Below are 144,179 nucleotides of genomic sequence, written 5' to 3' on the forward strand. Positions count from 1 at the left end.
ACTACCTCCTACCTAAATAAAACTTATGTGAGTGCTTAGATTCGATTTAAGTCAAAGAAGTCAAGATTTTTAAAAGAAGCTAATTATGTATTTTAGCCAAAAAAGAAAAAAAAAAGACAGGGCGATACTTTCATTGTACTTTGGAGGTGAGCCTTTTAACCAGGGAGGACAGTATTTGTGAGGTAGTCTGTCTTATATTCCACTTTATAAGTACTTTTTAAAAAAAGATTTATTTATTAGAGAGTGAGAGAGTGCATGTGCATGGGTGCAGGGGGAAGGGCAGAGGGAGAGGGAGAGAGAATCCCAAGCCTACTTGGCTCCCAGTACAGAGCTGAACATGGGGCTTGATCCCAGGACCCTGAGATCATGACATGAGCCGAAAGGAAGAGTCGGATGCTTAACTGACTGAGCCACCCAGACGCCCCTCAGTTTCTGAGCACTTTTAAAGGAGCTGAAGAATGATAAAAATTTATAAGATATGTAAATTACTATAACTAAGCTGTTGTTTGGACCAATTTGAGACTTATACTTTATAAAGTCTGTGGGACAGTTATTGAGTGGGCTCACCTTCATTCCTTAGAATTGTTACTGTGGGTAGTTCCTATTCCTTGTTTAGATATAGGACATGAGCAGAAGACATTCATACACTTTTTCTAGTTACACATTCTTAACTGGATACCATGAATTATATACCTCTGCCAAGCAGCGATAGTGCATTCGGAATTCTTGAGATTTCTTTTACATCACCATTTTAGATTTCTCTTGAGGGCCAAGTGATACATTAAAATATCACAGGAAATGCAACATGTAATTTCTTTCATGTGGGAATTGGCACTGGACAACCAAATGGATGCCTTTCATTTAAAAAAAAAATTCTCTTTTTTAAACCGTAAGTGATAGGAAGATTGCTAACTGTATTTTTGGCATTTAATTTTGACTGTTCTTTCCTCTCTGTACCCTTAGTTTTACATTAATTTGGGTAGATTTCTTTGAGGTTGGATACTTTTATCATTGCCTTTTATCATTGCCTTTAGTTTTACATTAATTTGGGTAGATTTCTTTGAGGTTGGATATTTTTATCATTGAATGAGGTTAAAGTTCCTAGGTGTTAGGAACAATTGGGTAGAGAGTATAGAAGTGGAAAAGCTGAATAAAAGAAATTGGATTGAATAAAGGAAACTTAGAATAATTTACCTGGTTTAGGTAATCTAGTAGAAGGCATTGAGTCCGTGTGAAACATTAGGAACCCCAAATAAGCGATGTAGGGAGCCCAGTGGATGAGAATGATGAAATCAAGGGGCTAAAAATGAGAAATGATTTTAGTAATAGCTGTAGGGCTAGCTTGAGTGGAGAAGAGAGTTTTTGAGTATGACTCAGTAGTCAAGCAGTCAAGGTCTCTGATCTCCATAAATGGGACTAGGGTGTCCTGCTGGGTTCTGATGAGCACCCAAGGGAGGCGGGTTTGGCATGAGGTCATGGCAGAATGGCAGAGAGTGGTGTTGGGGTGAACATGAGAAAACCAGAAGGGTGTGTTTAGGAGCTGTTTGGGGTATGTGCTGATTTGATGGTAAATTCTTCAGGAAAAGATAATAGTGGATAAGAAATGGAGAAGCTGCGGTTCAGGTAATGAAACTGATACCTAAAAGGCTTTTAAACATCATTTTCACTTAAATGGAAGGAGTTAATCATTGAGAGAAATTGGTGAAGATTTAAGTTTACACAGGTTTAGAGCTTAAAATGAAAATAGTTAAAGAAAACTGAACAGCCATAAAGTCGGCCTGCTGTTTGGGTGCTGCAAAAAGCAAATTAAATAGACATAATCCTTCTTTATGAACCAATTATATGATTAAACAGTTAAGTGCTTAACTGAGTATTATTCAAAAGAATGAACCAATATTTTTTATGAAACAAGGAAATAATTTGCATATCAGCTGACTCTGGTTTTGTTTGCCATAACCTTTCTGAAAGCTAATTTAACTGACCACGTAATACATCCTGTTTGGTTACTACCTACTTTTGAATAACAGAAACACAGAAGAGATATACTCAAAGAGAAAATGAAAGAAGCAGAGTGTACACAATTTATACAAATATATACAATTTATGCAAATATATTTATACAAATATAAAATAACCAGCTGATGGACAGGTTTTGAGATTTTTGACTAAATGTGGTAATACTGGTAACAGAGTAACTCAAAACATTTTTGTTATGGGACTATAACAAAGTATTAAGCTCTCATTTAATGCCTTTCTTAGTAATTAGGCATGATAGGCCTGCTAACTCATAGCTCTGCCGGATTTTTCAAGTGTATTATTTAACCTTTGCAATGAAATGGCATGCTTCCTCCAGCACAGGAGGGGATTTTCTCCGAGATAATGGTTTAGTAAATCAACACACATACAATACACTGCTTTTTCCTAACTTTTAAAAACAATTTGAACAGTAATGTTTTTCATTTTTGTAACTGAAGTTGAATTCATAAGGGGTATCTGGTATTAGTTTATATTTCTTTAAGTCAATCGGTCCCTGATATGACTCTCTAGACCAGGGCTCTCATATGATAAAACTGTCACAGGGAACATGGAATGAGTTCTTCATAAATCTAAATGTGTTCAGTGGGAAGGCTGTCTTTTAGTCTGAGATTTTGCCCCTTCTACATTCTTTTTTTTTAATTTTATTTTTTTAAGTTTTAATTCATTCATTTTAAGTAATCTCTTCCTCTAATGTGGGGCTCGAACTCACGACCCCGAGATCAAGTGTCGCATGCTGTTCCTCCCTAGTCATCCAGGCGCCCTTCCTCTTCTACATTCTTGGTGTTAAAATGTACACTTATTTTTTAGAAATAGATCATTTAAAAAAATTTTAGATTTTGTGTATATATATATTTATTTATTTTTTTCCAGTTTTATTGAGGTATAATTGACATACATCACTGTGTGAGTTTCAGGTTTACAGCATAAAGGTTTGACTTATGTATATTGTGAAATAATTACAACAATAAGTTTAGTTAACATCCATCATGCCATATAGATAGAATAAAAAACAAACAAACCTTTTTTCTCCTTGTGGGGAGAACTGCAACTTTCATATATCCTACAGCAGTGGTAACAATAGTCATCATGTTGCACATTACATCCCTAGTACTTGTGTATCTTATAACAGGAAGTTTGTACTCTTTGACGTCTTTCCTCAAATTCCCCCATCTGTTCCACCATCCCCCTCCCCCGCCCCCATCTCTGGTAACCGCAAGTCTGATCTTTTTTCTATGAGTTTGGGGTTTTTTTCTTTCTTGTGTTTTCTCTTTCCTTTTTTATTTTATTTTTTTTTCAAGATTGTACATATAAATTAGATCATATGGTATGCCCATTTCTCTTTTTTTTTTTTTTTAAAGATTTTATTTATTTATTTGAGACAGAGAGAATGAGAGAGACAGAGAGCACATGAGAGGGGGGAGGGTCAGAGGGAGAAGCAGGCTCCCTGCCGAGCAGGGAGCCCGATGCGGGACTCGATCCAGGGACTCCAGGATCATGACCTGAGCCGAAGGCAGTCGCTTAACCAACTGAGCCACCCAGGCGCCCCCCCTTTCTCTTTTTGACTTACTTCACTTCACTTCATAATGCCCTCAAGGTCCATCCATGTTGTCGCAAAGGGCAGGATTTCCTTGTTTTTTTGTTTTTTTTTGTTTTTTAATGGCTGAATAATATTCCATTATGTGTTTATGTATATATATACACCACAACTTCTTTGTCCACTTACCTGTCAGTGGACACTTAGGTTGTTTCCATGTTTTGGTTATTGTAAATAATGGTGCTCTGAACACAGGAGTGCAGATATCTTTTCAAGTCAGTGTCTTTGTTTCCTTTGGATATGTTCCCAGAAGTGAAATTGCTAGGTCATATGGTAGTTCTATTTTTAATTTTTTTTTTTTAAAAGATTTTATTTATTTATTTGACAGAGAGAGAGATAGCTAGAGCAGGAACACAAGCAGGGGGAGTGGGAGAGGGAGAGGCAGGCTTCCTGCTGAGCAGGGAGCCCGATGTGGGACTCGATCCCAGGACCCCAGGATCATGACCTGAGCCGAAGGCAGACGCTTAACGACTGAGCCACCCAGGCGCCCTCTATTTTTAATTTTTTGAGGATCCTCCATATTGCTTTCCATAATGGCTGTACCAATTTAGAATCCCGCCAGCAGTGTGTGAAGTTCCCTTTTCTTCACATTAATCCTCTCATAGTCCCTTCAACTAAGGTGGCAACAGGTGGAGATAATTCTCTCACAGGAGGGCAGCAATAATGGGAGGAAAATAAAATCTACAATATCATGCATACTGAAACACTCATGTAGTGTATATAAATAAAGGACAATAATAAACAGGTGTCCACTATCAAGCTGAAAAAATATAACCAATACCTCTGAAGCCCCCTATCTGCTTTTATACCACTTAGCCAAATATAACCATTCTCTTGAAATTTGTGTTTATCATACCTTGCATATATTCCAGTGTGTGAATATCCCACAATTTAGGTTTTCTCTTGAGTTAATTCCAGTTTTTTGCTAGTATGAAAATGCTGCTGAGGACATTCCTTTATGTGTCTTCTGGTGTACAGTGCAGGAGTCTCTTCAGGGTATGAACTTAGGGTGGAATTGCTGGAATGTGGGGCATATACATCTTTAATTTTAGTAGATAATGCCCATTGTTTTCCAAGGCGCTATAACGTTTACTGTCGCACTAGTAGTGTTTTATGTATTACCAGTGCTCATGTCCTTGTTCATATTTGAAAGTCTGACAACATCTCATTTTTAGTGTGGTGAATATAAATGAGATTCTTTTTTGAATGTACAGAGAGGTGCTCCTCCAACTTTCATGTGTGCACAAATCACTTGGAGATGCTATTAAAAGTGCAGGTTTTGATTCATAGATTGGAGTAGGGATGGGAGCTGAGATCCTGCATTTCTAACAAGCTCCCAGGTGATGCCAGTGATGTTGGACCATAAACTGTAGTTTGAGTAACAAGGGTCTAAGGCACTAAAGTAGAGTTGCCCCCATGTTGGCTGTCCATAGCACCTAAAGAGTCTTTGGAACAGAACTGCTAAATAATAGTATTTGATACAGCCACTCAATCTCGGGTTTTTGAATCAGGCCATATATTTTACTGACACTAGATGAGTAGTATAGATAAATAATTTTTTTTTCATTTAGGCATTTTGGAAAACAAAAAGTCCCAAGACACCGTTTTAACCAATTCTACTTGTACTCTACTGCTGCAGGCTGGGTTTTTTTTTGTTTTTGTTTTTGTTTTTTTTATTTGCAACTTCTGTTTTGTGCAAATATTGGCCATTAGCGAGCAGAGTAGCAGATTCTTTGTTCTTAGAGATTTGTTTCTTTGTAACTGACACACAGAATTCGGATTTTAAACCAAGTCCACTCTATTAAAGTTCTAAAGACACTGTTTCTTCTCAGTTAGGTTGGTACTAGATTAATATAACATACTAAGTAGCTGAGGAGTGACCCATAAATATCTCCATTAGCATTCTTTAACTTAAGTACCTTAAATCTAGGGGAAACTTTGCCAAATTCTGTTTAGTTATTTTTAAAATTATTACCGGTTTTTACTCATGCATGGGTAAATAATATAGAGCAACCAATTGTTGGTTGCTCTGTATGTACATTACTCATTTTAAATCCATCACAAAGTATTTTGATTGTAATCCATTACTCAGTGAGTTCCTAGGTGGTTTCTTTAAAAGAAGAAAGTTTAAGGAGTCTTTTTTTTTTTTTAAGATTTTATTTATTTATTTGACAGAGAGAGACACAGCGAGAGAGGGAACACAAGCAGGGGGAGTGGGAGAGGGAGAAGCAGGCTTCCCGCGGAGCAGGGAGCCTGATGCGGGGCTCAATCCCAGGACCCTGGGATCATGACCTGAGCCGAAGGCAGATGCTTAACGACTGAGCCACCCAGGTGCCCCAGTTTAAGGAGTCTTTAAGGGAGCTAATGGAACTTGTCAGTAAGCAAGCATTAGGCTAACTGATCGTCACACACTAACTGGATAAAATGAAGGATAGAATAAAAATAAACACATATTTCTCAGCGCAAAATGGTGATATGTGGTCTATGGCATGCACCTGTTAACAAGGTAATAATCCCTACTAATTCCAAATTGCATTATTAAAAAACTGTTAGGACGGAAACACCACTCAGACTAGCTTATACAGTGAAGAGTTATTGGCCCATATAATTGGGAACAACAGGGCTGGAATGAGCTTTACATAAATAAAATAGAGGTTCTAATTATTATGAGACCGTCTCATCTCCTGGCTTTGATTCTCTTTCTGTGGATCCTCTTCTAATGTAGATGGGCTTCCCTTCAAGTGGTAGTGATGTTGTTGGTGGTGATAGAGGGGACTTTTTGAGATGGAAGATAAAGTGGCAGCTTCAGGATGATGTCACACCAAAGAGAAGTGAGAAAACTCTTCCAGAGGCCTTCCACTCTAAAGTAGCCCTGTAACTTATTCATTCTTCATTAAATCAGCTGTTTCCTTTATAGCCTTTATCACAAATTATCTCATTTGTTTGTTCACCTGGTTGTTTATCAACCAGGTTGTTTATCCTCCCCACTACAAGTTAAAATCCATTAGAAGCAGGAATGGTGCCTATTTTGTTAATTTGGTGTATCCCTAGCATCTAGTAGATGCTCGGGCAATAGTAAGAAAACAAATATATGAAAAGGGGAGAACTTAGGTCCTGCTTGAGCCACTTGTCATTATGTGATCTGGAGGGTACGATACCGTTGATTGATAGACCTATCAGAATTGCATGGAATGGAGAAAGAACGGTTTCATCTGGAAATGGAAATTTGTATAAATTTTAAAACAGAGTGCCTTCCAGAGAAAGGCAATCCCATGAATGGAGCCTTGGGCTGGATTTCAGCCCTACCTAATGGTCTCTGTACCACAGAGGCCCTGGTTGAGTATCCATCTTCCATCTTACCTTCTGAATTGCTTATGCTGAAGTGAGGATATTAGGAGCAAAAGTATGAGCTGGACGTGTCTTTGCATTTGGATCCTGCTTGGCCAACTCTGTGTTGGGTATGTGCTTAGCCATGTCCTGTAAATATTCTAACAGAGATGACTTGTCTTGGGAAATTCCTCTTTTTTTCCCCCCCTTCCCTCCCCTTCATTTTTCTGTCTAGTGTTAGTTGGTCATGTTTCCCCAATTCTCTGCATTTCCATTTTAATCAACTGGATAATTCTGCTTCAAAAGAAGAAGAAACTGCCTGTATCCATCACAGGCCCTTCACTAGTATACACTTGTCTTAAAGCTCAATCCCTTTGAGGTTTGTTTTATATTTTATTTAATTGAAGATCTCCTTGAGGCAGTGAAATGTTCGCTCCTTAAAAAGACACAAATGGGTTGAAGAAACAGAAACCCTCTCAATCTACTCATATAAGGCTGCTGGGAATCTCATAAGTTCCAGAAGTACAGCGGAGCCTCTCAATACCTGGAAGGTTCTCAGGCAGCTATTCTGGCCGTCTCTCTCTTTCTGGGACTACTTGGTTTCTCTTGGCTTTACTCTGGACACTGGTTCCATTCATCTTGTTTTCTTTAAACTCTGCCTTTCTCTGGTATACTGATCAACCTGCAGGTGGCAAAAAAATGGCAACTAGTACTTAATCTACTCATTGGATTCTCAGAGCAAGTCCATAAGAAGTCTGTAGCATAATCCCTTGGGGAGTTTAAAAAGAAAGATGTACAGGCCTCAAACATAGATATTCCCAGTCAGTAGGTCTGGGGTCCTAGAATCTATTTTAAGATGTTTCCCAGTAGGAATTCCAAGACTCCTCCACAATCACAAGAAGGAAGGAAGGAAAGTGAGTGAATGATGAGGTAGATGAGACAGGCCCTAGCACCTGCCACATACCTCTGTTTGCCATTCCTTGCTATTGATCTTCCTATCCAAGGAGTGGAGATGGACATTCTAAGGAATTGGCAGCAAACATTGAAGGATATAATAATTTTTATTAAAAGCAGCAGTACTGACAGCAATAATTCTTAGTCTTACTTGGTGGGTGGGCAGTGCAGTCGGGCAGTGGGGTCATCTACCCATTATCAAATAAGTGCCAATTTCTTGATCTCGGATGCCCTTGGATGTACAAGGCAGGCCTGGGTGTTCCTGACCTGAGACCTTTAGACCCACTGCCGTAGATTGCTTTGAAAACCTCTGTGGCTATGGTAGCAGCTATCCAAATAGTTGGGCAGCCTCAGTGTCCATCACTGTCGAACTAGCTACAGTGTGTGTCTGTGTCTCTTAGTTCAGTCTTTAGAGAGAATTTGGTCACTGGCCAGCCACTCAGGGGCCTACTCTGGGGTTGGGGGTCAGAGCAGCCTTTGAGAAGAGCATAAGTAGTAAGTGCATTATAAGCTTTCTTTTGGTTGGCTTGCAAAGTAGAGCATTTAGTGAGTATCTCTAATCCCTTTTCATTTTGGTTATTTGGTAGATAATAGAGATTGTTTTCCTAAGTCAATTATAATGAATTGTATGAATATGACTCCAACCTATTTTTATATGTGAAATAAATGCCCTGACCAGTATTCAGAATATTTACCAAGTATTTTTATGGCAAGCATTATCATTGTCTCCTCATATTTTAATAAAAATAACATTTTGATAAAATATATATTACATTAGGTTGTAAATAAAGTAACCATTTAATATTTAAAATATAATGCCATATACTTTACCTCTTATTATGTACTGACGTGTGAAGAGTTGTAACAATTTGATTCTGAGACCTCCCTATAGTAATAGAAGCCATCACTTTAAATATTTATTTATTTGAGGTGGGGGGGGCAGAGGGAGAGAATCTTCAAGCAGACTCCCTGCTGAGTGCAGAGCCCACGCCAGGGCTTGATCTCCCAGCCCATGAAATCATGACCTGAGCCTAAACCAAGAAGTCAGTCACTTAACCGGCTGAGCCACCCAGGCCCCCCAGAAGCCATCACTTTATTTAATGAATTTGTCTACTGTAGAACTTCAGGGACTTGATGGCTTTACATAGCCATCAATTAAGTAAAGTATGCAAAGATAAGAAACACTTTTAACAAAAATTGAGCACAATAGCTCTGTACTAGATTTCTGTTTACAGAGTAGCTGTGTGGCTCAAAACAGTTCTGTGTTTAAGCCCACAAAGTATAGATAGTGTCATTACCTTTGGGTTGGTTTAAGAACATGTGTGTTTTATTGAGAATCTTAAGTATCAAGATTGTTAATCTGATTTTTAAAAATTATTCTATTTTCTTCTTTTCAGATCCAGTCCCTCTGTGGAACTTCTAAACACCTTTTATTAGAAACATTATTTCCTACAAAATGAAGTCAACATCTTAATTTAAACCAGCATTTGTGTGGTTCTGATTTACCTACAATGGTTCATGACTCTTGAGATCTAAGGAGTACAGGGTCTTTTGCGATGACAATATGACTAACAGCAAAGGAAGATCTATTACTAATAACACAAGTAGTGGTCCAAGTAGTGGAGGAGGTTTAGTAGACTGGACTTTAAGCTTAAATACAATTCAATCTGATAAGTTTTTAAACTTGTTGTTGAGTATGGTTCCGGTAATTTATCAGAAAAACCAGGAAGATAGGCACAAGAAAGCAAACGGTATTTGGCAAGATGGATTATCAACAGCAGCACAGACTTTTAGCAGTCGATCTGAGCAGCACATGGAGTTTCACAGTTTCTCAGAGCAGTCTTTTCATGGCAATAATGGGCACGCACCAGCAAGCTGTAGCCCCAAGTATGATGACTATGCCAACTACAATTACTGTGATGGAAAGGGCACTGCAGAAGCTGCCGCCATGTTACAGAATGAAGATGCATCTAGTGATGGGGATGAAGACGCCATTGTTGAAGCAAACCAGAAATCACCAAAGGAATCCAGTGGTGTCATGGCATTGCAGATACTGGTGCCATTTTTGCTAGCTGGTTTTGGAACAGTTTCAGCCGGCATGGTTTTGGATATAGTCCAGGTGGGTTTGTCTTTTTATCTTCACTGTCTTTGTTGTTGAAAGTGCTTTGTGTAGGTTACTAATCTCAAACATTTACTTTAGATTTAATTTATCCCTTAGTGAAATGAAGGGATGCTGACTCAAGCAGAGAATCTGCTGTTTCTAGGTGTTTTTGTTCGTTTGTTTTCCTTTAGAGGTTCTAAGAGAATAGTCTCCTTCTGTCAAGTGACTCTTCATAAAGGATTGCAATGGTGAAATAACCCCAAAATGGGTACAGTGCAAAACCCAATAAATGTTATATTTAAATACTTCTTCATTTTTTAAAATAAAAACATATACTTGTTAAAATGAATTCAAACAATGCAGAGTATTAAATAAGAAGATAAAAAATCTTCCCTCTTCCTTCTCTTCAAACCAAACTCTCTTCCCCTGCAGAGATTATCATCATTAAGGGTTTGTGTTTACATGCAGACATTTTTCTATGCTTTCATATATGCCTATGTGCAGAGTTTCTTTTTCAGAAAAAAATGAAGTGCTATATATATTTTTCTACAACTTATTTTCATTGCTTAATAATATATCTTAGACATTTTTCCAAAGTAATAACGAAGAAGTTCTGCCTTTTAAAATGAGAGCTTCATATTCCATTGTATATACATACTGAAATTTACTTATTCACTCTCCCATGCTAATGCTATAATGAATACCCTTATAAATATATCATTATATACTTACACTAATATTTTCATAGGATAGATTTTAAAAATGGGATTGCTGGGGATTAGGGTAAGTGTATGTGTTTAAAATTTTATAGAGACCATCAGATTGACTTTCAGAAAGATTACACCAAATATTTATACTCCTACCATCAATGTAGATATACTTTTATTTTTCCATGTCCTTATGAGGGTTGAATATTCTTGATCATTTTCGTTTTTGGTAATTGATAGGGAAATATTTTCGTATTTTAATTAACATTCTTTAATTATTATTAATGTTTAAGCATGTTTTTATATGCCTATTGGCCATTCTCAGTTCTTCTATGAATATTTCTTATATGAATTACTTTTTTGTATCTATTACCCATTTTAAAAATATTTATGTGCTACTTATTGATTTGTAGGAATTCTTAATGTCGTATGGTTATAGAATTACCTATTATATAATTATCTTTCTAAAGTAGTAAGTGTTAAAATGCGGCATTCTGTTATTATGAGTTTTCATTCATCAATCAGAAAAAGATTGGCTTTGGGAAAGTGTTAAATTGAATAACATTTGTTGCCCTTGTCTTTTCATTGCTTGCTCCCTAAAAGAAATCTCAGGTCATTTGTGACACCAAAATTTTTTTTAACAGATAGCATTTTTATCTAAATGGAAAACACACATAAATAGAAACAATTTTTCCACCATCAGTTGGAGAAAGGATATGAAAAGAACTGTCTTAAGATGTATATTGGATTTTTACAGCAATCAGACAAGAAAAAAGAAATAAAGGGCATCCAAATTGGTAAGGAAGAAGTAAAACATTCACTATTTGCAGATGACATGAGACTATATATAGAAAACCCTTAGGACTCCACCAAAACTACTACTGTTGATAAATGAATTCAGTAAAGTCACAGGATACAAAATTAATAAATCTATTGCATTTCTATACACTAATAATGAAATTGCCCAAAGAGAAATTAAGAAAACAATCCCACTTATAATTGTGCCAAAAATACTAAATATCTATTATTAAACAACCAAGGAGGTGAAAGACTTGTACTCTGAAAACTATAAAACACTGATGAAAGAAATTGAAGGTGATCCTATTAATGTATTGTTGGGTCCTATTAGCTAGGATTTTGTTGAGAATTTTGGGAATCCATATTCATCAGGGATATTGGTCTGAAATTCTCCTTTTTGATGGGGTCTTTGCCTGGTTTGGGGATTAAGGTAATGCTGGCCTCATAGAATGAGTCTGAAAGCTTTCCTTCTGTTTCTATTTTCTGAAGCAGAGAAAGTCAATTATCATACGGTTTCACTTATTTGTGGAACATAAGGAATAGCATGGAGGACATTAGGAGAAGGAAGGGAAAAATGAAGGGGGGGAAATTGGAGGCGGAGACAAACCATGAGAGACTATGGACTCCGAGAAACAAATTGAGGGTTTTAGAGGGGAGGTGGGTGGGGGAATGGGTATTAGGGAAGGCACATATTGCATGGAGCCCTGGGTGTTATACGAAAACAATGAATCATGGAACACTACATCAAAAACTAATGATGTACCGTTTGGTGACTAACATAACATAATAAAATAAAATTAAAAAAAAAAAGAAATTGAGGATGACACAAACAAATGGAAAGCTATCCCATGCTCAGGGATTGGAAGAACCAATATTATTAAAGTGTCCATACTACCCCAAAGCAATCTACAGATATAATACAATCCCTATCAAAATACCAACAGCATTTTTCAGAGAACTAGAACAAATAGTACTAAAGTTTGTATGGAAACACAAAGATACTGAATAGCCACAGCAACCCTGAAAAAGAACAAAGCTGGTAGGTGTCACAATCCCCAGATTTTAAGATATACTACAAAGCTCTAGTAATAAAAACAGGGGGTGCCTGGCTGGCTCAGTCAGTAGAGCATGTGACTCTTGATCTCAGGGTCATGAGTTCAAGCCCCACATTGGGTGTAGGGTTTACTTAAGAAAAAAAAAAAAAAAAAGAATGATACTGGCATAAAAACAGACACATAGATCAATGGAACAGAATAGAGAGCCCAGAAACAAACCCATGCTTATACAGTCAATTAATCTATGACAAAGGAGGCAAGAACATACAATGAGGAAAATATGGTTTCTTCAACAAAAGGTGGTGTGAAAACTGAACAGCTACATGCAGAAGAGTGAGACTGGACCACTTTCTCACACCATACAGAAAAATAAGCTCAAAATGGATTAACCTAAGTGCGAGACCTGAAACCATAAAACTCCTAGAAGAGAGCACAAGCAGTAATTTCTCTGACATTGGCCAGAGAAACATTTTTCTAGATATGTCTCCTCCGACAAGGGAAACAAAAGCAAACGTAAACTATTGGGACTACACCAAAATAAAGAGGTTTTGCACAGTGAGGGAAACCATCAACAAAACAAAAAGACAACTGAATGGGAGGAGATATTTGCAAATGATATGTCCAATACGAGGTTAATATCCAAACTATATGAAGAACTTACACAACTCAACACCAAAACCCACAAATAATCTGATTAAAAATGGGCACATTTTTTTCTGAAGAAGACCTACAGATGGCCAACAGACGCATGAAAACATGTTCAACATCAGTAATCATCAAGGAAATGCAAATCAAAACCACAGTGAGATATCACCTTAGACCTGGCAGAATGGCTAAAATCAAATACGCAAGAAATAACAAGTATTGGGCGCCTGGGTGGCTCAGTTGGTTGAGCGACTGCCTTCGGCTCAGGTCATGATCCTGGAGTCCCGGGATCGAGTCCCGCATCGGGCTCCCTGCTTGGCAAGGAGCCTGCTTCTCCCTCTGACCCTCCCCCCTCTCATGTGCTCTCTGTCTCTCTCATTCTCTCTGTCTCAGATAAATAAATAAAATCTTTAAAAAAAAAAAATAACAAGTATTGGTGAGGTTTTGTGGAAAAAGGAACTCTGGGGCACTACTGGTGGGAATGCAAACTGGTGCAGCCATTGTGGAAAGAGTGTGGTGCTTCCTTAAAAAATTAAAAAATAGAGATACCATATGATCCAGTAATTCCATTATGATATTTACCTGAAGAAAATGAAAACACTAATTCAAAAAGTTATATGCGCCCCTATGTTTATTGTACCATTATTTACAATAGCCGAGATGTGGAAGCAACCCAAGTGTCCATTGGTGGGTGAATGCTTAAATAAAAAGTGGTATATATACAATGGAATCTTATTCAGCCATGAAAAAGAATGAGATCTTGCCATTTGCAACATGGATGGACCTAGAGGGTATAATGCTAAGTGAAATAAGTCAGAGAATGACAAATACTATATGATTTCACTCATATGTGGAATTTAAGAAACAAAATGTAAAAAAAAAGGAGACAAAAACAGACTCTTAAATACAGAGAACAAACTGATGTTACCAGATGGAAGGTGGGTGGGGAGATTAGGTAAAATAGGTAAAGGGGATTAAGAGTACACTTATCTTGATGAACACTGAGTGATGTATAGAATTGTGGAATCATATTATTGTACACTTGAAACTAATATAACATTGTGCGTTAATTATCCATCAGTAAAAAGTGTTGGGGAGAATAGAAACTTTGCAGATGTAATTAATTTAAAGATATTGAGATGGGAGAGTTTGTGGATTTTCCAGGTGGGTCTTAATAAGAGGGAGACAGGAGGTTAGAGTGAGGGAGGTAGAAAGTATATTGAATTTTTGAATGGACTGTAAAACTAACAGAGGACCAAATCTACCTGTCCCCTTGAAATATTTCAAGTTGTTACAATAGTATCACAACAGCTAAAATGAATAAGCTGTTTCAGTTTGACTTTTTTTTTCTTGATATACCAATTACTCTGAAGAAACACTCAACATTTAATCTAGAATGATAGTAACATCTATAAGATTAATATGTTATGGATTATTAGAATATTTATATAGCTTATGTACCTTCCTCTGGTGTAATGTTTACTTATTTCTTGATACTATTTGAGATAATAACATGTGTATAATTGATTTATAATATTAAACTTTAGTGTTAAAAATTATAAAAACAAATGTTTTGAAAAATTTCATTTAAATATGCTTTTAAAAACTTTTAATTGTGAAAATTAACACATATAGAGTATAAAAACCAAAAATGTACAGCTCAGTGAATTTTCATGACACAAGCAACCATATAACTATCAGGTCAAGAAACAGAATCTTAGCAGTACTTCATTAGTCTTCTTTGTGCTCCCTTGTGATTGCTACCCTTTGTTCCCCATCACCAAAGATAATCAATAATCAGATTTTATGAACCGTACTTCTTTGTCTTTATAAATGTGCATCATTAAACACCATTGTTTGGTTTTACTTAATTTTTCTAAAACTTTATACAATGAAGTGTAGAATACATATTCCTCTGTGTCTGGCTTTTTTTGTTCAACATTATGTAAGTTTTATGAAACTGTAGTTCATTGATTTTTATGGCTATATATTAATCCAGTTATCAATAGATCACAGTATATTCTCTTTGCTATTGATGGACATTGAGTTCATTGGTGTTTTTCCAGATTCTGGGTGCACATGTGCATGCATTTCTGTTGTATATACATGTAGAAATGGAATTTCTGGGTCTTAGGATATACAGGTATTTAAATTTAGTATATGTCAAATGGTTGTACCAATTTACAGATTAACTAGCTGTGTATGAGAGGTCTCATCACTCTGTGTTCTTATTTATACAAGGTATCAGCAGTCTTTTTAAGTTGAGAAATTCTGGCATATGTGTGGTGGTTTTAATGGGGATTTCCCTCATGACTAATGATGTTTACTGACCATTTATTTGGACATGACTGGTAAAGTTTTTTTTTAATTCATTTTCTTATTTGTTAGATTTTTTCTTACTGATTTGTAAGAGTTATCTGTGTATTCTGGATACAAGTCCTTTAGTTATACGTATTAAAAATATCTTTCTCTCTTCTATGGCTTTTTCACTCTCTCAATGAGTTTTAATGAGCAGAAATTCTTAATTTTGATATAGTGCCTTTTTTCCTACTTTTCCATGGTTTGTACTTTTTGATTCCTGCTTAAATCTTTCCATACTTTCTTACCTTCTTAAAGTTTTGTTGTTTTGCCTTTACATTTTGCCTTCTACATTTAGATCATTCTCTCCCTGGAATAATTTTTTATAGAGAGTTTGAAGTAGGGATTGTGTTTTGTTTTGTTTTGTTTTTCTTTCCACATGGATTTCCAGTTGTGTCTGCACTATTATATAACCAAAGTCTTTGTTATAAATCAAGTACACATTTATGTGCAGATGTGTTTCTGGGCTCTCTATTCTACTCCTTTGGTGTATTTATATTGCTTGGCATGAATATACACTATCTTAGTATCTAGTAGAGAATGTTCTCTCCATGTTCTTCCTCAAAGTGCTTTGGTTATTCTTTTTCCTTTGCACTTTCATGTACATTTTAGTTTAAAAGCTTGCCAATTTCCACAAAAAAAGTTGCAGTTGTGATTCTGATTGCATTGAATCTACAGATAATTAGGAGGAGAATTTACTCTTTACAATGCCGACTCTTCTGATACATGTACATGGAATAGCCCTCTCCAGTTATTTAGGTCATCTTTAATTTCCCTCGCTGATGTTCTCTAGTTTCTAAACACACATCTTTTACATTTTTGTTAGGCTCTTTCCTAGTTATTTCATCCTTTTTATGCTATTGTAAATGGTATAGTTCTTTAAAAAATTCACTTTCTGGGCGCCTGGGTGGCTCAGTTGGTTAAGCGACTGCCTTCGGCTCAGGTCATGATCCTGGAGTCCTGGGATCGAGTCCCGCATCGGGCTTCCTGCTCGGCAGGGAGTCTGCTTCTCCCTCTGACCCTCCTCCCTCTCACGCTCTCTCTCATTCTCTCTGTCTCAAATAAATAAATAAAAAATCTTAAAAAAAATAAATAAATAAATAAAAAATTCACTTTCTGTTTGTGTGTATGTATTGACCCTGTATCTAGCAACTTTGCTAAAATCACTTACTAATATTAATAACTCATATGTAAATTATTTTAGAATTACTTCATCATAACCATATTATCTGTGAATAATGGCAGTATTTCTTTCTTTCTAAACCATTTATTTGTTTGTTTATTTATATGTTTATTTATTTTGGTTCCATTCTGTACTGGCTAGGACCTCCAAAGCATTATAAAATAGAAGTGATGAAAGCAGGCTTGTCTTGTTCCACATTTCAAAGAGAAAGCTTTCGACAGTTCCTCATGAAGTATGGGGTTTGCTACTGATTTTTGTAATATTCTTTATCATATTAAGGACGTTTCTTTTTTTAACTTACTGAGGTTTGTATTAAAAATCATGAATGGATGTTGAATTTTATCAAATGCTTTCTCTCTATTTATTGTTAACACTCTATGATTTTTCCCCTTTATTTGTTGCTGTGTTGAATTATATTGATTAAACCAATCTTACATTTCTGGGATAAGATAACCTGGTCATGATTTATTGTTCTTTTTATACAATTCTGATTAATTTTGCTAATATTTTGGTGAGAATTTTTGCATCTATATTCATATGTAAGATTAGCCCATAATTGTCCTTCTCATAATGTCATTAACAGTTTTCATTAAGGTAGTACTAGTCTCATGAGTGAATTTGAAAATGTTCTCTTTTTCCTTCCTATTCTTTGTTAAGGTTTATGTCACTTTGTCATTATTTCGTCCCTAAGTATTTGGTATAATTCCCTGATGAAGGCATCTGGGTCTGCTGTTTTCTGTGGGGGAATGTTTTTATTTACAGCTTGAGTTTCTTTAGAAGTCACAGGGCTAATCAAAATTTTCTATTTCTTCTTGTGTTTATTTTCGTAAGTTTTTTAAAAAAATTTTCACCATTACATCCCTAGCAGATTGAGTAGATTCTCAGTAAATGTTTGTTGAATAAATGTTGAACAGTCACTGTTTATTGAAGTTTGCTGTAGGCACTGCCCTAAGCTCGTTATGTACATGATCTATTTTAATCCCTACAAGAAAACTGTAGGGAAGGTGCTATTGTCTGTTTTATAAAAAAACAAACAAACAAAAAACAACTTTGTTATTAGGTGTTAGAGCTGAGGATTGGATCTTGATCCAAATTCAATATCTATGCTCTTAACCACTACACATTATACAAACTTAATGCATGTGAAAGCTTTTGTAATCCTTTAAGGGCCACATACCTCTTTTTTTTTTTTTTTAAGGTTTTATTTATTTATTTGACAGAGAGAGCACACACACAAGCAGGGGGAGTGGGAGGGGGGCAAGCAGGCTCCCCACTGAGCAGGGAGCCCCATGCGGGGCTCGATCCCATGACCCTGGGATCATGACCTGAGTCGAAGGCAGACTCTTAACCGACTGAGCCACCCAGGCCCCCAAGGGCTACATACTCTAATGTGATAGAGTTCAGGGCCAGTTTTAAACAACTAAAAAACTAAAGTTTGTCTTCGGTACTATCTTAGTCTGCTTGGACTGCTATAATGAAATACTACAGACTGGGTGGCTTAAACATTAGACACTTATTTCTCACAGTTCTGGAGGCTGGAAAGTCTAAGATCAAGGTCCCAGTCTATCCTGTTCCTGGTGAGAGCTCCTTTTCTGGTTTGCAGAGAGCTGCCTTCTCTCTGTGTCCTCACATGCTGGAGAGAGCAAGGGCTGGTGCTTCCTACTCTTATAAAGGCACCAGCCCTATCAGATTCGGGCCCTACTCTTATGACTTCATGTAACCTTTATCACCACCTCATGGGCCCTATCTCCAAATACAGTCACATTGGGGATTAGGGCTTCAACATAGAAATTATGAAGGTGACACGATTCAGTCCCTAGCAGGTGTTGTTACATGTGCTGCCTCAGCTGGATTATCAAATTCAGGATAAGGGGTTAAACAGCCATTAGTGTCTTAAGGCAGTACTTTAATATGTGGCTGTTGGCAAATTAGGGTAGATTGCTTGGCCATTATCTGCTTTCTATTTATTAGGACATCTATTCCCTGTTTTATGTAAGACCTGCTCTGGCCCTGCCTCTCTGCTTTTACTTTTATTATTTAATTGTCAATCAGCTTGGAGTGGTTAATTAATGTTTGCTGAGAAAATTTGCCAAGATCACCTGTTTTGGGTGAGAGTAATAATTCAAAGGTTGAGTTTTATAGATATTTCCTCACTTTACAAATGAGGGATGAGTGAGGCTCAGAGAGCTTCCTCAGCTAGCAAATACAGGGTATGAATTCAAATTTAGAATTTTTACCCCAAAGTTGATGCCTTTTTATATTAGTGGGAAATACGAATACTTAGATTATAAATACTAAAGTGTGTGACTGAACACTTAAGTACCTTTAGAAATAAGAAGATTGCTGTAGGACTTCTACTGAAGTACCAGAAAGACCTATAGAGATATGGAATGTTCTTTTTACATATTCAGGCTTACCCCAGGGAGTAAGCGTTTGTCCCAGTCTAAACTACCTTTGTGTGCTTGTGCCTTACAATATCGCTTTACTCATCCTGGGCCCTAAATTAAAGAACTTAGTACAGGAGCCTGTGAAGCACAATTATAGTACCTGGGAGATCAGTGTTCAGTAAGTGGTGTGGTATTAACAGGTATCATTCCTTGAATGTTCTTTGTCAGTACATTGTGTGAGTTATCGCACCTGATGTTTATGAAGACTCTGAGGTAGGTGGTGTTATTTCCATTTTATGTACAAGGCTTAGATATTAAGTTATTTGCCTAAGGTCACTTAACTGGGAAGTGGCTGAATTAAACCCAAGTAGGCTTTTAACTACTTACTGTACTGTCTCCTTGCTTATAGGGGACATATCTTATCTTTGGATCACCTTCTATGGTCAGAACTTTTCTGTTGTAAGAAATTAAAACCCAACTAACCAGTTAATTTAAGCAATAATAATAATAAAGAATGCATTGTCTTTTGTAACTGGGAAGAATAGGTGTACAGCCTACCTCAGATATAACTAGATCAGGGACTTAATTTTATGATTATCTTCTCTCTGTCTCTCATTTCAATTTCCTTTTTGTTTGTTGCCCACATTCTCTCCTATTGCACATAGGTCCTGACAGTTGTGGGGTCATATCCTTTTAGTTTCTTCTACAAAGGGAAAGAATGAGCTATCCTCTGTCTTCAGTTTGGAAGATTCTAAGGAAGAACTCTTCAGTTGGCTTGTCATTGGTCACATGCTTACCTCTAGGGGACCAGTCAATGTGATTAGGGAGATGAAATAATATGATTAGCGCTGTTTGAGTTACACTTCTATCTCAGGGGACAGATGACCACTCAGATCAGCAATTTCACTAGAAGCACAAAGAATAGGAATTTAACTGCTTCTCAAGTGGAAGGGAGTGGATATTGTTTCAAGGAAAATGGAGATGGAAAAGTATGCACAGGAGGTAAGAACAGCACCTTTAGTGTAGTGACCCCTCACATACAAGACTTGGCTCCTCCATGGTCTTTTTGTTTATCTGAGACCGTGGTTCTCAAAGTGTGCTCCCTGAACCAGTAGCATCAGCATCATCTGGGAACTTAGATACACGAATTCTCAGACTCTATCCCAGCTCTACTGAATCAGAAACCTGGGGTGAGGTCCAGCAAACTATTTTTACAAGCTTTATTATTTCTGGTGATTTTGATGTGGGCTCCAGTTTGAGAACTATGAATCTCGAGTAATGTAAGTTCCCTTACTACTGGTAAATGGAGTTGGGTGGGATAGTTAGTCCACATAGTCTTTGGTCCCACTTAAGTAGGGCCCAGTCCAAAAAACCAACCTAATGCCTTACACAGAGCAGACATTCAATAATTCCTTGTTCAATGAATGAATGAAATGAAATAAACTCTACTTTGTTACAAATATTCCTGAATTTTGATAATCAAACTTAGAGTTTTATTTTATTTATTTTATTTTTTTATTTTTTTTAAAGATTTTATTTATTTGAGAGAGAGAGAATGAGAGACAGCATGAGAGAGAGGAGGGTCAGAGGGAGAAGCAGACTCCTTGCTGAGCAGGAAGCCCGATGTGGGACTCGATCCCGGGACTCCAGGATCATGACCTGAGCCGAAGGCAGTCACTTAACCAACTGAGCCACCCAGGCGCCCCTCAAACTTAGAGTTTTAAATGATAGGATTCAGAATTGGAAATATCCTGGTCCAAGCTCTTTGTCTTTTCTTCCCTCACTAAAAATAAGCAAATTGTTTTGAATGATTAGCCCAAGAACGTACAGCTTGTCAGTGGCAGAGCCCTGTCTTGTGGATAAATCCTGTGCTCTGTATAACATGTTGTATGCGTATCTTGGATTGTCCATAGACCTAATCTATTATAAGATTCTGTAAAATGAGATTACTGTTAGCTGCCCATCCATCTAAAAGAAATGTAAGTAAATTGAGCTAATACCTTTGGAACTTCCAGTAATTCCTAGGTAAATTTATACTGATCATTAGAATATTATTGAAAACTGATGTCTGCCAAACCCTGAGATCTATTATGTTTTATGAAGACAGTATCGTTGCAGTGCTGAAAATACTCCTTTGAAATAGAGGATAGTATAACTCTCAAATATTCCTTTGTTTATTACTATACTGCTGTGTGTGTTTTGGAATTCAGATGGAATGATGCAATACCTAAGCCGTATTTCTAACCATGGAACTCTGAGTGAGGGCTATTTTTCTGATATGGAAAGTAGAGCGGTCAGAGAGAAAACGGATACTTTATTGAAGTTTTGTGGACAAAATGCCAGTGTTTTAAAAGTGCAAAGAGAAGGGAAGAGGGCAGTATCAATGTTAGACTAATTTTTGTCATCAGTTTCTCAATTCACAAAATTAGGAAGTCATTAGCATGTTTGTCTCTCCTTGTAAAGCATAGCTATCGTTTTAGAGTTTGTATTAAAGAGAAAATATCTCTTTTAACATAGCTGTGATCTCAGGAAGGCACTAGCATTCCCTCTGATGTAATGGATCTGGATTTTATTTAAAAAATAATACATGCACTTTGACTTCTGGGAAGCTGTAGTAAATGTACGTTTACCTATCCTGCCCATTAAGTACAACAACAAAACAAAACAAAACCCTGGAAATTTTATATAAATCAAACATACGAAGACTCTGTGAAAGGTGGAAAGAAGATAGTCTGGTTAGGCCCTTTTTGCTTCATATATCCCGATTTGGAGTTAAAGAAGCCAGCAACCTGGGAATACCAACAGATGCAAACAACAACAACAAAAAACCTGCTCTCTCTAGCTAAAGGACTAGGAAAGGGGCAATCTAGTGAGACAGAAACCTTGTAGACAAGAATTGTTCTACTCTAGCCAACCATGACAGAAAAGACTGTGGTCTCACCCACACACCCAGAGTCGCAAAGCCTCAGTTTGGGGCTGTAATGAACAACATGGATATATGTGGAGGGCATTATGCTAAGTAAAATATGCCAGATGGAGAAAGACAGCTACTGCATGGTATCACTTACATGTGGAATCTTAAAAAAAAAAAAAAAGTCAAACTCAAAGAAACAGAGTAAAATGGTACTTGCTGGGGGATGGGGGAAATGGGGAGAGGTTGGTTAAAAGGTACAAACTTTCAGTTATAAGATAATAAATTCTGAGGATTGAGTGTATAGCGTGGTGACTATAGTTGATAATACTGAACTGTATAATTATTACTTGCTAAATAAGACAGTAGGTCTTAAGCATTTTCACCAAAGAAAAAGGTAACAATGTGAGTTAATGGATATGTGAATTAACTCAGTGGTGGGACTCCTTTCACAATGTGTGTGTATATCAAATCATCATGTTATACACTTTACATATATTACACTTTTTTCAGTTATACCTCAATAAATCTGGGGAGGAAGAGGCTGTAGTGAGGTACCCCAATACTTCAGGGTGATATTAGAGAAGGGCATGTAGGGTGCTAGGATTTTCATTTTTGTTGGCTAATAATGAGAGCCCCTAATAGAACTGAAAGGAGAAATAGAAAAATCCACAATTATAGTTAGAGTCTTCAACACCCTTCTCTCAACAATTGATAGAACAAATAGAAAATCAGCAAGGATATAGAAGGACTCAACAGCACCACCAGCCAAACAAGATCTAATTGACATTTACAGAACACCCCTCCCCCCCAAACAGCAGCATACACATGCTGTTCAAACTGTCATAGATCATACACCAAGGTAGGCAATATCCTGGGCCATAAACCAAACCTCAAGTTTAAAATATTGAAATCATTCAGAGTGTGTTCTCCAATTACAATGTAATCAAACTAGAAATCAGTAACAGAAAGAAAACAGAAAAATTTCCAAATACCTGGAAATAACATACCTTTAGATAATCCATGTTCAAAGGGGAAGTCTCAAAAAAGTAAAAAACAAAACACTGAACTGAATGAAAATGAAAATGTAACATCAAAATTTGTGAGTCACAGGTAAAGCAATACATAGATGGACATTTATAGAATTAAATGCATACATTAGAATGAGGGGAAAAAAATCTTGGGACGCCTGGGTGGCTCAGTCGTTAAGCATCTGCCTTCGGCTCAGTTCGTGATCCCAGGGTTCTGGGATCGAGCCCCGCATCGGGCTCCCTGCTCGGTGGGAAGCCTGTTCTCCCTCTCCCACTCCCCCTGCTTGTATTCCCTCTCTCGCTGTCTCTCTCTGTCAAATAAATAACTAAAATCTTTAAAAAAAAAAAATCAACAATTGAAGCTCTCATCTCAAACTCAGAAAAAGATGAACAAAATAAACCCATAGCAAGCAGAATTAAAGCAAAAATTTCAATTGAAAGCAAGACAACAATAGAGAAAACTGATGAAACATATAGTTGGTTCTTTGAAAAGATCAGTAAAACTGACAATCTGGAGCAATACCACCAAAAAAAAAAAAAAAAAAACCTAAATTACTGTATCAGGATGAAATGGGGGATATCACTATAGATCCTATAGACATCGAAAGAATAATAAAGGAATACTATAGACAACTCTGAACACATATATTTTCCAACTTACACAAAGTTGGACTGCTTCCTTGAAGAACATAACTACCACAAGGAACCCAACATGAAATAGATCATTTGAATAGCTCTGTACCCACTAAGGAAATTGAATGTATAATTTAAAAAAACTCCTAAAAAAGAAACCTTCAGACCCAGGTAGTTTCACCTGAAAATTCTATCAAATGTTTTAAGCAGAATTAACACTAATACTATATAAGCTCATTTGGAAAACTGAAGAGGAGGGAACAATTTTCAATTCATTTTAAGAAGCTAGTATTACCCAGATACCAAAACCAGAGACAATGCAATTTTCGTTAAAGCTACAGATTAATCTCCTGTATATAAACAAACAAACAAAAATCCTTAACAAAACACTGGCTAATAGAGTTCAGCAATATATAAAATGAATTATACACCATGAACAAGTGAGGGAAGCAAGTCTGGCTCAACATTTGAAAATTAATCAATGTAATTTACCATATTAACAGGCTAAAGAAGAAAATCACATGATAATGCAACTGATGCAGAAAAAGCATTTGACAAAATTCACTCGTTCATGATAAAAACTCAGATAATTAGGAATAGAGTGGAATTTCCTCAGCATTATACTTAATGGTGAAATATGAATGTCTTTTCCTTAAGACCAGGGACAAGGCAAGGATGTCTGCACTCATTACCTTTATTGAACACAGTGTGGTAAGGCAAGGGGGAAAAAAAGGCATACAGATTTATAAGGAAAACTAAAACTTGGTATTTGCAGATGATGTGATTGCCTACTTTGAAAATCCCAAGAAATCTACAAAGAAAGCTCCTAGAACTGACACATGAGTTCAGCAAAGTCACAGGATACACAATACATACAAAAAATAAATTCTATTTCTATGCACTACAATGAATAAGTGGACATTGAAATTAAAGGTACAGTAACATTTTTCAAAGAATAAATACCTATATATAAATCTAACAAAATATGTACAGGACTTGTATGCTGAAAGCTATAAAACCCTTATGAAAGTAATCAAAGATCTAAATAAATGGAGAGTCATGCCATATTCATGGCTTGGAAGACTCAACATAATAAAGATGTCAGTTTTCCCCAAATTGATACATGGTTTAACAGAACTTTTTAAACTCCAGATTTTTTGTAGATAATATTCTAAAATTTATATGCAAAGGAAAAGAGAATAGCTTTAACAGGTTTGAAAAATAAAGGGGGAAGGATGAATTTACCTGATGTCAAGCTGATTAACATGGCTACAGTAGTCAAGACTCTGTGGTATTGGTGGAGGGACAGATATGTAGATCAGTGCAACTGAATAGACAGCCCAGAGGTGGACCCACACAAATATGTTCAGCTAATTTTTGAGACAGGTGCAATGGAGAAAAAAAATAGCCCTTTTAGCAAATGGTGCTAAAACAATTAGACATCCATAGGCAAAGAAATAAACCTCAACCTAAGTCTTTACTGAAAAATAAACTAAAAAAAAAAAAAAGAACTCAACATGGATCACACATTTAAATATGAAATGTAAAACTAGAAAACTTTTAGAAAAATATAGTAGAAAATTCTCAGTATCTAGGGCTAGGCAAAGATTTCTTAGACTTCACCAAAAGCAGGATCCATAAAAGGAAAAATGGATAAATTGGACTTCATCAAATAAAATTTTGTTCTGTGAATGACCTTATTAAAAGGATAAGCCAAGCTGCCTAGTGGAAGAAAATATTTGCAAAGCACATACCTGACAAAAGACTAGAATATATAAAGGACTCTCAAAACTCAACAGTTAAAAAAATGAGAAAATTGGCAAAGCGACATAGAGACATAGACACCAAAGAGTGTGTACAGATGGCAAATAAACATGAGATGTTCAATATCTTTAGCCATTAGAGAAATGCAAATGAAAATCACTATGAGATATCACTACACACCCATCAGAATAGCTATAATAAAAATAGTAAAACTTTGAAATGCTGTTAAGCATGTAGAGAAATGGTATCACTCATACATTGCTGATGGGAATTTAAAACAGAACAGCTACTCTGGAAAACACCTTGACAGTTTCCTTTTTTTTTTTTAAGATTTTTAAAAAATTATTATTTAGAGAGAGAGTGCGCACGCATGCATGCATGAGTTGGAGGAGCAGAGGGGGAGGGACAGGGAGACTCCATGTGGAGTGTGGAGCCTTGGGGGGTGGGGAGTCCATCTCATGACCCTGGGATCATGACCTGAGCTGAAACCAAGAGTCTGATGCGCTTAACCGACTGAGCCACCCAGGCACCCCTTGACAGTTTCTTAGAAACAAACACACACACAAACAAAAACTAAAACTAGGTACTATCATGTAACCTAGCAATTGCATTCCTGGGCATTTATGCCAGAGAATGAAGACTTATGTTCACACAAATCCTGTACATGAATGTTTATAGCTCCTTTATTCATAATAGCCAAGAACTGGATACAACCCAGGTAACCTTCAACAGTTGAATGGTTAAATAAACTTTGGTAAATCACACAAGTCACACAGTAAAAGTAGTAAGAGTCAGAATTCCAACCTAGGTAATCTGACCCTGAAGCCCTTCTCTTTGAGTTAAGTACTATATTGCTTCTCACTACTCTCAAATATCCCAAATGCTGTCTCTGGACACTCCAGGATTGCTGTGGGATTTTTAAAAAATTTTGAAGGAAGCGCAATGATATTTCTTGGACACTCTACAGACTCAAGGTGGTTCAACACTTCCACATCGCATCACACATTTCTCTTGATGACTAGATTTTCAGTGGTTCTGTGAAAAAAAGCAAGTGTCACACAAAAACCAATATAGAACAAAAAATGAAGGTGGCGGTGTCCAGTTCCAAGGTTTGAGAAGTTGTGCAGTGACCAACAGGTACACATACCCCATTAATAAGTAATTATGGTGATATGACATAAAATATTTTTTTCAGTGTATTTGTATTATTTCTACAAATGGCTACTAAATCGTTAGGAAATAAATAACTTGTTGGTTGTTTGGACCAACTCCTTAATAAATAGGATCTTTAGGTGTTTCTTTTAGCCTAGAGGTGTCATGAAAACTGAGAAAGTTTGGGAACTTCTAGAAGCACACCTCTGCAGGTGTAGGGAAAAGAATATAGAATTTATTTGGTATGAGATAGGAAAACAATAATGGAGAGTTCTTATTATAGCAATGCTAAGGTAATAGTGACTTCACAGTAATTCTTATGGGAGTATTTGATTTGAATTGAACTTGGAAAGGATGGGAGTAACCAAAAGGAGTTCATCCAAACGGATCCAAAGTGTGATGACATGTAGGAGCTAGACTGATAGAGATACTTGCATATTATTCTCGTGTTTCTAAAATTAAGTCAAATAGCTAGGATCTTAAAATGATGACTTAGGTAAAATGTATTCCTGAATTCCTGAATTGTTAAAAGTAACACCTATCTCATAGGTTTGTTGTGAAGCTTAAATGAGTAAACCAAAAGAAAACAGTGCCCGGCATATACCAAGCAATCAGTAGAGTTGAATATTGTTAATATTTGTTAGTACTATTATCTTTTTCATTATCATCATTATTACCACCACCACTTACATCTCTGAAGGAGGCATATCCCACTAGCATAGCAGAATTCTTAACCCATCGTAAAACATGGAAAGATTATTTCTTAGTTTTTTAGGAGGTTAAGAAATCTGGGATCAGCTAGGCCCCCAGTGCTTTTTTTAGGCTCATCCTTAATTGGCTTGAACCCTGGAGGGATTCCCTTGCATATCTTTTGAGTCAGGATTTTACCACCAAAGACTGATCTGATAAACATTTCCTAACCTCTTTAGGTCCTAGTTCTATATCTATTTGAAACAACCTCTAAGGCAACTTTGGGGACGAATTGAATTTTTCTTTCATTTATCTGATGGATTTAAGTTTTACTTCTCTCACCTGTTTTGGTAGTAATGACAAAGCTGCATTCTTGATATTTTTTGGCATAAATCAATATGTTGGTCCATAAAGTCTGTTACTGGGACAATCACTTCTTAATGGCATTAGCAAAGTAGCAGATTGTGTTATTAAGTGATTTGTGTGGGTTTTTTTCACTTTATAAAGTACTTTAACATGTTATTTTCATTATCATGGTAGTTTCCCAAGGGCTAGACAGGGCAGACATTATCTTCATTTCATGGATGAAGAAATGGAGATCCGAAAGTCAGATGACTCATCCAGGATTACGCAGCTAGGTTATGACAGATCCATGCCTAGAATCACAAATCTTCTAATTTCCAATTTAGTGCTTTTTTATTGATCCTGTGCTCTGGAGCCTCTTGCCTCACACCCTAAAATGGGAACCAGAGCATAGGATGGCTCAGAACTCCCAAGGTCCATTCTCTGTCCATCTTCTGGCCTTGGGAAAATCATTTAACTTCTCTGAATCTTTATTTCTTCATCTGTGAAATTAAATAATAATATTACTATACTTTTCCTGTGGGGTTGTTATAATTAGTGTTGGAACCAAGATTCAAATCCAGATGGTCTTGTTCTTGAGTCTGTGCTCTTAACTACTAGTTATACTGACTCCTGTCCTCATTAAGGGATAAAGTAAAATTTAAGGGTATCAAAGTTGTGGAGCAAGCTAGAGGTATTTGGGGATGTAGTGACTGTATCAGCTATCACTCCCAATTTAACTCAATCTTCTAAAGCAACTCAAGGCTTCAGAGCTCTGGAGAATAGAGTTAAGCTAAATGTTCACTGATTAAATGACCTGTGTTATTGCAAAATGTAGATGCGACATTGGGAAAAAAGGCTGAGATTTTTAGAAATGTCTTTTTTCTAAAGTATTTTTTAAAGAGTATCAGAAAATTCTGTTTTTTTTTTTTTTTTTTCCTTACAGCCCTGGGGGGTGTTCAAAAAGGTAACAGAAGTTTTCATTTTAGTTCCTGCACTTCTTGGTCTCAAAGGGAACTTGGAAATGACATTGGCATCCAGATTATCCACTGCAGTAAGTTTTTTCCTACCTCTAAGTATGTATATTACCTTTACTCTTTCTTTCTGGGAAGAAGAACTTGTATCAGTCAAGTTTTTTTCCTCTATCTGACAAATTTCTGGACCTCAGGGATATGCTAAGTAGTAATGCCTGGTAACATACCCTGAAGGTTCTCTAGGTTGGCTAATTTGTGAATTATAGGCCCTCCTTCATCCTGAGAAGTAGTATACTTGCCTATTTTGCATCCAGAGCATTCTGGAAATTCTCATCAGTGCTTAAGACATGGGCCAAGTTAGATATTGAGAGTCTGTATGGTTCAATGGTTGGTTGATTGGTATTTAAACCTTTTGTGGTTATAAGAGTAATACATCCTTATTGCAAAAACTGAAGACAAGGGAAAAAATTACAAAGAAGAAAATTTAAAACCACTCCAAATTCTTCACCTAGACATAATCATATATTAATATTTTGGTATGGATTCTTCTATACTTGGATATCTGTCTGTACTTGGATAACTATACTTATACATAGTTAGGCATAATATAGATATATACTGTATATTTTTAGAAAGAACAGGAATCATATATTCTCTCTCTTAAAATCTATGATACCCATTTGAAGATATACCATGATCATCTTTCTATATCAATATAAACCTATGTCATTATTTTTATTGGCTATGTACTTTTCCCTTATATAGCTCTCCTACAATTTAGTCCATCATCTATTATTGGATATATAGGCTCTTTCTAATGTTTTGCTATTATAAACAATGTTATAATGAATACTTTTATACATACAGTTTTGCATTCTTTTATTTCTTTTGGGCATATTCTAGGATTGTAACTAAAACTGTTTAGGAAAAAAATGCATTCTTTTAAGGCTTTAGCTACATATGCTAAATGTTTTAAATGTTGCCAGTTATGGGGTTCTGAGTTATTTTTAGAAGCCCAAAGGACATTATTCTCTCACTGTAAGGTTTGTTGGGGGTTCACCATTGTGCAACCAAATTATGTTGGTTAAAATCATGTTGCTAGTGGGGTTCACTTCAGTGAACCATCTACCCATTTAATGTTAGTCAGAAATTAGGCTGTCAGAGGTTATTACTAATTGCAGTACCTTTAGTATATGAAGTTAGGGGTTTTTTTGTTTGCATAGAGAGGCTACAGCAGATAAGCCCATCTATGAACCTGGGGCAAAAAATTTGCATATCTAAAGGTAATCAAGAAGCTAAACAACTGTGTTGGTGATAGGATACAGATGGAAATTCATTACTTTTTGGCATCATGGAAGCCAGTTACATTGCTCCATTGTTAAACTTTTAGATCCGAGGTTTAAAGACAAAGTTTTCTCAAGCGATCATGTGAAGCCATTAAGTACATGTAAAAATATTTTAAAAAATATGTTAGGACAGCAATCTTAGACTTACCTGAAAATATTTAGAAAGCATCATCAAGCAATGTACAAAACTTCAGTTTATGGAATTACTTAATGAAATTACATTATCACCATCAACCAAATCTTCAAACCTAAGAATTAAAGAGGAAATATCTTTCATCAATTATAATGAGAGGAAAGAAAGTCCAGTAATTTGGTAACACCATCATTCTTAGAGTATCTAAATTGGCAAAACTAGCCCAAGCCAATCTTGATTCTCTAATGACTTCGTTTTAAAGTGGGCATCTATATAGTATTACATATAGGAAGTATAGTGACCATGGGATCGATCTAGTAGCTCTCAGTGCTTAGAAATGATTTCTAAAAAATGTAATACTAAGATGGTAATATACTTTTTAAAAATCTGATTAAATTTCACATTCTAGTATCTCAGAAGTTCATTATATAATGTTGACATTTGGTGTCAACTGAATATTGATTTCACACTTGGTGTTCTGCCAGAATATATGTCCATTTTACCGCTAGCTTTTATCTTAAAAAACAAAACAAAACCTTTTATGTAGTTTTACCAATGTTTTCGGCGTTAGTGAAATTATATACATGTGTTCCATTTACCATCTTTTTCCCCCAGTGATCTACATTTGCATTATGCTTTAAGAACTGGTGGGGCAGCAAAAAAAAAAAAAAAAAAAAAGAACTGGTGGGTCAGCAAGGTAAAACTTGATCTAAGAGTTTATGGCCAGGGAGGGGAATAAAGAAGAGGTGTTGAAAAACAAAACTGACAACATTTAAAGGAAAAGGAAGTTATTGGAATGAGAGTTAAAAGGTAGCTTTAGTTTCATTTTGTTGGAAAATGAACTTTGTTCTGATAAATATAGTTAAGCATACAAGCTTTTAAGCAACTTGATAACTCTGCCCGGAAAACTGAAATTTTGGCCAGCTTATCTCAAAGAAAATATTTCTAAAAGCAACATTCTTGAGCATTTTCCAATATTTGTTTAGATTCAAGTAAGAGATGAAACATGCCACTCCATTTTGAAATAGGCTCTGCTATAGGGAAGCTGGTTGAAAAGGGAATATGCTACAAATTAATTTGTTTATATTACCATTAACACTGAATAAAGGTGAATTTAATCTTAATTTTTTAATTTGAACTTTCGTTTATTTGTTGTGGCATTTATATTTTATGTTAGATATTTCCATCAAATGTCTGGTTACTTTTATTCATATTTAGGAGAGGGGAACTCCAAAGCTGATTAGAAGCAAAGCCCATGGGAGGAGTTGATCAGCCAGTGTCCTCACTGCAAAGTGAGCTAGCTGGGCCTTTCTTTGGGAAGGGAGAGGTGGAGTTCATGTCTTCCATAGATCAAGAATTTTGTCACTGATTATAAGATATTTGAGTCATAAACTGAAGAAATTACTTAGTTCTCTAAGCAATGAAGACACCACAAACTAGATGAATATACTGTGTTATCATAGCTTGATGCCATGAGTTACTACTTTTCTGTCTACTAATTTGTTTACTTTTATTTTTTGAGGCTATTGAAGATAGGCACAGCTCAGTCAATGTCAAAGGCCAGAGGCAGGACTGCTGTTGATATGTTAGATCAATGATTCTCAAAGTGTGGTCTCTGATAAGCATGGTTAGCAACTTGTTAGAAATGCGAATTCTCAGCACCACCCCAAAGCTACTGAGTCACAAACTCTGGGGGTGTGGCTCAGCAATCTGTATCATAACCACAGCGACTCCGATACATCAAAGCTTGAGAGCCACTGTGTTAAATGAACAACATAGAGGCCAATGGGGTTGGGACCAAGTGAGAGAAAGGGAATGTAACAGGGCATGAGATCACCTTGTGGGCCATTGTAAGGACTTTGCCTGTTGTGGGAAATGGAAAGCCACTGAAAGGTTTTGAACAGAGGAGTGCTGTGATCTGATAGATATTTTTAACAGATTATTTTAACTGTTGTGCTGACACAGAGATAATAAAGGGCCAAAGACTAAAGCAGAGAGACAAGTTAAAAGTCTGTTGCAATAATACGGGCTAAGGTGATGCTGGCTTGGGTCAAGGTGGTAGCAGTGGATATAGTGAGACATAGTTGGAATCCAGAACTAATTTTCAGAGAGAGATGACAAGACTGGCTGATGGATTAGCTGAAATTAAATACTGGGAGTAGTCACTTGAAAAATCTCAGGATTCGGGCGCCTGGGTGGCTCAGTTGGTTAGGTGACTGCCTTCGGCTCAGGTCATGATCCTGGAGTCCCGGGATCGAGTCCCACATCGGGCTCCCTGCTCAGCAGGGGGTCTGCTTCTCCCTCTGCCCTCTTCCCTCTCGTGCTCTCTGTCTCTCATTCTCTCTCTCTCAAATAAATAAATAAAATCTTTAAAAAAAAAAATCTCAGGATTCGAGAGGGGTAAAAGTAAACAAATTAGGGGGCGCCTGGGTGGCTCAGTTAGTCGGGCGACTGCCTTCGGCTCAGGTCATGATCCTGGAGTCCCAGGATCGAGTCCCATATCAGGCTCCCTGCTCTGCGGGGAGTCTGCTTCTCCCTCTGACCCTCCCCCCTCTCATGCTCTCTCTCTCTCTCTCTCTTTCTCTCTAATAAATAAAATAAAATATTTAAAAAAAAAGTAAACAAATTAGTAGATGGAAAAGTAGTAACTCATGGCACCAAGCTATGATAACATACTATATTCATCTAGTTTATAATATTTTCATTGCTTAGACAACTTGATCTCAAGTTTGCCAGGTGGAGTACTACCATTCTTACAGAGTGCTAGGGAATTGTTGCCAGCTATATTCTAATTCTGATACTCTATCAACTATTAAAGCAACTCTAGGTTAAAGACTTCTCTTTTTTTTTTAGAGGAGGGGAGAGAAAGAGAGAGAGGAAGAGAGGGATGGGGAAGGCCAGAGGGAGAGGGAGAGAGAGAGAATCTCAAGCAGACTCTCCACTGAGTGCAGAGCCCGACTTAGGGCTCGATCCCACAATCCTGAGATCCTAAGATCATGACCTGAGTGGAAATCAAAAAGTCTGATGCTTAACTATCGACTGAGCCACCCAGGCACCCCCTAGGTTAAAGACTTAAAGCAAAATCCCCAGAGCCTCACCTTCGACGGACTCTTCACTGACTGTTCTCTACTTGAAATTTTTTATTACCCTTGACGTTGAGACCCCATGCTAAATTCCTTCCACCTCATTCATGACTTCCTCTTAGTCTACTCTTTCGGTTTCTTTTTCTTTGCTTATCTTGATCTGAGGTTTTCCTGAAGTATTAGTACCTTGTTTTCATGTTCTCTGTCAATAATTTCACGTAGTCCAACATTGCTTGCACATTGCTGATTGCTAACTCTTGGATCTGTATTTCCAGCCTCCTTCCTGACCTCCAGAGCTGAATTTTCAATTGTCTGTACCACTCACTACATTCAAAACTAAATTCATTATTTTCTCTTACTCTACCTGTGCTTTCTATATTTCTTACCATTCATCCCCTCCCTTCTATCCAGTTAATGTCTAGGCTGTCAGTTCAACCTATGAAATCCCTCTCCCCTTCCTCTTATGCCCCACCTGCCACTACCTTAATTTAGTTGTCTATTGTCTTTAATTGGGACTGCTGTGGCGGATTCGTACCTGTACTCCCTGGTTCCAGGGAAAAGGGTCAGTGAGTATAATTTTTTTTTTTAACTTAAAACAAGTACTATTTGAAAGTTAGCTTTTTCATTTATGGTCAAAAAATAATTCTTTTAAAAATTTTACAACTTTCCTATGTAGTATTTATTTTCACTTGTAAAAGTAGGAGTAAAAATTATAGCTATAGAAGGCCAGGCTATGATTACTTTAATCTTTTTGCCCCGTTAAAGAGTCTTTTCTCATTTGTATGATTGTCTGCAGGAGAATCAGGGTAAATGAGCTTATAGGATTATAAGGAAGGCTTTGGGTAAGTATATAGATCGAGAACTTAAAACATAAGATATCAGATATAGCCTACTCAATCATGGAAGGACAGTTGTCTTTGAAACTTGTTATTCTGTAAAGGTAAAGGTTAAATGTTCCAAGATAAAAAGATACTTCAATAAAAAGATTTCCTATTTTAACAAGGAAGATTTAATAATGATGAATTCAAATCAACTTTATTTTGCCCTCTTACTTGAGTCAAAATTTATCTCTAAATTATAATGATTAACTTGAACATTTTTTTCTTGATTTTAATCTTTTCAACAGGAGATATATATTATGGTAGATAATTGTTGTGGATATATAACAGTAGTATATAATTAGAAAATAATCCAAGTAGAGTGAGTCTATAAATTGTTGGGTTTAAGTTCTATTATCTGAGGTCTAAAATTTTCTCCTTCTGGATGCTAGATATAAGAGTCAAAAATGGCATCCACTGTCCTAAAGACAACATATTTTTAAAGCCTGTAAATCTATTTTCCTGGAGCAAATTGCCTAGCACAGTTTAATTAGCACTTTTCCACTTTAGGCAAAACTGATTTCTCTTGCCTCAAATGTCTTCTCAGAGAACTCTTGATTTCTGAAATTATTTTGTAACATTCTACCTTTTTAATTCATTAATTCAAAAAATATTTTCAAACCGTTTACAATATACCAAGTGCTATTGTGTGCTAGGGAATCAGCAATAAATAAAACAGAAAATGTTCCTGCCTTCACTGAGCTTACATTCCAGTAGAGGGATGTGAAAAAGTGGGCAAAACCTTTCCCTAATAATTTTAAGTTAGACTTCCAGTTCAAATTGTAAAACTTCTAAAATAAAGAAAAATTAAACCACAAATAATGATATTAATAACTATGGCATAATTTTGATATAGTTACAATCTCAGTATTGTTTCCTAAATTTGGCATATTATCAATTTTGCCAGTTCTTGTCGTAAAACCTGATTGTTAGATACAAATGAAACTGCATATTCCTCTTAGTTCATAGAGTATGTTTCTTAAGTTATAAATACCAATCTACAGCCATAGCTTTGGGGGAATGGAACTACTTAGGTTTAATCTAAAACTGTTTTAGTCATCTAGATTCCTAACTCCCCCCTTTCTTTGAAGCTTTACTGAGGTATAATTGACACAAATCTTCTACACAAATTCAAAGTCCACAACTTGATGAGTTTTAATACATAGTATGTACATGTGAAACCTCTACTGCAATCTAGATTATGAGCATAGGCATCACCCCCGCACATTCAGAAACACATTAGAGTGTGTGTATGCATGTATGTATGTGTGTATTTTGCCATATTATGTTTTATAAAAATATTTCAAGCACGTAAAAAATATATAATAAGGTTTCTAATTCCAGTTAATGGCAAAATGAAGTAATGAGTGACCTTTCCAGAGATTAACGATTAGAGAACCTAGACAAACTGAAGGCAATAGAAAGTGATCAAAAACAGGTAGAAACTGAGTTCACCCTTAAAAGACCATGTCTACAATGGGTAAGAATTGCAGTTTGTAGCTTTTTTGCCTGAGGGAGTTTCCCCAGTCCTTGGATCTCATGTGGCAGAAAACCCACAGTCTTGCCAGTTTGAGGTGACAGAGGTCAGGGAGTCTGACAAAAAATAAAGCCAAAAAACAAAAAAAACAAAACAAAAAAACAACTAGACAGAAACATGAGAGGGGCCTATACTTGAAAGACAAATACACTGGCTAAGATTTGTGAGTTTTTTGCTCTTTTTTTTGACCAAATGCCTTTTGTGACTTGTACATCGTTATAGTGGCAGAAAGTGGAAGTTTTATTGTCTTGAATTATTAGATAACAGAGCTTGGAGCTGACAGAACAGGTAGAAATTTATGGAGAAATTCCAACAGTAAGAGAACAGTAGAAAGCATGAGCCCCAAAATCTGGGTATAAGTTCTGCTCAGATCTTTGGCTGACCAGTAAACTACATAGGTGCAGGGATGATCCCTAACGGCTAAGCTAAAAAGCAATAGTTGGTAGCTGAAAGAACCAGCTTTGCTAAAAGCAAAGATATGAGCTGCTCTACACTGTGAGAGAGACAAGAGTCTGTAGTTTGAGTCTAGGCAAACTAGACTCAGGGACTAGAAGGGAAATCCAGTAATGCTTAGAAGAACATATCAGAATCATTCTTTTTTTAAAAAATATTTTATTATTTATTTGACAGAGAGAGTGAGATAGTGAGAGCAGGAACACAAGCAGGGGGAGTGGGAGAGGGAGAAACAGGCTTCCCGCAGAGCAGGGACCCCAATGTGGGGCTCCATCCCAGGACCCTGGGATCATGACCTGAGCCAAAGGCAGACGCTTAATGACTGAGCCACCCAGGTGTCCCCATTATCGGAATCATTGTAACACATTATTACACTGTCTAGTTTTTAACCAAAAATTATTAGACGTAGGAAGAAACACAACAGTGTGATTCATATTTAGGAAAGTGAGATTCGTATTCAGTCAATGGAAAGTGACTCAAAGTAGGCCCAGATGTTGGATTTAGCAGAATCTTTCAAAGCATCTAGTGTAAATATGTTCAAAGAACTAAAGGAAAAAATGTTAAAAGAATTAAACAAATGTATGTATTAATGAGTGACCAGATAGGGAATCTTAAGAAAGAAATCATAGACAAAAAGCTGAGATTATTTCCTTTCCTAGTTGCCAGACTTTTAAATTTACCAATTATGTGTTTTTAAATAAAATTTTTGATTATAGCAGTACATGTTCAGCAATGAAAATTTGAAAAATTCACTAATGAACAAAGAAGAAAATAAAAATTATCCACAAGCCCGTCATTTAGAAATAACAATGGTTAACATTCAGGTTTATTTTTTATATACCTTTTTTGGGGGAGCACATATTTAATATACATATATTTTTAAATATTTTATTTATTAGAGAGAGAGCACAAGCAGAGGGGGAGGGGCAGGGGGAGAGGGAGAAGCAGACTGCCTGCTGAGCAGGGAGCCCAATGCAGGCTTATCCCAGGACCCTGGGATCATGACCGGAGCCAAAGGCAGACGCTTAAGCAACTGAGCCACCCAGGTGCCTATATATATATATATTTTAAGACTAATACTTCAATGGAGACTTTCAGTAGCCTTGTTTCAACTATTTACATATTAAATGTATTTTTCCAAAATCAATTATAGTATTTATAAATCTATAATTTCAGGGTCATTCCAACCCACTTCTGTCTTTAGTCCCAATAAATCTTAAAGCCTATCCATAACTCATGTACTTCAGGGTCAGATAAGTAACATATACATCTATGAAGAAGAGGGGTGTAGAGATTATAAAAAGTAGAGACTACAGACTCACCCTAAGACATTTAGATTTAAAAAATTAAAACCACTGCGTTGGCCAAAACAACACATCTTCAGGCTCTGACCACCTCAGCTCTACTCTTTCCTTTAAAACTAGCTAGTGTGTGGGGCGCCTGGGTGGCTCAGATGGTTAAGTGTCTGCCTTCGGCTCAGGTCATGATCCCAGGGTCCTGGGATCAAGCCCCACATCGGGCTCCTGGCTCAGCGGGGAGCCTGCTTCTCTCTCTCTGTCTGCCTCTCCCCCTGCTCATGCTCTCTCTTTCTGTCTGTATCTCTGTGTCTCAAATGAATAAATAAAATCTTAAAAAAAAAAACAAAAAACTAGCTAGTGTCTTTGCAAAAATATTGGTCTATTTTTCTAGTACTTTAAAATAAATTAATTAATCTGGGTTATGTAGAAGTCTTTATCAGGTCATATCCCACTATACTTTGTCAACTTCCAAGTTCTTAGTTTTTCCTAACTGAGTACCATCAGGTCAGTTAATCTAATAAAAGTAGGTTTAGCAAAGGTCTTTAGGCAGAACTCATTCTTCTTCTTCTCTACTCTGGAAAAATTTAGATGGTTCATCTTAATCCTAGGCCACTGGACAATATAGTAGGTCAGCCCAGTTTTTGGTTCAGTTTTTACAATATGAAGGCAACAAAGGTCAGTATTCTGTATCCTGCAAAATTCCCACTTCCACCCCCAATGCCCCGCCCATACCATAAGTATTTTCCCTAAGTAGTTAAATTTGGATCAACACTTCTCTTTTCTTTTTAAAATCCTTGCTCTAAAAATCTTTGCTTTATTAAAAAAAAGTGATTATTATTTGTGAATATACTCCACTTTGTGTTTATTTCACATAATACATTGTGATTTCACACCCAAAATTATATTTCATGAATATGAAATATGTTTTATTTCACATCATACATTAACTTGCTATTTATTATTCATGCTAGACTAAAAGGACTCTAGATTCAGAGACTTAGAGATCTGGAAGGGACTTAGAAATTGTGATCATCATCAATTATTAAACAGATTAATTGAATAGTGTGACATTGTTCTATCAGTATGGGTTTGGTCAGTAGAACTGCCATGGTATATATTGTGGCAATAAGGAATTTAATAGAACAATTTGGGCTAACACAAATGTGGGAGAAGTAACGATCTGTGATGGGGGGGGTCAGAGAAATAGCCTGAAGCACTGGAGCAGGGGAAGAAAGCCATGGGTGCATTGCAGTGTACATCTCTGGATGCCTACTATGTCTGACTACCAAGACCTTACAGAAATAATGGCCTCTCCTTCGCTTCTGCCTTCCAAATCTTAGGCAAGTTCCTGTCACTGGCAGACTGTAACCTGCAGCTCTAAGGAAGAGAATTTTGAAGAAGGTAGTTCCAGGATTTAGAAGGGACTGGTGGCGATGGTACCAAGTGAATCTGGCACCATAGCATACCTAACACATAGCATCCATTCGTTCTGTGACTCACCTTTCTTGACCTTCTTCCAGACCTTAGTATATGTGTGATCCACCTCTACTGATTATCAAGCAATTCTGGAGTCTTGACATCTTTTACTTTTTCATGGAATCATGTTAGATTGCTTCCTATACCTATAGACCTCTTTCTAAAAGTTATTAAAGATAACACTAATTTCTGTCATGCCTATTTCTTGAACACTAAACCTGAAGTAGATGCACTCTTTAAACATTGCTTGTACCTTATTACTCACTGAAGCAAAGACTGAGGTTGTTAGAGCTACAAACACAGATTTCATGAAAAATGTAGATTTCCAGGCTTAGGGAAGAAATCTGCAAATAAAACCAGCATGAATAATTATACTGAAAAACTGAGAAACCTTAATATTTGCATTGCTGGGTACTTTGAGACTAGAGCCCAGAGGGAGGTTTGAGAATTCCAAACTGATAGTAGAAATGTTGACGTAGCACTTAATCTGCTGGCCTGAAGCCAGTGAGCTAAACTCTAGTCTGTCCATAAACTACCCACAAATAACAACCCTTATGTATCTCCCACTTTACCCATTCACCTATCTTCCATGACCAAGCAGATGATGAATAATTGAAACCCAGCTCAGTATGTTTTTTATTAATAAAGATCGTTCACTGCTTTCCAAATGATTGCATTAGAAAAATGACAGATTTGGATATACGTGTTTTGAATCCTAAATGGTGGAGAAGTAAGGATTTTCCTTATAGAGCAATTGAATAATAATTTTTCAGAGAGTATTCTTCCATTTAGCAGAAAGATATATAAATTTTAATAGTGAGATACATGATCAAACTTTATGTGAACTGAATGAATTTTTTATTGCTAACAGTTTTAGTCTTGACTCAAATATAAATTATGTACATATAAATGATTTGTTTAATCCTGGGTTTTCTGGTCACTAATTCTTCAAATTATGTTAGTTTCATAATATGGAATAGAATGTTATGTAATTTTTTATATTGGGCCTCAGTACACAAAATTTAGCATGTTAGGATAACATTTGATGATGTTAATTGTAAACAGTGTACTAATTTGTCCACTAGTTCTTGTGAGCTAGTAATTAAATTAAAAAATATATTTTTCTAAACATCTTGGGCAAGATAAATGTGAGATACAAGACTGGTAGTGAATTCAGGATTATATTTAAAGTACAATGTGAGTTCATCAGATTTACTAAAGAATTATCTTTGGCTTTAAGACTTCATCTCCTTGTTTAAACAGAGTTAAAGCATATAGATTAGTCAGTAATAGATGATGAAAGTATCTATTTTAACAGGTAAATATTGGGAAGATGGATTCACCCATTGAAAAGTGGAACCTCATAATTGGCAACTTGGCTTTAAAGCAGGTGAGTGCACATGAACAGACACTTCTCAAAAGAAGACACACAAATGGCTAACAGACACATGAAAAAATGTTCAGCATCATTAGCTATCAGGGAAATTCAAATCAAAAACACACTGAGATATCACCTTACACCAGTTAGAATGGCAAAAATTGACAAGGCAAGAAACAACAAACATTGGAGAGGTTGTGGAGAAAGGGGAACCCTCTTACACTGTTGGTGGGAATGCAAGTTGGTACAGCCATTTTGGAAAACAGTGTGGAGGTTCCTCAAAAAATTAAAAATAGACCTACCCTATGACCCAGCAATTGCACTCCTGGGTATTTACCCGAAAGACACAGATGTAGTGAAAAGAAGGGCCATATGCACCCCAATGTTCATAGCAGCAATGTCCACAATAGCCAGACTGTGGAAAGAGCCAAGATGCCCTTCAGCAGATGAATGGATAAAGAAGATGTGGTCCATATATACAATGGAATATTACTCAGCCATCAGAAAGGATGAATACCCAACTTTTACATCAACATGGATGGGACTGGAGGAGATAATGCTAAGTGAACTAAGCAGAGAAAGTCAGTTATCATATGGTTTCACTTATTTGTGGAACATAAGGAATAGCATGGAGGACATTAGGAGAAGGAAGGGAAAAATGAAGGGGGGAGATCGGAGGGGGAGACGAACCATGAGAGATTATGGACTCCAAGAAACAAACTGAGAGTTTTAGAGGGGAGGAGGGTGCGGGGATGGGTTAGCTCGGTGATGGGGGCACGTACTGCATGGAGCACTGGGTGTTATACGAAAACAATGAATCATGGATCACTACATCAAAAACTAATGATGTATAGTGACTAACATAACATAATAAAATAAAATTAAATAAAAAAAAGTAAAGCAGGTGAGTGATGCACATATTTGTTTACAGATCTTGGGTTTATACATCTTGGGTTTTACCTGTAAGAGTGGAATAAATTTTAGTGCTATTAAGTTTACCAGTTTATTATTTCAGGGGACCCAAAACAATAATTTAGTACCACGAAGAAGTGATAGAATAAATGGATACTCATGACCTCTAAAAAGTTTTCTTTCTCTAGAAATTGATTAGTTTCTTCCAAATATGAAAAATATATAATAAAATATAGAAAAATATATAAATTTTTTTATCGTGTGTTATAGAGCTAGAATTTGAGTATTTGAGTTAATATCTATGGAAATAAATAGTAGCCCTTCATTGCTTAGGTTCTATTTTTCTACTTTAATTTTTTGAAGTAAATCTTCTTTGAACTTTTATATATTATAGTCATATGTTTATTTAAACTGAGTTTTTCTTAATATGTTAATGTTACTAGTGTTCATATAAATGAGAACATTAGATTGTCAGTTACATATACACTAAATCATGGATTATATATAGATTATCTACAGCTCCTTCTGAGCTCAGGTGCATGTCTCTTCGTCCCTAACTACTTCCTACTAGGCCCAAGACACAGGACTGTAGCCCCCTAGTAACTCTGTAGCAAGTGGGCTTAAGGAACACTCACTAATTTTAATGTTAGCTCAATTAGGACATCATATTGAGAAACATGGTTGCAGAAAAGTAATTTCATATATTGCATTTCAAAGACATAGAAATAAAAGAATTTTTGGAATATGGGCTTTAAAAAAATATCTGTGCAGCTGCTTCTAAGATCACGGGGTTGGAAATAAGAAAGTCTGGGATTTTATGTCAGCTCTGACATTAACCAGCTGTATAAACTTTGTTAATTTACTTAACTTTTCTGGGCTTCTTTGCCCCCTTCTATTAAATCACAGTATTGCATTAGAGATGTCAATGTTCCTTTCCAGCTTGAAATTGTAGGAACCTACTCAGGGGTAATAAAATATTTAACAACAAGTAGGTTACTATAAATTAATATATAAATTAAAATTTGAAAATATATTCCATTTTCTTCTTTAAATATTCTAAACTCTTACCAAATAATACAAGTGGTGGTGTAAATTATTCATCACATCATTCTAAGACCTTCCAGCCCAGCTTTTAATTTTTCCTTCCACTCTTCGTCTGCACCCTTCCCTTGTCATCCTCCCTCCCTGCAGATGTTGGTCAGGATGGGAGCCAGAGATGGCTCTGGATTCTACCACATGGATTGGCTCCAGAGAGTCTGTGAGCACCTAGAAATTCTTCTCAAATCTTGAGTGCATCTGTGTTTTCGTCAAGAAAAGAATCTTTACATATTTTTTGCCAGACTGTCAAAGGAGTCCAGGACACAAGCACAATTAGGAATCTGTGAATTAGATTCCCTTAGGGCTTCTTTAGTTCTCACATTCTACTTAATAGGATTCTAAGAGTTCCCAGTGTTACTTTCTTTAGTTGCTGGGTTGCTTTGTGCCAGCACTGTAGGAAGCATTTTTATATTTATGTAACTCATTTAAATCTCAATTTTCAAATTCGGTATTACCGTTGTCACTTTACAGATCATGATTGTGGTTATTCGTGAGGTTACTTTTTAATGTCTGTCCCACCCACCCACCAAGAGCTGGGGGAGAACAGGGGATAAATCTATTTTGACCACTGTGGGGACCGAGACCAAGTGCCTTGTATAGATTCTAAAGATCTTATTTTTATTTATTTGATAGAGAGGGAGCACAAGCAGGGGGAGAGGCAGGCAGAGGGAGAAGCAGGCTCCCCGCCGAGCAAGGAGCCTGATGTGGGACTTGATCCCAGGACCTTGGGATCACGACCTGAGCCAAAGGCAGACGCTTAACTGACTGAGCCACCCAGGCGCCCCTAGATTCTCAATAAATACTTGTTGAATGAACGAATTTAAATAACTTGCCACAAGATTGGGTGATGTAGCCAGGAGGTAAACTCATCATTAGACCATAAAATCAGTCTCTTACCAGCACTGCCTCTGGAGTCAAACTTCAGTTATAAGGGTTGGGTACCTTTCAGTCTTAAGGTTGGTATCCTCTTAGATGATCTGTGGATTACACCGTCAAAGTCACTTGGGGTGCTTGATAAAAACAGATTCCTGGACCCCATTCCATCACCACTGGCACCAGATTATGGCAGTTTGAGAACTCACCACCTTAGGGAATATTAAAACTAGAATAGAGTGCCTTCTTCAAAAGGTAATGATGTAGCTCAATGACCGTATGCAATACTTTCTTCTGACTTTTGGTATGCATATTTACATAATCAAGTAAAAACTGTTTTTGAAATGAATAATTCAGTTGGATTTTCTGAAACAACTTTTAGGTTCAGGCGACAGTGGTTGGTTTTCTAGCGGCTGTGGCAGCAGTTATACTGGGCTGGATTCCAGAGGGGAAGTACTATCTTGACCATTCCATACTTCTGTGCTCTAGCAGTGTGGCAACGGCTTTCATTGCATCTCTTCTGCAAGGTAAGTAAACCTATAAATGTCTCCCCTACAGTCTTTCACTTTCAAATGATTTATTTTCCATGTTGACTCTTTTTATAAAAATGATACTTGTTCATTATAAGATCAACAGGGACAATTTTTAAGTTTTTATTTAAATTCCAGTTAGTTGACATCAATGTAATATTAGTTTCAGGTGTACAATACAGTGATCCAACACGTCCATGTATGACTCAGTGCTCATCAAGATAAGTGTCCTCTTAATCCCCTTCACCTGTTTCACCCATTTCCCTCCATGTACCTCCATTCTGGTAACTACTAGTTTGTTCTCTGCGCTTAACAGTCTGTTTCTTGGTTTGCCTCTCTCTCTTTTTTCCCTATGCTCATTTGTTTGTCTCTTAAATTCCCCATATGAGTGAAGTCATATGGTATTTGTCTTTCTCTGACTTAGTTCTCTTAGTATAATACTCTCCATCCATGTCGTTGGAAATGGCAAGATTTCATTCTTTTTATGGCTTAGTAATATTCCATTGTATATATATATATACCACATCTTCTTTGTCTGTTCATCAGTTGATGAACACTTGGTCTATTTCCATAGTTTGGCTATTGTAGTTAATGCTGCTATAAACATTGGGGTGCAGGTGCCCCTTCAGATCACTACATTTGCATTCCTTGGGTCAATAACCTAGCAGTGCAATTGCTGGATTGTAGGGTATTTCTATTTTTAACTTTTTGAGGAAACTCCACACTGTTTTCCAGAGTGGCCACACACCAGCCTGCATTCCCACCAAGAGTGCAAGAGAAAGAGAAAATTTATTTACATTCTTTTAAAATGTCTTATTTCAGATACACCTATATATGTTATATATAAGCCTTAGTCTAGCACAGGCTTTCTGAGGTTGTCTCCTGGCCTTAGGGACTCTAGTAGAGTTCCCAGTGAGATCAGGAAAATAATCTAGGCATTGAGAAACTCCTTTCTGGAAATCATGCAGAGGGTTTACTGGCTTGTCATTTGAGTAACAAGGATTCTAGGAATTCTGAATTTCAAAAGCAGTCCCTCTGTTAAAATTTTTTAAAGTTTCAGATTTCAAAAAAATTTCTTCACTATTTCTGTGGCAATACAAATATAACCATATGCTCGACACAGTATATTGCTGGCTATAGACTTTTAAAGAGCCAGGAGATTTTAAAAATTAACTACATTAGAATTTTTCAGTCGGGATATCATTCTTGGTACTTATTTATTAAGAACTTAACACTGGAGAACTAGCTTATTGTGAAATCATAATCATAAAGACTTGGTTCTTTTTATTCTATAATTGCCATCTTTTTACCCTTATATCATCAGCCAGGTAAAAAATAGAAAATTCTCATGTCAGGTGATTATACAGGTGTTAAACTAACTTTTTTGGTTAGGTTCTGGGAATTTAGAGAATCTTATTAAAATTAAGACTTAACTTCCAAAATATTTTCAACCATTTTGTTTTAGTACTTAAATTATATTAGGGGGTAGTTTCTTGTCCATATATAGAATTACCAGAACTCAGCACTGGCCAAAGCAGGGTGAAGTTAAGCTACTGGGAAGTTAATTTCTGGTAAGAAACAAAAACAAACAAACAAACAAAAAAAACCCCTAAAGCATTAGCTTCTTTTTCTTTAAGTTCATTTACTTCTGTTTTCTTTCCAATCTGGTTTCATTTAGAAAGAATTGTTTAAAAGTTTTCAATAAAACCTATTTTATTGCCTAGGTTTTTCAAAATCATAAGAATTCAGACTTTTAAAATACATTTGCTTAAGGTTTCTTACTTTGAAAAATGTGTATTCTAATTTTATGATAGCTTGACCTTTATGTAGAGCAGATACTATTAACCACCTTTTGTCAGTGAGAAAACTGACCCAGGTAAGGTGACTTGTCCAATTTCATCAGCTTGTTTGCAGAATTACAGCCTGTTTCCTGACTCCCAGCTCTTTCCACTGGTCCATGCTGGCAAAATATTTGTTTTCAGCTGAAAAGATACGGATGGCATTCTGTCCCAGGAGAACTTTCCATATCAATCTTTAAATGTGCTGACTTTGAAAAAAGAATTCTATATGATTACATCTTGATTATTACTTAATGCATTTTAAAAACTTTTCTGCTATTGCTTTTTTTTTTATATAACAATATTATGGGAAAGGTGAGTCTATACATTGAAAATGTCTCCAGAATATAAGAAGTGAGACATTATTCAAAGCAAGACAAAAATTCTACTTTTAATAATTTTGGCTTTATGGGGTGGTAGAAAACACTGGACTAGAGTTACAAGTTCTGTGACCTTAAGCAGGAACTTAAAACCTAGTCCCAGGACCTCAGTTTTATTATCTATAAAATGAGTGTGCTAGAATAAAATCATTTTGAGTCATTGTCAGTCTAAAAATGCAGTAAGATTCTGTTGATTTTTTTCCTATAGCCACATTTAGGCTTCCATACTGGTTTATGGTTAGCACATAAGTGCACTAATCTTAAATATTCTCTGCACTGCATCCTCTAAATTTTGGCATGAGAAAATGTGTACCACTGGGTATGGATATAAATGTTATCATCCTCCCTCACCATTTCTATGATTCAAGAAAATAAATATTTAGGAGTACAAGTACACAGTCATATTTTCATCTTTTATTCTCTAGTTGGAAGTTTGTAGATAGAAACTTTGGCTTTAAAGGATATCCTTAGGGGTACCTTGGTGACATAGTTGGTTAAGTGTCCAACTCTGGGTGTCGGCTCAGGTCATGATCTCGGGGTTGTAAGACTGAGCCCCGCATCAGCCTCCGCGCTCAGCAGGAAGTCTGCTTGAGATTCTTTCTCCTTTCTCCCTCTGCCCCTCCCTCTTGTGCTCGCTCTCTCTCAAAATAAATAAATAAATCTTAAAAAAAAAAAAAAAAAGAATATCCTTTAGAGACTGCTTTTTGTGTTTTGACCTTCAGTGTTCAAATTTTAATTATTTCCCTCCTCTTAATGCTTCATCACTTTTAAATAAAATGAAGCAAGCATTCTGGCTACCACCATGTAGACAAATCTGTTTTTTTGGTCTTCTTCCCAATTGCTGTGCATATAAATATGACTCACCTTTCTTTGACATTTTCATACTTTGAAAGTTAAAATAAAATCTTCAGGTTTGATACACACAAATATATTACATCTGAGACGTACATGTTATTAAATTTGAAACTTTAGCTTTAATTTTATCTTACAGTAGCTTTTCGGGTCTCTAAATGCAACGCTGAACTTCTCAAATCTTCTATGATCCCTACTTGGAATTTGTTGAAAGGCATTTTGCCAAAGCATTAGAGTAAAATGTTTTGTTTGCTTTAGTCAGCTTATCTAAGCAGTCTAACTGGAACTGACGTGCTGTTTGTCTAGCCTTTATATTTAAGTATTTAGGGGATTGATTTTCTCTAAATCATAGCATAAAAAGTAATGAGTTTTCTTTCTTCCAGGAATAATAATGGTTGGGGTTATTGTTGGTTCAAAGAAGACTGGCATAAATCCTGATAACGTTGCTACGCCCATTGCTGCTAGTTTCGGCGACCTCATAACTCTTGCCATATTAGCCTGGATAAGTCAGGGTTTGTACTCCTGTCTTGGTAAGTTAACTTGAAATGAAATATAATGTGCTATTCAGAGTCTCTTTAAATAAATACTGTTGCAACAATGCCATGAATTCCTGGTGGCCTTCCTCTATAGTACAACTGTGGTTGAGACTGATTAGAACAGTAACTGCCATTTGTTGTATACCTACTATTTGTTGTGGTTCTCCTATATTTTTTCTCACATTTTTTTTTTTCTTCTTATGGAGTTTAAAACGATATAAGATAAGGATTATCAGCTCTAATTTCAGATGAGAAAACTGAGGCTCATAGAGGTTATGTATGTTACCCACTGCTGCTGGGAAGGTTGAACACAGGTCATATATATCCTATGAATTCTGCCCTTTTGCTAAGTGTGTAGGCAGTGAGGAGTCAACCCACAGTGTTCTGATATATGCATTGTACTACTGTCCCAGAACATAAGGTTATAGCAGTGCTTGAAATTTAGTGATTGTCCCCCTATCAGAAACCAACATGGCAATTAACAGCAACAAAAAAGTTACCATGAAAATTAGCCTGTATGTTGTGTAAAGTTGGAGACATCATATATTCATGTATACATACATATATTATATATATAATTATAATATTATATATTAATTATATAATTCCTGATAATAGTGACAGATTGTAATTATGATGTCAATAATATTATATAATAATTATATAGATATAATTCCTGATAATTGTGATAGATTATATATAGAATCTAATGAATTGTTTTAATACAAGTTATTATCAATGTAAATGAATATGATTTATGAGCATTGGTTTAGTGCTAGAAGTTGGCTATGGTTTTATTTTTTTAGATGCTAAATAAAAAAAAAAGAAAGAAAGAAAAGAGAAATCCACAGAATACTACAAGGAAAAAAAAGATAGTTTATAAGCCAAGCCAGAAGCAAACATTTATTCATATATCCTCATATATTCTGTGGGTTCTATACAGATTTATGGTATACTTTAAAATAAGCCTAAAGTACATTTGGTTTGAAGAAGTAAGTCTCAGATATATGTTTTTGAACTAAAGAAAGGGCTTTAACCTAACAAAGGCAATCAGTCATTTATTAAGGGAAGCTTCATTTAGTATATAAAATTACCTTAAAATATTTAATGAGTGGCATAAAAATAATAGTCAATAAAACTTGATGTTCAAGGAAAATTCTTCTCATTTCCTCAGCAAGGTAGAAGACAATAAATGATCAATAGCCTAAGTGTAATAAGATCTTGTTCATATAGGTCTTGGGTTTTCATTGTTGTTGTGAAATATACAAGGAATGTTGTATGTACAAGTATATTCAGGGTAATGTTTGATTCTTTTCTCTTCCAGTCAAATAAAGGACAGAAAATGAGTTATATTAGTAAAGGGATAATCTTCTTCAATTTATTGTTGGGGTGATAATTAGTCATACTTTTTCCCTCTATTTTATACAAGTTAGAAATTTATGCTGATGTCAGAGATTAAAATATGGCTAGTATTAGAGAATGTGACTTAATATTCTTCTCCTACTGTATTATTTTACTCATTTACCCACTCATAGGCAGGCAGCTCCCCACAGAAATGGGCTGCCTACTGTGTTGGGAAAGGGAGACTGTCATCAATAGGCTGGATCCCAAAAGACAAGTTAGTGCCCCTTTCCTTAGTCTTACCAGTTAGACAAGTCTCTCCCCTGTGAGGAGGAGTGGGGAGGAGAAAGGATGGGGAAAGCAGAAGAGGGTGAAGGATTTCTACCTATTATTATCCTATGGGTCTTGCCAGGAACATTGAGGGTGGGTGGGGATGGGACTGGAAGGTTGGCAGTGTTTCTGGGATGGGTTGCCTTATATACATAAACAGAAAAGGTATATTATTTGCCGACTTGGGTGCTCAAATTACCATGAAGTCATTTGTAACACATTTCTCAGCTGCTGGTTGAATACCAGGGTGTCTCCTCAGTTGAAGTCTGAGTAGTAAGAAAGAAAGAGAATGCCATTGAAGAATGTTATCCTAGTAAGTATGACAATTGTTATAATGATACAGACTCAGTATTATGAAATTTCAGAAGATACATAAACTTTTGGGGAAAATAATGTGTGCTGATTTTTTAAAATTTTATTATTATTTTTTTTAATTATAGTTGATTTAACCATGAAGGGTTTTTCTGGGGTCAGTGTTGGATTATAATGTGTCTACATTATGAGCACTAGGGGGCCTCATAAGATCAGCACAGTGTTAGTGGTATTCTGAATATAAAGGTTGGGAATAGTCACGTTTAAATTCTGAGACCCTATTCATCCTGCTGTGCTGCCTAGTTCTTGGAAACAAAGTTCAATTCCTGAATTATGTTGGAAACACTTAGCAGTCTTTAGAGATAAGAGGATTTCATGGCAGCTATAGGTTTTTGTTACAAACAGAGGCTGTACAGTATTACATGGCTCCCAAAGAACTGGACATTGAGAAAAGTCATAAGTCCCCACCTAGAATTTTGGATACTTAGAATGACTTGGAACAGCTCCCCTCTTCTCTTGTTAGTTTTGATGCATGTACTGAAGCTCATTCTACATCCATTCAATGTGTTACTTTTCTTTCGGCCCTCATAAAATTTGCTGATTTCTGATATCTGAAGTAAATAAAGGATTTTTCCTCTTTTCACCTGGCCAGTTCTCCACAAAAAGGACAAAATAAGCCCAGAGCTTTGTTTATTCCTATTGACTTTATTTTGTATAGTCACTTAAGTCTTGGTTGCTCAGTTAACAAAGTTAAAGTTTTAGCCTTGTGTTAAACCTCTGGGAGTTGACAGAAATGTATCTTCCAATGCCCTCCCCGCTCCAGCCAGACTTACCCAGTTACTGATTCTCATACATCAGCCATGATTTTTCTCTTTTCTTTCTTCTCTCATTCCCTTCCCCTTCATTAAGGCCAGTCAGAGGCCTCATTTTCAATGCTAAATTCACACGTTTCTCTAATGTTAATTGATCTTTTCCTCCTCTGAATTCCAGTAGTCCTTCACTGATATATCTCTTGTAACGTTCTTTACATTTTACTGGTCATTATAGCTTTTTGTGTAAATGTAGTACCTTCATTTATGAGCGTATAAGCTTCTGAGGACAAAATTTTATGTTTTTTTTTTTTTTTTAAATCTATCAGCATCCCATAGGGCCATATACATAAATGGATATTAAATAAATAACACTTGGTGAAATGCTTTATTTCTTTTGAAAGCTATCCAGTTAATGTGAGTAGAAGCTATTCAGGAAGTGGTACACACATGGAAATAGAAGATAGATATCTTTCTGAATGATGTTGCTGTATTCTTTGTCCAATAACAGAATAGATTGTAACCAAAAAAATGACCCTTTCAGTGAGGACATAGTATTAGGGAAATATTGGAAGAGTATCTTGCCTTAGCAGAAAGTATCAGGGGATTAGTATCCCTACAGAAAAGTTAAAATGGCAGCATATGGCTAGGAAAGGTCTTGAAATAGAAGCAAAAATTGAAAGTTAGTTTAGAAGGTAATCTAAGCTCTGGACTATGATATGCTTTGGTATGACTTGCCAAGAAGATATAAAGGCATTCATTCATATGGTAATGTTTAAACAATAGTAATTTTAAAAAAGCTATTAAAAGGAAGAAGTTAGGCCAGGAACCAAAATACCTGTACACAATGATTGCTGCCCTTTCTTTCTTCTTGTTTGCATACTTTTAAGAGGATTTTAAAAACTCTTTTTCAATTATTTATAACTACATGGCTATCTAATTCTGGGATGTACATGATGTTATTGATTTGAAAAACTGTCAGCTTTTCTCTTTTTTAGGCAAGATCTGAGAAGCAGAACGTTGATTGATTTCTCATTCTTCGAGGTTAAAAAGATGGCTTAGTTGAAGCCATAAGAGCAGAGTCAGGGTCAGCCTCAGGTTGCTTCAGTCTGTGGAAACTAACAGGGATGCCAGCTGGTTATTTACTGGGCCTTCTAGAATATCACTGCCTGGATGTGAGTGGTGATATGAGTAGAATCTAAATCTATCTTGCATGTCAGTCTTCCTCAGAGATTTTCAGCACTCACCATCTTAGTTTAGAGTGATTCCTGGAAGGTCAATTTAGTGAGAACATTCTGATAGTTATAAGGGAGGGCATTTAAAAAAAATTGATAACTTACCATGGCCCTTTGTTGCTCACACACAAACAGCTGACATATAAGAGTGTCACTTATAGCAGCTACATATTTCAAAAGAATTTAGGGTAAGAATAATGAATGTTGTTAATGAAATTATGTAAAGTTGTTGCAAAACGCCACCCACAATCTAATAGAAGGTACAAGCCATGAATCAGAAAGGTGGCTATTATGTTTGGCAGTTAAGTGGAATCACAGCAATTTGAACCACTTTAGCTGTTCCATCCTTACTTTTCTGAGTTTCTAGCTGGTTCAAACATTTTTAGTCATAGGTGAGAGATCTTTAAATATCTTAAGATGAGGAAATACAAAGTTCAATCAAAGATAAGATTCTGGATAAAGATTGAAGAATTTTGTGAGGTGCCAGAAAAATTTAGTAACACCTTGATCAGCTAAAATGATATTACCAAAAATGTTTTGGGATGGTGTTACTCTTTCAAGAAGGGGTAGGCAAATTTTATTCCTGGGGATATTTAGAATTAAGTATAAAAATATTTGAGAATCAAATTCATGGTATTAATGGTTTTATGCTAAAGAGGCAAAACATATATTTTCAAATATACTTGTAACTTAGCCCATCAGAGAAACATGTCAGTCTTCTAATTCTATCTTAAATTTGTAATTAAGTAATTGACTTATTCTTGTGACTTTTAAATATAAATATTCCAAAATTGTATGCATTATATGAATATTTATGAAAACTTAAAGACTTGCCATATTTGTACATTTAATTTATTAGATTTATAAAGATTATCGTAAGTACTTGGAAACTTTTGAGAGACATGAGAAATGTCTATGGTCAATAGAATGTCTTAGGGTAATTAACTAAGTTTGTAAATGTGACTAAATATTATTCCAGACACTTCAAAATAATTTTTGGTTGGATGCTAGACATTATGAATGTAATAACATTAAGTGCTCAATTGTTTTGTTTTTCTTTACAACGTGTTTGACTTTGTTCTTGTAGGCAGTTAATTGTAGATTAGCTTGAGCCTTACAAGTCTTGGTTTCAAGCTTTATGGAGCCAATCTTGAGTAGACTTTACACTAGGGCTGGTCCTACTACTAAGATGTGACTCTTCTCAGGTCTTTAATGAATGTTCTCAATGTTTGAAGAGGCCTCTCCTCTCTACAGGATTGGCTTTTGAATGACTTCCAGTCCTCTGTAAACTCTGGGAATTTTTCAGCTTACAACTACACAATTATTCTTGACCTAGCCTTGTGGAGTTCACCCTATGCATGCATGGCTTAGTATTCAGTTCACAAGCTCCGTCTCTGAGAGCTTCCTCTTCTGCAGTATTTTATCCTATAAATTCCTGCTGCCCTAGCCTTACTCTGCTGGAGTTTTCCCTTCCTGCACTGTGGTCTGGGACACAGCTTTAGTCAAAAAGCTGAGGCTGTCATAGGGCTTATCTCATTTCTTTCCCTTCTCTCAAGGATCACAGTCTTGCAGTGCTTGTTGTCTAGTGTCTGAAGACTGCTAATATCTACCCATATATCTCTATCTATTCTAGTCATTTCTGAAAGCACTTAAAATTTTGTTCAGAGGTGACATACAGCATGTCTACAAAGCAAGACAAATAGCTAAGCCCAAAGTCAATGAGGCAGAGAAATATATTCACTCTATAGGGAAACATAACAAGAATGGAGAGAGAATGAATAATTGTGATCAAGTAAGACAGTTTACCACAAAGGGGTTATAAAAAAGTCCTGGCAATCTGCTATCTCAGTGTGTTCCAAATAGCAAGATGTTAATGATAGTGGCAATGGCAATTATGATGATAGTAAGCGTTCGATGAATGTTAGCTAGCTGCCTGGGTACTATTCTACTTACATGTACTCATTATTTTAAGACTCACAATAACTCCATGAAATAGGTACTGTTATTATTGCCATTTTATACATAAGGAAATTGAAGTTTATAGAAGTGAAATTTCTTGTCCAAGGTAGGTTATAACACCGAGATGTGGAAACTAGGTGGTCTGGCCAAACTATGGTTAACACATTGTACTGTGTTCTATCTTAGCTTATGAAGGGTTCTGAGAAGTTCAGCAGTGAAGAGAGGTGTTTACCTTTATTAAACTTAGTTTTTCTATTTTATTTTGGAGCTTGGAACACTCTTTAGTATTGGGGGGATATCTATTATCAATTGATTGGCCAATATTCCTTGGAATGCTTGTACTATAAAGATCCTTGTGGGTAAAAATAATATCCCATTTGACTTTAGAGTTAAGAGTTACTAACTTTGGTGTCAGATGCTGTCTTCTCCTGACTCTTGCTATTCTTAGCCGTATTCTTAAGCTCCTAAGCTTCAGTTTCTCCATAAAATAGAAATGGCTGTATCTACCTCATACTTGTGAGGACGGTCACATGAGATGATGCCTAAAAAGCATTTAGCACAGTACTTGGTAAATAATAGCTAAATAAATGTTGGCTTTTTTACTGTTGTTGCCCTTACTGTTATTAGTGCAATTCTCATCCAGCTCAGATAGCTATTTCAGTAAACGTTTATTGAATTAATGTACTCGTTTTCTATTATAGTATTTAATATTTTTACCTTATCTATAGTTTTAAATTTGTGTGAAGTTTAGAGAAAATATATAGCCTGTGAATATGTTGGATAATATCCTATCTCCCGGGAAACTTGTACTTTTAATATCTACATTTGCTACATGATTAGAAGAGAGATTGAAATGTTGTCTCTTTTTTAATTTTAGACAACTATTACTACATTTCTCCGTTAGTTGGTGTCTTTTTCTTGGCTCTAACTCCTATATGGATTATAATAGCTGCCAAACATCCAGCCACAAGGACAGTTCTCCACTCAGGCTGGGAGCCTGTCATAACAGCTATGATTATAAGTAGGTTAGTATTAAAATGTGTGTGTGTGCGTGTGTTCTATATGCCCATATCTGTGTATATACTAAAACATCAGCAGCCTGTTTTTATTTCTTGGTTCAATAATCTTATATAGCCAGGTCTTTATTATCACAGGTAATAGGGATATTAGCCCCAGGAGTTACTGAAATCAGTAGACCAGTTTCAGACTTTTTTCCAATCAAATCCTTACCAGATTGATGAGTAAGGTTTAGTGGTGTCTCTCTCTCTGTGTGTGTTTATGTGTTAACCTGACTTTACTTATTTTTAATAGTAAGTTATTCACATAAGTATCAGAAAGCCTTAGAAATGGACATACCATTTGACTACTTCCACTCCAACAGGACACAGGATATAATTAAGGATATTTGCAAAAGATCAAGTTGTAAGGATCCTCATCATAGTGGAATTTTTAACAACAAAAAAGAAAGAGACCACCTTAGAGGTCTAGCAACCAGGTATCGGTCAAATAAATTGTAGTGTAGTCACAAAATGGAATATTAGCCACTAAAAATAACATTGCAACATTTTTATTGACATGGAAAGATGTTCACTGTACATTTGGTGGAAAGAGCAAGCTAGAAGAGAGTATGAATTTCCTGTTAAACATGGTATATTGACACACATTTATCTTCTTCCTCCTGAAACTACTAAAATGACAGTAATAGAACAGAAAAGCTGTAAACCACAAAGACAGAAGGGGAGCAGAGAGGCCAGCAGGTGCAAGATTCGACAGAATTAGTAAAATTGGAATCGGATGATTTTTTTTTTTTAATTTTATTTATTTATTTGACAGAGAGAGAGAGAGAGACAGCACGAGAGGGAACACAAGCAGGGGGAGTGGGAGAGGGAGAAGCAGGCTTCCCGCGGAGCAGGGAGCCCGATGCGGGGCTCGATCCCAGGACTCTGGGATCATGACCTGAGCCGAAGGCAGACACTTAATGACTGAGCCACCCAGGTGCCCCAGGAATCGGATGATTTTTAACTGAACTAGCAAAATGGAAAAAGCTAAAACCTAACCTCCTGCAGGGCCAGAAGACACCCATAAGGAGCAGGCGGATCTGAGATCTGAGCCTCAGAAACCCAAAAAGGAGGAGGAAATAGAGGCACTAAGTACTTCTCAGAGCCAAAATGAAGAAGATGTTGAAAGTTTATGTAAGAAGCAATTAGATCCTAAAAGCCCTTCTGCAGCTTGACTACCCAGGTGACCGCCCCCTCCCACCTTGGCAGAAGACAAGAATTAACTCGGAAACTGAATCAGAGAGGCTGTGGACTTGGAAACACCTGCACACGTGAGGCGTGGGTTACACACTGTAGGAAAAATAAGATTAAGTGAAAATCTAGATGCTGAACAGTGAAAACCCCTATCCCACTTCCTCTTCTTTGCTCCTGGAATGCTGGCAGTCAGGCCTCTACCCCCAGGCAAAAAAAATTAGAATAATTCTTTTCTGGGGAAGCTCATCAGCACGGAAGAAAAACTTGTGGATATTGACCCTTGTGGGTCCTTTAGTGAGCGAGCTGCTTGGCCACCTGATGCTTCTTCAGAAGGCCTACCTGCTGACGAGCTCTGCCTCTGTACACAGAGAGCTCCAAGTGTGCTCTGCAGTGCCCCTTCCAGGGGAGCGGACAGCAAAAGGATCCCCAGACGTTTGATTAAGGCTTCTAACATGAAAGACAGAAAGCAGAAAAATGGTATTCAAAGAAAGTGCAGGGGGAGTTGAAAGACCTCAAAAAACTCATCAGTGTCCTCAGAGCAGTAGGAGAATCTATGGCATCCATAATGCAAGAACAGAATGCTCTAATAAGGAGGATTTGAAAAATAGGAAGAGCTCTTGGGAATGAAGACTATATAGGGGCACCTGAGTGGCTCAGTCAGTTAAGCGACGGACTTGATTTTGGCGAAGGTCGTGATCTCAGGGTCCTGGGGTCGAGCCCCACGTTGGACTCTGTGCTCAGCAAGAAGTCTGCTTGTCACTCTCCCTCTGCTCCTCCTCCTGCTCACTCTCTCTCAAATAAATAAATAAAATCTTCTAAGAGATTGTTATCTATTTGAGAGGGAGAGAGAGAGAGCATGAGCCCAGGGGCAAGGACAGAGGGAGAGGGAGAAACAGGGAGCCCAGTGTGGGGCTCCGGGATCATGACCTGAGCGGAAGGCAGATGCTTAACTGACTGAGCCACCCAGGCGCCCCTAAATAAATAAAATCTTAAAAAAAAAAAGAATATGTATAAATAGCAGAAACAAAAGATTCAGAAAAGTTAGAAGATAGAGCTGAGGAACTGTTCTGGAAAATAGAGCAGAAAACAGAGGTGGGCACCTGGAGGCAAACAATAAGAAGAAATTATTGAAGAAATAATATAAGAAAATTCCCCAGGACTGAAGACCATGGGCTTCCAGATTGAAAGGGCCCATTGACTACCTAGCACAGTGAATAGCAGGAGAGACCCAAATCAAAGGACATTACTACAAATCCCAAAATATTCTAGAGAAAAAAGATGAGTTATATATAAAGCATTGGGAATCTGAATGATGTCCAATAGCAACATCTAAAGTTATGCCTTCAAAATTTTCAAGGGAGAGTATTTTGAACATAAGGTGTGGTTGTTGTGTCAACCAAATGTAAGGGTGGAATCAAGGAATTTTCAGACATGCAGGATCTCAAAAAGTTTGCTTCCCATATGCCCTTTCCTATAAATGCTAGTAGAAGATATGGTCTATCAAAATGAAGAAATAAATCAAGAAAGAAGGTGACACAGGAATGAGGAAACCCATTCCATTCCATGAGAGCATGTGATTCATTTTTCTGTGATGTAGATTGCTTTTTCCTACAAGATTCAGGCAATAGGGTCCTATGAAATGTTGGGACTTGGTCATGGCACACAGACCAAAACCCAGCGTGGGAGACTGAAGGGAAGGTGCAGGGTGACAGCCATGTAGTAGGCCTAGAGGCCACCATCCAGGTTGGCAGGAGGACAGAGGACTTAAGGAGGAATGTCTCTAAGAAACAAAAGTGGAATTGATCAGTTACCTGATGAGTTTGACTGTATTCAGAGGCATTTCACTAACTTTGTTAGAAAGTTGAAACCAAATTAGTAATAAGTACCCCCAAAATTAGGAAAAATATGGGCCAAAGCAACAAGTAAAAGTGAGGAAATCTAATAATACACTTGGTGGCTCAGTTGTGAATAATGATTCCATTGTTATAATAAAGTAAACCCTAAATCTTTTTCACCCAAAATTATATAACCAAGTTGGTCGGATAAGGGGAGGAAGAGAATTATGAAGGATCCAAAGTGGCGAGGGGAAGGACAAGTGAGATTAAATCCTCATCTGTCACAGTGGAGGTCATTAGGTTAATGTCTAAAATTAAAATCAAGAAATCACAGTATAAACATGTTACTTAGAAATATAGCATTAAACACCAGAAGAAACAGCTAAAGAAGTTGAAAAGAATTGATAGTGGAGAACAGGTGCTGGGGGTTGGGGACTATTAAACTTTGTGGTACTTTCACTTTTTAAATAATGTACATATGTTTATTCGATAAGAATAAAATTTAATAAAAGTGAAGAGAGAACTACTTCTACAATGTGAGTTTTTATTTTTAAAAATCTATGTGTTTAAAAATGTCTGGGAGGCTATATACCAAGATGCTAACAGTATAACGCTGAGTGATAGCACTGAGGTTGATTCTTATTTTCTTCTTTTAGTCTTTTCTAATTTTTCTATAATATTTTATTACCTGGGTCATAAAAACATTTTAAGATGTGTTTTAGCAAGTGTTCATGTTATGGTCACGGCATGAACCTATGTGTTCTGGCATAGAAATTTATTCTTTGACACATAACTCGTTTTGTTCTATGAAATATATATATTTTTAAAATTAGAGCTTAAATATTAAATATTAAAATACTGCTAAGGATGACTACTTTGGGACTTTACAATGTAACTTTTAATGGGACATCCTAGTAATTTAGGCAGAGTAAGCCACAATTCATTTATTTTACTAAAAAATTAATATTTAATAAGTTCCTAATGTTAACTATCAGGTAGTGGTAGAACATTTGATCTGATATTTCAACCCCATTCTCTGATAACATGGGGTTTATTTTTCTGTAATGTAGATTGCATTTTCCTAGAAGATTTAGGCGACAGGATCCCACGGAGTATAGGGACTGGCAGTGTTTTATAGGACTTAGACCCAGAAGCTGAAGTTTACCAATTGGTGTTGGTCTTGGACACTTAAAAAATCTCCAAGCCCCATCAAGACATTCAAAGTATATGGCTTGTCACTATGTAACTGTATATTATTTTTCCAGACCTCCGTCCTCAAAATAAGCTCTTTCTATGGCTACAACTCATTATTTTAATTTTCCAGTGATAAGATGCTACACCTATCTAGTTTTCACACAATAAAAATGATCCCTCTGATGCCTTGCTGATTTCAAATATGAAGAAATACTCTTTTAAAAACTATTTTTTAGGGGCACCTGGCTGGCTCAAGTTGGTAGAGGGAGAAGCAGACTCCCTGCCGAGCAGGGAGCCCGATGCGGGACTCGATCCAGGGACTCCAGGATCATGACCTGAGCCGAAGGCAGTCGCTTAACCGACTGAGCCACCCAGGCGCCCCGAGTGTGAGATTCTTGATCTTGGGCTCAGAGTTGTGAGTTCAAGCCCCATGTTGGGTGTAGAGCTTGCTTAAAAAAAAAAAAAAAAAAAACCTATTTTTTAAATTGTAAGAGCAACAAATGCACATGGTCTTAAAAAATTAGTAAATACAGAAGGATATAAAATAACCGTCAGTCTTCTGTCAGTCCCTCCACCCAGAGATAGCATTGTTAATAATTTCTTATATATCCTTCCAGACATTTTAATGCACCTAAAGCGTATTCTTTTCCTTTTTATAAGGAACATATCTTGGAGATCAGAAAGAGAGCCCTAACATGTAGGGCTATAGCTTATTCCATGTTTTATTTTCAACATTTCACTGTTGACATTGATTTTTACTTGAAGTATTTTTCCTTTTTATTCTATTTTTTGAATGTCTAAAAAAAATTTTTTTTTAGAGTAGAAGTGTTTGTATGTAAAGAGCAGCTTAAAATTAGTATATTTCTTTCCTCTTCCCTAAATTATATGATTTTCTGTCTTTCAGCATTGGGGGCCTTATTCTGGACACAACTGTATCTGATCCAAACTTGGTTGGGATTGTAGTTTACACACCAGTTATTAATGGTAAGAATTAGATATACTTTTCACAATGGTATCAAATCATTATATGTACTCTTAGTTGGGAACAGGAATTTTAGGGTTCAGATTTTAAGAGGTGTATCTCCCCCTCCCTTCCATTCTCCCGCCACCCCCAGGTTGGTGTTCATGGTAGAAATGACATTCCCTGTTCTCAGTATGTACAGCCTAGTTTTGAAAAGAACTGTTTCTTACTCTTACTACTTCATATTGGTTTGAGAGTCAAGCACACTTGATTTTTAAGATTAGTGCGGCAAAATATGGTATTTCAGTTTTGGATTATCATTTACTTTGGGTTTATCTGCTCTCTCATGGTTTGCTGCTGCCCCTGTCAATTTTTGTGGATCAATTAGAGTTAGCTAGGTTTAAGCATTGCTTAAGTCAATTCAGTTCATTAAAATCTATCACTCCTCTGTGGATCCCTTTAAGATCTGCCTTATATTTTTTTCTTACCTATAAAATGGGAATTATAATATTTAGGTTCACAGGGTTTTTTGGTAGGAATTCCATTTAGTAAGATCATTTTAATCTAGTCATACTGACTTTTGGGCTGGCTGTCATTATATTGGATTTTAGTACAGCTTACACCAATATAATTTAAAAAGTAATTCTACCTGAGGGAAAACATGTCACAGGATGTGCTACACATTTATATAAATTGCTTTTGTATATTTATATGTAAAAATAAAATATATTATATGAAGGCAAGTTCCCCAAACTCTAACTTCATACCTAAAATTTCAATTGAACATTTACATTTTTGTGTAGCTATAAAATGTCCATGAAGAAATTTCCCCTCTAGATCCCCTTTCCAATTTTCCTGGTGCCACTGTCCCCCCATCATCCACCCTTAAAATCATGGAACTATCAACCCAGCCCTTCATCCTCTCTGAATAGACAATGACCAAACCTCATCGATTTGTCCATTAACATAATTCACTTGTTCACTTATTTGTATAAGAATGTCTCAGCATTATAGTCTGCTAATGTCTTACTTAAGCCATCATTGAAGTAATAAAGTAGCTTTCCTGACCCACTCCCTGTTCAATGTCAATTAACTGTCACCAGCAGGCTAGTCTTCCTTAAACACTGTTTTTATTACTTCAGTCTTAAGATGATGAACTTATCAGTGATTTCCTCCTGCCTGTCAAATCAAGTTTGAATTCTTCTGATTTGCTTTCAAAGCCCTCTATATGCTCTTGGATGTGTATAACTTTTTCCTTTATCTTTCTAACCAGATTCCTATTTCGTGGCCCGACAAAGTCCTAATTTTCATTGCCTGGAATGATTACTGCTTTTCTTCCACCTGTTCAAATCCTCTTCAGTGAATACTAGTTGATGAAGTCACCAGTATAAATACCACCACCAATACTCTTAGAGCTATATTTTCCAACATTTCAGTGAAAAATTTAAATTATAACAACCCCATCATTAGTAAGGTTTGAATCAGTGTTTCTGTTATTTCACCTTATGTAAGAAACAATTCTAGAGCTTCCCTGGAATGCTCTTCTTGGAAGCCATGGTATTCATGATAGTAAAATCTTTGTATCTCAGTATGTGAGTCTCCTAGTTGAATATCACAGTGAGCTCACTTTATGTTAAATTCCACTCATTAAAAACATTGATAGAGAAGATTCATTTCATGGTTCTCAAAAAAGGTGGAACTTTTGAGAATTGAATTTCATTTTATTTTTATTTTTTTATTTTATTTTATTTTTTTAAAGATTTTATTTATTTGAGAGAGAGAGAATGAGAGACAGAGAGCACGAGAGGGAAGAGAGCAGAGGGAGAAGCAGACCCCCTGCTGAACAGGGAGCCCAATGCGGGACTCGATCCCGGGACTCCAGGATCATGACCTGAGCCGAAGGCAGTCGCTTAACCAACTGAGCCACCCAGGCGCCCCTTGAATTTCATTTTAAATGTGCTAGAGGATGTACGATTTAAAGGGTCCCTAATTAACACACCATCATCACCACCATCATTTGATAATTAGTGAGTACCTACTGTGTGCCAGATAACGTGCAGGTCTTTTATGCATGTTACATCATTTCATCCTCACAATAAGAAAGTAATGTGTCCAACATCTCACATCTAGTAAGTGGTAACTCAGCATTTAAATCCAGATCTGCTTGATTCCAAAGCCTGTGCTTCCCCCCTCCCCCCATAAGTGCTAATTTATCTGTTTTGTTACAAAAATACACATTTTGTTTAAAGTAAGGCATATCAGTGTTGATATTGTGACAAGGATATCTTTTAACACTTATTAACATCTCAGAACTAGTAGCATTTTCTGAAATAGATTTCACAAGAATACTAGTTCTGTGAGATTAATAGTATACCTTGAGAAATGGATTTTGTGGTCAATTAAGTTTGGGAAACATTAGGTCAAATAGATTTCTTTACTACAGGATTTCTTAAAGCCTTTATCATGCTAATATGCACTGTGAAGCTCTCCTTCTGGGACTTCTGGTTAGGATTTCTAGAACTAACCTTCCTTCAGACCCCAGACCATACTTTGGGAACTACTGATCTAGGGCTTTTAATATATCTTTATCACAGTATACTTTCAAATAATAATCTAGTCCGTTTACATAAAAGGTAAGGACCTTACATCAGTATACTTGGATTTTCACTTCTCTTTCTTATGTGCTCTTTTTGTCATACATTTTACTTTGTTATAAGCCCTATATACATTGTTATTATTTTTGCTTTAAATGACCAGTTATTGTTTTAAAGAGATTAAAAATGAGAAAATTATATCTTTTTTTATTTTCTGATTTATTTTACATTTCTAGCACCCTTCTTTCCTTTGCGTAGTTCCAGATTTCCATCTGGTTTTATGTTCTTTTTGCCAAGAGAAATTCCTTTCCTGTCTCTTGTAGGGCAGGTCTGTAAAGTATTTGAGAGGATAGTCAAGGCTGAAAGATGACTTTCTTGAGTATTTTTTTCAGTCCCTGATACCAATTTCTTTAGTAACCTGAGAAGAGAAATATCAAGCCTTCTCTACTTGAAAAAAATCAAGCTTATTTTTCATCTCATTAAGGTGGTAAGCATTAAACATCTTGCTACCTAGCTTTATATCTTGGCTGTGGTAGTAATTTAAAAAAAAATTATTTAGTCTGGTCTGCTTTCAGTCAGTGAGTCAGATTTGAAAAAATAATGCATGAGTCTTTCATAACAATGACTTTATGTCTTTGGAATATCTACCTCAACATCAAATAAGTCAACATTTCAGAAGAATTCTTTTTTGTTTGTTTGTTTTATTGGCCCAGGCTATAACATGAAGAGCTTTGCCTTTGGTTGAATTTATGCAAGTTGTTTAAAATATAAGGATAACTGCTTTGTTTTTCCTTATGTTTCAGGTATTGGTGGTAATTTGGTGGCCATTCAGGCTAGCAGGATTTCTACCTACCTCCATTTACATAGCGTTCCAGGAGAATTGCCTGATGAACCCAAAGGTTGTTACTACCCATTTAGAACTTTTTTTGGTCCAGGTATGTGCTTGTGGATTTTTACATATTGTGTATCAGGAATAATTCTCTGAGAATAGAGACGGGCAACATTTGCTGAACACATATTTTGTCAGTTTGACGTGACTTTTTTATTCCTGAGACCTGAGTAGATTTTAAATAGAGTAGACTATGTTCATTAAATCTCAGTGAAAGAAAGTCATGTGTATCAATTGTGCAGTTGCTGGGGAACTTTGTATACTTTTTCTTTTTCATCCTTTTCTCTGGGATGTCTTGTTCATGAGTCAGGGAGGAGGAACCTTATATACATAGGAAAGCATTGCTAGGTGATTTAGAGAGACAGATATACTGTCTTTCCTATATTAATCCTTTTGGATTTTCTGAATGTAGGCATTTGATCCCAAACAAACAGGAGGAGAGGGAAAACCTCTGTAACAAGGAATAGTGTCCTGTGTCACCCAGGCAGTGACTACCAAAAAACTGTGACCGCAGTATTAAACCTCACAATTTTGTCACTTCTTTTCTGATGAAAATAAAGGTTATTATTGACTTTTTAAAAAATTTTAATTCAGTTAATTAACATAAAGTGTATTATTAGTTTCAGAGGTAGAGGTCAGTGATTTGTCAGTCTTATATAACACCCAGTGCTCATTACATCAAGTGCCCTCCTTAATACCCGTCATCCAGTTACTCCATCCCCCCACCCCCCTCCCCTCCAGCAACCCTCAGTTTGTTTCCTATGATTAAGAGTCTCCCTTGGTTTGTCTCCCTCTCTGATGCTGTCTTGTTTTATTTTTCCCTCCCTTCCCCTATGCTCCTCTGTTTTGTTTCATAATTCCACATACGAGTGAAATCATATGATAATTGTCTTTCTCTGATTGGCTTATTTCACTTAGCATAATACCTTCTAGTTCCACCCACCTTGTTGCAAATGGCAAGATTTCATTTTTTTCTGATGGCTGAGTAGTATTCCATTGTATATACGTACCACATCTCGTTTATCCATTCATCTGTCAGTGGACATCTGGGCTCTTTCCATAGTTTGGCTATTACGGACATTGCTGCTATAAACATTGGGGTGCAGGTGCTCCTTCGGATCACTACATTTGTTACTATTGACTTCTGAATGAGGATCAGAAATGCCCAGTGAAATATCAGTGAAAGAACTCTGAAAGAAAAGTAAAATTAGAACATTCCTGTGCTTTAAGAACTTTATGTTTTTTCTTTTGTCTTCCTTCTATTATTATGATAGATATTAAAGTCTGACCAGTGTTCTTCATAGCAAGTTTTTATCAACTTCCTGCCATTCAATTAGCATATGACATATAATGAGAATTTCAAAGAAATGAAATGTATTGTTAGCAACAGAATTTTATGTGATGCTATACAGTATAGTAATGCGAAAGTAATCCTTAAATTTTAACAACTGTGACCTATTAGTAACCCAAATAGGATTTTGTTTTAACTTTTACGTTTTCTACTACAGGAGTGAATAATAAGTCTGCTCAGGTTCTACTGCTTCTTGTGATTCCTGGACATTTAATTTTCCTCTACACTATCCATTTGATGAAAAGTGGTCACACTTCTTTAACCGTGATCTTCATAGTGGTGTACTTACTTGCCGCTGTGCTGCAGGTAAGAGTTAAAACCTCTTGTAATCTCTTTTATCCTCAGACTGCTGTAAAAGCAAAACTCTGTAAATCTAAGAGCACGTGAACTATTTTAACATTTTCAAAAAGCAAATGTATGCCTGTGTGGATTTCATCTTCCTAAAACCAAGAAACTCATAATCACTCTTAATATCATCTGATAAATAGAACCATTGGATTTCCTGTTTCCTGAATTCCATGTCCCCCTCCCTTTTTTTTTGGTTGGTTCTCTTGTTTCATGTGAACACATTTTCTCATAGATTCCTGAGAGTGCATGAAAGCCTTGGCATGTTGTAAAGTGCTTTTACATGAATAGGTTGACTGGATATAAAATTGTTTCTTTTAGAATTTTCAAGGCTTTGCTTCATTTGCCTTTTAACTTCTGTTAACCATCGAGAAGACTGCTGATCTCATTGTACTTAACTTCTTTTTATCTCCCTAGAAGCTTGCAAGATCTCTTTTTTTCCTCTTGTTATTAAATTTCATGTTGATATGCCCTGGTTTGGATATACTTTGTCTGTTTTGTTGGACATTGTTTGACCCTTTCGGTCTAAAAATTCATGTTCTTCAGTTCTAGGAAAAGGTTTTGAATTATTTCTTTGATTTTTTTTTTCCTCCATTTTCTCCCTTCTTTCTCCCTGGAGTCTTATTATTTGGTTCCCAAAACTCTTGCATTAAATTTCTGATCTTATCCTCTTCTTTCTGGGAGATTTCTGTGCCTTTCTACATCTTTTCTCTGGTATGTCACTGAGAGTTCTGGAGAGAGTAGAGTTGAACATATACACTCAACTTGCCATCTTTATGTGGGAGGCTATTAATTTTAAAATTTAAAAAAATTGACTTTATTTTAAAAATCTGATTGGTGTAATACATACACAAAATTTTAAAATTAAATAGTAAACTGTGAATAGTTGTGGGAGGCTATTAATTAAAAAAAATTTTTTTTTTTTTAGATTTTATTTATTTATTTGAGAGAGAGAATGAGATAGAGCATGAGAGGGGGGAGGGTCAGAGGGAGAAGCAGACTCCCTGCCGAGCAGGGAGCCCGATGCGGGACTTGAACCCGGGACTCCAGGACCACGACCCGAGCTGAAGGCAGTCGCTTAACCAACTGAAGCACCCTAATTTAAAAATTTTTAACTTTAAGGAAGTGTTCTACCTTTCCAGTCACATTCCTCAGAGATCATCACTGAAATATTTTAGCTGTTTCTTCTGATATGTATCTGCAAGTTTTAAATTAAGTAACGTGCCTAAACCTTAGCCTTTTGCTAATAAAAACTGAGGATTTGAGGGGCTGTGTTAACACCCCATCTTTTCCATATACTTATATCACAATTTTTGGTTAAATTTGCAGCCAGTGTTTGTGTGATTGGGCCTATGTAAACATCATGTACTGTAGAGCCAGATAATATAGTATGATTATATTTCCTTTTTGTACACTTTATTTTTCTTGGGGTTAATAATTACATCTTTTTTCCTTTGAGTCATTTTCCATAAACCCAGTCTTCCCAAGTTGCCACTTTATTTTGGCTTCTTAGGCTTGGCTTCTTGCTAAACTCTATAGGATTAGCGCCTCCTACAGTGAGAAATCCCAACCTCATAAGAGATGTATTCAAATAATTCTTTGAAGAGTTAACATTTAAATTTGGCCTTCATGACCAGCACTCTTCTAAGTGCATTAAATGTATTGATGCACTTAATTCTCACAAAAACTCTATGAGGTTTGTTCTTTTCATGTAAATCAGTGATTTTCAAAGTGAAGTATATCCAAAGCAATCCACCGTGTACAGGAAGAAAAAATTAAAACATCTGTTTATGTATTTTTTCCTCATTTGCTTGAAATGTCTTTTTTCTTCTATTTTTATGATTGTTTTATAATAAACATATTAGCACAGTGTTAAATAAGTAGGCTCAGGTATTTTATACTAGGGCTAAATAATCTAAAACTTTTGGAGATTACTGACTTAAAGCATAGAGATGAAGTACAGAGCTTGTGTCAGAAGGAGAAAGTAATTCATACCCAGGATATAACTAGGAGGAGGGAGTAGATGAGAGAAGGTTAAGAAGGTAGATTAGGGCCATGTAGAAAGGCCTTAAATGCCAGGCAAAGGAGACTGGAATCTACTCTTAAAATAGCAAACACCCTATGACTTCATTGATATTTTAAACTTTCCTATAATACTTTGTAGTGCCTGAGATTTTATTAAAATTTAATATTTTATCAAATCATTCATTTATTCATCCAATAAACCTTCATTCTACTATACTAGATGCAGAGATGGTTTTAAATCCCAGGATGAATACATTCAGACCCTATCCTCCAGGACTCATAGTCTGGAGGGAAGACTACTACATAAACAGATAATTACATTATATTGCAATATACAGATGCTGGGGATAGCTACATATAAGGTGCTCTCAGAGCTTGGAAGAAAAAGCAACTAACTGTACCTAGGGACTAATATTTTTCTACTACTCAGTAGGGACAAAAGTTATTTCAAATGCTTTTCACCACTGGCTTCCTTTATTGCTTGTATATGATATGGTCATTTATCTCTGTGTAAGTATTATGAAAAAGATGCATTCTTCAGTCCCATGGGAAATATTCAGAAATTGTTCTTTGGTCTGCTGGTAAACATGCCATTTTTAGAGCATGTTTCTATTTGCAACTCTACCTCTTAGCCTCCTGGATTGATTTTACATTTATGTTAATGGCTCTGAGCCAACACACTGTCACACATCATTTCACTTGAGTCAGTGAAGGATATAAGTAATTTTTCTGAACTTACAAAAATATTAGATTTCAGCCTCTACTCCGAGAAATCCTACATGTCTTTTTTTAACCTCTGACTTAAATTCTGACAAGTAAAGATTTAAAAACTGGAGGTGAAGAAAGAATAATATTAATCTCTCTGTATCTCAGTTACCTCCTTTTTTTTTTTTTAAAGATTTTATTTATTTATTTGAGAGAGAGAATGAGAAAGAGAGCACATGAGAGGGGGGAGGGTCTGAGGGAGAAGCAGACTCCCCGCCGAGCAGGGAGCCTGATGCGGGACTCGATCCCGGACTCCAGGATCAGGACCTGAGCCGAGGGCAGTCGCCCAACCGACTGAGCCACCCAGGCGCCCTCTCAGTTACCTCCTATATAAGATGGGAAGAATAAGAGTATCTACCTCATAACTCATTTTGAAGGTTAAATGAGTTAATTATATAAAGCTTGCCACATAGTAGATGCTATTTAAGTGTTAGCTGATGCTGTCGTTGCTATTAAAATTAGAATTATAAGTGGTGAGGCACTGATCTCTGATGACAATTGGAAAATATTTTTTTAATTTTGTAATGTTGATTGAATTTTCTTATGTATCTTTTACAACTTTCATTTTTATGAATTTTAGTTTTTACTGTCTCCCCAAGAATCAGATACCTGCCAGAGTAGATCTTTTTGCATGCACTTGACATTGTGTATTATTCCAATGGAATAGCTTAGAGTCCAGTTGCAAATGCTCAAATCAAACCATCATGTTCTGACACTAACATACATGACACACATGTAAACACACGTACAGACAACTCTTTGGAGACTGAGGTTTAGATAAAAGACCTTCCCCTGCCTGCTTCAATCAATTCAGAGATGGACAGAATGAAGAAATACTTTTTAAAGACAAAGCCTCCTTGACCACTTAAGACTCATTTTATTATTACTTACTCGATTAGCTTCCCTTTCTGATCTGAGGTAAATTTATATGCGAAATGTTGGTTTAAGTCCCAGCTCTTACCCAAATATTTTAGTCCACTCTTCCCATCCCTAAACTCTGTATTTTGATTGAATATTCTATAATAAAGATTTTCTGATGCATGTTTAATTTCTTCCCACTTAGGTTCCTACCTTCTTGAGGCTAGAGACCAAGCCCTTTTCCCTGTGGTATTCCTCACAAGATATTATATAGTGGTTATTTTTAAATTCTTGGTGTTTTGCTTTCTTCCTAATATTCTTTGATGAATTCCCCCTCCCAACCCCTACCACCCAGTTCCCTAACCAACTAAATGAAGGAAATCTGTTTAAAAGAAACTTTATATTGGACTTATTATAATAACATAGTAACAATCATTTGCAGTATTTTTGCATTCAGATCTCTCTTCCTGGAAGCCTTGTTTGAATACCTAATTTGGTCTGAGTGCCCTTATTCTGTTCCAATAGTACCCTGTGGATATCATTATTCTAGCTTTCCCACATTTTATCGACATTATCTGTTTATGTGTGTCTCACTCATTCTAGAGAAGGGATCTTTGACTTATTCATTTTTATTCATTTTACCTCATCCTATCCCTAGTGCTCAGTTAATGTTTGTTAAACTGAATGACTCTCTCTCTCTCTCTTTTTTTTTTTTTTTTTGGCTTGAGGGCCATTTCTTGCTGGAGCTTGGGATCACAGTTGTGTTTGGGGCTTGGCCCAGGCTCGCTGGAGGTCTTAGCATCCTTGTAAAGGAGCAGGCTGAGCGGGCCAGAGCCTAGGAGGTGGGAGCAGCTGGGGATAGGGGCCAGGGGGCTGCCCCCGAATAACTGTATCTTGCCAGCCATGTCTCTTCCTTCACTGGAGGGAGGAGAAAAGTTTACAACTGTATTTAAGCCCTAGATATGCCAGAAAAACTGACAAATCTAAATTTTCTTCTCCTTGCTTTCAATAAACACCAGCTTTCTCTCTTTCAGTGACAAAAGTATTGAAAATAAGAGGCAATGAGAAATAAAACACAACCCCCCCCAAATTCTATGACCATTCAGCCAGAATTATAAGGTTTTTCTGAAACGTTTAGAGATGAAATGACTTGGTATCTAGAGAAAACAAAAGGTAGGGGTATATAGATAAAGCAGTATTCATCATGATTGATCGTTGGTGAAGCTGAGTGATGGTACATGAGAATGGTATGGGTTAATTTGTACTGTTCTTTTCTGTTTATGTTTGAACTTTTTCATAATGAGTTTTTAAAATTAAGGTTTTATTTCAGATGTTAACACAAGAGTTTTTTTGTTTGTTTTAGAGAGAGGGAAAGGGAGAGAGTCTTAAGCAGGCTCCACGCCCAGTGTGGAGCTCCATGCAGGACTCGATCCTACAACCCTGAGATCATGACGTGAGCCAAAATCAAGAGTCCCATGCTTAACTGACTGAGCCGCTCAGGCGCCTCTAACACAAGAGTTTTTTCAGAGCATGTTAGCTTCCTAATTTTGTCCTATAGCTATGTCTTACATCAAGTGAAAAGTAAAAAGTCAACTTGAATTTGAAATTGTTTGGGACTTGGAATGGTCAAGTATCTTGTATCTTATTTTGCCCTTGGCACACACTAGCTACATTTTTTGAAACTAAGTTTAAAAATCCACTTTCATGTCACAAATTACATTGTTTAAGAATTTATTGTGTGTCTTGCAATGAGAAGGAACCTAACAAATATGTTTTTGTTATGTGCAGGAAGGCCACCAAACCACAGTCAGCAGCTGTGATGGATTGTACGGTTACAAATGTTCTTGCCCAGGGCCCAAGGGCAAGCAGGATTAGTTGGAATAAGTCAAGGCCAGAGTAATGTGTGAAAGCCATTTGTATTTGGTACACCAGTGGTCACACTACATTTTGAGGGTTTTTTTCCAGCAGTAAGGATGGGTTGGTGCTGAGCTAACCATCCTGGACTACTCATTATACCTTTGTCCCATCAGCCAACATTTATAAGACTGCTGGCTGTGGCTAACGGTATAGTTGTTGGCTTTATTTTATTTTTTTTAAGATTTTATTTATTTATTTGACAGCAAGAGAGGGAACACAAGCAGGGGGGTAGTGGGAGAGGGAGAAGCAGGCTTCCCGCAGAGCAGGGAGCCCGATGCGGGGCTCGATCCCAGGACCCTAAGGTCATGACCTGAGCCGAAGGCAGACGCCCAACGACTGAGCCACCCAGGTGCTCCAGTTGCTGGCTTTAGAACATAATTTTTTTCATCTGTGTCACATTAGCCCATTGAAACCACAACCTTGATTTTATAGAATCAGAGTGTACTTTCTTCCAAAAACTTAGAGATGATTGGGGTCTTTCTCTCTAAGTGATGATTTCCTCTGCTTCACATCTTACTGATTCAGATGCTTCATTAACTGCGCAAAGACTGTTAATTTGTGAAATCAAAAGCATAATAGGAATTCCAGGCTGTGATGAATCTAGTTGGCCTTTCTTCTAAGATCTACCGAAGGGAATCCTGATATCTTCTTCAGGGTTTTCTGTCTCTAATTCATTTGGTTGCCTTATTCTCTATAGTCTTTTTCAAGGATGTAGTATTTGACAGCATAATAAACTCAAGAAGGAACAAAAGTAACTATCAATCAAATAAGCAGACTGGCGATTTCTTGAGCAAAGAAGGAATAGAGTACGTTGTGGCTCATTTCTGTATTTAATTTAAAGTCTCTACTAGTTTCCCTTTGTGTTTTGAAATCCTAACTGTGCTTCCTTTGTCTGTGAAAAGGCAAAAACATAAAGCTTGGATGACAAACCCTACCTGAGGCAAAAAGATAAGCACATATAGAGCATATTAATACTTTTTTGCTATAAAATATTTTAATGGAAAAAAGAGCGACTTTTCTAGTTCTAGATACCTATTGAATCCCAACAAAGTGCTTGCTAATATAATTGGTAAACTATGAATCAGAACCATTTCTTTTTTTTTTCTTTTTTTTTTTTTTCCTTTTTTTTTTTTTTAAGATTTTATTTATTTATTTGAGACAGAGAGAATGAGAGACAGAGAGCATGAGAGGGAGGAGGGTCAGAGGGAGAAGCAGACTCCCTGCCGAGCAGGGAGCCCGATGCGGGACTCGATCCCGGGACTCCAGGATCATGACCTGAGCCGAAGGCAGTCGCTTAACCAACTGAGCCACCCAGGCGCCCTCAGAACCATTTCTAAATGAAATTTTTAATTCCCTATTTTAGGCACTGACTGTTTCATGCAGAAAATTAGGTTATTAAGAATGCTACTGGGCGCCTGGGTGGCTCAGTTGGTTAAGCGACTGCCTTCGGCTCAGGTCGTGATCCTGGAGTCTCGGGATCAAGTCCCGCATCGGGCTACCTGCTCAGTGGGGAGTCTGCTTCTCCCTCTCCCGCTTCCCCCTCTTGTGCTCTTTCTCTCTCTCACATAAATAAATAAAATTAAAAAAAAAAAAGAACGCTACTAAAATTCCAGCAGCACCACATTCCATGAGAAATTCATTGTGAAAGTTGGTTGTAGAAAATCTTTGCTTCTGGCTATATCTGTGGTTTCATGTGGGAGAGACAAAATATTTCCTTTAAACAGTATAATGACAACAAGTTCTCAATATGTAAAATTGAAAATTGTACATGCCAGGATTTTATCAAATCCATAATAGTCTTCCAAGCACTGTGCTAGTCGCTGTACAAAAGAAATAGAAGAAATTGTCCCTGGCCTTTACGATCTTTTCTCAGTTGTGGGAGATTGGACTTACATGCATGAAACAGAGAAGAGCCTAAGACTTCCCTCCCTATGACAATAGAGTCTTCCTCTGTAACTTCAGAATCAAACTTTTTTTTGCCAGTGCCTGGCTTTCATTCTCTAAAAGTGCTTCAGTAGATTTTTTTTTTTAAGGGGATGATCAGAGTATTATTATAGCTGATGAAGACTTCAGTTAATATCCATAAAGATGAAATTGTTCTTAGCAAGATAGTTAATTCTTATACTTTTTAAAATATGATTTTAAAAACAGGGCGCTCCTTAGTTTTTGTCACTACCTTGCAGTAGACAATATTTGGTTTTGAATTTTATACTTACCTGCAAATTGCACAGGCTCATCTTCTCAGAAGAATTGTTCTTAGCAAATCTCAAGCCCACCTTAGATGAGCAAATGTATGCCCCTCATAACAAAATGTATAATTAGGATATCAGTTAATGAATTTCCTGATCATGGTTTCTGTCTTATAAATAACAGTTCATGGTCATTTTGAAACCTGTGTTTGTTATATGACCCCGGCCACAGCACAAAGAGTGTAAAGAGCAAACATCTTCCGGGGCGCCTGGGTGGCTCAGTTGGTTAAGCGACTGCCTTCGGCTCAGGTCATGATCCTGGAGTCCCGGGATCGAGTCCCACATGGGGCTCCCTGCTTGGCAGGGAGTCTGCTTCTCCCTCTGACCCTCTTCCCTCTCGTGCTCTCTGTCTCTCATTCTCTCTTTCTCAAATAAATAAATAAAATCTTTAAAAAAAAAAAAGAGCAAACATCTTCCATTTCTTATCTAGTAGAACATGCGTGGGGCAGAAATACGGTCTGTGTACTCACTAAAAGAAACACTGACCACATCTTAGTTCTGAAGTCATGTGCACATGATTTAGTACCATTTTAACTGTGAATAGAGACATGAAATTAATCTTCCCACAGAAGAAAAATAGTTGTAAGCCAGGCTACCTGTTATCACAAATGTCACATACGAAGGACAAAGGAAAGAAGAGAGAAGATAAGATCCCAATATGCAGAATATTGTAGAAAGATCAGAGCTCCTTTGAGTCAGACATGAGTTGGAATCTCTGCTCTGCTACTTATTTTGTGACTTAAATCAAGTTTTGTAACCTTATTTTTTTCCCCAATTCAGAGGATAGTAATGAGGGCTAAGCTAATGTGTGTAAATTACTTGATGGAACTCCCGGGACATAGTAAGTTTCCAATAATGGTAATGGCTGCAGTTTATCATCATTATTGTGAGAGCCATCACTCCTACCTTCCCCTCATTTTTGGAGCTGGTTATTCAATGCCCTGAGGCCTTTTTTTTTTTTTTAACCTCCTCACCATTCACCTTCCTTTTGACCCCTGTTCTTTACTGCAGATCTCTCTTCTTGCTCTTTTGATGAGTGCCCTAAGCTTTAGATAGCACCCTTTCATTGCTTACCCTCATATTGATATCTCCAGTCTGGACTCCTTTTCTACGTCTCCAGTTATATGTTGGAAGACATCTCAAATGTGACATGTCCAAACTAAATTCCTCGTTCTCCCCATAATCTTACCCATAGCTGGACAAGAAGCCACAAGGGGGTACAGTGAAAAGGGCAGTAGGCCAGGCTTAGGGCATACAAACAAAGATCCCCTAAACTTCTCCGGCCTTAGCTCCTGACACTGTCGAGTCCCTCTGGGATGGAGAGAGCCTTACTCGCATAGTCTTTATGCCAGGGACACTGCTGGTGCCCCAGATCCTAGCCATCACTGTCATCACCATTATCCTGCTACCTGTGGGACAGGAAGACTCCCAGACTAAGGAATAAGTATTTCTGGTCCCTTCCTAACTCGCTGACTTTGACTAAGTCACAGCACTGCTAGGTGGCTTAGATTCCTCACTTGTAACGTAAGAGGGAAGATACTAACACTAAGGTGACCATATCAGTTTAGTCCAAACCAGGACACTTTTGAGAGTAAAAGGGAGCTGTTGATAATTAGAATGACGAGCATAAACCATTACTACCCTGGGCAAATGAGGAAGCTCAGTGACCCTAGCTCTTACTCAGATCCCCTCCTGCATTCATGATGTTTGATTTTGTGAATTCCTACTTCTACAGTAAAGATGATTTGTAACAAATCATTGTTGTACACACTGAGTAATATATATGCTAATATTAAAATGAGCTGGTAACTGCAACAGTCTATTAATATGAAAATCAATAATTACTGCTAAAGTAATACTAAGTTAAATTGGCTTTTATGTGTTGGCCAGAAACCCAGGCAATACATAACATGTTGTTTTCCTGAAAAATTGTATTCCATGTCCAAACAGCTGATTCTTTTCAAACAGCTAATTTTTCATGGGTCTGTTTTTACCCAAAAGCCTGTGTTCACCTCTCTATGCCATATTTTGACTTATATTGTAATGTTCAGTCATATCTCCTCTTGACCTTGTGAGAGGAAAAGAGTACTGGTCTCCTTATCATCTAAATTGTTCATTCTGAACATTTCCCATCTCTGACAGTTCTCTTCCCCTTCTTTTTTTTTTTTTTTAAATTTTTATTTATTTATTTATTTTTTATTCTTATGTTAATCCCCAGTTCTCTTCCCCTTCTTGAGGTTTGGTAATATCAGCCACTTTTTCAATATATGTAAAAGTTTCAAAAACAATAAAAGCAAATATTTGTATTACATTTATTATTATTATTATTATGAGCCATTCACTGTTACGCACTTTACATATAGAAATTCACTGAGTACTCACCACAATTCTGTGAGCTAAGTTATGGTATTCCTATTCTCAGGTGAGGCAGTTGATACAGAGACAAATTGAGTGACTTGTCCGAGTCCACACAGCAAGATGGAGTCTACAGTCTACCCTCCTAACCACTGTGTTTTACAAGAATAAGTTTGACACTTTGTTGTGCTCTTAGAGGTCATAGTCCTTAGGATGGCAATTTCTGAAGACGTAAAGCTGTCTTTTTTTTCTGGTTTCATTAGATCTTCATATTTCTTCCAGCCAGGCATTTTGCCTCAGAAGGGCATTCATTCCACAGAGTTTACACAGAATCTATGTCTTTTGAAGTCAAGTAGGAATCCAGTCAAGAACACAAATATGTCCTGAGTGTCCCGAGAGAAGGACAAAGTGCTATGGAATTTCAGTAGTGGGAGAGTTTTTCCCTATGTGGGGAGGAAGATTTATAATGGATAAAATTTTGTTTTTTGGAATCCATAGAAAATGCCATTTCAGCAAAAGGAAGTAAACTCGGGGGTATTTACAGAATATAGTAAGAAAACTTCTGGAAAATAAGGTTGAAAATTACCGATTGTGGCAAGATCATGAAGGATCTTGAAGACCAGACTGAAGAGTTTATTGTGTTTTATAAAATGATGATTTTCAAAATGAGCTCCACTTGCAACAAACTTGAGAGATCTGATCCTTTCATCTGATGGAGTGGAGTCTGTGTAAGTAGTGTGTAAGGTCTTGGGCTCTGGTTTCCACCACTCACGCTTGTGTCAGCTTCGGCAAGGTAACCTCTCAGGGGCTGTGTTTTCTCGTCTGTAAAAAGTGGCTAGAATAGATGCACTGTGTGGGTTGTTTTAAGGATGAAATGAGGCAATCCATGTAAGATGCTGTTACTTTCTCACTATTTTCATATCATCATCTTCATCTTCAGCAGCTGTGGATTATTGGAGTCATGAGTCTCTTAGGGGATCAGTGAGGGGATCAGAACCTATGGAATCTAGCATCAAGAGTCTCTACTGTGATTCCAGTGCCCCACTAATTCCTTGGGGTCATTCTTCTCAATAAGAATGGTGGCCGCACGACCTAACTGGAATCCCAGGATAACCAGCCACTAACTGAGAGTTCACTGGCTTAACCTTAGGCAAGTTACTTAATTCCTTGGGGGTCTTATTGTTCTTGCCTGTAAAATGAGGATAATGGTTCCTTTTGCACAGTAGCAATAATGTTTAAATGTGTGGCATGTAGTAGGCCTTATTAAATGGTGCGCTCATATATTTTTTTATTACCACACTAACTCAACTCCTATTCACAGATGGCATCTCAGAGGAAAGAGCTAAGCAACCAGGGGATTTTATTTTATTTCACTTTACTTTATTTTATTTATTTAAGATTTTATTTATTTATTTGTCCGAGAGAGAGAAAGAGAGAAGAGGGCATAAGCAGGGGGAGGGAGAAGCAGGCTCCCTGCGGAGCAAGGTGCCCAATGTGGGGCTCGATCCCAGGACCCTGGGATCATGACCTGAGCTGAAGGCAGACACTTAACCGACTGAGCCACCCAGATGTTCCTTATTTATTTCTTTTTAAGTAGGCTCCATGCCCAGTGTGGAGCCCAATGTGGGATTTGAACTCATGACTCTGAGAATAAGACCTGAGCTGAGACCAAGAGTTGGACTCTTAACCGACTGAGCCACCCAGGCGCCCCAACCAGGGGATTTTAACAGGTTGGCTGACCTCATTCACATTCTTTTCTCTCTCCTAAAGATTTAAATTAATCAGATTTCAAATGGAAAGTAAGGATCTCTTTACTTCTGTGTTACTATTCTGCCTCTGTCTCTTAATTGGTTTCTGTCAATTTGGGCTGAAGGAAAAGTCTGAAGAGAATGACACAGGGAATGTGAGGGGAAGATCAACAGTTCCAAGAATTTTTTTTTCCTCTCATTTTAAAAATATCTACTTTAGCTTTGGGAGTTGATGAATATGGTTACCTTAAGGCGGGCAGTTGAAACAGGTGAATTTTTGAGATTCCTTTTTCGCCTTGTGATTCCATTTTTGTGGTGCGATAGTGTGATGATGTTATTGTAGCTTAGGTTGTAAGGTCTGAAAATGGAGACACTTCCCTACATCCATATTTATGATTAATTCTCTAAACAAGTATGCTTGGGCTGCAGGCCAGTCAGGCACAGAAGATGAAATGACTGTCTGCCTCATTGGAGGCATAGCGTGCTGCATCCTGGGTAGCAAGGCATTGAGAAAGGGAACTCTTTTCAGGCTTGTCGACCCTGATGAAGATGAAGGTAGGGCCAAAGAAGCTGAGCCATCTTTTTCTAGTGTTCTGGTTAGGATGTAACCAGCCGTGCTCTGAATCCTGCTGAGATTGCAGACATGACTTAGAGGACTTTTCACATCACCGACAAAAAATCTTATAACACAGTTCTGTGAAAGCACTTAATTGAAAAACATAAAAACCATTACTCAAGAAATTTGCCAGAATAAAATCTTGGTTGGTTGTGATCCCAGAATATTCACCGTAGAAATACTGACCTGATTGATTTTATCATTAAACATTTTTAGCTTATTTTAAAAAATAAATATTTAGTACCATACCAGTTTTTTTATTTTAAAGCTAAATGTCCATGTTAGTTCTATTAAAAGGAATGTTGGGGTGCCTGGGTGGCTCAGTCGGTTAAGTGTCTGCATTTGGCTCAAGTCATCCCAGGGTCCTGGGATCGAGCCCTGCATCTGGCTCCCTGCGCAGGAGAGCCTGCTTCTCCCTCTGCCTGCAGCTCCCCCTGCTTGTGCATTCTCTCTCTCTCTCTCTCTCTCTCTCTCTCTGACAAATAAATAAGATATTTAAAAATAAACAAAAGGAATGTTTAAAGGATGTCAGAGGAGGATGAGACCATCATTCGGTATCTAAAAAAGAGAGACAAAGTAGAATTTATTGCTCACTGTTGTAAGGGAGCTATGCTGGGATCAGGCAGAATCTCTCCAGCCCAGCCAACTACTGATCTTACATAGGATTTTAGGGAAGTGTGGAGCTGAGGGATTGGCAGATGTTCAAAGGCACGAGTGGGTTGATGCCATCTGTAGAAGTATGGTTACTTGGGTGTGACTAGTGTTGTTTGGTTGGCCCCAAGCCGTATATGTATTGGACTGAATTTGTTCCTCATTGGCCACTTCAGAAGTAAGGGCTGTCATTGATTGGCTGGCTTTTAAAGTGTGTTCAATAATGTAATTTGTTTGTTGACTGAATGAATTCAAAACCATTTCTGATGACTTTTGGTTACACGGCTAAAGAATCATCAGTGTTTTCCTGAGAGTGTGTGAACTTTCTAAATTCTCAGTCTCTGTTTTTGTTCTTCACTCAGTCAAAGCTGCAGGAGATCATTAGGGATCGTCCAGACCTTCACCTATGTTGCTGATTCTTCTTGAAGATGGGGTTTCATTTGCGAAGATATGATTTTCAGTTTATATCAATCAGCAGAATGTCATTTTTTTTCTTTGAGTCATTTGCTGAAACATCTGCTGGCACAGTGGCTGTCGAAGAATTTGAGGCACTAGACAATAAACATCAAAGGACTGTGAGACAAACAAGAATAACGAGAAGTATTAGAAGAAGGGACTAGAATATATGTCACTAGCATAACCTAAGATTTTTCAGGCATGACCCAGAAAACAAGTCTGAAGCATTCCCTAGGTAGCCAGATTGCCTTTTCGTTTAGCTTAGATATAGATTGCTTTATTTCTTTTCTTTTTCTTTTCCTTTTTTTAAAAGATTTTATTTATGGGGCGCTTGGGTGATTCAGTCATTAAAATGTCTGCCTTCGGCTCAGGTATGATCCCAGGGTTCTGGAATTGAACCCCGCCCGAATTGGGCTCCCTGCTCAGCGGAAAGCCTGCCTCTCCCTCTCCCACTCCCCCTGCTTAAGTTCCCTCTCTCACTGTGTCTCTCTCTGTCAAGACATAACTCTCTGACAGAGAGAGAGCACAAGTAGGCAAAGTGGCAGGCAGAGGGAGAGGGAGAAGCAGGCTGTCTGCTGAGCAGGGAGCCCAATGCAAGGCTCCATCCCAGGACCTGAGATCATGACCTGAGCCAAAGGCAGCCGCTTAACCGACTGAGCCACCCCGGCGCCCCCAGATTGCTTTATTTCATCTGTGATGTTGGTCAGGTATAAATAACATGAATGTTAGTAGTGGTTTTGGTTGGCCAAAAGAAAGTCCAAAACCATTCTATTAGCTATAGCTGGAACTATTATTTTGATAGTCTTATGTGGAAGCTGTCTCCTTGTATGGTCATCTCTGTTCTGAGAATCTTGTGTTAATAGTCAATTTTCCATGAATCATCTGTTTCTGGAAGTGCTCTGGAGAACCTGTTTTAGGTTCTTGACTGGTATTACCTTCCAGCTCTGCTAAGGTCCCTTCCACTTTTTTTTCCCAGAGGATGTTGCTAGTTAGGTCTTATCCAGGGATTATGTTTTGTTTTGTTTTGTTTTTAGTTGAATAATGAGCATTCCTTTCAGACAGGGTTGTACCTGAATGTAGACAGAAAGACCAGGGATGATTTTATTCATCATCATAGACTCAGCACCAGCCCCTGTCTGTTACAGTAAATAATTATCAAATAAGTATCCAGCTTTATAGTATTTTTAGATTATTTTAGGCATTTCAGTCATGTTTCTTCATGCAGATTCTGATCTCATTGAAAGCAGTAACTATGTTGTATTCTTTTCTGAATGAAGCTTATCACAGTGTTTTCTGTGTTAGGTATAAATAAATATTTGTTAAATTGGATTCAAGATATATCGAGTGTACTTTGAGTATTTGGGCAAATACTGACACAGTTCCTTATTGTTTGAGTAGAAGAAGCCAGACCCCAAAAGAATACATAATATATTGTTACATTTATTTTCAGCACAGATAAAGGCATAAACAAAAACAACAAAAGTAAATGAAGTTTAATAACTAACTTGTATCAGATAAGAACTGTCTGGTGAGTGATCTGGATCGTTCTTCTTTTCTTGCCCATATGTGATGAGCCACTGTTCTTACTTACTACATGGAAAGAGCCCAGATGATACCTTACTTACAAGAAGAGTAAGAACTAATATTTATTAAGTACCTATTAACTGTCAGACTTTTTTTTTAAAGATTTTATTTATTTATTTGGCAGAGAGATAGAGAGAGAGCACAAGTAGGCAGAGTGGCAGGCAGAGGGAGAGGGAGAAACAGGCTCTCCGTCGAGCAGGGAGCCGGACTTGGGGCTCAATCCCAGGACCCCAGGATCATGACCTGAGCCAAAGGCAACCGTTAAACCAACTGAGCCACCCAGGTGCCCGTCAGACATTTTTTATTGACCTCATTTCACGTAATCTTTTTAGCAGTCCACAGAGATGTGCATAGTCTTCCCTACTTTCCAAGTGACGAATCTTAGAGACTGAAAGCTTAAAAAATTTACCCGGAGTCACAGAAGTCTTTAAGTAATAGATAAAGCTTGAACTTAGATCTGGATTACTCCAAAGTCTTATTTGTTCTCTCTACTCCATCACAAGATAAGTAAAAGGTCTGAGAATTTAACCAGGTAATCTCATTATTTATTAGTGGAGGATGACAGAAAGAGGTCCTCTACTCTAGGGCAGGGATCAGCAAACTTTTTCTGTAAAAGGCCAGATAGTCAACATTTTAGGCCTTGCAGGCCACATGGTCTCTGTCGCAACTACTCAGCTCTGCTGTAACAACACAGCAGCCTTAGACACTGTGTAAATAAATGAGCATGGCTGTGTCCCAGCAAAGCTCTACTATGGACATTGGAAATTAAATTTCCTATCATGTTGATGTGTCACAAAATACTGTTCTTCCTTTGATTATTTTCACCCATTTAAAAATATCAAAACCAGGGGCACCTGGGTGGCTCAGTCGGTTGGGCAGCTGCCTTCGGCTCGGGTCATGATCCCAGAGTCCTGGGATCGAACTCCGCATCGGGCTCCCTGCTCAGCAGAGAGCCTGCTTCTCCCTCTCCCTCTCCCTCTGCCTGCCTGCCACTCTCCCTGCCTGTGCTCTCTCTCTCTCTCTCTCTCTCTGTCAAATGAATAAATAAAATCTTAAAAATAAAAATATCAAAACCATTCTTAGCCTATAGGCCGTACAGGTGGTGGGCCAGATTTGGCCTGTAGGCTGTAGTTTGCTGACCCCTGCTGTAGGCTGTTGCTGCAAAGAAAACTCAGAGTCCTTCTATATTTTTTTTAATTTATTAGTTTTTTAATTAGTTTCAGAGGCAGAATTTAGTGATTCATCTGTTGCATATAATATGCAGTGCTCAGTACATCAAGTGCCCTCCTTAATGCCCATCACCCAGTTGTCCCATCCCCCCACCCACCTCCCCTCCAGCAACCCTCAGTTTGTTTCCTAGAGTTCAGCATCTGTTATGGTTTGCCTCCCTCTCAATTTTCATCTTATTTTATTTTTCCTCCCCTTCCCCTGTATTCATATGTTGTGTTTCTTAAATTCCACATATGAGTGAAATCATATGGTATTTGTCTTTATTTGACTGACTTATTTTGCTTAGCATAATACCCTCTAGTTCCATCCACATTGTTGCAAATGGCAAGATTTCATTCTTTTTGATGGCTGAGTAGTGGTCTATTTTGTGTGTATGTATATATATATATACATATATATATACATACACACATACATACATACACACATACATACATACACACACACATACACACACACACACAACACACCACATCTTTATCCATTCATCTGTCAGTGGACATCTGGGCTCTTTCCATAGTTTGGCTATTGTGGACATTGCTGCTATAAACATTGGGGTGTAGGTGTCCCTTCAAATCACTATATTTGTATCCTTTGGATAAATACCTAGTAATGCAATTTCTGGGTCATAGGGTAGCTCTGTTTTTAACTTTTTGAGGAAATTCCATGCTGTTTTCCAGAGTGGCTACACCAATTTGCATTTCCCCCAACAGTATAAGAGGGTTCCCCTTTCTCCACATCCTCGCCAACACCTGTCATTTCCTGACTTGTTAATTTTAGCCATTTTGACAGGTGTGAGGTGGTATCTCATTGTGGTTTTGGTTCGTATTTCCCTAATGCTGAGTGATGCTGAACATTTTTTCATGTGTCTGTTGGCCATTTGTATGTCTTCTTTGGAAAAATGTCTGTTTATGTCTTCTGCCCATTTCTTGACTGGATTTTTTGTTTTTTGGTTGTTGAATTTGATAAGTTCTTTATAGATTTTGGATACAGCCCTTTATCTGATAAGACATTTGCAAATATCTTCTCCCATTCCATAGGTTGCCTTTTAGTTTTCTTGACTGTTTCTTTGCTGTGCAAAAGCTTTTTGTCTTGATGAAGTCCCAATAGTTCATTTTTGCTTTTGTTTCTCTTGCCTCTGGAGACCTGTCTAGCAAGAAGTTGCTATAGCCAAGGTCAGGAGGTTGCTGCCTGTGTTCTCCTCTAGGATTTTGATGGATTGCTATCTCATATTTAGGTCTTTCATCCATTTTGAGTTTATTTTTCTATATGGTGTAAGAAAATGGTCCAGTTCAAATCTTACGTCCATTTTTAAAGTGGGTTGACTAATGGGGTTGTAAGAGTTCTTTATATATTCTGGGTACAAATCCTTTGCTATATACATGTATTGAAAATATTATCTACCAATCTATACATTGTTTCTTCATTTTCTTAACCATGTATTTTAACAGCAGAAGTTTCAATTTTAATAAAGTCAGTTTATCAGTTTATCACTAGCCAGTTATGGCTAGTGCTTTTCTTTGTCCTAAGAAACCATTGCCTATGACTGGCTTGTGAAGGGTTTTTCCTGTTTTCTTTTAGGAATTTTCTGGTTTTAGCCTTTTTTGGTGTCTTTGACCCATTTTGAGTTACTTTTTGTGAATTACAGATTAAAGTTCATATTTTTCCTTATGAATACCCAGTTGTTCCAGCAACATTTATTGGGAAAACTACCCTTACCCGCCTTGAATGACCTTAGTGTCTTTGTCAGAAATCATTTTATGTATATGTGGGTCTATTTTTAAATTTTATTCCGTTCCACTGATGTATATGTCTATTCTTATGCAACTGTTTTCTTTTGAGCCTTCACATGTTTTTTGTACATTTTAGTGTCAAAAGAAATCATTTGTCATTCTTCTTAATTGCAAGCTATCTTCTTTATGTGGGTCTCAGTTCATTTATAGGAGTATTTGTATTTTTACAGCTATGGAGGTGCCAAATAACCAAAACTAATGTAGATGTTTTTCTGTGTGATCCCTGCCAAATCAATATCCTTTTATTCTCTGCTCTTAACATAGAGTTCTCAGTGTGCTAGCATTTCAACAGCAGCAGTAATTATATTTATGAGTCCTTATGTGATACTCTATCTCAAACCTTATGGAAGTCCAAGTGGATTATGTCTTGGTTTTCATGCTTGTCACTTCTCATGGCTGCTTTTTTCTAAGATGTAGATTATTTCTTTGTCTCTTCCTTTTATTTCCTCCCGTTAAAATGAGTTGTCTTCTTTTCAGGGTTTACCTTTCTTATGTCAAAGAAGTTCAGAACTGTACTTCTGATACTTTTCATTTTACCTGCACCTTTTTTTCCCCCTTACCTGCCTTTAAAATGTTTTCCGGGTAGTTCCATGTTCTAGCAATATTTGTTACTCAGTTCCTATAGATTTCAAAATTATCCTTTTAAATCTGTTTTCTGAGACCATATGTCACCTAGTAAAGTGAAAAAACAGATTTCTGTACTGAGCTTAGGCAAGGAAGGGGGTTTGGGTCATCGTTTCATGGGCATTTTTGTTTGTTTAAGTTTGAGCTTTGTTTCATATCATAAAGCAACATATACTCATCATGGTAAAATTGCTGATAATCTCCACACTCAAAGATCACCACCACAAATATTTTGGTATGCTATTAAAAAAATATTTTTAAAAAGATTATTTCTCAAATTTACAATACATATATTGGAAAGGCATACAATAAATGGTTTTAAATGAATGAATATTCTTTTTCTTTTCTTTAGTGAAATGTTTTGCTAGGCAACCTGCAGAAAGGCCTACTACCTGAAAGGGAGATGGTATAGAAGCAGGGCGATCTCAGGCTATGGGCAGAGGGAGAAGGGGGGGCACCTAAGTTGCTCAGGGCCTGGTCTCCGCCACCTGCATCTTTCCCTAATATTCTATAGATACTAGCAGTGTTAAAGTAATTTACCTCAGTAGGAGAAAATCAATAAATGTTCATTTCCTATAGCTATTTACATATGTTTTATTTCTATCTTTATTCCCCTTCTTATTAGAAACTAAGAAACATCTTATTTTGCTTGACTTTTTTTATTTTAATTTCAGGTTGTCATTTCCTAATGTTAAGTGACATTAATTATCACTGGCTCTTTGCATGATTGGAACAGAATGACATGGTCAGACGAGGGAGCGATCAATGGTGGGATTAACTGGGCCAGGGTAAATGAACACCCAGCCAAAAATTATGTTTTTTAAAAATTTTAATTATATATTAAATATTGAATAGATTGAACAATGACACACACAAGGTATGAAGAATAATAATTCAGTGAACACCAGGACACTCACTAGTCAGCTTAAGAAATAGAATACTACCAGTATCTTAGTATCTGTACCTTTTAAGCTACACATTCTAAAAGTTTCTTTTGGACAGAAGGTCTTTTTTTTTTTTTTTTAAAGATTTTATTTATTTATTTGACACAGAGAGAGGGAGAGAATGTGCACAAGCAGGGGGAGCGGGAGAGGGAGAAGCAGGCTCTCCACTGAGCAGGGAGCCTGATGTGGGGCTCGATCCCAGGACCCTGGGCTCATGACCTGAGCTGAAGGCAGACGCTTAACCAACTGAGCCACTCAGACGCCCCCGGACAGAAGGTCTTCACCATTTTTGTGCCGTGGACTCCTTAGGAATGTTATGGGCTCCTTCTCAAAATAAGGTTTATTCATTTCCCACCTTCCTCCACCTGCCGCCTTACAAAAATAGTTCAGACCAAAGAAAAGTTGCTTTTATTTAAATATCAGGAGTAGATTGAATTCCTGTTGACTGATAATCCTAAATTCTTCTGAGCAAACATTTATATATTCGATTTTAATGAATAGGGTTTCTAGTCTGGAAACTGGATTAGGGAAGCATATTTTTATAGGGGAAATAAATTCAGCCTTTGTAAGTTAGGAGTTTGGAAGAACTGTACTAATTTGCTACTCCTGGTGTTTATTTGCATCATATTTCTAAGCCTTCCTTCCCTGAAGAATCGTCTTTTTTGCACAATACACACGGCCATGACTGGCATTCAGGACACTGAGGGAATGCTAGTACACAGGAATGTTGATTCTAGCTCTAAGAAGGAGCTGACCAAGAGAACCAGTATCGCCCAAAGCAAATATATATTTTTGTACTTTGGATATTTATTTAAATTCCAAGCATTACATCTAGAACATGCAGAACAGGCTACCAAAGGTGCCTTTTCAGAAGGTGTATTTACCTAAAGAATTTATGCATATTTCATTAAAACCAAACCGACGATGTAAAAACACGGTCTACCCTTGGTTTGATTTCAATGTGTTTTTGCAGTGAAAAGCATGCATTCCTTAAATAATCATTTAGTTTTTTTAAAAATAAAACATGTTGCATTAAGAAGTATCTGATATTTATTGTGATTTTACTAATTCATTACTCTATGTTCCAAAGAAACACTGAAATCCTTTGTTAACTTGCAAAAAAAATAATAAATTGAAACCTGAGTGAACTTTAAGTCATCCTAATACCTTTAAAAAGAAATTGCATGGGAAGGGAGCTTAAATCCAATTAATGGAGTAAGAATGTGGGGGAGGGAGGGGGTGGGAGAAGACACGCAAGAGTGAGGCAAGTAATCGCTACGTAGTTCATGGCAACAAATTTCTTACCTTTGTACTCCAGAGCTAGAAAAGACTGTGAAGACATAAATTCATCTATTTTAAAGAAGCCTCAACTAAGGATCAGAGAGAAAAGTCACGTTGGTTAGTGAGTGTTAGAAACCAGTGTTCACACTTCCATTCCAACCTTTTTTTTTTTTAAGATTCTATTTGAGAGAGAGGGGAAGAAAGAGGGAGCGAGCATGAGTGGGGGGAGGAGCAGAGGGAGAAGCAGACTCCCAAACAGACTCCCCTCTGAGCAAAGAGCCCCACATGGGGCTCCATCCCAGGACCCTGAGATCATGACCTGCACTGAAGCCAAGAGCCAGCCGCTCGACCAACTGAGCCACCCAGGTGCTCCCAATAACCTTTTAAATAAAGACCATAGATTCAGCATAATAACGGATGAACAATGAGGGTGGCATTAATATTTATTGAGTCCTGACTGTGTACAGATACTTGCTTAACCGTTTACATATATAATTTAATTTCTGCAACCCGCAGGTAAGTAATGGATATCTCATTGAGAAGATAAGGAAGACTTGAGGGTTTATTCACTTGTTGACAGTAACACAGTCATTCAGTGGTAGAGCCCATTCAGCAACACACATTTGTTTCAGGCTTATCATGGATAAGTGTTTTGCTAGAAACGAAGAGATAAGTAGAAAGATGACATCGCTTTCTCCTTCCAGAGATTTCTACGTGAGATCCCTGGAACCTAACATGTCAGATGTACATGTTAGATCAATAGCTTTCAAATGTTCTTGACCACAGCACTCAGTAAGAAATACGTTTAGGGGTGCCTGGGTGGCTCAGTCAATTAATCCGACTCTTGATTTCAGCTCAGGTCATGATCTCAGAGATGTGAGAGGGAGTGAGCCCGTGTTGGGCTCCACACTGGGCATGGAGCCTGCTTAATTTTCTCTCTCCCCCCTCCCCTCCCTTCTCTAAAAAAAAAAAAGAAGAAGAAGAAAAGAAATATGTTTATACTGAAACTAATGCACACATATATAAATAAAATATATAAATACGTGTAATTTCATAGCTGAAACAAAAGTTGTATGAAATATCCTTATTAGCATGCTAATACTTTCTATTCTAACCCTGTTGTATTCTGTTTTATTCTGTTTCATTTTTTAAAAGACTAGTTATGTTAAATTGATTTGATTCATGGGTCACATATTGAAAAAAGATACGGTATATATATGTTTTAAAAAGTTCTTTTATGTGTGTGTATAAAAAACTAGATACTACTGTTCCTCCAGGGCAACTCTAGCTGCTGCTTCTGTTATTTTATCTCTGTGTTGTACTTGGATTGCTAATTTTGCTTTCTTAATTTAAGAAATTATCTATGGACTGTTAGTTATGGTAGATGAGGATCTAGCCATCTTACCCCATGCCTCATTTCCCCAACTTTCTTCCTCCTAATATAGGAAGTCTCAATTTTTATTTAATGAATAAGTATTGTTTATATTCTATGACTATAAATATCATTTATCACAGAGCCAAGTCATGCATTATAATTATATTTTCTTTCTTTTTTTAATTTATTTTCTTTCTTTTTATCTCTCTCTGGTTTTTGTTTTTGTTTTGTTTTTTTTTCCTAGAGATAATTGCCCTGTTTTTTCACTGGCATAGTTTCCTATATAACAATCCTTAATTTTTTCCCAAGTGCTCCATCACAGCTGTCACACATCTATACTTAGTTTTTTGCCCCGAAACTCTGTTATATCAGATAATTTGCCATTTGCCTTGATCGTGGAGATCAAGTTTCATTTCCAGTGTTCTCCATCCACCTGCTGTGTCTAGACTCTGGCTCCCCAGCCCACTGAACGGCTCTCATCCCAGAGCCTTCTTCCCTCACTGCTCTCTTCGGTTGACTCTTCTATTTCTCCATCCCCATTCCATCTCTCTCTCGGTTCTCCCCTCATTTTGCATCAACACATTTTCAAGAAAGTTCCAAAGAAAGAGAATGTGGGAGAAAACTTCCTGAGTGCATGCGTGTCTTAAAATGCTATAGTTTTACCCTCAACACTTGGGTGATGAATTGACTGGGCACAGGATTAGGGATTAGAAATACCTTTCTCTCAGGATTTTGAAGGCGTTGCTTCCTTGTCTCCCAGTGCTGCTATTGGGAAAGTCAAGTACTTGTTCCTTCATGTAGGACCTGTTATTTATTTATTAATTTTTTTTATTTGAGAGAGAGAGAAAGAGAAAGGGAGCACCAGGGTGGGGAGGGGCAGAGGGAGAAGCTGACTCCCTGCTGGTCAGGAAGCCTGATGTGGTCTCCATCCCAGGACTGTGGGATCATGACCTGAGCCATCCAAGCGCCCCTATTTTTTTTAATCATAGCAAATATTTATTATGTTCATTCTATGTGGCAGGTACTGTTGTAAGTATTCTGCACTATTTCATCTATGAGATAGGGATTATTTCCTCTATTTTACAAGGAGGAGATTGAGGCGTGGAGAGTGTGGGTAGCTTGGAGTAGAGAAGGTTGTTGACAGTACTCTCCTATCGGAGGATCGGGGGATAGGCCACTTAACTGGGAACCCTCCAAATTTGAACATCTGATGTCCTCTCTAGGGGGTTATACTCCTGCCTTCCACTGTTCTTGGAACAAAGCAATGGTCTAAAGGAATCCCACTGTTAACTACACAGACTTCCAATTAATCCTCATTCTTCAAACTTCGTAGTTTCTAGTATTTTTGAGTCCTGTGACTTTCCCCTTCAGTTTCTCCAGAAAACATCTCTTTATTTTCCGAGCTGGGGAGGACAGTTGCAAGAACAATGAAAGGATTAGACCTTTGCTCACTCCACACACAGACACTTAAATACCCCTTTGGCGTTAGCCCCAGCACCACTTGGTGCTAACAAGTCCAAACCTTTCATGGACTCGGCAGGGCACACTGACTTCCTCCCTGGGGTGTCCCCCTGGGTAGGTATTCTAAGAGGTAGCTCGGGCAGCCCTGGTCAGTGACTTACCACTGCCCTGGCTGCTCACATTTTTTTAATTATAAAATACTAATGTACAGCAAGTTATAGGAAATAAAATAGCCTTGTATTTACTACGCAGCTTTATCAACCCTTAACAAATTATTTAAGCAACTACTTCAAAATGATCAATAGAAACATATCATGTATATGGTTGGTGCCTCCTGTGTATCACTTCTGGTCTCCTTTGATTCCCTCCTGAGCAGTTATCTAAATTGGTATGTATCACTGCTAAGCATGTTTCTATACGACTGCTATGGAATGAGTCTATAAACAACACATTGTATTGTTTTTCACATTTATGAGCCTTACTGGAATCATACTTCATGTAGTCTCCTGTTGATTCGTGGAGCTCTTTTTCATTCGTTTTAGCTTCTCTGTAGTGTTCAGTTGTGTGACCTAAGAGTTAATTTACTCATTCCTTTGTCAGTAGTCTTTTGAGGTTATCTCCAACTTTGGACTTTGATGACAGCGGTGCAGTGAATGTTCTTACACATTTCCGTGAGCGTGCCTGTCAGAGTTTCCCGCAGAGCTTCTGCAAGTACCCCAAGATATTGGTCCTCTCAGTCCTTGGGGTAGCCACTTGGGACTGGGATCAGTAAAGCCCCCAGGCCAGTCTCCTTCAGCCACCAACAGTTTTATCCTTTTACCCACATTGCAGAAGGAAAAGGGGGGAAAAATCATGTTTTTACGTGGAATTGCTGAATTGAGGAGATGCCCATCTTCTAATCTAACAGAGATTGCCGAGTTGGTCTGCAGAGGAGTTGTGCCAGTTCATGCTCCTGTTGCCAATGCAGAGTTCTTTTTACCGAAACGGTGCTTCGCTGCCGTTTGATAACGTGGCCTTTAGTGTTAGACTCTAAAATGGGTTGGAGCTCGTCTCCACCCACGAGCTGTGTGATCTCTGTGTGATCTCTGGCAGGCTTCCTACACTTCGCATATGCCTTCATGCCCTTTTATGTCAAAAAGGGGTAATCATAGTCCGTAGTATATTCTAGAAGTACTTCGAGGATTAAATCAGTTGATGTGAACCTCTTTGAACACCGCATGTCCCTGTAAAAGGCCACTTTAAAAAACAATGTTTGCTATTACTGTTGCTTAAAAATTGATTTTTACCACTCAGATGGGTATGAAATGGAGTTTAATGTGGTTTAATTTGCATTGTATTATTAGTGAGGTTGAGCATCTTTTTTTTTTTTTTTAAGATTTTATTTATTTATTTGACAGAGAGACACAGCAAGAGAGGGAACACAAGCAGGGGGAGGGGGAGAGGGAGAAGCAGGCTTCCCGCCGAGCGGGGAGCCCGATGCGGGGCTCGATGCGGGGCTCGGAGCGGGGCTCGATCCCAGGACCCTGGGATCATGACCTGAGCCGAAGGCAGACGCTTAATGACTGAGCCACCCAGGCACCCCGGTTGAGCATCTTTTCAAATGTTTATTAACACTTTGGATTTCCTTTTCTGTTCTGTTGGGTTCTTTTTCTTGTGAACTGTAGGAGTTCTCTGTATATTCTCTTTAAATATTCCGAATGCTAATTCTTTGTCAGTTATATACAATGCAGAGCCTTTTATTTCCAAACTTGGGGCATGATTTCTAACTTTATTTATGGTGTTTATTGAACCATGGAAATCTTTAATATAAACTAATATGTTATGCATTTTACTTATGAAATCATTCTCCACATCAAGGTCGTAAGACACTGTCTTATAAAATTTCTCAAGTATTGCTTTTTGTACTTGAGTCTTATCTAGAATTTATTTTGGGATATGAGGTACGGATGCTGTTTTATTTCTTTCTGTATGAATAAGCATTTGTCTCCTGAGTAGGGGTCAGCACACCTTTTTCTGTAAAGGGCCAGAGAGTAAGTATCTTGGTTTTGTGGACCATATGGTCTTTGTCACAACTACATGGTTCTGTCATTGTAGTGCCAAGCACGTCACTTAACCTCTCTGACTTGACTGCTCCAAATGAACACTGGGGATAATAAGAGTGCCTATTTCATGAGAATGTTGTGAGGATTAAATTATGGACTAAGTAGACAGGAAGTAAATGAATGGGTAGAGTGGAGTTCCAATAAAATTTTATTTATAAAAACAGGCAGCAGGTTGCATTTGGCCCATGGCCTGTACTTTACCAACTCCTGTTCTAGATGAATCTAACCCATTCAATGCAGATGTTAAACAAGGAATTCATAAATTGTATACATATCATATATGTATGATAGATACTATATTTTATATGAATTTATGTATGTAAATATATATGAACTGTACCCTGTATAAATATATAATACATATATAATATAGATTTATTTCTATTTCTTGCCAATCCCATAGAAATTAGCTACCTTATCCCCTCCAAACTATTGTTTCCTCCTGTACACATTACTCACTCATCAGCATGTTTTTTTATTGAACCTCCATCTATTCCAGGAATATAGAGTTTACTGCAGAACTTGTTCTATTTATAGGCAACCCCAATTTTTTTTTTGAAAACAGTTCTGTCTCTTGATAACTTTTCTCCCACAGCCTAAAACTACCCTCTGAAACTGCGTGTTATAAACTAATGTCTCCTTCTTAATGCCATAACCTTCTTAAGTTTACATCCCCCGCCCTCCCTGCACAGGACAAATAGTTCTTGTTCTCATGGGATACTCTTTGAGTCCCACTGATTCTCATGGATTCAGTCAAATAGCGAGTGCCTGCTTTGTGAGCCAGTCACTTTGCAAGACACTGAAGATGCAGGGGGGAGCGAGTTCCTATGGAAATAGGCATCTGGAACAGAACACACTACCCGGATGTGGCCTGGCCCACCCAGGGCCCAGTGGATGACTCTCTTTCGTGGTCTGTACATTATGCTTTTATTGATGTAACCTGAGTTCATGCTGCTTTATTACTTTTCTCTTTCTGCCTCCAGACCGAGGCTCTTATGAATTATCTCAAAGTCAGTATGGCAGACATGAGGCCCTCTTGGGTTTTCTTCAAATGAGAGAATTTAGGCTCAGAGTGGTAAGAAGCTTGCCCAAAGTCATATAGCTGATAAATGGAAATCAAATCCACATCTTACCATTATTATTACAATTATGTCTAATATTGCATGCTTCTTCACATAACACAGGTTGTCCTGATGAAACTTTCTTTGATCCCAAAACAGTCTTTGCCAGGGAAACACTAAAAAGAAACAGACTCACGCAAAGGAAAATGGGGCTTAAGACACAGCTTCTCTCTCTGACAGATGTCCAGAGACATCTAAAGTTCACTCCTTTGGCATGGATACATGTCTGTCTCTCTGTTTAGACAAGTCAGTCTCCTCTCTGGTGAAGGTGTCAGAGCTAAACCATAGCACACAGAAGTTTAGAACTCGAGGCAGACACCTCACCTCCATGGCCAACGTGTTGGAACAACAAAAGATAGCAGCCCGTTGGTGTAGACCCTGGACCGGGGGTGGGCTTCCTCCTGCACACACCAAGTGCTCTCACTGTCTGGGGGGCCACAAACTGTCACGACAATGATGCTCTTAAGATCTACTAGTAGCAGACATCCAGTGAAAGCTTATTGTGTGCCAGTGACTGATGATTTAGCCTATTATTTTATCCTCGCGACATTCTCATGAAGGTAGGTGTCATTATTATCTCTAATGTTCACTCAGAGAAACAGAATCTGAGAGGTTAAGTGACTTGCCTGCAGTCGGCGAGTAGGTGATGGAGAAGTGCTCACAGCCACGCCGCTGTTCCTGCCAACTTGTCCAGAACCAGGGAACAGTGACCTCTCTAATCCCAAATTCCTTTTTAATACTAAAGGAGTTTGGGAATTAAGAGGATCAAAGAGAAAATATTAGAGGATTCAAAGAAAAATATTTATCTGATCGCCAAGTTCAAAAGCATTACCATGGTCTTCATATTCCTGATAGCCTAGAAAATACTTACATCTATCACCTTAGTATTTGAATTGCCCTTTAAAATATTTTGACTCTATGTCTATATCTGTGCATCTGTGGAGATAGGTCATTCTTCACTGCACCTCCCTTCTGGTTATTGTTCTTACCATTGACTGACATGTCCCTTGACAGGCCACCGATGGCCTTATAATTAGTAAGTGAATGGTCGGTTCCCCATCTTTATTTCATTTGATGCAACTGCAATAGGAGAATGTTACTCCTTATTTTAATTTTAATTTCCTTCTTTATATGTCTTCCTTCTTCACAGGTTTATCATATAGAAAGAAGTTGAAACAAACTGGTTTGGCAACTGTACAATATAAGGCTTATTGGGATTTGGGGGAAGCTTGAAGAAAATGAGACGGTATATGTAAAAAGTTGAAGAAAAACATTATTAATTGCGGAGATACATGGCATTTTTTCTTGTGAGAAGAAAAGGTTCCTGCCAGTTAAATATTTCTTCTTTTCAAGCGTGGTTCTTGACTTTGACACATGCTCTTCCTTTCAGAAAGCTATGGCATAGACTTATGGCCCAGTGGGCCTTATGTTTACTGGGCTAGGAGTGTCCAAGCCCCAGAAGTAATCTCTGGTGTTTTCTAGGTGTTTACCTTGCTGTGGATTGCTGACTGGATGGTCCATCACTTCTGGAGGAAAGGGAAGGACCCGGATAGCTTCTCCATCCCCTATCTGACGGCATTGGGTGACCTGCTTGGGACAGCTCTGTTAGCCTTAAGTTTTCATTTTCTTTGGCTTATTGGAGATCGAGATGGGGACGTTGGAGACTAATAAATCCTACAAACTGTTCTCAAGTCCCAAGGAGGAAAACAAAAGACAACCACTTATGACTCTTTTTCAAAAATCTTAAATCAGTAGTTTGACTTCTACCAGGGTAATCTTCAGTTGGCCCTGATTCAATTAAATGGCCTTAACATTTTTGTAAGGAATTTGTGTTAAAATCAGAATGAACAGTATTTGTGCTGCTTTTCATAGAATAAATGGTAATTTGACATAGATGTAGACACAGGCTCAAGCTCTGAAATTAAATAGGGAAGACTATAGGATGTTTACAGTGAATAATTTAAAAACCACTGATGTAGCAGAAATGTACTTTATTATTGTTTAATTTATAATGCCAGGTTCGAGAAAACCAAGTTCTACTTTAGCCTGTCTTATCTCACAGATGTATTGTCCTACAAATCCTGCTATAAGATGAAAGGGACCAAAACCAAGCCTTTAATAGTTTTAACTATGCCCACCTCCCTGCTAGCTGAGGATAAATGATCTGCGACTAGCTCCCAACCTGACTTAAATATGTTCTGCTGAGCATAAGATAAACTTACCTTTCCCTGTGCCAGTGCGAATTTAATTTCAGCTCTGGAAGGTCTTGGCAGGCTACCCTTTATAAACAGAATGACCTTGAGAGATCTTTAAAGAAAGCAGTGGGTCATTTTTGATCATTGATTTGTTGAAAGAATTTTGATCTTTTTAAGAAGACTGAATAGTCAAAACCAGAAGATAAGCTGGGCCGCATTTGTAGGGACAAGATGGTGTGAGAAATTGTGTGTGTTTGTGTGTGTGTGTGAGAGAGAGAGAGAGAACAGAGAGAAGGCAGAGAGAGAAGTGTTGGATGGAGAGGTAAATCTTGGATTGTTGATAGCAAAGATCATAGTGCTATTGAAATATTAGCATTATATAGTTATTCTTAAACACATTTTACTGATATGTTTTTGTCATTTGGTCCACAGATTTTGCTACTCTCCAGGATTTACTATTTATTACCTATATTATAATGAATGGTTTTTTCTTATAAAAAAAACTACCATTTAATATCACCATGATTATATTACGAGATTTCGAATGAACAAGTGATTCATTTGCTCTTTTGAAGAAGTCTCTTGGAACTTGTAGGCTTACCATTTTAAAAGAGAAGTTGGTGGGTTACTTCAATGATTGGTCACGTCTGTGCATATCACCTATTTGCACAGGCCTATTTCTACATGGGACTCTATCATATACACTGCTATGTTTCCAATATATTTTTCTAAAACTCTGACCTATATTCCAAAACTTGACCAATGCTTTAGTTATTCAATAGTTAAGCATTTTTATATCACGTATAGTTCATTAAAAAATGGAGTAGAATCTCTCAAGATCATCACATATCTAATAATCAAACTGTAAGGGGAAAAAGGTACATTAAGGTTGATCATTATGGTGTAAGTTGTGAGTTAGTGTTAACATTCTATAAATAGTACATTGTTTATAAACATATTGGGGAAGTATTCCTCTTACACTCTTTAAAATAAGGGGACTGTGGTGTAGAGTTATATATTTTTGCTTATTTTAAAACTTTAATTATTCCACTCTTCTGCCTTATAATGAATCTTCCAAGGCAGAGAACTGAACTAATTATAGACTTTCTCCTTTGGAGAGTTATAATGTCAAATAGTGAACATTCTTTTAAAAGAAAGAACGATTAAGTCAATGAATATTTAGCTGCAAAGATTTTTTTATTTAAAAAAATCCATAAATAATTTCTTTAATTTTATTATAAAGCATTTGTAAATTACTTATTTAAATTTGGGCTGTATGATTCATAAGCATTTCTATTTGCCGATAGATTTCTATCTTGATTTATAACATAAAAAAGTGCCCAGCAAACTACATTTTTAAAGCATTTACCGTCATCTTTAGTGCATTACATATTTTGAAACACACTCAAATACACTCTATTATATAGTACTCACAACAGTACCTGTGAAATAGATCAGGGAGATATTCTTATCTGTATTTTGCAGCAGAAGAAACTGAATCGCAGAGAAGTTACACTTCTAACATTGCCTGGGTGTGAAGTGCCCAAATCGTGACTAAAATCTCGGTCTCTGGTCTCCTGAGCCAGTTACTCTTTCTAGGACCCCCCGGTGTACCAAGAGTACCTAACTAATTAACTGACAGGAAATAGGCTGGAGCATCATGGTTTTCTAAAGTAGAATAGAATATTGCTACATCTTTTAGGGTTCAGACAGGGAAACCTCCATCTAATCTATCTTAACGATAAGTATAGCCAACTCTGAATTATTCATGTTCTAAGACCAAGGAAAACACAGATAAATGAAGACTTCAGAATAAAGAATAATGCCTGATTTCATTGAACATTGAGTGGCCACCACCTTCCCCGATTTAATATTTTCCACAGATGATAATAAGTAACTAGCATGGCTGATTTGAGTTCCGTCTCCTTTCTCTTTTGCTACCCAACCTTGGTTACAGCAACCAAATGTCTAAAAGGCATGTCATAGGGAAAAATAAAGACATGGAAAAATCAGTTACCAATTAGCTCAATTAATTTATAAAAGGGATATATATTCCTTTAAAAAATTTTTTTTACTGGTTTTCTGAAAGCCTTTACATAAGTATGCAACTAATAAGATGACTTATTTACCCATGACATAATTTATTATCAGTCTTATATAATGTAAATTGACAGTATTTATTTTTATACAACATAAAAACTCCTCTCCAAACTTCTTCCTTTCACTAATTTATCAGACACTTTATTTATATAGAGATCATCTTTTTAAAACCATATTTTTATTCTTGCTCACTAACCATTTTTTTTTCCTTTAAAAAATACAGTTTAGAAGCTGATAAAATGGAGACTTTACGGTAATGTCTCTTCTGGGAGACATCAAAAGTTCCTCATCATGCACTATCAGTGATGTAGCCAAATGAAATACATTTTAAGAAGTCTTTCAGTAATTGGGCTTCCTTGCCTTATAATGTATCTATGGTATTGTATACCCATTTATAATGGGCATCTGCTATCTTCAAATTGTTGTAAGCTCAAATAAGAATAAAATGTAAGAAATACAGCCTTGTTGTGCTTCTTGATAAACTAGGTGGGCATCAAGCCTGTGTGGAACTCACATAGAAGAGAATGGAATGATCTATGGATATTTGTTGTATTGATGAGTATAATAAACCAGGCTCTGACCATACCTCCACCTCTAAACCATTGCTTTAGCACTTCTTCACTGTTGAGCACTCCTCTCATTTTCAGCTTCGATTCCTAGGTCCATTAGTCCACGCATCCTCAGCTGCCTCCTTCAGACTCACCAGAGAGCTCTGGTTAAACACAGCCCCTGCTTTGCCGGTGCTCGAGCAGCTAAATATGGCTCACGAAAGACACAGGACTGGGGTGCCTGGGTGGCTCAGTCGTTAAGCGTCTGCCTTCGGCTCAGGTCATGATCCCAGAGTCCTGGGATCAAGCCCCGCGTCGGGCTCTCTGCTCCGCGGGAAGCCTGCTTCTCCCTCTCCCACTCCCCCTGCTTGTGTTCCCTCTCTCGCTGTGTCTCTCTCTGTCAAATAAATAAATAAAAAATCTTTAAAAAAAAAAAAAAAAGACACAGGACTGCTCGGACAGATCTTTGAATTTATCACCTCAGGCATCAGGTTAACCCCCACTGCCCAGCAGCCTACTGTATTTCTCTTAATCACTTCACTCTCTGAAGATCAGGCCTTTGTCTCTAACACTGTACTGAAAGTATATTTGTCAAGGTCACCAAGAGTCTCTGTGTTGCCAAATCCAGTGATCAGTTGTCAGAATTCTTACCTTATTCGGTCTCTACAAGTATTTGAAGGTCTCTTTTCTCCTTGAAATGCTTTCTTCATTTAGCTTCCCAAAAAACCCCCTTTGCCTTTTGCTTTCTTTTCTGCATCACTGAAAGCCCCGTGTCTGTCTTGCTGGTTTGTCTGTCTTGCTGGTGGTTCCTCCTCAATCTCTACATTTCGGAATGGCCTATAGCTCAGTTTTGATGACCTCTTTATCTACTCTTTCTAGGTGACCACATTCACCCATTGTTTCAAATGCCATCTGTAGCGATTATTCCCAAATTTATTTCTCCAGCCCAGGCCCCTCACCTGCGTTCCAGACCTCTACGTCCACATGCCTGCTGGACAACCCCACTTGAACCACTCTGAGGTATCTCAAATATTTGAACAACACTAGCAACCACTTAACCTGACTGACGCATATAGACCACCGTATCAAACAACCACAGAATAAACGTTAAGGGCTAATCTCCTTAATACATATAAAGAGCTTCTATAAACCAGAAGAAAGAGACCAACAATCCAATAGTAAAATAGCCAAAGACATAATTCATTAAGAAACCAAATAGATGCTCAATATCAAACTAAAAGAAATGCTAATTAAAATCACACTGAGAGGTGCCTGGGTGGCTCAGTCTTCAAGTGTCTGCCTTCAGCTCAGGTCATGATCCCAGGGTCCTGGGATCAAGCCCCGTGTCAGGCTTCCTGCTCAGCAGGGCAGTCTGCTTCTCCCTCAGCCCTCTCCTGCTCCCCCTGCTTGTGCTGTCTCTCTCTCTGTCAAATAAATAAAATTTTATAAAAATAAAAAATAAAGTTTAAAAATAAAAAAAAAATAAAATCATACTGAGGGGGCACCTGGGTGGCTCAGTTGGTTGAGCTACCAACTCTTGATTTCGTGATCCCAGAGCCCTGGAATGGAGCCCAGCATCAGGCTCCACGCTCAGCAGGGAGTCTGCTTGAGGATTCTCTCCCTCTGCACTGCCTCTTGCTCTCTTTCTCTCTCTCTCTCAAATAATAAATCTTAAAACCACACACTGAGATAGCATTTCTCACCTATCAAATTGACAAAAATTCAAAATCTAATAAAACATTCTCTTGGCTAGGCTGTAGTAAATCCTGGTGGTAAATGATAAATTTACCATGACAAATTGATAACAGCTCTGTAGAGGGGAATCTGGCCCATATCTACCAAAATTACAGACACACTTATCATTTGATCCTGTAGTCCCACTATTACCATCATTAGACCCAGGCAAGTGAGGCCCCTGCCCTGGGCCCTCTGCCACATACAGTGGTTGGGAAACTGGCCAGCAGGCCACGTCCAAGTCACTGCCTGTTTTTATAAATAAAGTTTTATTAGAACGTAGCCATGCCCATTTGTTTACATACTGTGTCTGGCTGCTTTCCCTCTACAGCAGCAGAATTGAGTAGCTATGAATGAGACCATATAGCCTGCAAAGCCTAAAGTATTTACTCTCTGACCTTTTATACACACAAAAAAGTTGACCCACCCTGCGTTAGAGTGCATTCCTCAAATTTTATTTCTAAGTCTCCCTCAGGTACCTGGGACTAGCCAGGATCAGCTATGTCATCCAGGCAGAGCAGCCCAACCTGAAACTAGTCCTATATGGGCTCTAGTTGCCGGAAGCACCTCACAGCTTTGTAAATCACTGCCCAATGCCTGGGATCAACAAGGGATGAGAATGTGCCCCAGTTCCCATTTCTTCTGTTCAGGGAGAGCCCCTTATATGGGGTCAACTAGATGCCCCCAGGAAGTCAGACAATCTACTTATGGGGTAGTCCCAAGGCTCTAGGGCTAGCCCCAGTTCCAAGAAGGCAACGTGGTGGGCCAATCACTCTCACTGGCCAGAATGACAGTGGGCTGCAGGAATGGTGCTGACATATTGATTTGGAGCGACTGACACATCAGAGGACAAGTTCAGAGCCCTGAGCCACTGACAATTGGCTGACAGCTAACCCTTGGACTTGAGCCTCAGATCTCTTGTCAGCATTCTGACCATGGCATCACCTCTGGCCTAGAACATTGAAGGGTGACAGGGTGGTGGCAGGTGTCCTTTACCCTGTGTGCCCTCACCGCTTGCACCCAGGAAAATCTCCCTAACTTCTTGCAGGCTCTGTGCCACTTGTCATGCAGCCCTCTAGGGGTGGCTGCTCCTTTCTCCACTGATGGCTTTCAAGACCACTGCCCCACAACTGACCCTTCCAATTGATGTCCTGTCTTGCCTCCAGTTGATGATGCCATGCTCTCCCAGGTCAGTCTTAAATTGTACTGGACAAGGAACAGCCATTCATCATGTGGATGGTACCATTCTTCTCAACCTGCTTCTGGACCCTCACCTAGCCTTCCCACTGGTCACAGTGTGTGGAAGGCAGGCACTGTTAAAGAAATATTCAATGACACTTGTTAATGATGGTAAGGCTAACCTTATTCAGGGACCTGCCATGGGATATTATAGTGGGGGAGAGAGATGGGGCTCAACTCTGAAAACAACATGGGCAAGTGGGGGTCAGTGGATGGAAAATTACTGAGAGGAAACATCAGGGGTGAGGGGCATTCTGTCTTAGTGAACCTAACAGGATTCTTGCGGAAGGGAGATGGAGATGATCAGACATCATCACCTGGGGTGTGGTGGAGGACGAGGGGCCCAATCAGATATCAAGATTTGATCAGATATCAAAGGTGGAGGGTTCTGGTTAAAATGACTTAGCAGGGTTCTTGCTAAACCCGGATTTGATAAGGAAGTGCACAGATTGACCCAGGAGAAGTTTCAGGAGCCTGACCAGAGTTTGAATCTTTGGGTGTGGTCAACATGGAGAGAAATCACATCTCAAATGCAATAACTACAGTCTAAAAGCTCAAGAGAAGACACGGTTGAAAGATGTGTTCTACATTTATGCTCTAAAATCCCAAATGGTAAATTTAACGTGAGAACACATTATTGCTCATATTTTCCCGTGCACCTGCGATGAGACTAGTGTCCGGGGCTACCATCAGCAAAGCCCAGTAACAACCTTTGAGAAAGTCGTTGGAAGCCAGTATCTCCGGGGGACAAGATGATGTGGCAGAAGGGGAAGAGCTGTCCACAGCATTAAATCACGGGTATGAGGGGACAGAGGCCACAACACCTGTACTGTGCACCTCAGAGGCCCTGCAGGTTGGGTTCGGGACCACAGCAATAAAGCAAATATTGCAATAAAGCGAGTCAAATGAGGTTTTTTGTTTCTAGTGTCTATAGAAGTTATGTTTACACTATACTATACCCTATTAAGTCTGCAATAGCATTATGTCTTAAAAAAAATGTATAGGGGCGCCTGGGTGGCTCAGTTGGTTAAGCGTACAACTCTTGGTTTCGGCTCAGGTCATGATCTCAGGGTAGTGAGATCCAATACCTTGTCGGGCTCCACACTGGCCATGGGGTCTGCCTGTCCCTCTCCCTCTGCTCCTCCCCCCCCCCCGCTCTCTCTCTCTCTCTCAAATAATTTTTTTTAAAAAGCAATGTATATACCTTAATTGAAAAATATTGTATTGCCAAAAAGCGATAACCAACATCTGAGCTTTCAGCAATTCTTAATCTTTTTGCTGGTGGAGGATCTTGCCTCCACATTGATGACTGCTGACTGGGCAGGGTGCTGGCTGCTGAAGGTGGGGGTGGCTGTGGCAATCTCCTAAAAATAAGACAACAATGACGTTTGTCACATCGACTGACTCTTCCATTTACAAATGATTTCTCTGTAGCACACGGTACTGTTTGATAGCATTTTACCCACAGTAGGACTTCTTTCAAAATCGGAGTCAAGCCTCTCAAACCTGCCAGTGCTTCGTCAACTACATTTAGGTAATATTCTCCATCCTGTGTTGTCATTTCAAAGGTCTACAGCATCTTCACCGGGAATAGACTCCATCTCAAGCAGCCACTTTCTTTGCTCATCCATAAGAAGCAACTCCTCATCTCTTAAAAGTTTATCATGAGATTGCAGGCATTGAAATAGAATAATAAAAGTTTGAAATATGACAAGAATTACCAAAATGTGACAGAGGGGCAGGAAGTGAGTGAATGCCGTGGGAAAAATGGTGCCGGTAGCCTCACTCGACCCCGGGCGCCACAGACCTTCAATTGGTAAAAACACACAATATCTGTGAAGCTCAAAAAAAACGAAGCGCACTAAAGGTATGCCTGTAAATGGGTTCAGTCTACATTTTGGTTAAGTTAATCTGTATCCCATGAACGACTCTGAGCCCAGGGTTGGGCAGAAAGTTAAGTCACACCTGGGTTGAACCTGCCTCATTGTGATGGTAGAACTAAAGGCTTTAAAGGTGATTTCCAGAAGTTTTTCTCTCCCAAAGGCAGTAGTCGGGTAGCTTTGGTGTGGACATGGGTCTCCTTCGTCTTGGTTCTACTTTTCTTGGTAATCAACAGTTGATTCTCATATTAGCTGAGAGCATTACCCTCGTCATGCACGCAGTGTGAGTGTGTGCGCGTGCACTTGTGTGCAGTTCAGACCCGATCGTCAAATCTGGACCTGACACTATGATTTGCATTAGGTGGTGGACGTGATCCAGGAGCACCAGGAAGGTAGCTTACGCCTACCACTGCCTAGGATTTGTTAAACAGTTTCTCTTGAAAGGACATCATTTGAATAGAGGACTTCCTTGCTGTCGCTATGAATATTCATGATACATTCATTGCAAAGCGGTTTTTAAAAATTACTTGTGTTTGATTCTCTAGTGCCTTAATGGTTTCTGCTAATAGCATGTCAGAAGTTGAATATGACAAAACGTGAGATGCCTGTTTATAGAGTGAATAGCTCATGATAGCTACTAATTGGGTTTCGCATAATCTTGTGATTTCATATAGCTTAATATTAAAGAGATAGGTTTTCTAGGCCCCAGTGAAAGCTGATCTAGACCGCGAGTGAAGTTAACGAGTTTTTATTAAGTGCCAGATGTGAAGGCGCTTCTGCTCTCAGTGCCGAGGAGAATCCAAAAGATGAAATGAGGCTCTTGTGGTCCATGGCAGATGATCCGTGAGAGGGCCAAGGGTTTACATATGAGGAAACTCAGCAGGTTTTGATAACAATGAAAACTGCAAACTAAATGTCCACCAACAGAGGAATAGTTAAAAAAAATTATGGTACACAGTTTGCTAAATATATGTTAAATACATATATTTTATGTATAAATACAATCATATTTTCCAAAAACATTTAATGACACGGGGGAAATTCTCACAACGTAAGTGAAAAAGATCAGGACATATGCAGGTTGATCTCATTTATCGTGGACTGTCTTCCACCACCCCTCACCCAGGGACTGGGGAGAAACAAACAAACAAAAAGCCACTTGGGTTTATCAATTTTCCTGCTCGCTTAATGCAAGGAAATGAATACAACGCGGGCAAAGAGAAGTCCATACCTCGGGAAGGAAACGAATCCTCGCAAAGGTCAGTTTTATAATTTCAGGTCTTATTTTAGGAAAACAAATCAGAACTCCACTGTAATCCCCAGGGTCTCCATCTCAGCCCCCACGAGCTGGCACCAGCCACCCATGAGCCCCGTGCTCACTGCTGCCCCTGATGGAGCCAACAGAAACTGCAAGGAGAACAGCACCGGGAAGGGAGCGCCCAAGCTGTGAAATTTGCAAGAGGGGCAGGACTTAGCGGGTTATTTCTCCGGGGATGAGAGGCAGTGGGCTCCAGGGAAAAGGAGGAGGCTGGAGAAACCAAGGGGAGAAGGGAGAAGTGGGAAGAATTCGGTGAATGAAGTCCACGTGGCACAGCCCGGAAGACCTTGCCAGGACTTCTCACTGCGGCACGTTCCAGTCACCCCAGTGCCTCTACCCCCACCCTATTTAGCGAGTCAGCTGTGGGGCCTGGGCACCTCACGGCCCTAGTGCAGAAGTCGAGAGTGATAAAGCACAAGTATAGGAAGCCAGGCATGCTGCTAATCAGCTTCCTCCTCTCTGCCCAATTAAGTATGACTTTGTAGCAACTGTTGAATCCTTTATTAAAGAACTTCCAATCTTCTCTGGGGGAGGGTATACCTGCTTCAGGGAAAGGGTCACTGGAGAGGCTAGCCTCCTGTCCTCCCTGGAGTGAACCATGGCAGCCCCCTCACTGTGGACTGCTGAACATCAGGAAGCATCAGGGGAAGGCCCCAACTTGATGGGACATGGGGAGGCACAGGCTTTGGGGACAGAAATGCAAAAGGGCTACCACAAGGACTCACAGTGCCTTTGAGCTGGAGAACTATGGGGGTGGGGAAGAAAGGTAAGAAATATATGTGTGATGTGTAACTGTACATTTTTAAGAAATCGGAAGGAAACACCAAAATAATAACATTGGTTATCTTATGGTGAGCTTTTAGATGATTTTCTTTTCTATTCGTGCTTCTCTATATTTCTAAAATTTTCTGCAGCTAACATGTATTGTTGTTGTTGTTGTTTAAAGCTATATGTCCTATCAGAAAAGCAATCTTGACCTTCCAAAAGTATATTCTAAATGGGTTTTTAAAAAGATTTTATTAATTTATTTGAGAGAGAGAGAGAGCACGAGCAGGGGAGGGGTGCAGAGGGAGAAGCAGGCTCCCCACTGAGCAGGGAACCCGATGTGGGGCTCCATCCTAGGACCCTGAGATCATGACCTGAGCCGAAGACATATGCTTAATCGACTGAGCCACCCACGTGCCTGTAAATGGGGTTTTCAAGTGAAATTTGCTGGTGCAGTATTCACTTGGCTGTAAGTGGTTGTGACAGGGGGTGTCCTTACGCTGATTCTCAACACCCAGGCTACCAGCTGTTACTATCATTAGTGCTAACATTATGTTGACTGTCATTGTCGCAGGATAGTGACTTAAGGATTTTCTGCACCCTTTTAAGGTGAGCAAGTGATATGGCCAGGAACACAAAGGACAAGAGCTCTTCACTTTCTAGACTTCCAAAACCTCTATCAGACATATATTGGGCAAAATCTATTCTAACTTGTTTTATGAGTGTTACATATCCTGGTATCTCCTGAAGCCCTGGTGTGCAACAAAATATATTAAATACAACTTCAGTTGCTTTGTTGCATCCTACTCCTGATCGGATTATTGGAGTATGCTGCCTTTGATCCAACCCTATCAATCACCTCCATTGGAATGCACCATCAGAGGTAACATGGTGCCTCAAGTCTATTAACAAATAGGTGGCCACAAAAGTAAAGGGTTAAAAATATGGACATGTGGGGCCCATTTAGTCTGGTAAAGATGGAGATGACTTGATTAGCTGGAGGAGATCTTGGCTTCTGAAGCTACTAGCTCAAATAACAAATGTCCTCCTTCAGTCACCTTTGGAATGGAGACACACGGGTAGAGTTGATTTTGAGTTTTAATTCAAAGATATTATGAAGCATTTCACATGAGGAAGAAATTTGGACTTCTTGGTCATTTATCCAGAAGGCTGAATAATTTCAGGGCAGAGGAAAATGTGGTCAGTGGCCTCAGAGTAATCAGCACATTAACCATCCTGCAGAAATGTAAAACTCTTCTGTGTGGGTTAATGGGTACAATTAACACCAAAATTAGATACCATATGTAAGTAATTGAGGTTATTTAACATAGCGATTGACTATATACATCTCTGGACTGTGTGGCAGGTAGTCTCGGAATTCATTAGAGAGTGTAATTAGCAAGACTTTATTGGATTTCATTACTGGCTCCAGAGCAGATTTGTATGGGAAACACCTCGGTAGGTAGTTGTCTGAGAAAGCCTGAGTGGCCCTCATTTCCACGTTCCAATCAAAGTGGGTAAAGATGTATTTTCAGATGCAGACTCAGTTCATCAAACTAAATTTAATCTCATCATATCCTCTCTCTCTCCAATCCCCTCCACCTCTCTCCAGCTCCTCTATCCTCTACCCTCAAATGAACTTGTCTGCCCAACTATCAGGGACCTTCCTAATTCTCCCTATCACTCATTTCACTTCGACATAAGTGTTTGCTGGGGTCAGGGCTGACCTCTTCCTTCTCCACTTTATCAGCTGAGCTCACTTCTAATCTTCCTCCATGGCTGACTCCCATCTATCCCTGGGCAAAAACTCTCATTTATTGAGATAAAGGGAGCCAGAAGGAGGTAAGCCCATGGTAGACAGAAGAAAAGGGGATGAATATTTGACTCTGGGAGGAGGGCAGTCGTGGTAAAAGGCTTTCCTGAAATCTAACCGGATTGAACTTTTGAGCAAAGGTTTCCAATGCTAGCTGACCATTTAGAATCACCTGGCAAGCCTTTATAAACCACTGCCACCTGGTCCCACACCCGGAGATTCTGATTGAATTGCGCTGGGGGAGGGGAGCAGGGATCCAAACGTTTTCAGAGCATCCGGGGATTCTAAAAGGACAGGCAGGTTTAGAACTCCTCAAGAGCAGGGCTTCTCATACTTCCATGTGCAGGTCAGCCACCGCGGTGGGGGCCGGGGGCAGGGGGATTTTGTTGCAGTGAAGATTCTGATTCAGTAGGTTTGGGGTGAGGCCTGACATCTTGCCTTCCTAAAAAGTTCCCAGGGGCTGCTGATGCTGCTGGTCGCTGGATGACACGGCGGGAAAACAGCTTGTACCCCCAAAGAAACTGAGATAAAGCCCAGGTGCTGTTAGACTGAGTCTGTGCAGGAGAGGATGATGATGATGATGATAGTGATCGTTTGGATGCGGGGTAAATATACTTCACCAGCCTGTGAGCACAAGTAAGGTCTCAGGTTGACAATGTGTTTACAGCACCTACTCAAAAGGCTCCTGCTCATCCCTCCATTTGCATATCGGCACCTCCAGCTCCCTCCTTAAGTCTCATCCAGTGATTTCCAGGGGTCCCTGGGGGGGTCTCTCACTCCACTTCATCCAGGGCCTCTCGGGATCGCCTGGTTCATGCTCCAAGCTCGGGACACCTCTTGGGGAGGGCTGTTACAGCTGCTGGTGCCAGGCCCTGCTCGGGCCACCCGGGCCACTCGGAAGGCGCTGCAGAACCTCCGTCCAGGGCGGCGCCGGTTCGGGTAGCGTCTACACAGCAGCGGGAGATTGCGGCGCAGGTGCCTCGGGCTGTAGTTCGCTTCCGCGTCTCTTCGGAAACGGCAGATTTTCCCTGCAGCTCCTCTCCAGGCCTAATCCACGGGCTGGCAAAGACGCAGGTATCATCTCCGGCTTGGCAAAGAGGAAGAACGTAAACTGGCTCCAAACGGAAAAACCTGCCTCCGGGAACTGAGTTCCTTGCCCAAAGAAATTTTGGAAGTGGGAGCAAGATGGCCAGCGCTGCTGAACGCGGTGGGCCGGGGGTGCCGAACTGCCCCGGTTTCTTGAGTGGGACCATCACCCCTTTTGGATTGTTTCAGGATGCATGTGGAAAGTCAGACAGTTCAGCAATGCGACATTGAAACAATGTTGAATGAAACCATTAAAATTCAAACAATGTGGAGATACAGTCTCGCTGCCCATCCCCAGCACCCCTGCTCATAGGTAAGCCACTGGGACTCCCACTTGGGACTCCAAGTATGTGCATATACACCGAATTACCGTGCTGGCTTGGGCTTTAAACTACGCTTCTACCTTGCCTTCGTGATTTCTTGGTTTTAAGCAATTATTTACTAATAACCAACGTGAAAAATGTACAGTTTGAGTCACTTCCGTCACCTCCTTCTCCAACCCCCTCCTCCTGATTTTGTTGGTTGGGTTTTTTACTGACTGGTTCTTATTTGTTACTTTTAAAACTTAAGTATTATGCTTAAACTGCTGTTTCTTGATCTGTAATCTTTAGATACTGGTTTTTCACTTACCAATGTGTATGCACCCCTGCATATTTCTGCACATCTCCCTCTTTCTTCAAGTACTGTTAACGGGGTTATTTTGTCAGGTTTGTCTAAATGGGGGTGCCTGGGTGGCTCAGTCGTTAAGCGTGTGCCTTCTGCTCAGGTCATGATCCCAGGGTTCTGGGATCGAGCCCGGCATCGGGCTCCCTGCTCTGCCGGAAGCCTGCTTCTCCCTCTCCCACTCCCCCTGCTTGTGTTCCCTCTCTCGCTGTGTCTCTCTCTGTCAAATAAATGAATAAAACCTTTTTTAAAAAAAAGTTTGTCTAAACAGCATCAAAGGTTTAGAAATAGCCAAAGTAAAACTGGTGAATCAGTGATGTAGTAATTAGTAAAAATGTACTGTGTACAGAGCTAAAAAGACAGTTTGCAAACCGGGAGCACACACACCAAAACACAGAATGAGGCTCGGGGGGTAATACAGTTATAAAGCAGCTCATCTAATGAGAAAACAGTGACTGTTCATTCTTCACAGTGATTGTTCGCAATATTAGAATTCTCCCAAATGATAGGGAATTGGCCAGTGGTTAGCTCATACCAACCTAGGAGAGCAGTTAAAGTTTTGCTTATGATTTCCAGAGGCACAGGCAATAAATAACCCAGGTCAAGTTAGCCTTGCAAAATAAGCCAAATTAAGCTTTGCCTGTATGACTAAACTGGTTTCATCTGCTCAGGGAATTTTCAAGGCTGGTCTCTGTTTGTTTTTTATTTTAACAAGGGAAAACAGAGTTTAGAAAGTTATGTTTAAATAAACAGTGTTTAGTGAAGAACCAGGGCAGGCTGACTGGATGCACAGAATAGGAAATCTGTCCTATGGCAGGCATGCCTCTCCGAGGGGAGATTCCAAGAGTCAAGGGCAAATCAATTCTCTTCCCTTAAATGCCATCAAATACTGAACTGTTTATGTCGCTGAAACATTGAGTGTCACTGAAAAGGAACCCTGAATATGTTTAGTTTGTTTTACTTTGGGAATGAATACTCTTGTGCAGTTTTCCCTCCCTGGTGTTTCAAAATTATCTTCTTCCTTGATGATAGAGAAAAAAAAAATTACTCCATCGTTCATATCTTCCAGCAGTTTAATACATTTTGAGTACGTGCATATACACCGACTTCTTTCTAGGACGATTTGCATTAAAGTTTTCCTGGGATTAACTTTTCCTTACTTTTAGTTTCCCAGTGCTTGGGGGCTTATGCATTGTCTTTCTTCAATTTATTTTTCCTTTTGCTGCAGTGGATCCCTAAATTACTTTTTCAAAAAAAAAAGTCTAGAGGTGTTTGCATGTCTGAAAATGAGTTTTTGCATGTCTGAAAATGTATTTTGCTCCCCTAATATCTGATTGTTTTAATTCTACATTTAAAATCCTTTCCCTCCAGAACTTTGAAGACCTTTCTCTACTGCCGTCTAGAATTTAAGCATCACTGAACAGAAAGCAGCAGTTCACAGTATGGAGCCAGACTGCTGGCTTGAAGTCTTGGTCTGCCACCTGCTTGCTGTGCGGCCAGGGTAAGTTTCTCAGTATTTTCATCCAAAAAATGATGGTGATGATGATATATTAGTTAGCTAATATGTATAAAGTGAAGCAGCTGCTCACACATAGTATGGAAGTGTTAGTGCCTTTTAAAAAATCAATTTCATCATCGTCATTGTCTTCCATGTATCCTGGGTGTTCTGAAATATCATGATACCATAGCTGTGTGAGTCTTTTTTGCTTCATGAACTTGGTACTTAGAAGACCCTTTCAAGTATCTTCCTTTAGTTCTGGGAAATAAAAAAAACTTTTTAAAAATAATTTTATGCCTTCCACTTTCTCTCTTTTCTCTTTCTCAGATGTCTTGGTTAAATGTAGGCTCTTTTGGATCAAGATGATGTGTTTCTTGTCTTTTTTTTTTTCTTCTTCTCAGATTTTCCATTTTTCTGTCTTCTATATTCCGGAAGATTTTCTCATCTAGTTCTTCCACCTGATTTATTACATTCTAAATTTCTGCATTCATGTCTTTAATTATCACAAACGGTTTCTTGTTCTGTGCTTCTTTTGGTTCACTTTGGAGTTTTTAATGAATGTAATAACTATCCATATCTCTTTGTGGCACTTAGATTTTTTTTTGATCTACAATTTCTGCTAAATTATCTCCATTCCTCCCAGAATGTGATGGACCATAGTCCTTTATAGATGCCTCACTTTTTTTTTTTAACATTTTAAAAATTTATTAGAGAGAGAGCATGAGCAGGGGGGCAGAGGGAGAAGGAGAGGGACAAGCAGACTCTGCCCTGAGTGGGGAGCCCACAGTGGGGCTCAATCCCAGGACCCTGAGATCATGACCTGAGCCAAAGTCAGAAGCTTAACCAACTGAGCCACCCAGGCACCCTGATGCCTCACTTCTTTTGAACAATCTTCTTATATTTTAATCCTTTTCCATGATATTAATTGCACCCTCCCATAATTGACATTTTAAGAGAATCACATTTTGCTACTCCCTGTAACTAGGACATAGACTTTGCTTCTGCCAATCAGAACATGCTCCTTTGAGAAGTTTGATTCTAAAGTGAGTTACAGGAGGAAATGGCCAGGACACCTGACATCTATTTTGTACTGCAGGAAACAGAGGCAACATTTCTCTGGGATCTGCAGCAGGGGCCACAGTGGCTCCCTTACCAGACTAGGTCCATAGTATGGTTCTGGAAGATGTTCCTGGAGACTCAGCCCAGAGTTGGTTCCTCCAGTCCTTTTAAAGTTTGTCTAAGATGCGTAACACCCAAAATAAGTACTTCCCTGATAATGGCTTTCTAGCTGGATTTACCCCCGTATTCCAGATTTTTTCTTTTTCAAACTGCTCATATGGCCTTGCCACATGGACATTCAATGAACCCCACCTCTTGGTATTCATGTCCTTGTGTTATCCTCTTTCACTGAGTGTGGGCAGGCTGGCCATATTGGCTCACTTCTAATCATTACAATATGGCAACGTAAGGGGATGTCACCTCTCAGATTACATAATAAAAAGAGCATAGCTTCCATTTTGGGTGCCCACTCTCTCTGGCTCATTCATGGATCATTCACCCTGGGAAAAACCAACTGCCATGTACTAAAACAGCCCTGTGGAGAGGCCTAGGTGGCAAGATCCTAAGGCCTACCAAAATCCATGTGAGTGAGCTTGGAAACTAGGTCCCCTCACTCTCAATTGAGCTTTTGAATGAGACCACAGCCCCAGCCAGTAGCTTGACAGCAGTGTCATGAGAAAGCTTAGCTAAAGGCACCCAGCTAAACAGCACCCAGTGTCTGACTCACAGAAACTGTGAGATAATAAATGTTTGGTGTTTGACAGCGTTTGCACAGAACTAGAACAAATAACCCTAAAATTTGTATGGAACCACAAAAGACCCTGAGTAGCCAAAGCAATCTTGAAAAAGAACAAAACTGGAGGCATCACAATCCCATGTTTCAAAATATACTATAAAACTATAGTAATCAAAACAGGATGGTACTGGCACAAACAGAGACCCATAGAACAGAATAGGGAGCCCAGGAACAAACCCACAATTATATGTTTAATTAATCTATGACAAAGGAGGCCAGAATACGCAATGCGAAAAAGACCGTCTCTTCAACAAATGGTGTTGGGAAAACTGGACAGCTACATGCAAAAGAATGAAACTGGACCACTTTCTCCCACCATACACAAAAATAAACTCAAAATGGATGAAAGACCTAAATGTGAGACCTGAAACCATAAAAATCCTAGAAGATAGCATAGGCAGTAACTTCTCTGACATCAGCCATAACAACTTTTTTCTAGATATGTCTCCTCAGGCAAGGGAAAGCAAAGCAAAAATAAACTATTGGGACTACAGCAAAATAAAAAGCTCTAACCAGCAAAGGAAACAGACAACAAAACAAAAACACAACTTACTGAATGGGAGAAGATATTTGCAAATTATATATCCGATAAGGGGTTAATATCCAAAATATATGAAGAACTTATATAATGCAACACCAAAAAACCCCCAAATAATCCAAAAGACATAACCAGACATTTCTCCAAAGAAGACCTACAGATGGCCAACAGACACATGAAAAGATGCTCAGCATCACTCATCATCAGGGAAATGCAAATCAAAACAACAGTGACCTATCACCTCATACCTGTCAGTGGCTAAAATCAACAACACAAGAAACAACAGGTGTTGGTGAGGATGCAGACAAAAAGAAATCCTCAGGCACTGTTGGGAATGCAAACTGGTGCAGCCACTATGGAAAACAGTATGGAAGTTATTAAAAAAATTAAAAACAATTAGCATATGATCCAGTGATTTCTCTACTGGGTATTTACCCAAAGAATATGAAAACACTAATTTAAAAAGATATGTGTACCCCTGTGTTTACTGCAGCATTGTTTACAATAACCAAGATATGGAAGCAACCTAAATGTCCATCAATAGATGAATGGATAAAGAAAATGTGGTGTGTGTGTATATATGTATTCCACACAATGGAATATTTCAAGGATGAAATCTTGCCATTTGCAACAACACGGTTGGATCTAGTGGGTAGAATGCTAAGCGAAATAAGTCAGTCAGAGAAAGACAAATACCATATGATTTCACCCATGTGGAATTTAAGAAACAAGTGAACACAAAGAGAAAATTATTTTAGGAGACAAACCAAGAAACAGACTCGTCTACCAAAATCCATGTGAGTGAGCTTGGAAACTAGGTCCCCTCACTCTCATTTGAGCTTTTCAATGAGACCACAGCCCCACCTGTCTGAATATGGTTCAATGGTTACTGGAGGGCAGGTGGGTGGGGAGATGGGGGAAATAGGTGAAGGGGATTAAGAGTACACTTGTTGTGATGAGCTGAGTAATATATAGAATTGTTGATCACTATATTATATACCTGAAACAAATATAACACTGTTGATTTTTAAAAATTATTTAATGAATTAAAAAAGTGTGTGGTGTTTTTCAGCCACTAAGTTTGGGGGTAATTTGTTAGGTAGCAATAGCTAAAGAGTACATTCATCGCAAATTTAACTTGTCTAAAACCAGACTCCTGATCTTTACTCCTGCCCCCAACGTGCTCCTCCTCTTAGACTCCCTCATCTCTGTGAATGACTGCCCTATCCTTCCAGTGGCTGAGACCAAAAGCTTGGAATCACCCTTGGCTTCTCCTTCTCTCTCTTGACTGATAACCAAGCCATCAGCAATCCCTGTCAGATCTACCTTCACAGTATTTCTAAAATCTGCCCCTTTCTGCTCATCTCTGCTGTACTCGCCCTGGATGAAACCACTGTCCTCTGATATGGATGATTGTGCTAGTGTCTTCACGGGTCTCCCTCCCTCCATTTTTATCCCTCTACAGTCTCTTTCCAACACAAAGCCGAAGTGACCCATTTAAAGGTAAAATCATTTTTCTCCTTGGCTCAAAGCTCTCTATTGGTTCCGCATCTGGCTAGTGAAGACGGTCTTTAGAATGACTTGAAAGGCCTGTGTGGTCTGACCTTCTCTCCAAGCTCTCTTCCCTTTCCCAAGCCATCCTGGAGCCCATCTCAGGGCCTTTGCACTTGCTGTTCTTCGGCCAGAAGGCCTGGACACACCCGATGGTAAGGAAGGGATTGTCTCCTTTGTCCGTTGCCATACTCCCCATACCAAGCGCTCTGCCCAGTTTAGAGTAGGTCTTTAAATATCCATTGATCACATATATACACTCAGAGTGGATGCGGTGCTCCGCAGCTAAAAGCCCTGAGCGATACACAGCATCCATTGTTTGATCTGTTTGTCCTTTGTGCAGGAGCTTTGCTCTGCATGCCTAAGACTGTTACCTCTTTGTATTTAATTGTGAAACACTGGTTCATTCATGTAGGTAGTTAACATGATTTTCTCTGTCTTTAATGGCCTCTTTCCTGAACGAGAGGGCTGACTATACGGTGTGTATGCGGCATGTGCGTGCATGCGTATTTTGGGTGGGGGTTACTGGGCATATCCAATGGCAGCCTTCACTAAAATCTTTCATTAAAGCATATTCATGTTAGGAACAGGCAGATACATTGGGTTTCTCCCCCAAAAATGTCCAAATGAGGCTGGCTTTCTCTCCTTTGAGGACTCAACCACCCTGTATTGTCCTGGTCCGATTTTTGGAGCATTTTCCTCCGGTTTCAGTCCAGGGGCAAATCCCACCATCACTGGTAGGGGTGAGGGATGCCGCTACTTGAGGTTTTTCTATCATTTCCATCAGTGTCTGCTCTTCATCCCATGTTTGTCCCCAGAGGCACCCAGATGCAAGAACTCTGCTGTGTGTCTTGGTAGGGGGGCTCCTTCCCTGTTTTTTTTTTTTTTGGTGTGTTCCCCCTTCTACCTCCCATATTCCTGGTATTCACCATTTAAGACTGCAGATGCCCGTTCCCTGCTCCCTTTTCAATTCTAAGCAATTCTGTGAGTTTATTCTCGTTACTTCTTTTTTTTTGCTCCTCTCATGTCAGTGAGTTTTCAGGAAAACGAGGTGGTAAACTCAAATGCACACTATGTCATATTCAATCAGACATGCACGATATTGTAATTTTTGCTTCTTGCCACCCTCCTTAGATGCTAGTTTTATTTTTCCACTCGCCTTCATTTTCTTTTACCAGATGCTTTTGTTCCTGGTGTTATGAAATTTTACAATGATATGCCTCTTGGTGGAGGCGTTTTTTTTTATTCATTGTACTGAACAGAGTCCCTCCCTTGCTTCTGGAAAAATTTCCCCTATTTTTGATAGTTTTCTACTCACTACTTTATCTTCCTAGAATTCCTATTTGTTAGAATTTTTACCACCTGGATAGATTAGCCTTCTCTCTCATTTTTTTTTTTTTTTTTTTTTGTCGTCTTCTTGTGAGCTTTCCTCATCTCCTCCTCCTTCAACTGAATTTATTTTGGCTATCCTGCTTTTAATTTCCAAGAGCTCTTTTTATTCTCTATTTGTTCCTTGTTTTTGGCCTTTCTTGTTTTATGAATACAATATCCTCTCTTACCTCCTGGAAGATCAGAGCCCTGTTTTTGTTTGTTTTAATCTATTTCCTCTGGATTTACTTCTTCTCTTTGCTTTGGATGGCTTTCCCAAATATTTGGAGACTCCTAACTGTATGCTCTGTTACATAGATAAACTGAGGCATATAAAGAATTTTAAGAGTTTGAGCAACAATCTTTTGAATTGGGTAAGACCAGACTGAACACGGTGAAGATTAGCTTGGCTGGCAGGAGACCCGGGAAGGCTTACAGAGAGCAAGTGTGGAAGCAAACAGACGAAATGATCTGATGGGCTGTGGCTTAGTTGGCTGTTTGTGATTGGTCGTCTGTAGCCTTTTGATTTCATAACCCGGAGGCATTTATAGGCTTAGATTTTGGTTTGCTTATGTAGGCCACCATGACATTAGAGACACTTCAGGCCGATGGGGTGTGTAATTAATTAAACAGCTATATTCAAGAGTAAGACCAGGCGTGAGTTTCATTTGTTCACTTTAGAATAATTTGGACCATTGGGCATTTGTATGGAGGTCATTTCTCTGGGATCCTGAGTGGTGTGTATATCGCAGGACGCTCATTCCCACATTGGGTGGCAGGAATAATAGTCACAGAATGGCAAACATCAGCAATTAAGTGTCATTGTCTAAACATGATTGCCCCCCCCCACCCCCCACCCCCCGGGAGGATACTAAGCTATGCCGTTACCATATTTTACTGTTATTATCCTGTCATCTGTGACCAACTTGAGGACCCGTACTGTTATTTACTTTTACCTTGATGTTCCTTGAGGTCGCAATAAATGCATGTGGAATGATGAATGGATAAGCTCAGCCCGGCAGGGATTTGCTCCTGGCCTTGCCCCGCACCTCGAATAACACGAGCCTAACAATGCTGTGACCAACTGACGACTGTGTCAAGGTCCCTGCCCGGGGCCCTGAGTGATCCATTCCCGGTGAGGCAGCTCAGCCCTCGTGTGACCAGTACAAAGGTACGCATTCGCCCAAGGCCCGGAAGGCGGAGACTCACCTCTGCTGTGTCCTGTCGCTGCAATTAACAGCGAGGCTGAGTGTACGGTTGCATCCTTTTTGCCAAAACTGAACATAGAGCTTATGGCTTCCAGCAATACGGTAATCTCAAGCTACCCTCATGTCTGTTCACTCTGGGTATTTCCCCCTTTCATATTTTCCATATTAAAGAGCGATCAGCGTCTTAACAGCCCTGCCATTTTGCCGTTTCACTAACTTGGAGAGCCACTTGTCATCTGAAAATGTGCCCTCTTTGAGACCAGTGGAGAACACGATATTCTTTTCCATCTAGAAAAAGGAGCACGATCCCTATTCTCATTTCCCTCTTTAAGTCCCTTTGTGTCAGATTTGTCCCGATGCCAAGATCGTTAATATTTTAAACAGGCTTTCTTAAGATTTTTAAAAAGTACAAATGGATGATGCTTTCCTATTTAAGCACATGTTACTCACTTGCCTCACACTAAGTCCGATGAGGGATGAAGAGAAAAAAAATTCTCTTCAGAGTTTCACAATCTAGTGGAGGAAAAACACACGAACATAACTAAGTTTGGCAAATGTTGTATTATTATTAACAACTCAGGAACAGTATTTCGCGGATAGAGAATAAACTCATGGTCTCTCTGTGACCCCAGCTGGGTATCCACGAATGACTCTCAAATATATAAGTAAAATTTAAAATCAAGAAAATTACCTTGTGCTTTGCTTTTATCATTTCCACTTAAGATTTGTAAATTAACAAATGGAAATCCAAAGTGACAGGCAGGTGTGAAAGAGAACTCAAAGAAACAGCTGCTTTAAGGAATAATATTGAAAATGTATAAAAGCTGTTAATAAATAAAAAGAAGCCCATATGTGTATTTTTAAAATCCCAAACATTTCTTTCCTGGCTTCTTCACAATCCCAAAGTATAAATAGCTTTTTTTTTTTTTTTTTTTAAATCAAATCTGCCCAGATTTCTGCAGACCCTCAAGGAAGCATAAAGAATAAGACATGAGTCGATGTGAAAGATTACGTTAGAAATGGTGGTTTTTAAAAAGGAAAGTGGAGCAAAGCATGAAACACCAAGCTCAGGCTCAGGAATGTGTCTGGGGAACTAGTCGGTGGGGAGGCAGGTTTGACACAAGAGCAGCTTGATTAAAACCCTCAGTGGAGCCCTTGGATTGTCAGAGATCTCGTGGGGGTGCAGAGGTTGGGAAAGCTCCAGACCTCCTCAGTCCCCTTCCACCACCACCAACAAAGACCAAAGCAGCTCTGCGCGTGTCTCTCTCTCTTTTTTTTTTTTGAGATTTTATTTATTTATTTGACAGAGCGAGCACAAGCAGGGAGAGTGGGAGAAGGAGAAGCAGGCTCCCCTCTCAGTAGGGAGCCTGATGCAGGGCTCAATCCCAGGACCCTGAGATCATGACCTGAGCCGAAGGCAGACACTTAACTGACTGAGCCACCCAGGCACCCCCGGGCATGCCTCTTTTTTAGACTGGACTTCTGCATGGGGTTCTATTTGGACCCAGGGTTTGGGCTGTTCCACAAAGTTTAAATGAGGGTTATTGCATCAGCACAAAGAACCGCTCCGGAGAGCGGAAGGTGTACAGCGGCCCTAAATCAAAACTGAATCATGAAGGCGAGCAAGACAGAGAGACCTCGGGAATCCTGGCAGGTGCTTGATAAAGTAAATAGAACAAATCAATCCCAACAGTGTCTAGGGCTCCGGAGGAAAGGCCAGGGCAATCAGAAGTCATTAAAGCTCGATATCATGACCTGAATCATGGCCATCTCAGGTCATTGCGAAGGAACGACCTAGAAATCCACCTAGGAGCAATGCTCCAAGATAGCTAGTGGGTGAAGATTTTATACATCAGAATTACAGACAGGCTTTTCCAAGGATTTAAGAAGAACGAAAACATTGAGGGATGGAAGAACAAGACAAATTTGGAGTTTACCCCTTCACACATAGCGACTAGCAAAGGAAGCCTTGGAGAAAATGTGCAGGAAGCTAGGAGCTAGGGGGTTGTCCGTGTTCCTGCAGGCTGACCAGCTTGAACTTTCAAGGTCGCTTGACCTTTCACCTGACCTTTAACATAGACCACATTGACCGTTCTTTTAGAAACCCAAAAGGGGTTTGTAAGAGGTACAGAAATGCTCTGTCAACCCCAAATCCCACAGCTGTGAGGACTCTCCTGAGGAGCACTACTGATCTGAATTACGTGGGGGCTTTTCTGAAAGAGCAGTTGCCTCGGACCTTTCCAGAGGGCGTGGTTAGTGACAGAACATCAAGGTCTGTACGTCAGACCACAAAAATAGGGGAAGCACAAGATATAAACTTGACTCTTACAAAGATTTCAGATTTCTGGGTTCATCCACACACCTGGCCTCTATTGCACTCAATGTAGGATCCCAATAATTCCGTTTTAAATGAATAAATCAGCGTGTCAGGCACTGAGGCTGACACTAGGAATACAGGGGTAAGAATTTACCACTGTAAATTGTGGAATTTTTTCAAGACTTTATTTGTTTATTTGAGAGAGCAAGAGATTGAGCATGAGAGAGCGAGCACAAGCGGGTGGGGGGCAGAGGCAGAGGGAGAAGCAGGCTCCCCGCTGAGCAGGGCTCGATCCCAGGACCCCAGGATCATGACCTGAGCTGAAGGCATATGCTTCACCGACTGAGCCACCCAGGCGCCCCAAGACTTGTGGAATTTAAAGCCCTGTAGCTTGAAAGCAGAATGAAGAGAAATTAAGACATTACAATTTACTGCAGCAGCATGCAAGTAAAACAAGAAAGCAAGTCACTGTAATAATTAAAAACGTATTTAGAATCTAGTGGTGAAAAAAATCTAAATGTATCACTTATGTTTAAGTTGAACAGATGAAATCCTCTGGGTAAAGGGCCACTGACAGAATTATGAGCAAAATGTAATTATCTGCTACTTACAGAGACACACAACGGAAAGTCCTATGTAAACTGAAAGCTATGTGAAAGCACAGCTGTTAATAGCCTGCTCTCCTACAAGATGTAATGAGGTCCTACGAGGTACAACATACCCTAATTCCTCCTGCTGCCTCGTCAAGGCTGATGAACACATAGCGAATACATGAGAAAATTCGGATATTGGATTATGTGATGGAAAAATGCACAATTTTCCTAGCAGTATAAGAAAAAAATAATAGGGGCGCCTGGGTGGCTCAGTCAGTTAAGCGTCTGCCTTTGGCTCAGGTCATGATCCCAGGGTCCTGGGATCGAGCCCCGCATCGGGCTCCCTGCTCCACGGGAAGCCTGCTTTTCCCTCTCCCATTCCCCCTGCTTGTGTTCCCTCTCTCGCTGTCTGTCAAATAAATAAATAAAATCTTAAAAAAAATAAATTGAGCCACCTTCTAGGCACCATTAATCATGGTTCCAACTCTCAAAAATAAGGTGATAAATTCCATTGCTGGCGATCAGGAGAAATATGTATTCGTACTACATTGCCTAGTGACACTGTAAATGGGATCTGTCCGGGGACAGTAAGGAAATATTGCAACAAAAACTATGAAATTGCTCAAGTCCTTTGTTCTGGTATCGCTGCTGAATCTCAAGGAAATATCCTGGGGGGGGGAAAAAGTTGTTTTTATTTTTTAAAACAATGTTCATATGGCACTGTTTAGAATTTCTTTAAAAATTAGAGAAATGCTCCAAATTCTCAGCATGAAGGGATTAGCTAAATAAGCCATGGGACCTTGTCTTAGCTACAGCTGTTGGAACAACAAGCAGACATCTGCATTGGCCCACAAGGGATAAACACCATCCAGAATTACCTCCCCCCTCAAACTAGAAAAATGGACAAAATCTAGGAATCAATCTATTTTCAGACATTGGACAGCGGGCAGAACGTGACCGGGATCCCTGAGAAAAGGGAACAGTTGAGCTGAGGCCTACCTTGGCCAAAGCTTTCTGTCTGGAGGGAATTCCCAAAGCGTGGCTCCTGGAGGAGAATCCCAGACTCTGTCCACCAGTCCCTCTGAGTTGAGGAGATGGACTGACGCTCTGACAGGCCAACGTTTCTAGAACTGGCAGAGTAGGGTGCCCCAGGGAGGAGAAACATGTTGAGGAAGAGGCTCAGACATTTAGATAGGGGTCCTCTTGAGTCTTTGACTAAATGCCAGTGAGTGCACATGTAGAGAAGAATCCCACAAGGCCAGCCAAGAACAACTCCCAAAGACAGAACAATAATCCCAGAGGTTACACCGTGCCAGGCAGGAGTTGCGTCTCCTCTAGCCAGAGAGACAGGTCTCACTGAGTATTCAGGGCACTAACAAGGATCCTTAGAAAGGCCACAGCTTACAAATGGGGTTTCATTAGTTCTAGGAAAAAAACTGGCCTGAAAAGCACCTTCCATGACTTTTTACTACTAAAACCCAGTTAGGAAAAGTTAGATAGCTTAATGAGCCATACATCTATTAAGTAAAATGAATTTATAATTAAAGGTCTTCCCACAGTGAAAATTCCAGGTTCAGTTGGCTTCACAGGTGAATTCCACTTAACAGGAAGAAATATGACCATTTCTGCACAGATTCTTCCAGAAAATAGGAGAAGGAGCCCTTCTTAAGTCATGTTATGAGATCAGCATTCTCCTGACATCAAAACCAGATGAACACATTACAAGAAAAGGAAACTACAGGCTAGTGTTTCCCATGAACATAGATGCATAATAGCAAAGTGGCTGCCTCAGTTTGCTGATAATGGGCATCTACAGAAGATCTCTAGCTGGCATCATACTTTATATTCAATAACGAATGCTTTCCTCCTAACCACTTCTATTAAACCTTATGTTGGAGTTTGGAGCCAGTGCAATTAAAAAAAAAAAAAAAAACCATGCTGAAGGAAATGACACTACATGATTTCAAGACTTACTATGAAACTCTAGTAATTACAACAGTATGATGTCAGTGGAACAGAGTAGAATCCAGACAGATACCCACATATGTGTGGGTGGTCGCTTGCTTTTTGACACAATACCAAGGTGAGAAAAGCACACTTTTTTCAACAAATGGCATTCAAAAAACTAAATACCTATATGGTCTTAACTCTGACCCTTCATACCATATACAAAATTAACTCTAAGTGGATACAGTCTTAAATGTGGGGGCTAAGACTTTAACACCTCTGTAAGAAAGCCCCGGAGAAAATCTTGGCGACTTTATTGAGGGCAAAGATTTCTTACGTAGGGCACAACCTGCCACAAAATAAAAATTGAGAAATTGGACTTCATCAAAATTGAAACATTTTCATCTTTGGAAGATGCTATTAAGAAATTGAGGCAATGGGCGCCTGGGTGGCTCAGTTGGTTAAGCGACTGCCTTCGGCTCAGGTCATGATCCCGGAGTCCTGGGATCGAGTCCCACATCAGGCTCCCGGCCAGCGGGGAGCCTGCTTCTCCCTCAGACCCTCTCCCCTCTCATGCTGTTTCTCTCTCTCTCTTTCTCTCAAATAAATAAATAAATAAAATCTTAAAAAAAAAAAAAGAAAATGAAGAGGCAAGCCACAGACTGGAAGAAAAGATTTGCCAAAGACGTTTCTGATAATGGACTTCAATGCAAAATTTATTTAAAAAGCTTACAACTTGATACCAGGAAGAAAAAGCCAATTTTTAAAATCGGCAAAAGATTTGAATGAATACTTCTCCAGAGAAGATATGTAAATGTGTATATAAAATAATACAAAGTGGCACCTAAAGACACAAAAATGTTTAATTCATGTGTAGACAATGGAAAGAATCAGAAGTGAATCCGAAAATGATTTTCTGTAATCACTGAAATACTTTTAAATAAGGTTTTTTTTTTTATTTTATTTATTTTTTTAGAGATTTTATTCATTTATTTGACAGAGAGCACAAGCAGGGGAAGCGGCAGACAGAGGGAGAAACAGACTCCCTGCCGAGCAGGGAGCCTGATGCAGGGCTCGATCCCAGAACCCTGGGATCATGACCTGAGCCGAAGGCAGACGCTTAGCCGACTAAGCCACCCAGGTGCCCCAATAAGAGGTTTTTTTTTAAACAAACATTTTCATTAAAAAGCTTAAGTTCAAAATAGAGAATGGATAATCATTGATTAGGATGACAAGATGCCAAATTTCCAACATTTACCTTGTGGCAACAGCCCAACATGTAAGCTCGAAAGCGAGGAATACAGATCCCAGAATGCCACAGAAATGTAATTTTAGAGTTTGCAAAATTTCAGAGAGGATGCTACACTGACTCTTATCTGGCTAATAATTTATAGCTCCAGCTTCATTTCTGGGAGGAGAATAAAGTCAGCTCTTTGTTGAAGGAGCAGAGGAATCAGGAGCGGCCCCTGGTTCGGAAGAGATGACAGGCGCTGTGTTCTCCAAAGCAAGCAAATGCCTTTTCAAGAAGGAATTGGCGTTGGGATCCTGCGGCTGCTGCTGAGACCTCCATGTGCAGAATAAGAATAGCGCAGCAGAATGTGGTCCCTGCTGTTCTGCTCGTGTTTGTATCATATCAATCACACATCCAACGAGAATTCACTTGCTTTCATTCTTTTTGCAAAATTGCGGGCATTCTCTGTGTCTGCCCGTTAAGGTTGAAGTTGACGGACGGACATGTCCAGCATGGGGTGCTTGGCTTTGGGCTAAGTGCTGTCGGAACACCTGGGGGCTTGTGTGGAAATGTGCCGCTCAAGGGCAGGGACTGGCGATCTGTCACGAGAGCCCCGAACGAAACACATCCTTGCGTCTCTTACCCATGTTTCTGTCGGAAAATACACATTACTGGTGAGGGAAGGGCCTGGGCTGTGTACCGATCAGTGTCCTACTCAGTAAGCTTCTCGGAATTAGCGTGATGCAAAAAGAGCAGGAGGTTCGGATCTTGGCTCCCTGGTGTTGTACTTAACCTCTCTGAGCCTTAGTTTCCCCATCCGTAAAATTAGGGTCCAAGTCGACAGTTCTTCTTGGCAACCCTTGGACCAGATGTGTTTTAGAATTCAGAAATTTTCAAATTGTAGAAAAATAATGCTGTGCCAATAGCCTGCATTACCCAATATTCTGGGAGGGTGCAGGGCTGGATACCGTAATAACACACATTAATATTTCTGTAGGGAAATGTATGAATATTCACAGTAAGTGGGATAAATAAAGACTATAATTAGTCTCATGTTAGTTAAGGTGAGGTTTTGCTGCCAAGTGAGCTCGCTGTAAATCTATAAAAAGATTTTTGGTTTTCAAGGTTTATAGATTTCAAAACTGCCGATGAGGGGATGTGGAAGTGTTATATTCAGGGCCGCTGCTAGGCCACAGGGCTTTTCTGTGAGAAGAACAAGATAACCATTATACCATGGAAACCACCAGCTTTTGTGTAAATTAGAACAGTACCCCTTCTGGACGATCACAGCCCCTATGCCCATAACTTGGCAAGTACAGTAAGAGAAATGCATTGTTTCCTTTCACAGTATGTGTCAGTTGTCAGCCTCATCCTTAACTAGGCACCTTTGTGTAGTGCACAACTTGTACAACCAGACACTGTACAACCAGTGGCCCTGATCATATCCACATCTCAGTGTTGCTGGAGGAATAAGCAGTAATGTAGGATATTCCCTCTCCCCCACAGCTACAGCTCTACTTCAGACTGTCTTTTGTGCTCTAGATAAATGCTTTTCAAATGTGAATGTGCACATGAATCACCTGGCTTCTCAAAATGCAGGAGGGCTACGTGAAACACTGTTTCTAGCAAGCTCGCAAGTCACACGCTGCTGGTCCACAAACCACACTGAGTAGTAAGGTTCTAGACCCACTTATCCATCTTCCTCTGGATGTCCCACATGAACTTAATTAAGCATGTCCCGTACTAAAGTCATGGCCTTTCCAGAAATCTGTTTCTGCTCCTGATTATCTGACCCCCATTCATGGACCCAGTCTTCAGGTATTGTGTCTCCCAAGCAGGGAAAGTGCCAGTTCTCCCTGCTTCCTCAGTTCCTCTTCCTAACCCACATATAAATCAGTTGCTAAAAGCCACAGATTCTACCTTCTTTGTATTTCTCCCATTCAGGCATTTTTGAGCTGGACAATTCTTTATTGTAGAGATCTGTCCACTGGGGGCAGAATCACCCCTGGGGGCAGAATCACCCCTGGTGGAGAGACGCCGCTCCAGTCCCTTGCCTTCTCTCCATTTCTCCCGCTACTGACTTGGATCACTTCTTTCCCGGGGATAGTGTGGTGTTTCATCTTTGTGTATATTTTAATTATCCTATAACAATCTGTTGAAATTTCTGTGTTCTCCATTTGAGTATGAGTCCTAAGAATTCCCACGCTCTTGGCATCCTGCACAGAGTCTGACATAGGCAATGCTTAACACATTTGAATGAATGAATGAACGAATGAACAAATGAATGAATGATTCAATCCCCTCATAGCTGCAGGTTCCCAGAAGGAGTGAGGAAGCTCAGGGCTCCGCTCACAGGAGATCCACCCCAGGGTTAGAGTACCACCCGTGCGTGTCTGGAGAGAGCCTGATGGGTGCAGAAGGAGCTGTGAGAAGCGGACGACATCCAAAGTGGCTTCTGCCCCAAGATACTCCCGCCTGCCCTTCGGCCTCTCTCTCTCTTAACCTGTTAGCGCCTGGCCTCTCTACACTACTCAGAAAGGTCGTTCATTCCACTGCTGCTCAACCCAGGGTGCACTGGGCGGTGTTGCTCTGGGAGCAGCTGCTTGAACACGCTCTCTTCGTCCTGAATGGCTGCCCTTGAAACCTGGTTCAGGGCTTACGTTTGAAACCCAGGTTGGCTTGTTCTGTGCAGACCATGAGAATACGTGTGGCTTAGGCACTGCATTTCGGTAGACTCACAGCCTCCTCTGAGGCCCCCGGTTTGAATTTCACTTTTGCCATTGGCTTTTAGTTGACGTCCAACCTTTAGGAATCGTTTGTCCAAATTTGCTGATAACCGGTCCAGCTGTTTTCACAAGATAACTGTAATAGACAAGTGTAGGATAATCGAAAAAAACCTATCTTGGTCCCTGCCCTGGTTCCTGGCCAGAGCTCCTAAAACCCTTGTATTTCCCTGAGGGATCAGAGCACACAGAGCATCTGTTGTACTATTTGGTCTTGACCCGGTTCTAGACACAGAGCTCCCACATCCCTTGGACTTTTCTGGGTGATAGCAATGTTCTTTGCTCTACTGAGGTGACGCTTGGTGGGCTCCTGGCCAGGGCTAGTCACCAGAAAGACCATGCCATGATTAGAAGGTTGGAATTTTTAGCCCCACCCCCCATCCTCCAGAGTGGGGAGAGGGCTAGAAATGGAGTTATTGGTCCATCATGCCTACATGAGGAAGCCTCCATAGAGATCCCAAAAGTCTGGGGCTCAGAGGGCTTCCGGGCTGGTGAACACTTGGGGGTGCTGGGAGAGTGGCGTACCCAGAGAGAGCCTGGAAGCTCCGTGCCCCCTCGCTGTACCTTGTCCTGTGCGTCTCTTCCATCCCCATGCTCATCTGTATCCTTCAACCTATTCTTTTATAATAAACTGATAAGCAGTTAGGAAAGTGTTTCCCTGAGTTCTGTGAGCCCCTCTAGTAAATGAATCACACCTGAGGAGGGGGTGGTGGGAACCTCTGACCTATAGCTGGTTGGTCAAGAGCCCAGGTGACATCTGGGCTTGTGACTGGCATCTGAGGTGTGTGTGTGTGGCGGGGGGGGGGGGGGGGGGGGGGGTTGGTGTGGTGTTGTAGGACTGAGCCCTTCACCTGTGGGATCTGTTTCCAGGTAGAGAGTGTCAGAATTGCATTGAATTTTAGGACACCCAGCTGGTGTGGCAGAGAACTGCTTGTTATGGGGAAAACACCCCCCTCCAATCTGGTGTCAGGAGGGTGGGGTGTGGCTGCAGTGTGGGGGTAAAGGGGACACAGAGGAGGGGAGCTAGTTTTTCCTATCTCAACAACACAGGCCAAAACTTAATAGATTGTCTAGTTGTCTGCGACTATTTTAGTCTGAACTTGACCCTTTTTGTCTTCCAGCCCCTTCTTTGTCTCCTAGTGTCTTTCAGTTGTATTTAATCAGCTTTTGCCACTTGGGCTAAAGTTTTAATCTCTTCCCATGTCTGTCTGCAGGACCCTCATGTCCCCCGGTCTGTACTTCTGTCTGCCTCCTGTCTTGGCCCACCAGTGAGGCCAATTCCAATGGGCCAGGAATCAACCCAACCTGGGCTTGAATTCTGGCTCTGCCACTTATTAGATGAGTGATTTAGCGGAAGCTGTTTATTCCAATCTTCTGCTTCCTTACCTGCAAAAAAGGGTACAGGCCTCTCCCTTGTTGGTTGGTGTGAGGATGAAGAGTTAATAAAAGTTAGCCACTTTCACGGTCAACTTTCTTTATGAAACTATGTATTTTTGGAAAAGACCATATTAAGAGCAAACATTTCCGAGCCTCCTAGAGTTGGGTCTGTGCTCATTGTGCAAGGAAGCTCAGCATACAGCTGTCACTCCTTTAGACAGAGCTCCATCTTTCTTCCTTCATTTCTTCTTCAGGCGTTTCTCCTTCACCCTGTTGCCAGTTAGGTTCTAGGCACGAAGTTGTTCCTGGCTTGATCCATCAGATAATGATCCCAGACTGGATGCAGCCATAAAACAAAAAAAAAAATCTTCTCTACCTGGTGGCTGGTCCAAACCGACGAGAACGCCAAGCCTTTGCTGTTCTTCCACAATGGCACTCTCTATTATTTTTAAAAACACTGAAAATTAAAAAGCAGATTAATACAGAGACTGGTTTTCATTGCAGTCTCTTGTATTTCAAATTAATGGGGTTTTGTAGGAATTTGGAGGCTGCATTTCCTTGGCATGGGAGTCTAAACTTTGGTTCCCACCTCGAATCTGAGCTCTTTCCTGCATCTCTGCCTTTTCCTTTGTACTTTCCTTTTTCCTTATTTCTTTCCTCCCGTCTTCATCTTGTTCTAATGCTGTTCTCTGAGCAGCCCTTCTTGAAGCCGTTGATACTTCTGTGGAATCCTCTAACTGCTAATCAACCTCTTTGGCATAAAGAGCCACAGAAAAGGATTTGGGTAGATCATTAGAGAAATGTCAAAGCTGAAAAGGCTCAGAGGTCACCTAACTTAAGGTTTTCAAACTGTATTCCCTACAACCCGAGGGTCCATGGAGGTTCATGGGAACTTTATGGGGAAAAGAGGCTCAGGTGGTCCTCAGACTGTTCAATCACAGCATCTCTGCTTCATCTATTGTACGTTCAACATACAAAAAAAATTTAAGAGGCTCATTTTTCTTTTTAATTGAAAACCACAGACCTAGCTCAATTCTTACATTTTAAAGGTGAGGGAACTGAGGCCCCAACAGGAAGTAATTACCTCCAGGTGACACACCGCTCCTTGGTGGATGAAGTAGGACTAGCAACCTCAACTGAGATAAACAATTCAGATATTATTATTTTCCCCATTTTCGAAGAAGCAGTATGTTTGTGAACAGTTCTCAGCCAGCTCTGGGTTTGGAATCAGGCTGTTTCCATTCTGATTGTTCTGTCTAGAGGTTGTTATGATGTGGGGAGTCTGTTGGTGCTGGGAGAGGATTGTAAAATGGGGGACAGGTTGTTCATTTCTCGTGTCAGTCTTGCTAGAATCTCCCGTATCGTATCATATTGGAAACACTAGACCCGAGATATCAGATAGACTCTGCGGTGAATGTAGACCGGACTCGTCTTCCCACTTCCTGTAAGTCATCCAGGACCCCAGGGGGCCAGAGCCATTGGCCACAATGTACCAGCAGGAATGTGGGTACCAGCAATGCAAAGCTCAGAATCGTACTTCGAGAGGGATTCCCCCAGAGATCTGTGCTCCACTAAGCCCTCAGGGTCCTGCCCGCCTCAAATGTCTTCTTGGCCAATGGTTCCTAGTCTTTTTGGATATTGTGACTTTTTGAGAAAATGTTTGAAAAGGCTTTGGGGGTTGCCATGGAATTGCCAATATCTTTCTTATTTTCTTAATCAGTGTCTACTATCATAAAAGTTATGTGATCACCAGTTATGTCTCAAGGAAAGACACAACTTGAGAAAGGAGGGCTCTTCCCAAGAAAGGACACTTTGGCACTGGATACTAAGGATTCTGCCTGGTGCTATTGTTGTTCACTTGGAGGTGGATCAAAAATGAGTGCACCCTGGCCCTCCAGGGGCCAGAAGTTTCTGTAGCTTCTTCAGTGTCAGCCGGAGGGCACCAGTGGTGCCATCAGAAATAGTGACCCTTTAGGGATGCTTGGGTGGCTCAGTCGGTTAAGCGTCTGCCTTCAGCTCAGGTCATGATCCCAGGGTCCTGGGATCGAGTCCCGCATCGGGGTCCCTGCTCCGCGGGGAGTCTGCTTCTCCCTCTGCCTCTGTCTCTCTCTCTGTCTCTCATGAAGAAAGAAAGAAAGAAAGAGAGAGAGAGAGAGAGAGAGAGAGAGAGAGAGAGAAAGAAAGAAAGAAAGAAAGAAAGAAAGAAAGAAAGAAAGAAAGAAATAGTGACCCTTTAGCTGGCCACTGACAAGAGGGCATTTCCATCTTACTCTGAGAATAAACGAACACTGGGGATGTCCTCATTCACGCTTGCTTCCCAATGACATTTTCCACTGTCCTGGATGAGACAGGGACAGGCCCTGACCAAGTGATGTGACTTACTACATTAAAAAGAAGTACATTTTCCATTAATTGAAGACAACTGAGCTCCACAGTCTGGACATTCCCCAAGCAGAAGGGACCTCAGCAAGGACAGTAGTGACACCAGGAATGGGTGGGAGCCGGCCACTGGTGGGCAGACAGCTACTAACCCTACCTGGCATGGTTGAAAATGGGATATGTTTTTAAATCTAATCCTCTCATGTGAAATGTTTAGATAACACATTTAAAGCAATTAGAATAGAATAAACAACTTTGAGTATGTTTCCTTTGGCACAATAGAAATAAGTAAATCATTCCTAGCACTAAAGCTAAAAAATGTCCATCAAGGGAGCAGCAATGGGGCATCTGAAAAGGAATGGGTCTGGATTTGGAAAATTGGGGCTTGCAGGGCAGGTCTCCAACTTCTGGACGGTGGACAGCTGCTTAGAGGCATGTCGTTTAGTGGGAGAGTGTGGGGTTCTGAAGGCACATCAACCCATGCTGGAATACCAGCTCTGTCCCCAAAACCATTTAACCCTCCAGAGACTGTCTCCTTATTTTTCCCATGGATGGTGGGACTACATGATCATGGTGGGCCTCCTAAAGTATCACCCAACAGAATTTGTAGGTAAGACAGGAATGCGGAAAGCTCCCATTCATCCACTAAACAGGAAGGGTTCAGATCAGTGGTGGCCTTTACCGTGGCCAAGACTGCCAGTGGGGTTTGCATCTGTTTCTCCCTCTCCATCCTTTGGTGCACACGAGCAAGGCCCCCCACACGCTAAGGCACACAGCCCACCCAACCCGTACAGCCTTTTGTCAATGAGCCATGAATAAACCATACACAGAGAGAAGCTTCTTTTTTTTTCTTCAATTTAATTGAAGTTACTTAGAAAAATAATCAGGCTTGAATGGCTTTTCCTGGAGGAAGGTTCATGAACATCTCACGCTTTTGTTGGCAATGTGGAATTCAGCTTTCTCGAACAGTACAGTAGGAGACGGAGAGTTTTTTAAAACAAGCCCTCTACTGCATACAAATAGGTAAGGAAAAAAAATCACACTCCACAAAGATGTTAAGTTATATGTGCATATACCATACTGAGCATGCTCATAGGAAAACAGTACGGGCAGCCCCTTCTGTACCCGACAGAGTAGCAAATCGAAATTCGCCTGTGAATAGCCAAGGGGCAAGCTGGTTATCGTAGGTCCTGTTGCCTGTTCATAGGGTCCGGTCAGCTGATGAGAAAAGGCTGGAAGAAATAAATGCTGGTTTTCGGAAACTGGGGGAGCCATGAGGTCAGTCCCGCTGACATAGGAGGGGGCTGGGAAGGGATTCTGGTCACCGGGATCGCACAGAAGGGGGCAGCTCATTTTGTGTGTGTTGGTGTGTGTGGGGGGAGGGGCAGTCTGCAAGGGACATGGTCTGACACCACCCACCGGGGACAGAGTCCCTTGGCTTCTTGCCAGGTTCGAACAGGGACTTCTACTTGTTCTACCTGAGTAATCACTGCCTCAGCAGTGGGCCAGACCCCACCAGCTAAGTGCACCAGGGACTTGCTTTTTTTTTTTTTTTTTTCCTTCCCCTGGGAACTTTCTACCAGCAGGAATTAGCCCCTTGTGCCTCCACACCTTTGCTCTCAGGAGGATGCAGCTCACCTGGTGGACAGGGAGGAAGGAAGGTCCCCTCTGAGACACCAGAGGTCAACAGACTGCTTTTCTTCCCAGACCAGCTGGGGAGGCGGAGAGGGGGACGGGGAGGGTGGTCCAGAGAAGCTGCAGGAATTCAAACCCTGTGGCTAATATTCTAGAATTTTCCAACCACAGAGATAGGTTAAGCAGGAATGTCCTTGTAAATACTACCCTAACTGTACCTGGTTTTGAAAACACAGCAGCACCTTTGAAAAGTGGCTTGGAGGTGGGACACCTGCCTGTACTTTTCTCCAGCGAAGCATGCAATGAAAAGCGTTTTCAAACAGTTTTCTTAAAAACAAACAAAAACAAAAACACAAGCTTTTGCTTCCCAGGCACATTTTTACCCATAGATTCTTTTATACCAAGGACACAGAATACTTTCTACATTCTGCAGAACAGTTGATTCAGTTTTTTTTTTTTTTAATTTTTATGCCACTAGAAAACAAAATGTGAACACAAAACAAACACAAGGAGAAAGTCCCTCATTGCAGAACTACACTGATGTCTTGTCCCCTGAAGGACAGTCTTTCTTGCTTGAGAGAAGATGGATGAAAGGTGGTACTCTGCACACGGCCCGAGTGAGCTCACCCAATCCAACAAAGATGGTGGTGGGAACACAGAGTTGGGGATATCTATGGGAATTTCCATTGGAAAAACAAAAGCACATGGTGAACAATCCCAAACTCTGGAACTGAAGAAGCACTCCTGAAGGGTTGAGCTCCCTCTGCGTGCTTTGAGCAACCTAAGGCTTGAGGAGTAGGTGGGACCATTCTGTGGCCTTATGTCCCCTCCCCTTCCTCTGTCTACACCACTCAATACCATACCCTGCTCCTTTGGGAGGGATGGAATCATTGCCCAGGGTAGTATCCAGGATTAAAACCATTGCACTTAAGTAAAAGTTTAATTGATTTGATAAAGTACCTCTGTTGCTATAAACCAGATAGAGATGGATTGGTCCTGTTTTATTGTTTTGTTTTGTTTTGGAGAAGGGCCAGGGAAGTCGTTTTATCCTTGACAACCTCAGATATGTGAAATCGACCTAACCGAAGTATATTCTGTGGAACATTTCTGTGAGATCTGCAAAATAGAGTATCCTGGTCACATAAGTTCAGAAATGCTACCAACTCAATGATACTTTTGGGGGTTCATAATGCACAGCGTACATCCAAGGCTCTGAAAAGTCCTGTAGAAAGGAAATTGACTTAAATTTGTTTCTCAAAGATATTTGACCTCAAAATGCTTTTTCTTTCTCTTTCTCCTTTTCTTTTCTTTCTTTTTTTTTTTTTTTTGCATCACACTAACTTCACATCTCCTAGAACCTTTTTGTTCTGTGGAGCACATATTAGGAAATGCTGGACAGTGTTTCATTAGCAGAAGCCCTATTTTGGAGGACAGTGTCCCCTGCCTGGAAACAGGGCCCAGACTCCCAATTCCAGGGACAGCTGAGGTCTGTCGCTCTATTCAGTAAAACACATGGCATACATCTCTGTCCATGGAGGGCACAGTCGCTGTGCCCTTCACAAAGGGGAGAGAGCTTGGACGAAGGGACACAACATTTTATAAAAAGCTTTGGCCGCCCCCTCCCCAGTGCACACCTCACTCACATTCAATAAAATCATGTCCTCAGTGAGATTCAGCAGCTGCTGCTGAGCTGGCTGTGAGCTTTCCAATACAATTCTAATAGTTTCTGTGAATAAATTATTCATTTCTGTTTGTTTAGAATATTCTCACCCCTTTGCTATATACTGCATCAAAAACAAAACAAAAAGCAAAACTTACCCACACCCCATCCCACCCCACCCCCTGTTATTACAACTATAATTATTATTATATACAGGATTTGCTACCAACTCATTCACTAGTTGTAAGAGGGATGTGGCCAAATTTCAACCGAGGCATCGAAATGGCTGGAAAATGAGAAGCATGTGCAGATGGTAATTAGCAAGGAACAGGAAGTAGAATGTTTCCAACCTTCCGCAGGAAAAGGGGCATGGATTAGTCATGGAAGGCTGTCCTTGCTGCTCATGCATGGTGCTCGCCAAGGTGTGGATGGTCTCGGCCTCTGGAGGACTTGGGAGGGGTATGTGCGTGCGTATGTGTACAGGGGGTCCACCTCTGACCTTCACCAGGGGAGAAATGCCAGACCACTCCAGGTCCCAAATGTACGAGGTCTGCCACAGCTTCTCACTCTTGCACATGGCAAAGAGGAGAGAACACTTCCACGCGGAGGCGTGGGTGCCGGGGCTGACGGGACAGGAAGAGGCATTGGCGAATGATCCCCCTTCCCTCCCCGCCAAGGCAGACATCACTAATCAGTGACAGCCCCCCTCCATGCTGTGCCTGGCGAATCTGTTCTGGGGCTTAAAGGCGGACACTACCAATCCATTGGAGTGGACACATGATGGGAAACACTTTTGTCTTCTCTTGTGTTGGGTGATGAGCCTGGATTACTCACCAAGTGGCCTGTTCTAAGTGTGTGTTTTTCAAATTTGGGCCAGAGAAAAACGCAAATCTGTAGGGGTCATGGGCCTTCTGGGGTTGTTCAAAATGGTCCAAACCTCATGTAACGTCCATGAATATGAGGGGTTTGCTAATTGTCGAGCTGGAAACTGTGTCCACATAAAGCTTCTTGAGGGCCGAGACCATTGGTTTTGTTCCATGCTCTATCCGCCGGGCCTACAATTAGGCCCAGCACATAGTAGTTGCTCAATAAATACTTGTTGACTATAAAGTAACAGCCACTTCACTATTACAACTGGCACTGCCAGTTAAAAATTTCTGTAGAAAAGCCTATTTTATCAGACTGCTAATTCTGGTGGAAAAGAAAAAAAAAAACTACACTCAGCTCTTCTCCTTGGGTTAAAAAAAAAAAAATCACATTTTCTTTTTTTTTCTTAGCGCAACAGACTCTTGGGTTGCTTGGAATCTGTTTGGAATCAGTCCCTTGCAAAGGTGCCTTTTTCTATTTATTTCTCACCGATTTCCAAGAAGGGTGGTATCAACAGACATCACAAGGGTTATCACACAGTTAACTCTGTGAGCAGTTAGTGAGGAGAACATTCATGCCCCAGAATGAGCTTGTAGCAAGCACAGAACAAAAACACACATTTCTTCTGCAAAGACATTAGGATCTTGCTGCCACAGAAAGAAATCTACACAGAGACCATGTTTAAATAACGATAAATAATATTAATTAGAATTTCTGGGACGCACAATCCGTGGAATTCACCAGAGCACAAGGAAACCTCTGAGGCAGTGTTGCAGGTATTCACGTCTAAGCACAAGGACACCCATCCTATTCCCCTGCAAAGACAGCCGTCCTTCCCTACTAAGGATTTTAAATAATTCTCAACCATGCTGCTCGCAGCATCATTCCCCAAAGAAATATTACTTTACAAAATAACCCAATATCCATATAATTTCTTTTGACAAATAAAAATCTTAAATTAAAAAGCACGATTCTCTCCCCTCTCCCCATGCCCCCTTTATTCCAACTTCAGGTAGCTTGGCACTGAGTAATTGAACATTAAAAAATCGAGTTTGTAGACTTCGTACAGCTGCGTTTGGTGCTCGGAGCTGATGTTCTGGAAGAACTCTGTGGTCATCTCGTCAGTAGTTCTCGTAGACTTGGCGTAGGTGGGGAACTTCAGGTAGCTGCCCACGCCCGCCAGCCGCAGGACGTAGTTGGAGTCCTCCTCGAGCGTCTCGTACTTGCCCACGAGGTCGTAGTGGATGTGGCACGGGTGGCAGAGCGAGTGCACGGTCTGCCAGTGCTCGTTGAAGGGCTCCTCGCGCTGCGTGTGCGGGTCGACGAGATAGGCCACGAACTCCTCGAAGCGCACGTCGTCACCCCTCCGCAGTGCCTCCTGCGTGGCATTCTTGCGCTGCCGCCGGATGATCTTGGTGCCGTAGCGCTTGTGGAAGGACGTGTTGTACTTCTGCGTGAACTTGTTGCGGTAGGCCGACACCAGGCGCTCGAAGGGCTCGCGCACGAACAGGAACTTCATGTAGCTTTTCAAGCGGTGGTTGATTTCTGGGATGCTGTACTGGTTCAGGGTCTTGAGGTTGGCCGCCACGTGCGCCTCGCTGGCCGGGATCTCCATGGGGTCGCTGTACTTGCCCCGCCCGGTGAGCACCATCATGAGCCGCTTCCAGTTGGTGCACGCCACCTTGGGCACGTAGCAGTAGATGAGCTCGTGGTCCTCGTCCACCACCAGGTGCTTCAGGTCGCTGGGGGTCAGCACCCGCCGCTTGCGGCTCAGGGCGCTGTTGGCGCGACAGGTGTCCGTGACCTGGTCGCGCCTCATCTGGTGCAGGACGGCGGTGTTCGAGAGCTCCAGCTGCAGAGGGGACACAAGAGGAACACGGATTCAGTGCGGGCGCGGGAGATGGGCCCTTGGGCCGCGTCCACAACCGCGACGGCCAGCGCGGTGCCCCCCACCCCCACCCCCACCCTGGGCACAGCCAGCCCACGACCGAAGTGGCGGGTCCTCCTTCCTAATTCTCCACCCCAGCTGCCTCGACTCTTTCGGTTCTTTGTTCCACCATGTTTCCGTTGTGGAGTAATAGTAATGATCAAGTCTGTAGCTTAGGCATCACCCTCTAACTGCCTGGCATTTTACTAGTGGGCTTTGCGTTGGCTGTTTTTCTTCTCCCTGTACAACCACCTAGAAACGGGGTTGATTTAACAGTATCAAGGACCCGCCCCCGTTGCCAGGAAGCCTGCTGCCAGGCACTGGGGATGCGGCCATAAAAAATACAAGGAGGTAACTGCCCTTATGGAGCTGACCGGCTAGCTGTTAAGAAAGAGGGAACTGAGGCTCAGAGAGGTTAAGTCACCAGCTTGAGATCACACAGTGAGCAACCGACTCCGTATTCAAACTCGGGTCCTCCTGGTAACCAAGGCCGCCGACTTTGCACTCTACCCTGAGGTCCAGCACTCCCATCTTCTTGATTGAAGGATGGGGACTCTGGCATTTGATCGATCTACTTTAAAGCAAGGGGATCCAATTTCTCTACAAGCCTATCACTGTGAACATCTGTTGCCTTGTGCGTCTTCTGGTGCCAGTGCCTTGATGTTCCCCTGGGAACCCACTTTCTTCCATTCCCAGTTAGTTCCTTTTCCCTCTCAAGCAGCTGTGCTGTGAGAATGGCAGCCTGGAGCTTGGGGACAGGGAGGAAGGCCACCATGCAGGGAGAGCTAGACTGGGAAGGGAGGGTACAAAGAGATGAGCAGACAGAGGGACGTACTCCCCGTGACGTCACCTTGATACCTGGGTCCACACATTGCTGAGACCAGACCCCTCAACTCCTGGACTTTTGTGACCTCAGTCGGTACATTTGCTTTGGTGCATAAAGCAGTGTGAGTCTAGATTCTATCGTTTCAAACCCAAATATATGGGTATTGGCATTTACTACCCTTTTATTACCCTCAAGCTTTTCTTCTCTGCCATATTCATCCACTGATGCATCCATTCAAACATCTGTCCAGACCTCACAGTGTACAGCACTCAGCTCAGCACCCTTGGGAGACAGAACATTCTCCTAAAGGGCTTACAGTCAAGGAGGCATCAGACCAGAGAGAGAGCTGGCGGCCTCAAAAGGGCCCAAAGGGAAGATGTGTGTGTGCTCCTCTAAATTCTAGAAACAAAAGTTTCTCCTCACAGGCCATATACTGGGAGCCAGTCCTTAGAGTCCACCTAGAGTAGGAAACAGCACACCTCACCGCCCTGGTGTGCTGACAACCCTACCGTTGTTGCTTAAGGCCGTGCCTCCATCTCCCCTCCTGAATGCGCAAAGTGGCTCTTCCTTTAAATATCAAGGACATTGATATTAATTATGGTTAAAGCTATACAGAAACTGGCGCACCACAGCTATGGAATAGCTGGTCTGGGGCTGCAGAGGACATGGTGTCCTGGTTGCCTTCCTGCCCCAAGAACACGGAGCCCGTCCACGCGCTTGTCTTTGACGTCCTCCATAGTCCCGCACCAACCTACCTTTCCAGTCCCGTTCCTACTCCTCCCCTGTTCAGAACTAAAGGGAGCTCCAGAGAAATCAATGATTCACTCTTTTCCCTTTGTTTTTTAATTAAAAAAATTTAAATCCCAATATAATTAACATACAGTGGTATATTACTATATATATATATATACCGTGGTGTATACAATATACCTCGTGCCGCATCTGGTGCAGGATATACAATATATTGATTTGTTTCAGATACACAATTGTATTCAGTTGTATTCAGTATTGATTCAGTAATTCTATACATTACTCAGTGCTCATCATAAGCGTACCCTTGATCCCCTTCACCTATTTCACTCCCCACACTCCTCCCCTCTGGTAACCACCAGTTCTCTATATTTAGGAGTGTGTTCACCTCTTTCTTGTTTTGTTTCTTAAATCCCACATATGGGTGAAATCATATGGTATTTGTCTTTCTCTGACTTTTTTTTTTTTTAAAAATTTTATTTATTTATCTGAGACAGAGAGAATGAGAGAGAGAGAAAGAGCACATGAGAGGGGGGAGGGTCAGAGGGAGAAGCAGGCTCCCTGCCGAGCAGGGAGCCCGATGCAGGACTCGATCCTGGGACTCCAGGATCATGACCTGAGCCGAAGGCAGCCGCTTAACCGACTGAGCCACCCAGGTGCCCCTTTCTCTGACTTCTTTCACTTAGCATAATACCCAGTAGATCCAGCCGTGTTGTCGCAAATGGCAAGATTTTATCCTTGAAAAATTCCATTGTGCGTGCGTGTGTGTGTGTGTGTATCAAACACATCTTCTTTATCCATTCGTCTATCTTTAGACACTTAGGCTGTTTGCATATCTTGGCTATTGTAAATAATGCTGCAATAAACATAGGGGTGCATGTATCTTTTTGAACTAGTGTTTTCATATTCTTTGGGTAAATACCCAGTAGTGCAATTACCAGATCATATGGTAACTCTGTTTTTAACATTTTGAGTGACTTCCATACTGTTTTCCACAGTGGCTGCACCACTTTGCATTCCCACCAACAGTGCACGAGGGTTCCTTTTTCTCCACATCCTCGCCAACACTTGTTTCTTGTGCTTTTAGCAATTGACAGGTGTGAGGTGATATGTCACTGTGGTTTTGATTTGTATTTCCCAGATGGTGAATGATGTTGAGCGTCTTTTCAAATGTCTGTTGGCCATCTGTTTGTCTTCTTTGGAGAAATGTCTGTTCATGTCTCCTGTCCATTTTTAAGTGGATTATTTGGTTTTTGTGGTGGCGTTTTATAGAAATTCTTCATGTATTTTGGATATTAACCCCTTATCGGATGTATCATTTGCAAATATCTTCTCCCATTCAGTAGGTTGTCTTTTAGTTTTGTTGTTTCCTTTGCTTACATAGCTTTTTTTTTTTATTTTATTTTATTATGTTATGTTAGTCGCCATACAATATACCACCAGTTTTCGATGCTGTGATCCACGATTCATTGTTTTCGTATAACACCCAGTGCTCCATGCAGTATGTGTCCTCCTTAATCCCCATCACTGGGCTAACCCATCCCCCCTCCCCCCTCCCCTCTAAAACCTTCAGCTTTTTTCTGAGTCCATAGTCTCTCATGGTTCATCTCTTCTTCCGATTTCCGCCCCCTTCATTTTTCCCTTCCTTCTCCTAATATCCTCCATGCTATTCCTTATATTCCACAAATAACTGAAACCATATGATAATTGACTTTCTCTGCTTGACTTATTTCACTTAGCATAATCTCCTCCAGTCCCATCCATGTTGATGTAAAGTTGGGTATTTATTTCTGATGGCTGAGTAATATTCCATTGTATATATGGACCACATCTTGTTTATCCATTCATCTGTTGAAGAGCATCTCGGCTCTTTCCACAGTCTGGCTATTGTGGACATTACTGCTATGAACATTGGGGTGCATGTGGCCCTTCTTTTCACTACATCTGTGTCAGAGCTTTTTCTTCTTCTTTTTTTTTCTTTTTTGCTGTAGTCCCCAAAGTATATTTTTGCTTTGCTTTCCCTTGCCTGAGGAGACATATCTAGAAAAAAAGTTGCTACAGCTGATGTCAGAGATATTACTGCCTGTGCTCTCTTCTAGGATTATGGTTTCAGGTCTCACATTTAGGTCTTTCATCCATATTGAGTTTATTTTTGTGTATGGTGGGAGAAAGTGGTCCAGTTTCATTCTTTTGCATGTAGCTGTCCAGTTTTCCCAACACCATTTGTTGAAGAGACTGTCCTTCCCATTGCATATTCTGGCCTCCTTTGTCATAGACTAATTGAGCATATAATCATGGGCTCTCTATGTGTCTATTTTTGTGCCAGCTTTGATTATTACAGCTTTGTAGTATATCTTGAAATCTGGGATTCTGAAGCCTCCAGTTTTGTTCTTTTTCAAGATTGCTTTGGCTACTCAGGGTCTTTTGTGGTTCCATACACACTTTAGGATTGTTTGTTCTAGTTCTGTGAAAAAGTCTGTTGGTATTTTGATAGGGATTGTATTATATCTGTAGATTGCTTTGGGTAGTATGGACATTAACAATATCTGTTCTCCTAATCCCCAAGCATGAAATATCTTTCCAGTTGTTTGTCATATTTAATTTCTTTCATCAGTGTTTTATAGTTTTCAGAGTACAGGTCTTTCACTTCTTTGGTTAGGTTTATTCCTAGGTATTTTACTCTTTTTGGTGCAGTAGTAAATAGGATTGGTATCTTAATTTCTCTTTCTGCCGCTTCATTATTAGCATATAGAAATGCAACAGATTTCTGTATATTGATTTTATATCCTAAAACTTTACTGAATTTGTCTATCAGTTCCAGTAGTTTTTTGGTGGAGTCTTAAGGGTTTTCTATATATAGTATCATGTCATCTGCAAATAGTGACAGGTTTACTACTTCTTTACTAATGTGGATGCTTTTTATTTCCTTCTCTTGTCTGACTGCTGTGGCTGACACTTCCAGTAGTATGTTGAATCAAAGTGGTGAGAGTGGGCATCCTTGTCTTGTTCCTGATCTTAGGGGAAAAGCTCTGAGTTTTTCACCATTGAGCATGTTAGCTGTGGGTTTGTCATATACGGCCTTTAGTATGTTGAGATATATTCCTTCTAAACCTACTTTATTGGGGTTTTTATCATGAATGGATGTTGTACTTTGTCAAATGCTTTTTCTACATCTATGGAAACGATCATATATGGTTCTTATCCTTTCTATTAAATTGATGTGATGTATTATGTTGATTGATTTGCAAATATTGAATCACCCTTGCATCCTGGGAATAAATCCCATTTGATTGTGGTGAATTATTTTTTTTAATGTATTGTTGGATTTGGTTTGCTAGTATTTTATTGAGGATTTTTGCATCTATGTTCATCAGAGATATTGGCCTGTAGTTCTCTTTTTTTTGTGTCTTTTTCTGGTTTTGGTTCAAAGAATCCCCTTTAACATTTCTTGTAAGGCTGGTTTAGTGGTGATGAATTTCTTTAACTTTTGTTTGGGAAACTCTTTACCTCTCCCTCTAGTCTCATGATAACCTTGCTGGGTAGAGTGTTCTTGGATGTAGTTTTTTCTTTCAGCATGTTGAATATATCATGTGACTCCCTTCTGGCCTGCAAAGTTTCTGCTGAAAAAAAAAAAATCAGCCTTATGGGGTTTTCCTTCTCTGTAACTGCTTTCTTTTCTCTTGCTGCTTTGAACATTCTCTCTTTATCACTACTTTTTGCCATTTTAATTACTATGTGTCTTGGTGTGGACCTCCTTGGGTTGATTTTGCTGAGAGGGATCTCTGTGCCTCTTGAATCTGGATATCTATTTCCTTCCCCAGATTAGGGAAGTTTTCAGCTATTATTTCTTCAGATAAATATTCTGACCCCCTTTTTCCCTCTTCTGGGATTCCTATAATGCAAATGTTATGCTGGATTGTATCACTGAGTTCCCTTAACCCATTCTCACTTTCTATTCTTCTTTTCTCTTTCTCCTGTTCAGCTTGACTGCTTTCCCTTACTCTGTCCTCCAGCTTGCTGATCTGTTCTTCTGCTTCCTCTAGTCTGCATTTATTCCCTCTAGTGTATTTTTAATCTTAGGCATTGTATTCTTCATTTTCTCTTTGTTGAGAGTCCGAGATCCTCCACTCTTAAGTCCAGTGAGTTTCTTTATGACCATTACTTTAAATTCTCTACCAGCCATATGGCTGATCTCCGTTTTGTTTAGCTCTCTTGCTGTGATTTTTGTCCTGTTCTTTCATGTGGGACACATTCCTCTGTCTCCTCATTTTGTCTAACTCTCTGTGGCTGTTTCTATGGATTAGGAAAATCTCTTGCTCTCGAGAGTAGTGGCCTTACGAAGAAGAGGTCCTGTAGTGCCCTTCAGTGCGATGCTCCCTGTTCACCAGGACCTGGCACTTCGGGCGGGGGGGGGGGGGGTCTCCTGTGTGTACTGCACATGCCTTACTATTGTGGCTGAGCCACTTTGCCTCCAGTGCATTCATCTGCAATGGCTCTCTTGATCTGCTGTGGGCATGCTTGGTCCCTGTGTTGTTAAGGGGCCAGTCTGGGGCTGCCTTGGGCTTGAGCTGGGTCAGACCAGGCATTTGCCGGAGTTCCAGCAGCACCAAACTGCAGGGACTCTCCTTGTGTTGTCCCTTGAGAAGCGTTCATTGGTGGGCAAAGCCTGCGGACCAATGTTGCCCCCCCACCCCAGCCCATTGCTGGGGCTGCAGTCAGACTGGCACGTGTGGTTATCATCTCCTCGCCACAGGGAAGGAGGCACTTTGGAGCGATGCTGGTTCCTGTCGGGGCTGCTTGCACACTGCCAGGCTTGTGGCACCACTGTGGATGGACTCCTGCTGATGCTGGGTTGGACAGGACAGGCCAGCAGGAGAACGTGGGGCTGGGGCACTGTTAGCAAGCTACGTTGAGAGTGTTCATGCTACGCTGGTTCCTGCAGATGTCCATGCATCTAAGCCAGGGGGCAGGGAGGGAAATAGTGCCCACCAGCTCTTTTGTTTTTGGAGAAGTCTCCTAAAGATCCCTGCCTCTCCAGCACACACCCTGAGATTACTAAACATATTTGTATATTTACTGCCTTCCTGTATACCCCAGGCGTTTTTTAAAGCTGCTGGTTCTATGCTATATCTCAGCAGGGTTGTTTGTTATATGTCTCTTTAAGGGGGTTGGGGAGGCCTCAGTTTCTTATTACCCTCTGGCTCTCCTAGAGCTGAGTCTGCTATTTTTTAAAGTTCTAAGTGTTAAGCCCCAATGATTGTAAGAACTCATGGAGCTAAGTCCCTCTGGTTTTCAAAGTCAAATGTTACTGGGGTTTGTCTTCCCAATGCAGGTCCCCTGTGCCTGGGGAGCCCGTGTGGGGTCTGCTCCTCTCCCTTTTCTGTGTTTGCAGTGTCCTTCCCTCCCATGGACAGTGTCCCAGATCAATGTGGTTCCTGACCATATCTCTGCCCTTCCCACCATTTTTGATGTGGCCTCTTTTCTACCTTTAGCTGTGGGGAGTCTGTTCTGCCAGTCTTTGGGTCATTTTCTGGGTTATTTACACTGACTGTGGGTGTCATGTCATCTAGGTATATCCGTGGGACAAGGTGAGCCTAAGATCCTCCTACTCTGCCATCTTCCCCAGAAGTCCTATTTTTTTTCCCTTTGTGCCCAACCATTCTCATTTGGGATTCTCCCCTTTCCATTTTTGCTGGTATAAACCTGACAGTCCTTCAAGTTCCAGTGTATTCCCTTGCCACACAAGTGGAAGAATCATTCTCTCCTCTGGACAGCCACTGCATTAAGCATCCTTTACCCCCTGCCCCCCACCATCTAGTTCATGCTTGGTTTTTCTCAAGACTGGTGGCCACTTGCTTCACAGAGACTCTGAGCCCCAGAACCACTGCCCCACACCAGGCCAGGCTATGGGTGGCCTGAGTTCTGAGAATGCAGAGGGATTAGTGAACACCCCACCCTACCCCCCAACCACCTGGACAGCCAAGTCAGTAAAACCATGAACCTGGGTATGACCCAAGAGGCTGGCCCTGAGTTTCCAATGAAGCACAATCTCTACAGTTCATCCTAAAACATTCACAGGGAAACTGGGATGGGACTAAATTAGGAAATTTGCTGAGTTTACTGGAGACCTGAGGGATGACCTGGTGGCCGCCAGAGGAAATCATTACATCCTACATTAAGAGCTCTGTATCTGCCTCCTCTCATGGTCTCCAGGACAGTGGTGATCATCAGACAGCATGAGTCAACAACAGATAGTAGGGGGAGCTACTCTAAGGCTTCTTCACAGGTTATTTTAATATATCATCTCTAATCTTCCTGGTAATTCTCTGAATTAGATGCTATCACCACTGGAAATTTCCACACTCAAGGGAATGAAGCAAACCAAGACCATGCTAATTCTAATGAGAATTCCATGTGTGAAGAGTAAGGAGATTCTCTCACTACTTTTAGCCTCACAAACTACCAGAAAGAGCAGAGGGATCATTAGTGCTCTCCTGATAGGGAGGGTGGTGAGATCCCTTTGCGATGCTACACTGTCACTCTTCCCATCAAGAAGCAGAGTCTCCTCCTCCAGCTCCATGACTCCACCCCACTGGGAGTTGCTGACTAGTCGAATGTGGTGGAAGCAATGATGAGCAAGGTCTGGGGCCAGGTATGAAACTTTGTAGTTCCTACACTTTGTTCTCCTGAAGGGCTGCCTTTCATAGCACAATGGCATAAGGTTCTCCCTGTCCAACAGAAGTGCCATTTAGTGTGGACTTTGTCTTCCCATGGCTGTGTCTTCAGTGCTTAAAAAAGTGCCAGTCACATAGCAGATGCTCAATAAATATTGGATGTGATGACTGAATCAGTTAATAATCTCTTTAGGGAAATGTGATATGAAAGCAGGAAGGTCCCTGTGTAGCAAATGAAACTTCCCAAATGTTCATGGATGCCAGAACATTCCTTAATAAAGGTTGTACTAGGATGAATACTGTCCCCGCCCCCCCCCTCAAAATTCATGTCCACCTGGAACCTCAGAATGGGACCTTACTTGGAAATAGGTATTTTACAGATGCAATTAGTTGAGGTCATATATTAGGGTGGGCTCTAATCCAAAGATTGGTGTCCTAATTAGAAGAGAAAACAGAGACTCTGAGACAATCAGAGAGAAGGCCATGTGATGACAGAGGTAGAGGTTGGAGTGATGCATCTACCAACTACAAGATGCCAAAGACTGTCAGCACCATCCAAAAGCCGGCAAGAGGCAAGAAGGGTCTACCTAGTAGCCCTAGGAAATGAATACAAGAGCCAAGGCTTCAGTCAATAACTTTGAGCAAATTGATACAGAGTATTAATGTATAAGAGAAGATTAGCATTATGTAAGAGGATAGTTTTACATAGCAAAATAAGAAAAGGGCCTTAGAGCACTAGTAAGAGAGAGGATGAGATTTGAAAACAGACAATCTGGGCTTGATCTCCTTTGGGCAAGACCATTAACCTTCTGAGCCTCTGTTCTCTAGGCTGCAAAATGGGGATACTACCACCTCCTCTGCAGGGATGTCAATTAAATCAATCAAATCAGGTATGGGTTCAGCATTTGGAAAATAAGATCAAGTCTAGTGCAGAATTTGGACAAGGTATGGTACGAGGAGGGCAGTTAATATGTAGGCGTTTTTTTTTTTTTATGAAAGAAAAAAAAGAAACCCAAAAGAGAGGGCCAGGAATCCCAAAGACAATTTTCACCAGCCCTATAATTTTGTTGCAGGCAGTTCTAAGTCATGGAAGTCAATTAATATTTTGAATATGAAAAGTTCTGACTTGCATTTCCTGACTTTAAAAAAAATTTTTTTATTTAAGTTAAATTTAGTTAACATATAGTGTATTATTAGTTTCAGAGGTAGAATTTAGTGATTCGTCAGTTGCATGTAACACCCAGTGCTCATCACATCATGTGCCCTCCTTAATGCCCATCATCCAGTTACCCCATCCCCCCCCAACCACCTCCCCTCCAGCAACCCTCAGTTTGTTTCCCATTTCCTAACTTCTTAGCAGATAGTATTCATCACCTTAAGAGGAGCATTCATACCATTCAAATAACAACAACAACAACAAACTATCCAAAAGGAAATGGAAGGACTAGGAAGGAGAAAAGACCCATCAGTTTTGCCTGTTCAAATCTCTTTAGACTCTTTTGAAGGCAATAAATCACTAAATGAGCAGAGAAACCAAGGGATCTCCCCCAGTTTTTTTTTCCCCTAGCTCTTTTCAGTTGTAGACAATTCTCTGGCCCCCTGAATCTCCAGGGAGGTAGCATGTCAGTTAATATCGCATTCAGGACCACAAAGCCATGAGAAATGGAAACGATACCAAGGTGTCATTTTACATCCAGTTGCAGAGACAAAATTAACTCAATGGGGCTTTGAAATGTGGTATTTGAGGTTTCTTTCTCTTTCCATTTCCTTCTCCTCCATGACAGTTTAGGTGACAAATGGTGCACTTGCTGCAACGAGGTATGGCCAGTGCCCCTCGGGAGGGTTTGGGGCACAGGTCAAGAGACTAAGCACATTCTCAAATGTGAGTCATATCCAGTCTCCCTTGCAGGGGAAGAAATTCACCTGGCCCTCTAGTGTTCAATTTTTTCACAAAATTGTTTGTTTTTTTACCTTACAATAATTTTAGGGGCCCCTGGGTGGCTCAGTCGGTTAAGCATCTGACTCTTGATTTCAGCTCAGGTCATGAC

At 39.5% G+C, this 144,179-nt stretch overlaps 2 protein-coding genes across 4 annotated transcripts in view; one reads left to right on the forward strand and one right to left on the reverse strand.

Annotated features, from left to right (window-relative positions):
• The first annotated feature begins 9,414 nt into the window (after positions 1 to 9,414).
• Positions 9,415 to 94,807, forward strand: SLC41A2 (solute carrier family 41 member 2). The gene is made up of 10 exons (XM_021687591.2): positions 9,415 to 10,031; positions 28,616 to 28,723; positions 40,166 to 40,237; positions 43,491 to 43,635; positions 47,092 to 47,238; positions 54,108 to 54,255; positions 59,416 to 59,495; positions 62,870 to 63,001; positions 64,464 to 64,612; positions 93,289 to 94,807. Exons 1-10 carry the CDS (start codon positions 9,477 to 9,479, stop codon positions 93,472 to 93,474), a joined length of 1,722 nt encoding a protein of 573 aa, XP_021543266.2. The 5' UTR covers positions 9,415 to 9,476; the 3' UTR covers positions 93,475 to 94,807.
• Positions 94,808 to 132,290: 37,483 nt separating this feature from the next.
• The window catches only part of CHST11 (carbohydrate sulfotransferase 11), a 259,142-nt gene continuing 247,253 nt past the window's right edge, over positions 132,291 to 144,179 (reverse strand). For all 3 annotated transcript variants that reach the window (XM_021687589.1, XM_044915832.1, XM_021687590.1), the window contains exon 3: positions 132,291 to 133,806. In XM_021687589.1, coding sequence (XP_021543264.1) covers positions 132,952 to 133,806 — 855 coding nt within the window. In that variant the 3' untranslated portion in view covers positions 132,291 to 132,951. The remainder of the gene's footprint in view (positions 133,807 to 144,179) is intronic.

This window comes from Neomonachus schauinslandi, chromosome 5 (assembly GCF_002201575.2).
Source record: "Neomonachus schauinslandi chromosome 5, ASM220157v2, whole genome shotgun sequence".
Taxonomy (NCBI): domain Eukaryota; kingdom Metazoa; phylum Chordata; class Mammalia; order Carnivora; family Phocidae; genus Neomonachus; species Neomonachus schauinslandi.

What these genes read in the sequence shown, in the direction of transcription:
- SLC41A2 (XM_021687591.2), top strand. Translation starts at nt 9,477, where the DNA reads ATGACTAACAGCAAAGGAAGATCTATTACTAATAACACAAGTAGTGGT. An exon ending in TGGTTTTGGATATAGTCCAG is followed by an intron (nt 10,032 to 28,615) that starts GTGGGTTTGTCT and finishes TTTTCCTTACAG; the next exon opens with CCCTGGGGGGTGTTCAAAAA. An exon ending in TTACACACCAGTTATTAATG is followed by an intron (nt 59,496 to 62,869) that starts GTAAGAATTAGA and finishes CTTATGTTTCAG; the next exon opens with GTATTGGTGGTAATTTGGTG.